The sequence below is a fragment of the Ranitomeya imitator genome, chromosome 5, assembly GCF_032444005.1.
Source record: "Ranitomeya imitator isolate aRanImi1 chromosome 5, aRanImi1.pri, whole genome shotgun sequence".
Lineage (NCBI taxonomy): Eukaryota > Metazoa > Chordata > Amphibia > Anura > Dendrobatidae > Ranitomeya > Ranitomeya imitator.
In genome coordinates, this window is record NC_091286.1 from 698487418 (window position 1) to 698631596 (window position 144179).

At 49.3% G+C, this 144179-nt stretch overlaps 2 protein-coding genes across 6 annotated transcripts; both read right to left on the minus strand.

The window, feature by feature from the left end:
- Positions 1 to 49912: 49912 nt before the first annotated feature.
- SLC5A6 (solute carrier family 5 member 6) lies at positions 49913 to 96415 on the minus strand. 5 transcript variants are annotated; one of them, XM_069728511.1, is made up of 17 exons: positions 96307 to 96415; positions 89481 to 89564; positions 77967 to 78405; positions 77633 to 77698; positions 71202 to 71253; positions 70931 to 70998; positions 70512 to 70666; positions 70007 to 70147; positions 66734 to 66863; positions 64416 to 64504; positions 63519 to 63631; positions 62599 to 62666; positions 61059 to 61145; positions 60426 to 60607; positions 58198 to 58301; positions 56198 to 56319; positions 49913 to 53878 (listed from the first exon to the last, which is right to left on the minus strand). In XM_069728511.1, the coding sequence occupies exons 3-17, from the start codon at positions 78294 to 78296 to the stop codon at positions 53723 to 53725; spliced, it is 1863 nt and encodes a 620-aa protein (XP_069584612.1). In that variant the 5' UTR covers positions 78297 to 78405; positions 89481 to 89564; positions 96307 to 96415; the 3' UTR covers positions 49913 to 53722. The 5 variants fall into 5 exon arrangements, with proteins under 5 accessions (XP_069584612.1, XP_069584608.1, XP_069584611.1 ...); XM_069728507.1 differs by having other exon boundaries at positions 56165 to 56319; positions 96303 to 96401; XM_069728510.1 differs by having other exon boundaries at positions 96303 to 96400.
- LOC138637960 (fibroin heavy chain-like) lies at positions 90359 to 111620 on the minus strand. The gene is made up of 4 exons (XM_069726881.1): positions 111503 to 111620; positions 108425 to 108744; positions 96303 to 96472; positions 90359 to 96065 (listed from the first exon to the last, which is right to left on the minus strand). Exons 1-4 carry the CDS (start codon positions 111618 to 111620, stop codon positions 90359 to 90361), a joined length of 6315 nt encoding a protein of 2104 aa, XP_069582982.1.
- Between the last annotated feature and the right edge of the window lie 32559 nt (positions 111621 to 144179).

Genomic DNA, 144179 nt, shown 5'->3' on the forward strand with positions numbered 1-144179 from the left:
CCTATGTACAAGAATATAACTATTATAATACTGCTCCTATGTACAGGAATATAACTACTATAATACTGCCCCCTATATACAAGAATATAACTACTATAATACTGCCCCTATGTACAAGAATATAACTACTATAATACTGCTCCTATGTACAAGAATATAACTACTATAATACTGCCGCTATGTACAAGAACATAACTACTATAATACTGCTCCTATATACAAGAATATAACTACTATAATACTGCTCCTATGTACAAGAATATAACTACTATAATACTGCACCTATGTACAAGAATATAACTACTATAATACTGCACCTATGTACAAGAATATAACTACTATAATACTGCCCCCTATATACAAGAATATAACTACTATAATACTGTCCCTATGTACAAGAATATAAATGCTATCATTCTGCCCCTATATACAAGAATATAACTACTATAATACTGCTCCTATGTACAAGAATATAACTACTATAATACTGCCCCCTATGTACAAGAATATAACTGCTTTAATACTGCCCCCTATGTACAAGAATATAACTACTATAATACTGCTCCTATGTACAAGAATATAACTACTATAATACTACCCCTATGTACAAGAATATAACTACTATAATACTGCCCCTATGTACAAGAATATAACTACTATAATACTGCTCCTATGTACAAGAATATAACTACTATAATACTGCTCCTATGTACAAGAATATAACTACTATAATACTGCTCCTATGTACAAGAATATAACTACTATAATACTGCTCCTATGTACAAGAATATAACTACTATAATACTACCCCTATGTACAAGAATATAACTACTATAATACTGCCCCTATGTACAAGAATATAACTACTATAATACTGCTCCTATGTACAAGAATATAACTACTATAATACTGCTCCTATGTACAAGAATATAACTACTATAATACTGCTCCTATGTACAAGAATATAACTACTATAATACTGCACCTATGTACAAGAATATAACTATTATAATACTGCTCCTATGTACAGGAATATAACTACTATAATACTGCCCCCTATATACAAGAATATAACTACTATAATACTGCCCCTATGTACAAGAATATAACTACTATAATACTGCTCCTATGTACAAGAATATAACTACTATAATACTGCCGCTATGTACAAGAACATAACTACTATAATACTGCTCCTATATACAAGAATATAACTACTATAATACTGCTCCTATGTACAAGAATATAACTACTATAATACTGCACCTATGTACAAGAATATAACTACTATAATACTGCACCTATGTACAAGAATATAACTACTATAATACTGCCCCCTATATACAAGAATATAACTACTATAATACTGTCCCTATGTACAAGAATATAAATGCTATCATTCTGCCCCTATATACAAGAATATAACTACTATAATACTGCTCCTATGTACAAGAATATAACTACTATAATACTGCCCCCTATGTACAAGAATATAACTGCTTTAATACTGCCCCCTATGTACAAGAATATAACTACTATAATACTGCTCCTATGTACAAGAATATAACTACTATAATACTGCCCCTATGTACAAGAATATAACTACTATAATACTGCCCCTATGTACAAGAATATAACTACTATAATACTGCTCCTATGTACAAGAATATAACTACTATAATACTGCCCCTATGTACAAGAATATAACTACTATAATACTGCCCCTATGTACAAGAATATAACTACTATAATACTGCTCCTATATACAAGAATATAACTACTATAATACTGCTCCTATGTACAAGAATATAACTACTATAATACTGCTCCTATGTACAAGAATATAACTACTATAATACTGCTCCTATGTACAAGAATATAACTACTATAATACTGCTCCTATGTACAAGAATATAACTACTATAATACTACCCCTATGTACAAGAATATAACTACTATAATACTGCCCCTATGTACAAGAATATAACTACTATAATACTGCTCCTATATACAAGAATATAACTACTATAATACTGTTCCTATGTACAAGAATATAACTACTATAATACTGCTCCTATGTACAAGAATATAACTACTATAATACTGCACCTATGTACAAGAATATAACTATTATAATACTGCTCCTATGTACAGGAATATAACTACTATAATACTGCCCCCTATATACAAGAATATAAATACTATAATACTGCCCCTATGTACAAGAATATAACTACTATAATACTGCTCCTATGTACAAGAATATAACTACTATAATACTGCCGCTATGTACAAGAACATAACTACTATAATACTGCTCCTATATACAAGAATATAACTACTATAATACTGCTCCTATGTACAAGAATATAACTACTATAATACTGCACCTATGTACAAGAATATAACTACTATAATACTGCTCCTATGCACAAGAATATAACTACTATAATACTGCCCCTATGTACAAAAATATAGCTACTATAATACTGCCCCCTATATACAAGAATATAACTACTATAATACTGTCCCTATGTACAAGAATATAAATGCTATCATTCTGCCCCTATATACAAGAATATAACTACTATAATACTGCCCCTATGTACAAGAATATAACTACTATAATACTGCCCCCTATATACAAGAATATAACTACTATAATACTGTCCCTATGTACAAGAATATAAATGCTATCATTCTGCCCCTATATACAAGAATATAACTACTATAATACTGCCCCTATGTACAAGAATATAACTACTATAATACTGCTCCTATATACAAGAATATAACTACTATAATACTGTTCCTATGTACAAGAATATAACTACTATAATACTGCTCCTATGTACAAGAATATAACTACTATAATACTGCACCTATGTACAAGAATATAACTATTATAATACTGCTCCTATGTACAGGAATATAACTACTATAATACTGCCCCCTATATACAAGAATATAAATACTATAATACTGCCCCTATGTACAAGAATATAACTACTATAATACTGCTCCTATGTACAAGAATATAACTACTATAATACTGCCGCTATGTACAAGAACATAACTACTATAATACTGCTCCTATATACAAGAATATAACTACTATAATACTGCTCCTATGTACAAGAATATAACTACTATAATACTGCACCTATGTACAAGAATATAACTACTATAATACTGCTCCTATGTACAAGAATATAACTACTATAATACTGCCCCCTATGTACAAGAATATAACTGCTTTAATACTGCCCCCTATGTACAAGAATATAACTACTATAATACTGCTCCTATGTACAAGAATATAACTACTATAATACTGCCCCTATGTACAAGAATATAACTACTATAATACTGCCCCTATGTACAAGAATATAACTACTATAATACTGCTCCTATATACAAGAATATAACTACTATAATACTGCTCCTATGTACAAGAATATAACTACTATAATACTGCTCCTATGTACAAGAATATAACTGCTTTAATACTGCCCCCTATGTACAAGAATATAACTACTATAATACTGCCCCTATGTACAAGAATATAACTACTATAATACTGCTCCCTATGTACAATAATATAACTACTATAATACTGCTCCTATATACAAGAATATAACTACTATAATACTGCTCCTATATACAAGAATATAACTACTATAATACTGCTGCTATGTACAAGAATATAACTACTATAATACTGCTCCCTATGTACAATAATATAACTACTATAATACTGCCCCCTATGTACAAGAATATAACTACTATAATACCGCCTCCATTATAGCCCTACATTACTTTGGAGTCGGTACTTTTGCAGTAGTCCTGTCCTCACCCTGGTCACTATTACATTGGAACGAGTTTTGTGATTATTCTTTCTGGAGTTTTAGATTCAGTGATGATGGAATCAGATTGTAGAACAGTCAAGGTCGCCCGTCTCCGTGTTTGGGATCCTCAGGAATTGGATGTTCTTATTCATCACATAAGTCATTGCGTTGTCAGATCTTCTTTTTATATAATGATCTGTCCGACCTTGAATCTTTTCGTATTTCCCTTCTGTAATTTACAGCTAATATCTGGTCCATTGTGAGGAACAGCCGGGAATAATTAATTAAAAAGAAAATAATCCAGTGTGTTGTTCGTACCACGTGATGATCTTCACAGTGTGTACGGTGTGCAGTGTATGTATGACATGAGTATGTATGAGGTGTACAGTATCAGGGGAACAATACAGTGGTGCTTGAACGTTTCTGAACCTTTCAGATTTTTCTACATTTCTTCACAGAATTTGATCTAAACCTCAATCAGATAAGTCCTAAAAAAGATAAATAGATCCAAATCAAACCACGGAGTCATACATTTTATAAACGAGCAATCTGATCCAATATTACACGTCTATAAGTGATGATAGAAGTCTCATAGCAGAAGTCCTATTTGGGCCTCTGCCCCAAAAATCTATAAATATAATATTCGGCGGGGTCATAGAAGAGCATCTCACAACTTGTCACCCCTTACAAAGTAATGTTCCCTTATTGAAGCCACTCTCTAATATGCGGTTCCCTTCTCATAACCCTCAATAAGTATGATGCCAACAAAAGTGCCCCTCATACACAGTATCATATCCCCACAGTGAATTCCTCCTCAGTACCCACTAGACACATTGTATGAAGACCCTACAGTACCCCCAGCAAAGTATCATGCTGCCACAGTGACCCCCATACAGTATAATACCCCCACAGTGAATTCCTCCTCTATACCCACCACACACATAGTATGAAGACCCTACAGTACCCCCTGAAAAGTATCATACGCCAACAGTGACCCTAATATAATATGATACCCCACTGTGAATTCCTCCTCAGTACCCACCACACACACAGCATGAAGACCCTACAGTACCCCCTGAAAAGTATCATGCTGCCACAGTGACCCCTATACAGTATAATACCCCCACAATGAATTCCTCCTCCGTACCCACCACACACATAGTATGAAGACCCTACAGTACCCCCAGCAAAGTATCATGCTGCCACAGTAAACCCTATGTAATACCACACAGTGAATTCCTCCTCAGTGCCCATCACACACACAGCATGTAAACCCTACAGTACCCCCAGCAAAGTATCATGCTGCCACGGTGACCCCCATACAGTATAATACCCCCACAGTGAATTCCTCCTCTGTACCCACCACACACATAGTATGAAGACCCTACAGTACCCCCTGAAAAGTATCATGCGCCAACAGTGACCCTAATATAATATGATACCCCACAGTGAATTCCTCCTCAGTACCCACCACACACACAGCATGAAGACTCTACAGTACCCCCTGAAAAGTATCATGCTGCCACAGTGACCCCTATACAGTATAATACCCCCACAGTGAATTCCTCCTCCGTACCCACCACACACATAGTATGAAGACCCTACAGTACCCCCAGCAAAGTATCATGCTGCCACAGTAAACCCTATATAATACCCCACAGTGAATTCCTCCTCAGTGCCCATCACACACACAGCATGTAAACCCTACAGTACCCCCAGCAAAGTATCATGCTGCCACGGTGACCCCTATACCGTATAATACCCCCACAGTGAATTCCTCCTCAGCTTATGGCTCCCTGTTCCATTATTTTTGTCAACTCTATCTGCTTCCAAGATTCAGATACAAATGAAAGTGTAACGCCGGATATGGGGGGATGAGGCATTGCCAGCGATGGTACCAGGCTTTCCTCGACTCAAGGGTCTCTTGGTCTACCGTTATTAGCGATAAGCCACTGTCCAAGAGCAAGGTGATTAATAATCTGAAAGGTCACAAAGGAACCCAAGGTCACTTCTAAGCATCTAAAGGTCTCTCTCACATTAGACAATGTTAGTCTACACTATCAGGAGGAGACTGAACAACAATAGTGTGCATGGCTGGATTGCAAGGAAAAAGGCATTGATCTCCATTAAAAAAACATTGCTGCCCATCTGTAGGTAATTACTGAAGACCATCTGGACAAGCCGGGAGGCTACTGGAACAATGTTTGATGGATGAGACCAAAATAGAGCTTGTTGGTATAAATGAGATTACGTTATATTTGGAAAATCTCACTAATCTGTGCTCACAGTGATGGTAGTGTCATGAATTTGGCTGTTTTGCTGAATCTGAGCCAGGACGGCTGCCATCAGCGATGGAACAATGTATTATGAATTATATCAGCAAATTGTAGAGGTCATGCAACCAGATAACGACCCAAAGAACATGTCATTCAATGTAACGATTACAGAAGAAAGATAAAATTACAGTCCTGCCCATACTCCTATGGAAGATTTGTGGAAGGACTTGGCGCAAGCTGTTCATGGAGAAAACCACCAACATCACAAAGAAGCTGTTTTGTAGGGAGGAATGGGCTAAAATTCCTTCAATGTGCAGGAATAATCAGCAACGGGAACATTTGAGGCAGCTATTGCTGCACAAGGGGTCATACCGGATACTGAGAGCAAAGGGTGACCGATGTGTGATATTGGATCATATGCCTCATTTAAAAAATGACAAACTAATATTTGGCCTCATTTGTTTCATTTGGTTTCTTCATCTGCTCTTAGGACTTGTGTGAAAATCTGAAGTTTTAGGTCAAATTTATGCAGAAATATGGAAAATTCTGAAGAGTTCACAAAGTTTTCATAACCACTGTATCCGTTAAACAGTACATGTGAGATATGAAAGTGTGTGCATCACAACCGACTGCCTCACAAAGTGTGCGCATCACAACCGACTGCCTCACAAAGTGTGAGCGTCACAACCGACTGCCTCACAAAGTGTGCGTGTCACAACCGACTGCCTCACAAAGTGTGAGCGTCACAACCGACTGCCTCACAAAGTGTGAGCATCACAACCGACTGCCTCACAAAGTGTGAGCATCACAACCGACTGCCTCACAAAGTGTGCGCATCACAAGCGACCGCCTCACAAAGTGTGCTCGTCACAACCGACTGCCTCACAAAGTGTGAGCGTCACAACCGACTGCCTCACAAAGTGTGAGCGTCACAACCGACTGCCTCACAAAGTGTGCACGTCACAACCGACTGCCTCACAAAGTGTGCACGTCACAACCGACTGCCTCACAAAGTGTGCACGTCACAACCGACTGCCTCACAAAGTGTGCGTGTCACAACCGACTGCCTCACAAAGTGTGAGCGTCACAACCGACTGCCTCACAAAGTGTGAGCGTCACAACCGACTGCCTCACAAAGTGTGAGCGTCACAACCGACTGCCTCACAAAGTGTGAGCGTCACAACCGACTGCCTCACAAAGTGTGAGCGTCACAACCGACTGCCTCACAAAGTGTGAGCGTCACAACCGACTGCCTAACAAAGTGTGTGTGTCACAACCGACTGCTTAACAAAGTGTAAGCGTCATAACCGACTGCCTCAAAGTGTGAGCATCACAACTGACTGCCTCACAAAGTGTGTGTGTCACAACCGACTGCCTCACAAGGTGTAAGCGTCACAACCGACTGCCTCACAAAGTGTAAGCGTCACAACCGACTGCCTCACAAAGTGTAAGCGTCACAACCGACTGCCTCACAAAGTGTAAGCGTCACAACCGACTGCCTCACAAAGTGTGAGCATCACAACCGACTGCCTCACAAAATGTGTGCGTCACAACCGACTGCCTCAAAGTGTGAGCATCACAACCGACTGCCTCACAAAGTGTGAGCGTCACAACCGACTGCCTCACAAAGTGTGCTCGTCACAACCGACTGCCTCACAAAGTGTGCTCGTCACAACCGACTGCCTCACAAAGTGTGCTCGTCACAACCGACTGCCTCACAAAGTGTGCGTGGCACAAACTATTGTTTTTTTTTAAACTCCTTTTATACTAGTTTAATTGGAGCCCAATACACAGCACACCATTACTGCAGCCTAACATAGTAACATAGTAACATAGTTAGTAAGGCCGAAAAAAGACATTTGTCCATCCAGTTCAGCCTATATTCCATCATAATAAATCCCCAGATCTACGTCCTTCTACAGAACCTAATAATTGTATGATACAATATTGTTCTGCTCCAGGAAGACATCCAGGCCTCTCTTGAACCCCTCGACTGAGTTCGCCATCACCACCTCCTCAGGCAAGCAATTCCAGATTCTCACTGCCCTAACAGTAAAGAATCCTCTTCTATGTTGGTGGAAAAACCTTCTCTCCTCCAGACGCAAAGAATGCCCCCTTGTGCCCGTCACCTTCCTTGGTATAAACAGATCCTCAGCGAGATATTTGTATTGTCCCCTTATATACTTATACATGGTTATTAGATCGCCCCTCAGTCGTCTTTTTTCTAGACTAAATAATCCTAATTTCGCTAATCTATCTGGGTATTGTAGTTCTCCCATCCCCTTTATTAATTTTGTTGCCCTCCTTTGTACTCTCTCTAGTTCCATTATATCCTTCCTGAGCACCGGTGCCCAAAACTGGACACAGTACTCCATGTGCGGTCTAACTAGGGATTTGTACAGAGGCAGTATAATGCTCTCATCATGTGTATCCAGACCTCTTTTAATGCACCCAATGATCCTGTTTGCCTTGGCAGCTGCTGCCTGGCACTGGCTGCTCCAGGTAAGTTTATCATTAACTAGGATCCCCAAGTCCTTCTCCCTGTCAGATTTACCCAGTGGTTTCCCGTTCAGTGTGTAATGGTGATATTGATTCCTTCTTCCCATGTGTATAACTTTACATTTATCATTGTTAAACCTCATCTGCCACCTTTCAGCCCAAGTTTCCAACTTATCCAGATCCATCTGTAGCAGAATACTATCTTCTCTTGTATTAACTGCTTTACATAGTTTTGTATCATCTGCAAATATCGATATTTTACTGTGTAAACCTTCTACCAGATCATTAATCAATATGTTGAAGAGAACAGGTCCCAATACTGACCCCTGCGGTACCCCACTGGTCACAGCGACCCAGTTAGAGACTATACCATTTATAACCACCCTCTGCTTTCTATCACTAAGCCAGTTACTAACCCATTTACACACAATTTCCCCCAGACCAAGCATTCTCATTTTGTGTACCAACCTCTTGTGCGGCACGGTATCAAACGCTTTGGAAAAATCGAGATATACCACGTCCAATGACTCACCGTGGTCCAGCCTATAGCTTACCTCTTCATAAAAACTGATTAGATTGGTTTGACAGGAGCGATTTCTCATAAACCCATGCTGATATGGATTTAAACAGTTATTCTCATTGAGATAATCCAGAATAACATCCCTCAGAAACCCTTCAAATATTTTACCAACAATAGAGGTTAGACTTACTGGCCTATAATTTCCAGGTTCACTTTTAGAGCCCTTTTTGAATATTGGCACCACATTTGCTATGCGCCAGTCCTGCGGAACAGACCCTGTCGCTATAGAGTCACTAAAAATAAGAAATAATGGTTTATCTATTACATTACTTAGTTCTCTTAGTACTCGTGGGTGTATGCCATCCGGACCCGGAGATTTATCTATTTTAATCTTATTTAGCCGGTTTCGCACCTCTTCTTGGGTTAGATTGGTGACCCTTAATATAGGGTTTTCATTGTTTCTTGGGATTTCACCTAGCATTTCATTTTCCACCGTGAATACCGTGGAGAAGAAGGTGTTTAATATGTTAGCTTTTTCCTCGTCATCTACAACCATTCTTTCCTCACTATTTTTTAAGGGGCCTACATTTTCAGTTTTTATTCTTTTACTATTGATATAGTTGAAGAACAGTTTGGGATTAGTTTTACTCTCCTTAGCAATGTGCTTCTCTGTTTCCTTTTTGGCAGCTTTAATTAGTTTTTTAGATAAAGTATTTTTCTCCCTATAGTTTTTTAGAGCTTCAATGGTGCCATCCTGCTTTAGTAGCGCAAATGCTTTCTTTTTACTGTTATTGCCTGTCTTACTTCTTTGTTTAGCCACATTGGGTTTTTCCTATTTCTAGTCCTTTTATTCCCACAAGGTATAAACTGCTTACACTGCCTATTTAGGATGTTCTTAAACATTTCCCATTTATTATCTGTATTATTAGTTCTGAGGATATTGTCCCAGTCTACCAGATTAAGGGCATCTCTAAGCTGGTCAAACTTTGCCTTCCTAAAGTTCAGTGTTTTTGTGACTCCCTGACAAGTCCCCCTAGTGAAAGACAGGTGAAACTGCACAATATTGTGGTCGCTATTTCCTAGATGCCCGACCACCTGCAGATTTGTTATTCTGTCAGGTCTATTAGATAGTATTAGGTCTAAAAGTGCTGCTCCTCTGGTTGGATTCTGCACCAATTGTGAAAGATAATTTTTCTTGGTTATTAGCAGAAACCTGTTGCCTTTATGGGTTTCACAGGTTTCTGTTTCCCAGTTAATATCCGGGTAGTTAAAGTCCCCCATAACCAGGACCTCATTATGGGTTGCAGCTTCATCTATCTGCTTTAGAAGTAGACTTTCCATGGTTTCTGTTATATTTGGGGGTTTGTAACAGACCCCAATGAGAATTTTGTTATCATTTTTCCCTCCATGAATTTCGACCCATATGGACTCGACATCCTCATTTCCTTCGCTAATATCCTCCCTTAAAGTGGACTTTAGACAAGACTTTACATAGAGACAAACCCCTCCTCCTCTCCGATTTTTACGATCCTTTCTAAACAGACTGTAACCCTGTAAGTTAACTGCCCAGTCATAGCTTTCATCTAACCATGTCTCGGTTATTCCCACTATGTCAAAGTTACCTGTAGATATTTCTGCTTCTAGTTCTTCCATCTTGTTTGTCAGGCTTCTGGCGTTTGCGAGCATGCAGTTTAGAGGATTTTGTTTTGTTCCAATCTCCTCGCTGTGGATTGTTTTAGAAATGTTCTTACCTCCCTTCTGAGTATGTTTTCCTGGGTCGTCTTTGTTCAAGTCTAATGTTTTTCTTCCCGTCCCCTCTTCTTCTAGTTTAACGCCCTCATGATGAGTGTAGCGAGTCTTCTGGCGAATGTGTGTTTCCCAGGTTTGTTGAGGTGTAGTCCGTCTCTGGCGAGGAGTCCATCGTACAAGTAATTCACACCGTGGTCCAGGAATCCGAATCCTTGTTGTCTGCACCACCGTCTTAGCCAGTTGTTTGCATCAAGGATCCTGTTCCATCTCCTGGTGCCATGCCTGTTGCTGCTGTTTGTTTTTATCTTGCACCTACCATTTTTTGTCACTCCTTTTTGGAAAAACATTAACAAGTTAATTTTAGCATATAAAAAAAAAATGTATAGTGAAGGAAAAAGTGGGAAAGGCGACAGATGGGAAAACATAAGGGGAAAAACACACCACTGCATCTGGCAGTAAAAAATGTGTGAGCTGCAGCAGCAGGACTGACAGTCGCCATCCAGGCAGTAGTACTACCAACTCACCAACATAAAAGTGCAGCTCCCCAGGGTCCTGGTCGTTGCAGTAATATCACTCTCCTATAGGGGGAGTGATGTTATGTTTGGAGACAAAGAAGGACAACTGAATCCAGGTATCACAAACATACAACACATTTCACACTCCAGGCCACCAGGGGGAGCTATGCTCCTATTTATTAGGGCACTCCTCACACTTAGGTAAAACTGGTTGCCTGGATAGGAAGTTAGTGAGTTGCTGGCTGAGCTTCGCTCAGGTAGTTGGTCAATGGCAAGGGTGGGATCCTGTCAGAGATCGAGACAGAAGGACACAGAGCTGTGCCTGCCCTAAGTGCGGCAACTTCTAGAAAGAGACGCCGAAGGAGAACTGTATTGTAGAGAGAGTGAAGAAGTCATAGCAAAGGAGTAGATGCCAGGAGGTGTTCTGCCCTACATAGGCTGCCTCCGTTTGAGGCACAAGATCCCGGTAGCTGGAACACCGAGGGAGCAACGATTCTTTATGCCTTGCTCCAGAGACCGGCAGGACAGCTAATTTCACGTTACCTGTTCGCCCCTACACCCAGGAGGCAAGGTGGCACCCCTTAGAGGCTGGGGCATGATAGAGTCCCTGTAAAACGCCTCAAACCACCGGTCATACGGGTTTGTCCTATCCATCTAGGGGACAGAGAGAGAGACATAACATCTGTGAGGACCTTATGAGAAGCTTAGCAGTAAGGGACTACAACACCCAGGCGCTAGAGGAAGGCTACTGATTTTGACCGTAACCTGGATAAGGGAACTCTGGATTTGCCTCCAAACTGGCCGGACTCTGCCTGCCCTGTGATCTGGTGCTCTGGGCTGTGGATGCTGAAGCCTTCAGTAAAGGTAAAGAGACTGCAACCTTGTGTCCTCGTTCTTCACTGCGCCATTCACCATCCACCATCTACACTCTGGAAGCCCTGGGGACAGACTTCACCTGTGGGAAGGTATACCATCTAGCTGCCATAACATCACCCCAGCGGACCCCTTAAAGCAGCATCGGTCACCCTGACCGAATACCACAGGTGGCCTCACGAACATTTCCCCTTTAAAGACCTTTCCCCTTTAACACACGGACGTCCCAAGGGCCACGGACTGGGTCAGCCACAGTGACATCCCCCTGAGAACCGAAGGACCCGATACCGAGTGCCCCACTGCCCTTGGGGGCGCTCCAAAAGCAATCCTGAACATTTTTGTTTTTCTTGCCCAGATGTAGAATCTTGCATTTCTCCCTGTTAAACACCATTCTATTAATCGCAGCGCATTGTTCAAGCTTATCTAGATCCTTCTGGATCATTTCTCGCTCTTCTCAAGTGTTGGCTGTCCCTCCGAGCTTTGCATCATCTGCAAGATTGATTAATTTACATTCAGTTCCCTTATCTAGATCATTTATAAAAATGTTGAACAACACTGGGGCCAGGACAGAGCCTTGTGGTACCCCAATTGTAACACTGGGGCCAGGACAGAGCCTTATGGTACCCCACTTGTAGCACTGGGGCCAGGACAGCGCCTTGTGGTACCCCACTTGTAACACTGGGGCCAGGACAGAGTCTTGTGGTACCCCACTTGTAACACTGGGGCCAGGACAGAGCCTTGTGGTACCCCACTTGTAACACTGGGGCCAGGACAGAGCCTTGTGGTACCCCGCTTGTAACACTGGGGCCAGGACAGAACCTTGTGGTACCCCGCTTGTAGCACTGGGGCCAGGACAGCGCCTTGTGGTACCCCACTTGTAACACTGGGGCCAGGACAGAGTCTTGTGGTACCCCACTTGTAACACTGGGGCCAGGACAGAGTCTTGTGGTACCCCACTTGTAGCACTGGGGCCAGGACAGCGCCTTGTGGTACCCCACTTGTAACACTGGGGCCAGGACAGAGTCTTGTGGTACCCCACTTGTAACACTGGGGCCAGGACAGAGCCTTGTGGTACCCCACTTGTAACACTGGGGCCAGGACAGAGCCTTATGGTACCCCACTTGTAACACTGGGGCCAGGACAGAGTCTTGTGGTACCCCACTTGTAACACTGGGGCCAGGACAGAGCCTTATGGTACCCCACTTGTAGCACTGGGGCCAGGACAGAGCCTTGTGGTACCTCACTTGTAACAGTGGGGCCAGGACAGAGCCTTGTGGTACCCCACTTGTAACACTGCCAGGCCAGAGCCTTCAGGTACTCTACTTGTAACACTGGGGCCAGGACAGAGCCTTGTGGTACCCCACTTGTAGCACTGGGGCCAGGACAGAGCCTTGTGGTACCTCACTTGTAACACTGGGGCCTGGACAGAGCCTTGTGGCACTCCACTTGTAACACTGGGGCCAGGACTGAGCCTTGTGGTACCCTACTTGTAACACTGGGGCCAGGACAGAGCCTTGTGGTACCCTACTTGTAACACTGGGGACAGGACAGAGCCTTGTAGTACCTCACTTGTAACACTGGGGCCAGGACAGAGACTTGTGGTACCCTACTTGTAACACTGGGGACAGGACAGAGCCTTGTAGTACCTCACTTGTAACACTGGGGCCAGGATAGAGCCTTGTGGTACCCTACTTGTAACACTGGGGCCAGGACAGAGCCTTGTGGTAGCCCACTTGTAACACTGGGGCCAGGACATAGCCTTGTGGTACCCCACTTGTAACACTGGGGCCAGTACAGAGCCTTGTGGTACCCCACTTGTAACACTGGGGCTAGGACAGAGCCTTGTGGTACCCCACTTGTAACACTGGGGCCTGGACAGAGCCTTGTGGTACCCCACTTGTAACACTGGGGCTAGGACAGAGCCTTCAGGTACTCCACTTGAAACACTTTTCCAATTGGATGTGCAAAGATTTATCACCACTCTTTGAGTACAATCAAAATGTTGTCAGAAGTATTGACTTCTTGTAGGATGAATATTTACCTCTAATATTACCTCCTACAGTTTATTTTCTGTTATCTTTGCAAAACAGTAATGCATGGCCACTGAACAATGATGTTTGCTGATATGTTGATTACATACATTGTCCATGCCAGACAGTTTGTTGTCATTCCCAAACAGAGGAGGAAAAACTATGCAAATAGATTACATAATCAAACAAAGCAGGTTGGCCTCATTCACATATCTCTCTGACCTCTGGATGCTTGTTGAAGGTATGGTATGAACTATATAAAGAGACATTTTCTTCTGGTCCATGTGACTCTTCAGGATCTCAGCTTAAGGTACTATGGACTCGGCTGGAAGAAGACAGGACTGCTTCATTGACCATCACTGAAATTCCAGAGACATCTTAAAGAATCCAGGTTGGGTCACCTGGCCACATACCTCACTGTTCTTGGATAGGTTCCTAAGCTTGACGCTACCTCCTCACTGTGAGGGCCTGCCAATAGCAGGGAGCCACTGGTGGGGGTATTTGGCACTGGAAGCAGATCTAATCCTATTGAGCCAGCGGAAGGGTGAGACTCTGTTATTTGCACCATCTTATGTATTTGCTTTGACTGTTCTTTATGTTTTTGTGTGTTGGTGGTTCAATAAATTATTACCATACGGTTTAAGGCCATATTCACACTATGCGTTTTTTACTGCGGAACCGCAGCGATTTTGCCGCTGCGGGTCCGCAGCTGTTTTCCATGCAGGGTACAGTACAATGTTACCCTATGGAAAACAGAAACCGCAGTGCACATGATGCGGAAAAACCGAAAAACCGCGCAGAATTGCTGCGGAAAAAAAGAAGGACCATGTCACTTCTTTGTGCAGAATCGCAGCGATTCTGCACACATAGAAATGCATTGATCCGCTTACTTCCCGCATGGGGCTGTGCACACCATGCGGGAAGTAAGCGGATAATGTGCGGGTTATACCCGGGGTGGAGGAGAGGAGACTCTCCTCCAGGCTCCGGGAACCATATTTGTATTAAAAAAAAATTATTAAAATAAAAAATCATGTTATACTCACCTCTGAAGTCTCAGCGCTGCACGCGGCCGTCCGGTCTCAGGCTTGCTATGCGACCAGGACCTTCGGTGACGTCGTGGTCGCACAGCATCTTTGGAACAACCGGACCGCCGCCTGCAGCGCCCAGGAGATCGGGATGTCAGAGGGTGAGTATAACATTATTTTATTATTTTTAACATTACTATTGATGCTGCATATTGCTGCATATGCAGCATGCATAGTAGGGGTAAAATCCCGCAGCGGAACCCGCAGGACAAACCGCGATAAATCTGCAGGGATAACCGCAGCGGGTTTGCCCTGCAGATTTATCAAATCCGCTGCGGGAGAACCAGCAGGATAAAAAGGAGTGTGAATGTGGCCTTACTCTCACCCTTTGTTTACCAATAACAGGCAAACAAAAACACAGGTAGTCACAAAATTAACCCCTGTATCCGTTAGGAGATATTACAACCATAACGGTCCCGTACACACAGTATATAAACCTATAAAAAAAATGCACAAGACAGACCTCAAAGTATAAACAAATACCAAAATTTTATTAGAAGTACAATTAAAAGAGAACACCATTAATGGTGATGTATACCAGTGATAACAGCACCATAGACCTGAGGTAATGCAGCTATAATTTTGGTTGTTATACATTTCGCCACTTTGGGGTTACATTGTCGCCGTTTACTGTCAGGATATGCCACTTGGCGCAATGACTATGGTATGATACATGTGAACTATATATGTGGCAGAAAGGATTATGTGTATAACACATGCCTCAGGTCTATGGTGCTGTTATCACTGGTATACATCACCATTAATGGTGTTCTCTTTTAATTGTACTTCTAATAAAATTTTGGTATTTGTTTATACTTTGAGGTCTGTCTTGTGCATTTTTTTATCGGTTTATATACTGTGTGTACGGGACCGTTATGGTTGTAATATCTGCTAACGGACACAGGGGTTAATTTTGTGACTACCTGTGTTTTTGTTTGCCTGTTATTGGTAAATTGTATTTTGCTGTGCATTTTCACAGAGTGTTGTAAGACAAACAATGGATTATAGAAATCGAGACACGACGTGGCAGGTACAAGCTGCTTCGGTCTTTGATGGTGCGGATACCAGTGCGGTAACCAATACGAATGAAGAGGTTAAAAATTTGCAAGCACAGTTGAAACGTCTGGTCCATAAACGGACGAAATTATGGTGGAATAGGGCATGAGAATTATTTGAAAAAGAAATTGATCCCAAGAGGTTTAAGGATCCAGGTGTTCCCCTCATTTCCAGTGCATGATGAAAATTTTATTGTCAAGTGGGAGGAGGTGTGTACCGCAGCATCCTTTCAATTCATGGAATTACTAATTGAACTTAACAAAAAATCTGTAACGGTTCTGGAGACAGAGATTGACGAGTCTTATGGAAATTTGAAAAAATTAATATCTACGGAGTCCCTATCTGTCTTCAATCAGAGCATGGATAAAAATTAAGATGAATGGGAAGCACAGATAAAAACAGTGCAGGCTAAGAAGGTGTCCCGGGATAATGGAGATTTTCAACAAGGCACAGTGTATAGATGGAGGAGGAAAAGGTCTGTGAGCCACATTAGGAGAACTTCCTCACTGTCATCCTTGGCATCATCTGGAGGGAGATCTGATGGAACCCAATATTCAATTGAGACAAGATTTGGGAATAGTAAAAGGAAAAAAGAACAAAAGGTGGATTCCAATAAACATCCGCAGACCTCTAGCTCCAGAAATGATGCCTTAAAGGTAATTAACTTATCAGATTATGAGCTCAGTAATGAGGAACTTTCTGTATTATCTAAGGGTCTAACTTTCTCGCCTAGCACGCGGCTTGACACCTTCACGGTGATTAAAGATCTACATGTGTTCGGGAGATCGCTATTGTTTAAAAAGTGGCACCATAGTGAAGAGATTCAGAAGTTATTCCCCTTACCTGAGGAACAAGCTGCATTGAGGGATTTGGAGGAGCTGGCAGAGGAACACATCAGACCATCTCTGGGTAAGGTACCTCCCTCACTCCGCCCAAAATCCAAAAAATTTCCCCCTTTGTCCCTATGTCCAAATGTGGATATCTTTATCCAATTAGTAACAAAGGAGCTTGAAGGGATTCCACCGATAGTCTGGCGGGATAATCTAACCAAAAAAGAACACCAAGCGGTAAAGGTCCTGAGTAAACATAAGGACATTTTAGTAAAACCTGCGGACAAGGGAGGGAATGTTGTAATCTGGCCCACTAATTTATACGAGACAGAGGCGTATCGGATGTTGAGAGATCCTATTTGTTATAAAAAACTAACGTTCAACCCTCTGGTCTCGTATAAAGAGGAACTTCGTAAAATCCTTTGGAGGGCGGAGGAGAGGGGAATTATAACTGAGGAGGTAAGAGATAGTTTATTAGTGAAAGACCCACGTATCCCGACTTTGTACTTACTGCCAAAGGTGCATAAAAATCAGAAAAAGCCTCCGGGAAGGCCCATCATCTCCGGGATAGGTAGCCTTACGGAGGGCATCGGGAGATATATAGACATGTTCCTCAAGCCATTGGTGGAAGCTATACCCTCATTCACTCGAGATACATCTGATTTTTTGAAAAAGATAGATTCAGTACATATTGAGGAGGATATGCTTCTAGTGACTTGCGACGTGGAGTCGCTGTATACAAACATTCGGCACCACGATGGCTTGAGGGCGGTCTCCAATTTTTTGACCATGACAAATTTTTCAAGGGAAGAGATTGATTTTTTGGTATGTCTTCTTCAATTTCTTCTGACTCATAACTTTTTTATTTTTAATGGATCCCTCTACCTGCAGCTCCAGGGCACTGCGATGGGGGCAGCTTGTGCGCCCTCGTATGCAAATGTGTTCCTGGGGCTGTGGGAGAGGGATCTATTCACGTCAGATCAGGGTACGTCGATGGAGCGGGTCATTCTTTGGACCCGCTACATCGATGACATTTTTTTGATCTGGCGTGGTACGTCATCTGAACTTGTGGTTGATAGCTGTAGTTTTAGCATCAAACAAAGCGATGACCAATGGATAACCACACATTTGGATCCTCACTATTAAAACAGAATGGGGGAATTTTGGGGGGGCTTGCAAAATTAATGATTTACTAAGATGAGCAGTGTTACCTGCTCTGCAAAGCTTCCACCGAGCAGACACCTGCATTCCGCATATCTAATGCATTGCATGAGTCGCATCATCTGAACAGCCAGATTCAGTGATACCTGGACTGTGCGCGCTCTCCGGCAGATACCCTGAGCTCTGATTTAATGGACCCTGGCAGGGTCAGCAGATTGGACCAGGCTATGGGCATGCTGTCTTGCCACTATCCAGTCTCGTTGGCCACAAGGTTGCAAAACCTTACATTTTGTCGAAATGAATCCGGCATAGATCAGGGAGGACTGTCATGCATCTGTGGCTAATGCCAATGATTAGATTGGTCCCAGCATCTGCTGTTCCATTATTTCTGTTACTTACCTGTCCCAGCTACAGCGTTGGGCTTTGCTTTGATCACCTAAGGCAAGCTCCCTCGGAGATAGTCCATGATCGGTTACTTTGGTAGCCAGGAAAGCACCACTGAAGGCATCATCCAAGGACTTTATAAGGCCGGCTCAGGCAACTGTGCACCATCTGAGTATTCAAGTACGAGGGGCGATCCAAAAGTAATGATAATCGGTTATTTCTATTGCACACAGAAATTAAAATAAAATGTTTTCTTCTCTCTTAGGTACCCACTAGTCCAGGAAAAAAAAAATCACTTAAATAGACCACGATTCCCGGGAGCTACATTCATTTGAATATGAACTGCCGAGGAGTGAACATCAAAATGGAAAAAAACGAGCTCAGAGCTGTCATCAAATACCTCAGCTTGAAAAAAATGATTACCAAAGACATACACAGCGACTTGGTGGAAACATTGGGGGACTCTTCTCCTCCATATTTCACAGTTGCATGCTGGGCCAAGGAATTTAAGCTGGGAAGAACATCGATGGAAGATGAACATCGTCAAGGATGCCCATCCACGTCCCTCAATGAAGAAAACGTGAAAAAAGTTGAAGAAGTTGTATTGGCAGATCGAAGAGTGACTATCAGGCATGTAGCTGAGGTCCCAGGGATCTCATATGGCAGTATTCAAAGAATCCTTGCAAAAGAATTGCATATGAGAAAGGTCTCCGCGCGTTGGGTGCCAAAAATGTTAACCGACGAGCAAAAGAAGAAACGAGTTGACATTTCAATAGCAAATCTCGAAAAGTTCCAAGCAGACAAGGAAAATTTTTTGTCACGTTTTTTGACCATGGACAAGACCTGGATCCACCACTTTGATCCCGAAACTAAACAACAATTGATGACGTGGAAACGAGCCGACGAACCAACGCCGAAGAAATTCAAAGTGTCAAGCCCAGCAGGGAAGGTTATGGCGTCCATTTTTTGGGACGATGAAGGAATTATTATGGTGGACTATTTGGAGAAGGGAGCAACTATTACGGGCTCCTACTACGCAGAACAAATAAGAAGATTGTGGGAGGCTATCAAAGAGAAAAAGCGCGGCAAACTGTGGGCTGGAGTGTTGTTTCACCAAGATAACGCGCCGGCTCACAAAGCTGCAGTTGCCATGGCTACCATTCAAGAAGCGGGCTTTGAACTGGTGGAACACCCCCCCTATTGGCCAGATCTAGCCCCCAGTGACTTCTTTCTCTTTCCTCGGCTCAAGGAACACTGTTATGAAGGCAATCCAGTAACACAGTGTGCAGTAATCAGAGCACATACAGTGATCTGACAATAACCCAAAAACAATAGAACGAGCTCTGAGACGTGGAATCTCTGTAGACCGCAATACCTGAACCTATCCTAAACACAACTAAAAGCAGCTGTGGATTGCGCCTGACACTACCTATGCAACTCGGCACAGCCTGAGGAACTGACTAGCCTGAAGATAGAAATACAAGCCTGACTTGCCTCAGAGAAATACCCCAAAGGAAAAGGCAGCCCCCCACATATAATGACTGTTAGCAAGATGAAAAGACAAAACGTAGGGATGAAATAGATTCAGCAAAGTGAGGCCCGATATTCTAGATAGAGCGAGGATAGCAAAGAGAACTTTGCAGTCTACAAAAAACCCTAAAGCAAAAAACCACGCAAAGGGGGCAAAAAGACCGACCGTGCCGAACTAACGGCACGGCGGTACACCCTTTGCGTCTCAGAGCTTCCAGCAAAAACGAATAGACAAGCTGGACAGAAAAAACAGCAACAAAAGCAAAGAAGCACTTATCTAAGCAGAGCAGCAGGCCACAGGAAAGATCCAGAAGCTCAGATCCAACACTGGAACATTGACAAGGAGCAAGGAAGACAGAATCAGGTGGAGTTAAATAACAAGGCAGCCAACGAGCTCACCAGAACACCTGAGGGAGGAAGCCCAGAAGCTGCAGTACCACTTGTGACCACAGGAGTGAATTCAGCCACAGAATTCACAACAGTACCCCCCCCTTGAGGAGGGGTCACCGAACCCTCACCAGAGCCCCCAGGCCGACCAGGATGAGCCACATGAAAGGCACGAACAAGATCTGGAGCATGGACATCAGAGGCAAAAACCCAGGAATTATCTTCCTGAGCATAACCCTTCCATTTAACCAGATACTGGAGTTTCCGTCTAGAGACACGAGAATCCAAAATTTTCTCCACAATATACTCCAATTCCCCCTCCACTAAAACAGGGGCAGGAGGCTCAACAGATGGAACCATAGGTGCCACGTATCTCCGCAACAACGACCTATGGAATACATTATGTATGGAAAAGGAGTCCGGGAGGGTCAGACGAAAGGACACAGGATTGAGAATCTCAGAAATCCTATACAGACCAATAAAACGAGGTTTAAATTTAGGAGAGGAAACCTTCATAGGAATATGACGAGAAGACAACCAAACCAGATCCCCAACACGAAGTCGGGGACCCACACGGCGTCTGCGATTAGCGAAAAGTTGAGCCTTCTCCTGGGACAAGGTCAAATTGTCCACTACCTGAGTCCAGATCTGCTGCAACCTGTCCACCACAGAATCCACACCAGGACAGTCCGAAGACTCAACCTGTCCTGAAGAGAAACGAGGATGGAACCCAGAATTGCAGAAAAATGGAGAGACCAAGGTAGCCGAGCTGGCCCGATTATTAAGGGCGAACTCAGCCAACGGCAAAAAGGACACCCAATCATCCTGGTCTGCAGAAACAAAACATCTCAGATATGTTTTCAAGGTCTGATTGGTTCGTTCGGTCTGGCCATTAGTCTGAGGATGGAAAGCCGAGGAAAAAGATAGGTCAATGCCCATCCTACCACAAAAGGCTCGCCAGAACCTTGAAACAAACTGGGAACCTCTGTCAGAAACAATATTCTCAGGAATGCCATGCAAACGAACCACATGCTGGAAGAACAAAGGCACCAAATCAGAGGAGGAAGGCAATTTAACCAAGGGCACCAGATGGACCATTTTAGAAAAGCGATCACAGACCACCCAAATGACTGACATCTTTTGAGAAACGGGAAGGTCAGAAATGAAATCCATCGAAATATGTGTCCAAGGCCTCTTCGGGACCGGCAAGGGCAAAAGCAACCCACTGGCACGTGAACAGCAGGGCTTAGCCCTAGCACAAATCCCACAGGACTGCACAAAAGTACGTACATCCCGTGACAGAGATGGCCACCAGAAGGATCTAGCCACTAACTCTCTGGTACCAAAGATTCCTGGATGACCAGCCAACACCGAACAATGAAGTTCAGAGATAACTTTACTAGTCCACCTATCAGGGACGAACAGTTTCTCGGCCGGACAACGATCAGGTTTATTAGCCTGAAATTTTTGCAACACTCGCCGCAAATCAGGGGAGATGGCAGACACAATGACTCCTTCCTTGAGGATACTCGCCGGCTCAGATAAACCCGGAGAGTCGGGCACAAAACTCCTAGACAGAGCATCCGCCTTCACATTTTTAGAGCCCAGAAGGTACGAAATCACAAAATCGAAGCGAGCAAAAAATAACGACCAACGGGCCTGTCTAGGATTCAAGCGCTTGGCAGACTCGAGATAAGTAAGGTTCTTATGATCAGTCAATACCACCACGCGATGCTTAGCTCCTTCAAGCCAATGACGCCACTCCTCGAATGCCCAGTTCATGGCCAGCAACTCTCGGTTGCCCACATCATAATTACGCTCAGCAGCAGAAAACTTCCTGGAAAAGAAAGCACATGGTATCAACACTGAGCAACCAGAACCTCTCTGTGACAAAACAGCCCCTGCTCCAATCTCAGAAGCATCAACCTCGATCTGGAACGGAAGAGAAACATCTGGTTGACACAACACAGGGGCAGAAGAAAAACGACGCTTCAACTCCTGAAAAGCTTCCACGGCAGCAGAAGACCAATTAACCAAATCAGCACCCTTCTTGGTCAAATCGGTCAATGGTTTGGCAATGCTAGAAAAATTACAGATGAAGCGACGATAAAAATTAGCAAAGCCCAGGAACTTTTGCAGACTTTTCAGAGATGTCGGCTGAGTCCAATCCTGGATGGCTTGGACCTTAACCGGATCCATCTCGATAGTAGAAGGGGAAAAGATGAACCCCAAAAATGAAACTTTCTGCACACCGAAGAGACACTTTGATCCCTTCACGAACAAAGAATTAGCACGCAGGACCTGGAAAACCATTCTGACTTGCTTCACATGAGACTCCCAATCATCCGAGAAGATCAAAATGTCATCCAAGTAAACAATCAGGAATTTATCCAGATACTCACGGAAGATGTCATGCATAAAAGACTGAAAAACAGATGGAGCATTGGCAAGTCCGAACGGCATCACTAGATACTCAAAATGACCCTCGGGCGTATTAAATGCCGTTTTCCATTCATCTCCTTGCCTGATTCTCACCAGATAATACGCACCACAAAGATCTATCTTAGTGAACCAACTAGCCCCCTTAATCCGAGCAAACAAGTCACATAACAATGGCAAGGGATACTGAAATTTAACAGTGATCTTATTAAGAAGGCGGTAATCAATACACGGTCTCAGCGAACCATCCTTCTTGGCTACAAAAAAGAACCCTGCTCCCAGTGGTGATGACGATGGGCGAATATGTCCCTTCTCCAGGGATTCCTTCACATAACTGCGCATAGCGGTGTGTTCAGGCACCGATAAATTAAATAATCGACCTTTAGGGAATTTACTACCAGGAATCAAATTGATAGCACAATCACAATCCCTATGCGGAGGTAGGGCATCGGACTTGGGCTCTTCAAATACATCCTGATAATCAGACAAGAACTCTGGGACCTCAGAAGGAGTGGATGACGAAATAGACAAAAATGGAACATCACCATGTATCCCCCCTGACAACCCCAGCTGGATACCGACATAGAGTTCCAATCCAATACTGGATTATGGGTTTGTAGCCATGGCAACCCCAACACGACCACATCATGCAGATTATGTAGCACCAGAAAACGAATAACTTCCTGATGTGCAGGAGCCATGCACATGGTCAGCTGGGCCCAGTACTGAGGTTTATTCTTGGCCAAAGGTGTAGCATCAATTCCTCTCAACGGAATAGGACACCGCAAAGGCTCCAAGAAAAACCCACAACGTTTAGCATAATCCAAATCCATCAGATTCAGGGCAGCGCCTGAATCCACAAATGCCATGACAGAAAACGACGACAAAGAGCATATCAAGGTAATGGACAGAAGGAATTTGGACTGTACAGTACCAATGACGGCAGACCTAGCGGACCGCTTAGTGCGCTTAGGACAATCAGAAATAGCATGAGTGGAATCACCACAGTAGAAACACAGCCCATTCAGACGTCTGTGTTCTTGCCGTTCAACTCTGGTCATAGTCCTATCGCACTGCATAGGCTCAGGTTTAATCTCAGACAATACCTCCAGATGGTGCACAGATTTACGCTCGCGCAAGCGACGACCGATCTGAATGGCCAAAGACATAGACTCATTCAAACCAGCAGTCATAGGAAAACCCACCATGACATCCTTAAGAGCCTCAGAGAGACCCTTTCTGAACAAAGCTGCCAGCGCAGATTCATTCCACAGAGTAAGTACTGACCATTTCCTAAATTTCTGACAATATACTTCTATATCATCCTGACCCTGGCACAAAGCCAGCAAATTTTTCTCAGCCTGATCCACTGAATTAGGCTCATCGTACAGCAATCCGAGCACCAGGAAAAACGCATCGACACCACTCAATGCAGGGTCTCCTGGCGCAAGAGAAAATGCCCAGTCCTGAGGGTCGCCGCGCAAAAAAGAAATAATAATCAAAACCTGTTGAACTGAATTACCAGAAGAATGAGGTTTCAAGGCCAGAAATAGCTTACAATTATTTTTGAAGCTCAGAAACTTAGTTCTATCACCAAAAAACAAATCAGGAATAGGAATTCTTGGTTCTAGCATAGATTTCTGATCAATTGTATCTTGAATCTTTTGTACATTTATAACGAGATTATCCATTGAAGAGCACAGAGCCTGAATATCCATGTCCACAGCTGTGTCCTGAAGCACCCTAATGTCTAGGGGAAAAAAAAGACTGAACACAGAGCTGAGAAAAAAAAATGATGTCAGAACTTCTTTTTTCCCTCTATTGAGAATCATTAGTTTGGCTCCTTGTACTGTTATGAAGGCAATCCAGTAACACAGTGTGCAGTAATTAGAGCACATACAGTGATCTGACAATAACCCAAAAACAATAGAACGAGCTCTGAGACGTGGAATCTCTGTAGACCGCAATACCTGAACCTATCCTAAACACAACTAAAGGCAGCTGTGGATTGCGCCTGACACTACCTATGCAACTCGGCACAGCCTGAGGAACTGACTAGCCTGAAGATAGAAATACAAGCCTGACTTGCCTCAGAGAAATACCCCAAAGGAAAAGGCAGCCCCCCACATATAATGACTGTTAGCAAGATGAAAAGACAAAACGTAGGGATGAAATAGATTCAGCAAAGTGAGGCCCGATATTCTAGATAGAGCGAGGATAGCAAAGAGAACTTTGCAGTCTACAAAAAACCCTAAAGCAAAAAACCACGCAAAGGGGGCAAAAAGACCCACCGTGCCGAACTAACGGCACGGCGGTACACCCTTTGCGTCTCAGAGCTTCCAGCAAAAACGAATAGACAAGCTGGACAGAAAAAACAGCAACAAAAGCAAAGAAGCACTTATCTAAGCAGAGCAGCAGGCCACAGGAAAGATCCAGAAGCTCAGATCCAACACTGGAACATTGACAAGGAGCAAGGAAGACAGAATCAGGTGGAGTTAAATAACAAGGCAGCCAACCAGCTCACCAGAACACCTGAGGGAGGAAGCCCAGAAGCTGCAGTACCACTTGTGACCACAGGAGTGAATTCAGCCACAGAATTCACAACAGAACACCTCCGGGGCAAGAAATTTGATGACAATAGCGACGTGATAACCGCTGCTGGGGATTTTTTTGAGGGTCAAGATCAAGAATTTTTTTCTAAGGGAATTCTAAGTTTAAAAAAGAGATGGACTAAATGTATAGACTTGATAGGAGACTATGTAAAAAAAAAAAAAAAAATTTGACTATATTCATTGTTAGTGTTGAGCGATACCGTCCGATACTTGAAAGTATCGGTATCGGATAGTATCGGCCGATACCCGAAAAATATCGGATATCGCCGATACCGATATCCGATACCAATACAAGTCAATGGGACATCAAGTATCGGAAGGTATTCTCATGGTTCCCAGGGTCTGAAGGAGAGGAAACTCTCCTTCAGGCCCTGGGATCCATAGGGATGTGTAAAATAAAGAATTAAAATAAAAAATATTGATATGCTCACCTCTCCGGCGGCCCCTGGACATCACGCTGCTAACCGGGAGGCTTCTTTGTTTAAAATGCGCGCCTTTAGGACCTGCGAATGACGTCCCGGCTTCTGATTGGTCGCGTGCCGCCCATGTGACCGGCACGCGACCAATCAGAAGCCGCAACGTCATTCGCAGGTCCTCAATTCCTAGAATTAGGAGTTTTTGTGAATGAGAATGACGTCGCGGCTTCTGATTGGTCGCGTGCCGGTCACATGGGCGGCACGCGACCAATCAGAAGCCGGGACGTCATTCGCAGGTCCTAAAGGCGCGCATTTTAAACAAAGAAGCCTCCCGGTTAGCAGCGTGATGTCCAGGGGCCGCCGGAGAGGTGAGCATATCAATATTTTTTATTTTAATTCTTTATTTTACACATTTCTATTGATCCGATACCGATACCCGATATCACAAAAATATCGGATCTCGGTATCGGAATTCCGATACCGCAAGTATCGGCCGATACCCGATACTTGCGATATCGGAATGCTCAACACTATTCATTGTGTTTAGTATTGATCATCATTACTTTTGGATCACCCCTCGTAGTAGTGCACACTGCAACCCTGAATCAAGCTACACTTTTCACTTGACTCTGCTTCAGTCAGGTCTCTGATTATCTGTTTGGTGGCTCCAGGATGCTATCGGTTACTATTACCAGCTCAGTACTGCAGCGTTTCAGCACCCTCAACTCTGCTGAACCAAGATACTTGATAACTATCTCATTTCTGCTATTCCTGTGTACTCCTGAAACAAGATGCCAGATTGCCAACTTTGATGTTTCATCCTGCTACCGCACCTCACCAAGTGAACCCGTAACACTATCTATACTGTGCTGCTGCCAGTACTGACCCTACACAGCCGGACATCTCCTGCCTGTCCATCATGTTCTATACTGACCTCTTTCTGCCACTACGACTGCCGATACTGATGGACAGCCACATGTCTCCTGCATGGCCATTATGTTTTATATCTATACTGTGCCGCTGCCAGTACTGGCCCTACACAGCCGGACATCTCCTGCCTGGCCATCATGTTCTATACGGAGCTTTCGATGCCACAGACGATAGAACAGTCATAGCTTCTGCCTGTCCAGCAGAACAGACAGGACGGTAACCACATTGGTGTCACACAACTCTTCTAGAGCTAGATAAAGTTACAAACGAGCATTTTCTAGATACTTAGCAGAACATGAGAACATCTCAGGGTTTTGTTATTGTTCCTGGATTTTTTTTGGCTCTTTTCACTCTTTGGCCACATGAAAGCGTCTTGTTTGAGATTCTTTGAATACCCATTCTGCGGCTGTACCTTGATCCTGATGTAATCCGGCTGGAGAATGCACGGTTTAGAGCAACAGATTCCGCACAGTCTGGACAGGAATCACAACATGAAAGCCATGTCCATGGCTCATCACTGTGTCATGTCAGAGGAGGACTGACACTATATAAAATGGGAAAAGCAATTCCTGAGGTATGTTCTTCCCATCTTAACTCATCACCAACATCATTGCCGACCTCAACCCCCTCCAACACCTAATTGCGTGCCCGGGCTCAGCACCAGCATCAGTGCCCGATCTCAACTCCATCCAACATCAGACCATAAGTCTGGGCTCATTACTAACATCAGTGTCCGCCTCAACTCCGGCCAACAACTGTGTGCCGAACTCAACCCCCTCCAACACCTAATTGTGTGCCCGGGCTCATCGCCAGCATCAGTGCCCAATCTCAACTCCATCCAACATCAGGCCATGAGCCCAGGCTTGGAACTAACACCAGTGTCAGCCTCAACTCCCTCTAACACCTAAATGTGTGCCCAGGTGCACCAATAAAATTGTTTCTTAAACTTAACCACCTCAGACACCTGTGTGCCCATGCTAATCATCACCAACATCCGTGCCTGACCTCAAATTATCCAACATCTAACTGTGCTGCCTTTATCACCAACATCAATAACCGACCTCCAACACCTGCACTACATCTGTGTTCCTGTGCTCATCACTAGTATCAATGCCAACCTCACCTCCCTCCAACACCTAACTGTGCCCATTCTCATCACCAGCATCAGTGACCGACCACCTTTTTCCAACACTAGACCGTGCGCTTGGGCTCATCACTAGCATTAGTGTCAGCCTCAACTCTTTCCAACACCTAAGTGTGTTCTCAGGCTCATCACCAACATCAGTGCCAACACCTGACTGTGTGCCCGGACTCATCAGCATCAGTGCTCAATCTCCTCACTCTCCAACACCTGTGTGCCTAAGCTCATCACCAGCATCAGTGTCTGATCTCAACTCCCTCCAACACCTGTGTGACAAGGCTCATCACTAGAATTAGTGCCAACCTCCACTCCCTCCAACACCTGACTGTGTGCCCGATCTCAATCCTCTCCAGCACCTGCGTGCCCAGGTTCATCATAAAACATCAGTGCAAACCTCAACTCCCTCCAACACCTGACTGTGTGCCCAGGCTCATCATCAGAATTAGTGCACAATCTCATCCCTCTCCAACCTCCATGTGCTCAGGCTCATCACTAGCATCAGTGCCAACCTCAACTTCCTCCAACACCTGTGTGCCCAATCTCATCCCTCTCCAACACCTGTTTGTCTAGGTTTGTCTCCAGCATCAATGCGTGGTCTTATCCCTCTCCAACACATGTGTGCCCAAGTTTATTTCCAGCATCAGTGCCCGATCTCATCCCTCTCCAACACCTATGTGCTGGGCTCATCTCCAGCATCAATGCCTGATCTCATCCCTCTCCAACACCTGTGTGCTGGGCTCATGTCCAGAATCAGTGCCCGATTTCATCCCTCTCAAACCCCCATTAAGCTGGGCTCATCTCCAGCATCAGTGCCCGATCTCACCCCTCTACAGACATGTGTGCTGGGCTTATCTCCAGCATCAGTGCCCGATCTCATCCCTCTCCAACACCTGTGTGCTGGGCTCATCTCCAGCATCAGTGCCCGATCTCATCCCTCTCCAACACCTGTGTGCTGGGCTCATCTCCAGCATCAGTGCCCGATCTCATCCCTCTCCAACACCTGTGTGCTGGGCTCATCTCCAGCATCTGTGCCCGATCTCATCCCTCTCCAGCACCTGTATGCTGGGCTCATCTCCAGCATCAGTGCCCAATCTCATCCCTCTCCAGCACCTGTGCTGTGGACAAGGGATCTGATTTCAGCTGCCCATTGAAGTCTATGGAGAGGGAAGGGGAAACTGGAGTGAGGGGCAGAGGGACAAACAAACCCACAGATCAGTCTGCTGCTTTCTAGTAATTGTTTTACTTTTCCCCAGTGCTCATTTCACAGCTTCACCGCTTAGTACTGAGGTATAATGTGTTCCCTGCTGCTTCATAGTAAGAGCTTTATAATTCCAGAATAAGATAAATACACTGTTCCATGATGCTGCAGAAAGTCCTCCATGCTGCGGCTTTCTTGTAAGTATTTTTGTTACTGCTATATAAAGTCCTCCATGCTGTGGCTTTCCAGAAAATGTTCATATCACCTGTGAGGCAGTGACCGGTGTAATATGCGAGGGTCACTACATGTCCCCCCCCAGGATGCACACAGTAGCGTATTGAGGCTGCTGGAGAGGATTGTAGTCACAGGCATAGATGTAATTGCAATGCATAAGAAAAGTAAGTGTTGTTCTTGGGCGAGCTATTTGTCCCAGGCAGATTTAAGAAAACCCGCCATGGGCTTTTATTTTTAAAACGGACTACCGAATGGTAGTGGGGCGGTCCGATTCCTACCCGGCCAGGTCTTCCAAGAGGCCTACGGCCACAGGTTCCTTGTAAAAACCCTGCAGCAGAGGAACAGAGGGATTGGGGCGTCAGTTTTGGTTTGCAAGTGTGCAGAGCAGAAGGCTTTGCAGAGCTCAGCTTGTGTGAGGTAACATGGAGCCAAGCGAAGCCAAAAGGCCTGGCCAACGGCAATCGGTCTCAGATACGGACTGTCTTGATTCCTGGTTGCAATCCGGAGGATACCATTTGTGCTCCAGTTGTAAGTTCCTTTGGACATTAAAAGACATTTGTTTTGAACTTTCCTGTGGTCACTGTCTGTCTTTCACAGTGCACCAACTCCGCTGCACTACACACCCCAGAGCTGGATTCATAACTACACTGCTCAATAATGTTATAGTCTCCGCCGTGCTGCTGCTGACACTGAACATGTACAGTTGTGCTCAAAACTTTACACACCCCAGCAGAATTTTTGCTTTCTTGGCCTTTTCTCAGATAATATGAATGATAACACCAAAACATGTTCTCCACTTATGGTTAGTGGTTGGGTGAAGCCATTTATTGTCAAACTATTGTGTTTTCTCTTTTTAAATCAGAACGACAACCCAAAACATCCAAATTATCAAACGTTCCCATACCCTGGTGATTTTGGCCTGACAACATGCACAGAAGTTAACACAAATGGGTGTGAATGGCTACTAAAGGTAACATCCTCACCTGTGACCTGTTTGCTTGCAATCAGTGTGTGTGCATAAAAGCTCAGCGAGATTCTGGGATCCAGACTGACTCTTGCATCGTTCATCCAGCCACTGACGTTTCTGGATTGTGAGTCATGGGGAAAGCAAAAGAATTGGCAGTGGATCTACGGGAAAAGGTAGTTGAACTGTATAAAACAGGAAAAGGATACAAACTGTGATTAACAAATGGAAAATCATGGGCACTGTAAAAACAAAACCATAGTCAGGTAGACCAACAAAAATGTCCACAACTGCCAGGAAAATTGTTCGGGATGCAGAGAAAAACCCACAAATAACATAAGCTGAAACACTGGACTCTCTGAAAACTAGCGGTGTGGCTGTTTCAAGATGCACAATAAGGAGGCACTTGAAGAAAAATTGGCTACATGGTCGAGTTGCCAGAAGAAAGCCATTACTGTGCAAATGCCACAAAGTATCATGCCCACAATACACAAAACAGCACAGAGACAAGCCTCCAAACTTCTAGAAGAAGGTAATTTGGAGTGATGAGACCAAAATTTAACTTTTTGGCCACAACCATAAACGCTACATTTGGAGAGATGTCAAGAAGGCCTATGATGAAAGGAACACCATTCCTACTGTAAAGCACCGAGGTGAATCGCTGATGCTTTGGGGATGAAGGAAAGATGAATGCAGCACATTATCAGCAAATACTGGAGGCAAATTTGCAATCATCAGCCCGGAAGCTGCGCATAGGACGTACTTGGACGTTCCAACATGACAAAGATCCAAAACACAAGGCCAAGTTGACCTGTCATTGGCTACAGGAGAACAAAGTGAAGGTTCTGGAGTGGCCATCTCAGTCTCCTGACCTCAATATTATTGAGCCGCTCTGGGGAGATCTCAAGCGCGCAGTTCATGCTAGACAGCCCAGGAATTTACAGGAACTGGAGGCTTTATGCCAAGAAAAGTGGGCAGCCTTACCATCCGAGAAAATAAAGAACCTCATCCACAACTACCACAAAAGACTACAAGCTGTCATTGATATTAAAGGGGGTAATACACGGTATTAAGAAATGGGGTATGTGAACTTTTGATCAGGGTCATTTGGATGTTTTGGGTTCTCATGATGATTTAAAAAGAGAAAACACAGTAGTCTGATAATAAATGGCTTCACCCAACCACTAACCATGAGTCGGGAAAAAAGTTTTGGTGTTATTCATATTCTCAGAAAAAAGGCCAAGAAAGCAAAAATCTTGAGTGGATATGTAAACTTTTGAGCACTACTGTACTACATCGAGTCAGGAGAGAAGGAATCCATCATTATGTATATGGGAGAGAGTTCATAGCAGCCACTCTCCACACTTTAGCTCAGAGACAACTGAAAATTGGAGATGGAGCTCGCGGAGGGAAAAACTGGTGAAAATACAGAATACAAGTCACATAATGGCCAGTAATAACATGGCAGCCTTTTCTGAAAAGTTTCCTGATGTAAGAGGAACAATTTAAGAGCAGTTGTGCCACTCTCCTAATATGGACCCCACATGTCATAGTGGACCCTGTTACTGGGAGTCCAGCTTTCCTGTGAGCGTTGGAGAACTTCGTGAGGTGGACACTTAGATAAGACCAAAATCCAAACAAATACTCACTCCCCTCATTACACGTCTGGTGCAGATAACGAGCCGAGTATTACACTGTGATCCCCTCATTATCTGCTCCTCTCGGGGGATTCAGAGCCTCATCCACATCAACCCCCCCAGATTCCTCTCATTTCATCAGAAGGAAACTCTTGGCAGAGGAGTGAATGGAGCACGATGAAACTTCAGTTCTTGCTAAGTGGGGACATGGAGCGGACGGAACCAGGAGACGTGGCCCCAACCGGGTGGCATGTCCGTATCCCAGGACCAGTCACTGCTCCAGAAGGTAGAGCAAAGGGAGAAGAGCAGCTGCCCACCATGTGGAAGAGCAGTAGACGGAGGGGCATCAAGGCTGTAAGTAGGTTCTCCATACCTGAGGAGCTTGTCTGTTCATACATTATATGTGCTCTCATCTTCACATACAGTGTGTATAACAGACCTCACAATAAGTGACATCCATAATGTCTTCTCCCCAGACCTTCTAAATACTCATCAGTTTGGGACCCTTCGTCCTTTCTCCTGCACATTTCAGATGTCTATGATCATTTCTGTCTTTTCCAGGTTCCAAATGTCGACAAAACCAACAAATTGATCCAAGGAAAACAGTCCCCAGAGAACAATGCTCGAGAGAGGAACCGTGTCCAGACCCTAAGACAAGCCTTCCTGTCCCTACAGGCAGCGCTGCCCTCCGTTCCCCCTGGCACCAAATTATCCAAGTTAGATGTCCTTGTCCTGGCCACCAGTTACATCGCCCACCTCACCCAAACCCTGCACCAAGAGAGACCCCCACCCGTGGGCCATCAGATTGGAAGAGGCCCGGGGTACCTGCACCCTATGAAGGTACTTGGTATCAGGGGGCTCAGCCTGGGGGCCTGTATGAAATGGAATATTTTATATGTTCTTCGACTTTTTATTATTATTATGATATTAGACTGGGAGATTAAAGAGAAGATGTCAGCTGATACATGGTTTATCACAGTCTATCTGCCGATAAGTGGTGTATCACAGTGTATCTGCCGACACGTGGTGTATCATGGTGTATCTGCTAACATGTAGTGTATCATGGTGTATCTGCTGATACATGGTGTATCACAGTGTAGCTGCCGATACTTGGTGTATTATGGTGTATCTGCCGATACGTGGTGTATCATGGTGTATCGGCTGACACGTGGTGTATCTGCTGACACGTGTTGTATTATGGTGTATTGGGTGATACGTGGTATATCGGCTGATAAGTGGCGTATCACGGTGCATCGCCTGACATGTTGTATCATGATGTATCGGCTGATACGTGGTGTCTCATGGTGTATCGGCTGGTATGTGGTGTATCATGGTGTATCGGCTCACACGTGGTGTCTCATGGTTTATCGGCTGACACATGTTGTATCATGGTGTATCTGCTGACACGTGGTGTCTCATGGTGTATCGGCTGGTATGTGGTGTATCACGGTGTATCGGCTGATATGTGATGTATCATGGTGTATCGGCTGATATGTGGTGCATCACGGTGTATCGGCTGACACGTGGTGTCTCATGGTTTATCGGCTGACACGTGGTGTAACACAGTGCATCGGATGACATGTTGTATCATGGTGTATCGGCTGATATGTGGTGCATCACGGTGTATCGGCTGATATGTGGTGCATCACGGTGTATCGGCTGATATGTGATGTATCATGGTGTATCGGCTGATATGTGGTGCATCACGGTGTATCGGCTGACACGTGGTGTCTCATGGTTTATCGGCTGACACGTGGTGTAACACAGTGCATCGGATGACATGTTGTATCATGGTGTATCGGCTGATATGTGGTGCATCACGGTGTATCGGCTGATATGTGGTGCATCACGGTGTATCGGCTGACACGTGGTGTCTCATGGTTTATCGGCTGACACGTGGCGTATCACGGTGTATCGGCTGATATGTGATGTATCATGGTTTATCGGCTGACACGTGGCGTATCACGGTGCATCGGCTGATATGTGATGTATCATGGTGTATCGGCTGACAAGTGGTGTATCGGCTGATATGTGATGTATCATGGTGTATCTGCTGACACGTGTTGTATCACGGTGTATCGGCTGACATGTTGTATCACGGTGTATCGGCTGACAAGTGGTGTATCGGCTGACACGTGGTGTCTCATGGTTTATCGGCTGACACGTGGTGTAACACAGTGCATCGGATGACATGTTGTATCATGGTGTATCGGCTGATACATGGTACCCAAACCGTGGCATCATCTGTTTGATCACACCCACTTGCCATGTTTCAAAAACAAACATCCTGTTAATAGCCGCCAGGGACCGAGGTGCACGGGTGACTAGTCGTGCAGGCGGGTGCCCGGGGGCTTCTCCCCTGCCGCTGATAGCGACTGATAAGTCTCTACCTGTACGCACACACAGGCAGGCACATGCCAGTCACTCAGCAGCCAGGGAGACGCCGGACCCGCCTGTACGACTAGTCACCCGCTCATCTCAGTCTCCGGCAGTCATTAAAAGCATTTTTTCTGTGAAACGCCAGTGTTTCAGAGACAAACATATATGGCTGTGTTAGTACAAGCAGTGGCTGGTACAACTCTGCTCACGGTGTGGGCAGCATGTCGTATCAGCTGACAGGTTCCCTTCAGCCGGGGAACCCATATTGACCCCAGAATAGAACACTGCACCCATGCCCATTCCCATACTGGGCTGAGGTCCAACACACCCAAAAATTAAAATGATGCATGTACTAGTCATCTGCATTGTGATGAGAATGATAAGTGCAAATCTCCCTAACCTGCCTGCAGTGACGAGCCCACACTCACATGAATAGTCAGCAGAATCAGCTCATTATCAGCAGAGGGCGGGGTCAGCAGAGTCATCTCAGAGGGCGGAGTCAGCAGAGTAACCTCACTATCAGTAGAGGGCCGAGTCTGCAGGGTCATCACAGTATCAGTAGAGGGCGGGATCAGTAGTCATCTCATTATTACAGGGCAGGGTCAACAATCATCTCATCTTAAGAGGGTGGAGTCAGCAGAGGAATTTAATTATCATTAGAGGAGGGGTCAGCAGAGTCATCTCATCAGAGGGCGGAGTCAGCAAATTTATCTCGTTAGAGGGCGGGGTCAGTAGTAATCTCAATATCAGTGGACTGCGGGTCAGCAGTCATCTCATTATCATTAGAGGGTGGAGTCATCAGTCATCTCATCATTAGAGGGCAGGGTCAGCAGAGTAATTTTATCCTCAGTGCTGTGTCAACATAGTCATCTGATCATTAGTTGGCGATGTCTGCAGTTATCTCATCATTAGAGGGCGGGGTCAGCAGAGTTATCTCCATTAGAGAGTGGAGTCAGCAATCATCTCATTACCATTAGAGAATGGGATCTGCAGAGTCATCTCATCAGAGGGTGTGGTCAGCAGAGTCATCTCATTATCAGAGGGTGGGGTCAGCAGAGTAATTTGATTATCCATAGAGGGCGAAATCATCAGAGTCATTTCATTATCATAAAGGTTGGGGTAAGCAGATTCACCTCATCATTAGAGGGCAGGGTCAGCAGTGTCATCTCATTATCAATATAGAGTGGGGTTAGCAGTCATCTCATTATTGTTAGAGGGTGGGGTCAGCAGAGCATCTCATCATCATCATTAGAGGGAGGGGTAAGCAGTCATTTGAATATCCTAGAGAGCGGGGGCAGCAGAGTCATCTCATCATTGGAGGGTGGGGTTAACAGAGTCATCTCATCCTTAGAGGATGGGGTCCGACGAGTCATCTCATTATTCTTAGAGGACAGGGTCAGATGAGTCATCTCATCCTTAGAGGGAGGGGTCAGCAGAGTCATATCATCATTAGAGGGCCTGGTCAGCTGAGTCATCTCATTATCCTTAGAGGGTGGGGTCAGATGAGTCATCTCATTATCCATAGAGGGAGGGGTCAGCAGAATCATCTCATTATCCTTAGAGGGCGAGGTCAGTCGAGTCATCATCATTAGAGAGTGGGGTAAGTAGAGTCATATCATCATCATTATCCATAGAGGGTGGGGTCTGCAAAGTCATCTAATTATCCTTAGGGGGCGGGGCTCAGTAGAGTCATCTAATTATCATTAGAGGGCATGGTCAGCAGAGTCACCTCATCCTTGGAGGGAGGGGTCAGATGAGTCATCTTATTATCCTTAGAGGGCAGGGTCAGCAGTCATATCATCATTAGAGTGGGGTAAGTAGAGTCATATCATCATCATTAGATGGTGGGGTCTGCAAAGTCATCTCGTTATCCTTAGAGGGCGGGGTCAGATGAGTCATCATTATCCATAGAGGGTGGGGTCAGCAGTCATCTCGTTATCCTTAGAGGGCGGGGTTCTGCAGAGTCATCTCATTATCATTAGAGGGCATGGTCAGCAGAGTCACCTCATCCTTGGAGGGAGGGGTCAGATGGGTCATCTTATTACCCTTAGAGGGCAGGGTCAGCAGTCATATCATCATCATTAGAGGGTGGGGTTCAGCAGAGTCATTACTTTATCCTTAGAGGGCAGGGATGACCGTCATATTATTATTATTTATTTATATAGCACCATTAATTCCATGGTGCTGTACATGAGAAGGGGTTACGTACAGGGTTATAGATATCGTTTACATTAAACAAATTTACAATGACAGACCGGTACAGAGGGGAGAGGACCCCGTCCTTGTGGACTTACATTCTACATCTGATTGTTGGACGACAGAGACATTTCATCATTAGAGGGCAGGGTCAGCAGTGTCATCTCACTATCATTAGATTCATCTCATTATTGCTGGAGAGGTCTAGAAGGCAGAGACATTATACACAGAGATAAGAGTCTGGATGCATCTCACATCTACACAATACAGCAGGTAAAGGTCTCTGTGCTTAAAGGGAACCTGTCACCTGAATTTGGCGGGACTGGTTTTGGGTCATATGGGCGGAGTTTTCGGGTGTTTGATTCACCCTTTCCTTACCCGTTGGCTGCATGCTGGCTGCAATATTGGATTGATGTTCATTCTCTGTCCTCCATAGTACACGCCTGCGCAAGGCAAGATTGCTTTGCGCAGGCGTGTACTATGGAGGACAGAGAATGAACTTCAATCCTATATTGCAGCCAGCATGCAGCCAGCGGGTAAGGAAAGGGTGAATCAAACACCCGAAAACTCCGCCCATATGACCCAAAACCAGTCCCGCCAAATTCAGGTGACAGAGTCCCTTTAATTCTTGTAATAGGCACTAGGCGGCTTATTATCCAAAGATCTTCATACTTGTCCCTCTCTGTCCCATAGAAGTGGCCGATGAGGTCTCGGCTGTACGCTGAAGCCCTGGAGTGTGAGGCATCGGGCAGATCTGCGGCAATTGAGGACTAAAGAGACAGCGGATCTCCCTCCAGACTGAACTCAATGAGAGCGACGTCAGACTGAGTGCCCTCCACCTACAAGTCATCCCTGTTACAGTGATCATGGTGCTAGGATCTAGATAACAGTAACTCCAGCTGTGGACATAAAGGGGATATTAAACATCTTGTTAAAGGGAATCGAAGGTGAGCTAAGCCCACCGGCATCAGGGGCTTATCTACAGCATTCTGGAATGCTGTAGATAAGCCCCCGATGTATCCTGAAAGATAAGAAAAAGAGGTTATATTATACTCACCCCTGCATACAGAGCTGTACAGCCCCCACTAGAGAGATCTCACTACATACAGATTTATACAGTCACCACTAGAGGGATCTCACTACATAGATTTATACAGACACCACTAGGAGGAGCTCACTACATACAGATTTATACAGCCACCACTAGAGGGAGCTCACTACATACAGATTTATACAGCCACCACTAGGAAGAGCTCACTACATAGATTTATACAGCCACCACTAGGGGGAACTCACTACACACAGATTTATACAGCCACCACTAGAGGGAGCTCACTACATACAGATTTATAGTCTCCACTAGGGGGAGCTCACTACATACAGATTATACATCCATCACTAGGTGGAGCTCACTACATAGATTTATACAGCCACCACTAGAGGGAGCTCACTACATAAAGATTTATACAGTCACCACTAGAGAGATCTCACTACATACAGATTTATACATCCATCACTAGGGGGAGCTCACTACATAGATTTATACAGCCACCACTAGGGGGAGCTCTCTACATACAGATTTATACATTCATCACTAGGGGGAGCTCACTACATAGATTTATACAGCCACCACTAGGGGGAGCTCACTACATACAGATTTATACAGCCGCCACTAGAGGGAGCTCACTACATACAGATTTATACAGCCGTCACTAGAGGGAGCTCACTACATAATTTATACATCCCCCACTAGGGGGAGCTCACTACATAGATTTATACAGACACCACTAGGGGGAGCTCACTACATACAGATTTATACAGCCACCACTAGGGGGAACTCACTACATACAGATTTATACAGCCACCACTAGAGGGAGCTCACTACATACAGATTTATACAGCCACCACTAGAGGGAGCTCACTACATACAGATTTATACAGCCACCACTAGAGGGAGCTCACTACATACAGATTTATAGTCTCCACTAGGGGGAGCTCACTACATACAGATTATACATCCATCACTAGGTGGAGCTCACTACATAGATTTATACAGACACCACTAGAGAGATCTCACTACATACAGATTTATACATCCATCACTAGGGGGAGCTCACTACATAGATTTATACAGCCACCACTAGGGGGAGCTCTCTACATACAGATTTATACATTCATCACTAGGAAGAGCTCACTACATAGATTTATACAGCCACCACTAGGGGGAGCTCACTACATACAGATTTATACAGCCGCCACTAGAGGGAGCTCACTACATACAGATTTATACAGCCGCCACTAGAGGGAGCTCACTACATAATTTATACATCCCCCACTAGGGGGAGCTCACTACATAGATTTATACAGACACCACTAGGGGGAGCTCACTATACACAGAGATAAAGAAAATGTCAGTCTATCAATAAATTTACTTTAAGAATAATTTCAACACATAAAAGTAGTTACACAAAAACAAACAAGGTCAAACTATCCAGCCCCAGTGTCCTGCTGTGGGATTGTTTGGTGCCCTCAACTCAATGGACACACCATCAGCAGGCATCACGCCACAATTTGATTCCTTCTGTGTGGACGGGACGTCTTCGACAACCCTAGAAATCCCTTTAAGGTTGAAAATCACATAGCAATAAATGTCCTAAGGAGCTGGATCACATCACATGGTTTGTCTTCAACTTTGAAGAATGAAATCAAAAGAAATGAAGAAATGAAACAACTCCCCTACCTGGATGGAGGAGGTCAGGACGAGCATCTGCTGTTCACCATGGCGGCTGCAGGATCACCCGAACACAAGACGCCTCCTGAGGAGGTGATAACCTCGGACTCCAGCGATGAAACCCCCGACCTGAGTTACATCATGGTCCGACCAGGGGTATTTTATTTTTTCCGCTTTCGTTTTTTGCTCCCCTTATTCCCAGAGCCATAACTTTTTTTTATTCTTCCATCAATATGGCCATGGGAGGGTTTGCTTTTTGCGTTGTACTTTTGTACCATTGGTTTTAACATATCATGTACCGGAAAACAGGGGGGAAAAAAAATGGTGAAATTGCAAAAAAAAAGTGCAATCCCAGTTTTTTTTTACCCTGTTCACTAAATGCTAAAACTGACCTACCATTATGATTCTCCAGGTCATTACGAGTTCATAGACACCAAACATGTCTAGGTTCTTTTTTTATCTAAAGTGGTGAAAAAAAAAAATCCAAATGTTAAAAATAAAAAATATTGCTCCATTTTCCGACACCCGTAGCGTCTCCATTTTTTGTGATCTCGGGTTGTGTGAGGGCTTATGTTTTGCGCGCAGAGCTGATGTTTTTAATGATGCCATTTTGGTGCAGATACGATCTTTTGTTTGCCCGTTAATTGCATTTTAATACAATGTTGCGGCGACCAAAAAAAAACATAATTCTGGCGTTTTTAACCTTTTTTTCTCGTTATGCCGTTTAGCGATCAGGTTAATTCTTTTTTTAATTGATAGATCGGCGATTCTGAACGCGGTGATACCAAATATGTGTCTGATTTTTTTTTATTGTTTTAATTTTGAATGGGGCAAAGGGGGGTGATATGAACTTTTATTTTTTTTTATATTTTTAAAAACTTTTTACTTTTTGCATGCTTCAATAGCAGTACTTTGATCGTCTCAGCTACACACCGGCGATGACCAGATCACCTCTGTGTAGCATAACTGATCGCTCACCATAAGCACCGACCACTGGGCAGCTCTCATAGCAATCCGGCTTTGACAGCCATAGAGGTCAGCCAGAGATCTTTGGTTGTCATGCCGACCTGCCATCGTGTGACGGGTTTAGGGGGACCGATGGACGGGATTTACAACGCACTTCCGGTAAGCGCAAGTTAAATGTCGCTGTCAGAAATGAACAGCTGCATTTAACTAGTTAACAGCCGCAGGTGGATCACGATTCCACCCGTGGCTGTTGCGGGCCCATCAGCTGTATAGATCAGCTGTCATATGCCCGGAAAGGTGCGTGCTCAGCGCCTCAGTCTGCACGAAACAGGGGGAGTCCGATGTGGCCGTATTATTACGCCCAACGTTGGAATAGGGTTGATGAAAATTACAAAAAAAAAAAAAAAAAATTTGCAATTTTCTAACTTTGAATTTTTGTGCCCTCAATATAAATAGTGAAATGGAAGAAAAGAATGAAAAATTAAGTTTTTGTCCCCCACAAAAATACTGTTTTAGCCTCACATTTTTCTTTTTCGCAATTCTAACAGGGGAAATTGGACCTCATAAGTAGTTGTATAACTTCTCCCGAGTACAGCGATACCACTTATGTGGTAGAAAACTATTTTTCCGGCTCACAGCCGGGCTCCAGCACAAAGGATGGAGTGCCGTTGTGGAAGGCGGACTGCTCATAGGGTTTGCCATGCTACATTTGTGGAGTCCGTGTAGCGCCGGAAAAGCAGTAACCCCACCGTAAGTGACCACATTGAGGAGCGGATCTAGGGGCACATTCAGACAGGGGTTTACTGGTATTTGTAATCTGGGGGCACATGGAGTTGTGAAGTACATCAGGGTGTAGTAAAGGGGTTAATTATGTAATATTCCCTTATGCACAGGGTGTCACACTGAATGGTATTGTGGCACGCTGGTGGAGAAGTTCTCCACAGAGATCGTAACCCTGGTCTTCCCACTCACTCTCAGGACAGGAGAGAGGGGGCACTCAAGTGAGTGACACCCGGATTATGTCAGTGTACCAAAGGTTTCTTTTGCACAGTTTACATATATTGTCTTCGTTCTGGGCAGATATTGCCAGAATTTAAGCCTCCTCCAGCAGTGGATTAGGGACTCCACTTTGGGGAACATACAACTCAGCAAATTTGTTGTTGAAGTGATCAATGACCGGCTGAAGTTTGTAAAGTCAAAGTTGGGCTCAAATCTTGGTGGACACTGCACATTACCGTTACAGCATACGGACTACACTCTGATGATATATTTCTAGTGCAGTAATGCAGTTCAATTTTCGTGTTTCAAGTTTGTATGTTTTAGCGCTGCAGTGTGCTGCCTTATTTACTTGACTATATACGAGTTGGCGACTCTAGGTTCAGCACCTGTTCACACTTAGTCTATGTTTGGATGTGACGGTCAGTCTTTTGAAATGTATTCTTTAGCCTTCTGACTGAGCACTCCGCCTCCTAGTCACAGGTGTTTTAATTACAGCAGGTCCATTACCCCTCCATAGAGAGAGAGAGAGAATTTTAGTCTAGGAAGAGGTTTGACATGTACCCATTCAGATGGAGACGTTTATTCTCAGCGAGGAAAGGCAAGTTTAGGACCTGGTATAAGAGAGATGCCGTAAAGTGGCTACCAGGTACACATAAAATTGGCCATTTTTATGCGCTAAACGCTCTCATTTTTCATATTTCTAGTGCAGTAATGCAGTTCAATTTTCGTGTTTCATGTTTGCATGTTTTAGCGCTGCAGTGTGCTGCCTTATTTACTTGACTATATATGAGTTCGCGACTAGGTTCAGCACCTGTTCACACTTAGTCTATGTTTGGATGTGACGGTCAGTCTTTTGAAATGTTTTAAAAAATACACTCTGATGACGTCCGATAAAACATCACATATAGTGCTCGGCGGGTGTCACAGCAGTGTGAACTAATGCAAACACAGCCTTAAAGCCTGGCATCACAAGTCAAAGCAGACCACTTGCCTAAACCGGAATACACCGGATTACGTACCGGTAATGCTCTTTTATAGAGCCACGACAGCACCCACTTGAGAGAGGGGATCCGCCCCTAGGAACAGGAAACCCTATGGAGAGAATAAAAGGGGCGGTCCCCCTCGCTCCCACAGTTGGGTTTACAGAGATTGCGAGGAACCGCCCACCAGATTTTAGTAGGCCATTCAATATTATCGTTTATACTAGTTAACTTAAGTATGGCTAACTACAAGAACCAAACACCCTTAACCGTGCTTCTAAATAAAAAACCTATTAGGGTGGGAAGTGAAGGGGTGCTGTCGTGGCTCTATAAAAGAGCATTACCGGTACGTAATCCGGTGTTTTCTCCTCGCCACGACAGCACCCACTTGAGAGACTTTCAGAGATAGTCATTTGGGAGGGATCACCGTGTTAAGGACTGATCTACCGAAGGACAAGTCAGATGAGGAAGACAAGTCTAATCTATAGTGATTATAGAAGGTAGTAGGTGAAGACCAGGTTGCGGCCTTACATATCTGTTCTAACGGAACCTCCGCTCGTTCAGCCCAGGATGATGCAATCGCCCGGGTGGAATGTGCTCTTACGGTCTCAGGCGGATTCTCCCCTTTGGATGAATAGGCCAGACATATTGCATCTCGAATCCACCGAGATAAAGTACCCTTCGTGATTCCAGCTCCTTTTCTATGACCCTGGAAAGAAACAAAGAGAGCCCTGCTCTTCCTCCAGGCGCTAGTCCTATCTAAATAGGCTAATATGGCTCTCCTCACATCTAATGTGTGGTATCTTTGTTCTTCCTGACTTGTAGGGTTATCATAGAAGGAGGGAAGGAAAATTTCTTGTGATCTGTGAAATTTAGTGCATACTTTGGGTAAGTATGAAGGGTCTGTCTTTAGGACAACTCTATCTGGGAATACTGACATAAAGGGAGGATCTATCGATAGTGCCTGTATGTCACTTACTCTTCTTGCTGATACTAAGGCTACGAGAAGAGCTGTCTTGAGGGAGACATGTTTTATGTGAGCTGAATGTAGTGGCTCAAAAGGGTGGTCTGTAAGAGCTTCAAGAACTAAATTAACATCCCAAGGTGGTACATGGGGAATTCTAACTATCTCTGACCTCTGGCATGCTGCAACAAACCTGGCTACCCACTTATTACCTGCGATATCGTGACCATATAAAGCCCCCAGCGCAGAAATGTGTACTTTTAAAGTACTGACTGCCAGGCCTAAATCGCGCCCTTTTTGAAGAAATTCTAGAATCATGGGAATATGAATTTCGTTTGACAGGGCCGTTGGGTAGAGGTTTAGAAATTTTCTCCACACTCTTGCGTAGATGGAGGTAGTGGATTTTTTCCTACTTAATAGCAGAGTGTCAATCACCTTGTTTGAGAACCCTCTCATCTTTAGCAGCTGCCTCTCAAATTCCAGGCTGTTAACCGAAGACCCTTCACCTGAGGGTGGTTGAAGGGGCCCTGGAAAAGAAGATCCCGATCCTCCGGGAGGATCCATGGGTCTGAGATTGACATGGCTCTCAGCCAGGAAAACCATGGCCTCTTGGGCCAGAACGGAGCTATTAAGATCACGTTTGCTCTGTCCTCGGTTATCTTCCCGATTACCGTCGGAAGTAGTATCAGCGGGGGAAAGGCATATGCCTTCTTGAATACCCATGGCACTTGAAGGGCGTCGAAGATATCTGGATTGTCGGATTGGAACAATGATGCGAACTTTTTGACTTGCCTGTTTTGTCTTGTCGCAAAGAGATCTATCTCGGGAGTGCCCCATTTTTTTATTATCATGCAAAAGATACGATGACTTAGAACCCATTCTCCTTGGTGGAGAGTGTGACGACTGAGGAAATCTGCTCTCGATTTGTCGATTCCCCTCACATGTAGCGCTGATAGGGACAGAAGGTGCTCCTCTGCAATGGCTAGAATGTCGTTGGCTATAGACATGAGTGCTTCTGATCTTGTTCCTCCGTGGTGGTTTATATATGCTACCGCTGTCATGATGTCTGAAAAGACTCTTGCATGCGTTCCATGTAGCTGCGGAAGAAATTCAGATACGGAATGATAGCCTTCAGTTCTTTCTTATTAGAAGAATCATCCGATTCTCTAGGAGACCACAGACCTTGCACTATTTGATCTTCTAAGTGTGCTCCCCAACCACTAGGACTGGCATCAGTGAAGATAGTTTTTGATGGTTTAACCACCCAGGGAACCCCACTGAAAAAATGATCCGGATTTAACCACCAAGTGAGAGATTGTATTACATCTGTTGGTAAGGGAATACGACTATCTAATCGGCCATGTAATCTTTCTTCCTCACGAAGAATTGTATACTGTAATTTCCTGCTATGGAATTGGGCCCAAGGAACAGCTGGAATACAGGAAGTGAAGGAACCAATAAGGGACATACCTTCTCTTAGGGAAATTAGAGGGTGGTTAATCACTGATTGTACTTTGTTTATGATTGTTATTTGGTTTGACTCGGGAAGAAAGCACATTTGATTTGTAGAATCTAGAATAATTCCTAAAAATTTTTGCTTAGTTGTGGGGAACAATCTAGATTTTTCCCAATTTACTAACCACCCTAACCCCTGTAGGGACGAAATTGAATCAGCTAAACGTTGATGACATTGAAAAAGAGTTCCCGACTATCAATAGGTCATCTAAATATGGTATTATGAGGGTGTCTTTTAACCTCAAATATGACATTACCTCCGACATTAGTTTTGTGAAAACTCTAGGGGCTATTGATAGACCAAAGGGCATTGCTGTGTATTGATAATGCCGAATCTGACCTTTGACCATAACTGCCGCCCGTAGATATTTTTGATGCTCACTGAAGATTGGAAGATGATAATATGCATCTTTAAGGTCAAGAACTGCCATGAAGCAATGGGGAAACAGAAGCTTAATAGTTGACCGAATAGATTCCATCTTAAAAGTTTGGTTCTCTAAGAAGACGTTTAGTCTCTTAAGGTTAATTATTGTTCTATATGACCCGTCTGGTTTCGAAATCAAAAATAAAGGGGAATAAAATCCCCTTCCTTTTTGATGACAAGGGACTTCCACTAATACTCCTTTGGACAGGAGAGTTATTATTTCCTGTTCCAAGGCCTCTTGTTGTGATGGTGACTTTAAGGAAGTCAGACAAAATGAGTCCGGGGGGACTTGGGAAAAACTTAATTTTAGGCCCGTAGTTATGAGGCTAGTTGCCCATGGATTAGAGGTTATTGCCAGCCACTGTGTAGAGAAGAAGGACAACCTACCACCAACGGGTAGATCTGTCCTAACAGGGTTTATCCTCAGGTTTGAAAGGGCGTTTTCCGAAGAAGGCTCCTTATTGTTTAAAGTCTTTATTAGCCCAACGGTCCTGGTTTTTGTAGTCCCGTCTTCTGTTGAACATGGGCTTTCGGAACGCTCTCCTATAGGATGGAAGGTAAGTGTCATTGGGGAACCCTTTCTTCCTCTCACCCGCTTTGGTAATGATTTCATCTAACTGAGTACCAAATAGGTACTCACCTTGGCATGGTAGACCACATAACTTAGATTTCGTTTGTGGATCTCCTTTCCACCCCTTTAACCACAAGGCGCGGCGAGCCGCGTTGGTCAGACCTGCCGATTTGGCTGCTAATCGGATGGAATCAGCTGAAGCATCAGCTAGAAAGGCAGTAGCTCCTCTAATTAACGGAATAGATTATATGACTTTATTGCGGGAAAGGCCATCTTTCAAGCCTTCTTCAATGTCATTCAACCAGACCAACATGGACCTAGCAGTGCATGTAGCCGAAATAGCCGGTTTTAAAGCTCCTGTACAGGATTCCCAAGCTCTTTTTAGAAGGGAATCCGCTTTCCGATCAAGCGGGTCTTGCAAAGATCCAGAATCTTCTACAGGTAGTAGAGATTTCCTAGAAGTGGATGCCACTGCCGCATCTACTTTTGGGGCTTTTGACCATTTGGAGAAATCCTCGTCATCAAAGGGATCGCGACGTTTTGAGGAAGACGGCAACCCTTTTTGCCCCTGGCTTTCCCACTCCTTTCTGACTAAGTCCTTTATCGCTGGAATAACAGGAAAAGAAGGTCTCTTTTTCTCAGACAGGCCGGCAAACATCACGTCCTGTGGTGTCTTAAGGGTTTTAGTATCTTCCATACCCATGGTATTACGTATTGATTTGACTAGATTGTTAATACTGTCTGTAGGGAAACATGTATCCTGCTCACCCTCCGAGGATATAACCTCTTGGGAATCATCCGAATCCTTATCCTCCACCTCAGATGACTGTTCAGCTCTAGGAGAACTATATTTTTTCCTACTCTCAGGAACTTTATCCGAGCTTCGAAAGGCTCGTAATTCCTCTCTAATCATGCTACGTATATCTTCCGACCTTACTGAAGACTCCTCACGTAAGGTGGATTCGATGCATGAATGGCACAACTTTTTTAAATAGGTGTCCGGGAGCGGCTGAGAGCATAAGGCACATTGCTTATGTTTGGATTTCCCTGTTCTTTTAACCTAGGGAATTAGATAAAAGAGGGGAGTGTAATCAGCTTAAATAGGGTAGACAAACACTCTCCCCTGAAGCTGTAGTCATAATACCGGCTGGAGAGGAGGAGACGGAGGCACAGATGGAGGAGCGGACCGGTCCGATCTCTTTTCTCTGGCGCTCTTGGAGGATGATCTGCAGCTGCTGCTAGTCCGGCTTCCAGGTGTAACAGCAGTGACTTCGGATGAAGGTAACGCTGTGTCCTTAGGAGATGCCATGATGGACGCCGGGTATCAGCGCCGGCGTCCTTTTGCAAATGGGGGCCGCCATCTTCTTCCTGCCGCACCCGGAAGTAACTACTACATCCGGGTTGCGGCTGTTGTGCGCGCCTGCGCCTCCACCCAGCAATCGCGCAGGCACCGTCCTCCTCCTACGTCACCCCAGAAGTTGTGGCAATACTTCCGGGGGAGAAAACACTGGGCCACACGCTGCCTGTGCGCCTCCCGAAGATGGCAACACAGGTTCTTACCCCAGCGGTCCGGTCCCTGCAGGTGCGCTGGATGATTCTCCATGAGCCAGGCGACTCCCCGATCCTGGCCTCACGGTACCTGCCAGCAGAGGGGGGAAGCTGCCATAGGACCCCCGACGCTGCTTCCTGCTCTGGAGCCCTTGCCGTCCCTATACAGGTAAACTGCGCAAGCGGCATCCAGGCTGGGAATCCTCTGCTCTCCAGGTCTCCCGTAGGAACAGGAAACCAACTGTGGGAGCGAGGGGGACCGCCCCTTTTATTCTCTCCATAGGGTTTCCTGTTCCTAGGGGCGGATCCCCTCTCTCAAGTGGGTGCTGTCGTGGCGAAGAGAAAAAAGTGGTGCAGAGCAGTCATCAAGAGGCTAAGTTGATCTCTTGGACAGTGATTGGTTGGGAGGCAGTCACAGTTTTGTGAAATTGTATTTGCAAATGTATTGAAATTGCTTTGACTGGCGGATAGCGACGGGGTCCCATAAAGCCCTCTGCTCATCTCTACTTCACTGGGGTCCCATAAAGCCCTCTACTCATTTCTACTGGACCGGTGACCTATAAAAGCTGTTGTGAATTCTGTGGTCAAGCTCCCTCCTGTGGTCATGAGTGGTACTTCGGCTGGTTCTGTCTATGAGCTTCCTCTGGTGGATGTGAGTAGGGCTGCGACTTCTGAGTTTCCTTCCTCAGGTGACTAGGTTAAGTCGTTAGGTGCTGCTCTATTTAACTCCACGTAGTTCTTTGTTCCTGGCCTCCAGTCAATGTTCCAGTATTGGTCTAGATCTCTCCTGGATCGTTCTTGTGGCCTGTCTGCCCTGCATAAGCCAAGTTCTGCTTGTGTTACTTTTGCTTGCTATTTTTTCTGTCCAGCTTGCTATATTGGTTTTTCTTGCTTGCTGGAAGCTCTGAGACACAGAGGGAGCACCTCCGTACCGTTAGTCGGTGCGGAGGGTCTTTTTGCCCCCTCTGCGTGGTTGTTTGTAGGTTTTTGTGCTGACCGCAAAGCTATCTTTCCTATCCTCGGTCTATTCAGTAAGTCGGGCCTCACTTTGCTAAAATCTATTTCATCTCTGTGTTTGTATTTTCATCTTTACTCACAGTCATTATATGTGGGGGCTGCCTTTTCCTTTGGGGAATTTCTCTGAGGCAAGGTAGGCTTATTTTTCTATCTTCAGGGCTAGCTAGTTTCTCAGGCTGTGCCCGAGGCGCCTAGGTTTGGTCAGGAGCGCTCCACGGCTACCTCTAGTGTGGTATGATAGGATTGGGGATTGCGGTCAGCAGAGTTCCCACGTCTCAGAGCTCGTCCTATGTGATTAACAACTATCAGGTCATTTTCTGTGCTCGTAACCACCAGGTCCATTGTGGTTCTGAATCACCTGTTCATAACAAAAAGCCTTCTATTCATTTCTACTGCATCGGGGTCCCAAAAAGCCCTCTGCTCATCTTTACTGGACAGGTGCACCATAAAGCCCTGTGCTTACCTCTACTGGACCAGTGTCCCGTAAAGCCCTCTGCTCATCTCTACTGGACCAGGGTCCCGTAAAGCCCTCTGCTCATCTCTACTACACCAGGGTCCTGTAAAGCCCTCAGCTCATCTCTACTACACCAGGGTCCCGTAAAGCCCTTAGCTCATCTCTACTACACCAGGGTCCCGTAAAGCCCTCTACTCATCTCTACTGGACCAGGGTCCCGAAAAGCCCTCTGCTCATCTCTACTACACCAGGGTCCCGTAAAGCCCTCAGTTCATCTCTACTGGACCAGGGTCCCGTAAAGCCCTCTGCTCATCTCTACTACACCAGGGTCCCGTAAAGCCCTCAGTTCATCTCTACTGGACCAGGGTCCCGTAAAGCCCTCAGCTCATCTCTACTACACCAGGGTCCCGTAAAGCCCTCAGCTCATCTCTACTACACCAGGGTCCCGTAAAGCCCTCAGCTCATCTCTACTACACCAGGGTCCCGTAAAGCCCTCTACTCATCTCTACTGGACCAGGGTCCCGTAAAGCCCTCTGCTCATCTCTACTACACCAGGGTCCCGTAAAGCCCTCTACTCATCTCTACTACACCAGGGTCCCGTAAAGCCCTCTACTCATCTCTACTGGACCAGGGTCCCGAAAAGCCCTCTGCTCATCTCTACTACACCAGGGTCCCGTAAAGCCCTCTACTCATATCTACTGGACCAGGGTCCCGTAAAGCCCTCTGCTCATCTCTACTACACCAGGGTCCCGTAAAGCCCTCAGTTTATCTCTACTGGACCAGGGTCCCGTAAAGCCTTCTGCTCTGCTGGACCGGTACAGATTCTCCGTACACATAAGGCGCTACACAGCACGGACTGTAAATACTTTATTACATCATCAGATCCTGGAATGACATCACAGACTGAGAATTTACATAATTTACAAAAAAATAATCAAAGTTACAAAAATACGATGACGGCATCTGTAGAATTCAGTGCAACGATCGCCCCGAAGACCCAGCAGGCGTCACTTTGGCACAGTCGGGGGGTCGAGGTGGAGACGCCAGGGTGGACAGGGGGGTTCCAGTCAGAACAATCAGCCTATAGCACACAGTAATTATAGAAACAAACTGAAACGCACTGGTGTACGGGAATATACTGTATTCACGGGATCGATGGGGTCTGCACGCAGACGTTGGTCTTCCGTGGCTCAGGGGTCATGAGGTCTCTGGACTTTGGCCTTCCAATCCATCGGGAAGAGCTGCGGCTGTGACACGACGAGCCGCCCGTTACTGATCATATATTTATCATTTACCGTAATATAATTTATAGGAGAGGATACATTGGTATTAGAAGACAGAATCCCGAGACGTCCTTCACTACCACCAGCTCCAAGCTAGAAGCATTAATGTCCCATTACATGATCTCCTACTTACTGTGGGTGGAACCTGAAACAAGTCTGTGCTAGATAGACAGGCAGTCCCATATAAAACTTCCCGTCCAATGCGCCAATGACCGCTGAGCGGAGGAAAGCATTGGTGTAGGTGGACGCCGGACACCAAGGTTGCCTCCCAAATTTCAATTGACATTCAAGTTTTCCCCCCCCCCCCCTGACTTTACGGAAACGAGTTTTGCAAATTTAAGTAATTTCACTTTAAATATAGAACAATTCCACATAATTTACAGACAGGAAAGTGATCCGTCGGCGTATTCTCCAGTCACATCCAAAGCTGCATATAAAAAACAAAAGCCATGTAGAAGCTCTACATAGACAGTCATCTTAGCTGTGATCCCAACACCTCGACGCGCGCCATTGTGGTAGATGCACACGACGAGCCGGCATCGTACCAGTCATGGAGTCAGCACGGGCAAGCCAGAGCAAATGGGTAAGCTCTCCTGCGTCCAAACAGGAAGCCAGAATTTTCAATGCAGCTTTGAGTGTGACTGGAGCAGAAAATAAAAAGCAACAAAAAAAATACCGTTAATTGATTTACTATGAATTTTTCACTCTTCCTGGACCATAATTTCAATATCCCTCCCTGAGACGACATCTGTTATATAGGACGAGCACACGATTGTTCCTCAAACTTCCACTGGAAGAGAAAAACTTTCCAAATATACACTAGAAAAAAAAAAAAAAAATCCAAATTCTGACATTAAACCTCAAATAAATTACATTTTCATTGGTCGAGGTTTGACAGAAATAACACACGATGCGGAACAAAACCTCCAGACGACTTTGCGTCACTTTAGGTCTTCTCCAGTCACAGCCAGAGCTGCATTCATAGCTATGCAGGAACCTGCTGAAGAGGGTCAGCTCTTGGGTCACGGCTGTCCGGGTAGTGGATACACTATGGTCAGCAGACACGTCGCTCTCAGTTTGGACGTGACAGGAGAAGACTTGATTAGAAGTCGAGGAAAGATCACCAACCGAGATCTTCGCTATTATCAGGAGGGAAACTTTTGGGCTGATACTTTATTTTGGATAAACTTAATGGATTTTTCAGCTCTCGGCCAAGTTCTTTTGGTTAGAAGATTCAGACCAAGGAGTCTTCAGAGATTTGTGCTGGATGTCTACTGACTTGTATTCAGCTGGAAAGGAGTTCTCGTAGCCAAGCATCCGACTGAAACGGACTCGTCAGCCCTTTACCGAAAGTCAAGACCAAGAGCTACTCTCTTGAAATCTTGCAGCTGGTACAAAGACGGCGATTCCTCGGGGGAACCATTGCCATTTTCAGAACTTGACCAAAGTCCTTGGATGGAGAAAAATTTGGCCACAACTCGACCTTGTAGACCACACGAGGTGGAGAATCTTAAAGGGGCACCTGTAAGGGAGCTGAGAAGCGGCAGAAGTTTTGCCCTCTCCCCCCCCACTGAAGCTTATTGCATAAGGCAAAAGGGCAGATCTGGAAATCCTCACAGGTTCGGGTTCTGATCCGCTCATATTTGGCACCGAAGATCTGACCCATAAAAATAAGACAAATCGGGAGATCCTGCCACGAGGAGACAAGCGATTACAGGGATCTCACATGCTGCTCCAGGCACTTCCAGAGCTGAACTCCTAGTTCTGATCATCTCTGGGGTCCAGAACGTTCACCCTCTGCTGCCTGCATTTAGAGGTAGTGACGGCGACAATAGGGAAGACGCTCTAGTCACATCCAAAGCTGCAAGACGTGGTCAGATACAAACCTGAAATACTTCCCCACAAGAAAGTGAGGAGACTGGGAAATCATTTTGGAACGTTGACGAGAGAGTCCCGAGATACGGGGAAGATGGGGGAGGATCATGGGTCACGAGTCGCTCCTCGGCTTCCCCCTTACAAGGAGGTTTTTCAAGTCTTCATTCTATAAAGAGGTTTTTTGCGGCTCCATTCCTCAGCACTGCCGAGAGCTCTGCTTGCAGTCAGTGAATGGAAACGTATCAGTCCTACGTCGCGGAGGAGTCCCCCCCCCCCCCCCCCCCATTTTGATCCATTGCAACAAACCCTCAGCTGAGAACAGATTTTGCCCAGCACTACAACGTCGAACAATGAGTGTCCATCCACTGACGGCAAGCAGAGATCTTGGGAATGGGGAGAAGCCTGAACACAAAGATTAGAAAGTTCATCAACTCATCACTACACAAAACTTGAGCCGAACAGTCCAACTTCTTAAGAGGACTGTCTCCGAATCTTAAGATCTCTGCTTGCTGTCAGTCTATGGGAACGTGTTTTTACACAGGATCTGGATCCTGTGCCGACTTCTCGCAGCTGAGGGCTTGGTTCCATGGAGTGGCAACGAAGCCATCAGCCTGAATTTGGGACAAACGGGTGGAGTTAAGGGCGGGCCTTAAAAAGCAGTTATGTAACCATTGCTTTGTATTTCGCCCAATCAGTGACGACTTCCCCCAGATCACAGGCTGGACCACATGCAACTGTGCAGGAAAGATCTGATCCAGGCAGAGGGTGACAGATCGAGAAACCAGATCTTCCATGCCTTCCGCTCCTCATGGGAGGGTCTTATAAAACGAGTCACTAGGTGGGCGGGACCAAAACTAATCAACATAGAAGTGGGAGTGGCCTGGACAGTCAGAGCAAGGCATGAGTGTCCCACAAAGGCAAATGTGAGGACATATGGGGAAAAAACAGCAGGTACGTGAGCCAGTAACGCCAACCCATCGCAGACTGGAGAGCCCCTTTAAGGAGGAATCATGAACCAAGAACCTACGGACTACGATTATGGCACCGTCCACAAAAACAGTAGAAAGTCAGAAGACAAAATCCCGAGTCCAGCCCGAGACCACGATCACAGCATGATCGATCGAGGGGATCAGACATTATCCCTTTAAAAGGGAACATGACACCAGGATGACCCATTAACCTCAGAACATGGGAGTGGAGAACAACTATCCAAAGCGGAGAAGCCCTTTAATAGGTCAGATCTGGTGACATGTCCCCTTGAAGGCGATGCCGCGATCTGTACAACCATCTCTAAAACACCTGATCACTAGCAGCAAGGCCAAGGTCGGACCGACTCAAGAAGTCTCTCCATCACGGCCCAAAGCCTTAAAGATTCAGGATGAGGACCACAAGAAGGACACGGGTCAATATAACACCCAACATTGTCCACAGCGAGGTCCTGGAAGGCCGCACATCAGGGAGCTCTTCGGGGGACGGGCCGGCCGCTCCCAGACGTCTCATGCTCTGTCACAGGGAGGTCTCCTGGACCACATATGAATGTCCGCCGTCCAGACGGGAGAAGCCGGACAAGCTCTCTGCCGTGTCCTCTTTATCCACACCATTGGACTTTCCGTTCAGGAAACCGTTGCAGGGTTTTTCCTCTGCGATGGGGTTCAGCGAATCCTGGTGAGGAAAGACACAGTGTGAGGAGCAGAGGAACATCAGGCGGAGACCTCACAGGTATGAAGGGTGTGCAGCTCTGAGTGTGACTAGAGGACAGGACAGAATACAGGCTCCAGCAGACTTCTGGACATTGATGCGATACTAGAGAAATTACCTCCCCGTGAGACATCGCCAGTCCTACAGCCGGCCCCGCCTCCTCCTCCTCACCGTGAGGCATCGCCAGTCCTACAGCCGGCCCCGTCTCCTCCTCCTCCCTGTGAGGCATCGCCAGTCCTACAGCCGGCCCCGCCTCCTCCTCACCGTGAGGCATCGCCAGTCCTACAGCCGGCCCCGCCTCCTCCTCACCGTGAGGCATCGCCAGTCCTACAGCCGGCCCCACCTCCTCCTCACCGTGAGGCATAGTCCTTCCTACAGCCGGCCCCGCCTCCCAACTGTGTGACATCACCAGTGCTATACAGCATCCCATCCCCTACTGGGGGAGGACTGATGATGTCACACAGTGAGGAGGAAAAGACTCTTCGGGAAGAATGGTTATGACACAAAGTGAGTTGGTGTGACTAACTGTATGACTGGTGAGATCACAGTAAGGCAGCGGAACTCTGTTACACCACCAGTCGTCCCCCATATTCCCATCCCCTCATTGTGACATCACCAGTCCTTTCTCATAGCCCCACCCCTGCACTGTGACATCACCAGTCCTCCATATAGCCCCACCCCTGCACTGTGACATCACCAGTCCTCCATATAGCCCCGCCCCTGCACTATGACACCACCAGTCCTCCATATAGCCCCACCCCTGCACTATGTGACATCACCAGTCCTCCATGTAGCCCCACCCCTGCACTATGTGACACCACCAGTCCTCCATGTAGCCCCACCCCTGCACTGTGTGACACCACCAGTCCTCCATATAGCCCCACCCCTGCACTGTGTGACACCACCAGTCCTCCATATAGCCCCACCCCTGCACTGTGTGACACCACCAGTCCTCCATATAGCCCCGCCCCTGCACTATGACACCACCAGTCCTCCATATAGCCCCACCCCTGCACTATGTGATATCACCAGTCCTCCATGTAGCCCCACCCCTGCACTATTAGACACCACCAGTCCTCCATATAGCCCCACCACTGAACTGTGACACCACCAGTCCTCATATAGCCCCACTTCTGCACTGTGACATCACCAGTCCTCCATATAGCCCCACCCCTGCACTATGACACCACCAGTCCTCCATATAGCCCCACCCCTGCACTATGACACCACCAGTCCTCCATATAGCCCCACCCCTACACTGACACCACCAGTCCTCCATATAGCCCCACCCCTGCACTATGTGACATCACCAGTCCTCCATATAGCCCCACCCCTGCACTGTGTGACACCACCAGTCCTCCATATAGCCCCACCCCTGCACTATGACACCACCAGTCCTCCATATAGCCCCACCCCTACACTGTGACATCACCAGTCCTCCATATAGCCACACCTCTGCACTGTGTGACACCACCAGTCCTCCATATAGCCCCACCCCTGCACTGTGTGACACCACCAGTCCTCCATATAGCCCCACCCCTGCACTGTGTGACACCACCAGTCCTCCATATAGCCCCACCCCTGCACTGTGTGACATCACCAGTCCTCCATATAGCCCCACCCCTGCACTGTGTGACACCACCAGTCCTCCATATAGCCCCACCCCTGCACTGTGTGACATCACCAGTCCTCCATATAGCCCCACCCCTGCACTGTGTGACACCACCAGTCCTCCATATAGCCCCACCCCTGCACTGTGTGACACCACCAGTCCTCCATATAGCCCCACCCCTGCACTGTGTGACACCACCAGTCCTCCATATAGCCCCACCCCTGCACTGTGTGACACCACCAGTCCTCCATATAGCCCCACCCCTGCACTGTGTGACACCACCAGTCCTCCATATAGCCCCACCCCTGCACTGTGTGACATCACCAGTCCTCCATATAGCCCCACCCCTGCACTGTGTGACACCACCAGTCCTCCATATAGCCCCACCCCTGCACTGTGTGACACCACCAGTCCTCCATATAGCCACACCCTATTTGGAGGTCAGGCCTCAAACAGGGCGGCCTGTATGACTCTAGATGGCAGCACAATTCTTACAATTAAGCTTGTTTTACAGAAATATTTTTTTAGTAAATAAGAGACATGGCGGTATACAGAGGGCATGGGGCAGGAGTAGACGACCCCTCCGCTCCCCAGGACTGGAAAAAGGGAAAAAGAAGAAACCAAAGAACGCCGTGTACCTTTAGGAGCTTGGTGGAGTGACGCTCCCCTACCTCAGCAATGTGCGGCACCCCGAACCTCAGCCGCTCCTTGTATCTGTCTGGCAGGAAGAACAGCAGCCGGGGCAGGACGAGGTACACGGTGCGGGGGTCCACGTCACTCCCCTTCATCGGGCCTGAAACATGGATATGTGGGGGTCAGCGCGGCAGATGGTCTACAGATACGGACCGAGAACGGGGCTGAGGGAGGGATCCATTGCGTGATACGTAGATGGATCGTCAGAATTTTATTGTCAGACTACTGTGTTTTCTCTTTTTAAATCATAATGACAGCCCAAAACATCCAAATGACCCTGATCAAAAGTTCACACACCCCATTTCTTAATACCGTCTATTGCCCCCTCTAACATCAATGACAGCTTGAAGTATTTTGTGGTCGTTGTGGATGAGGTTCTTTATGTTCTCAGATGGTAAAGCTGCCCACTCTTCTTGGCAAAAAAAAGCCTCCAGTTCCTGTAAATTCCTGGGCTGTCTAGCATGAACTGCGCGCTGAGATCTCCCCAGAGTGGCTCAATGATACTGAGGTCAGGAGACTGAGATGGCCACTCCGGAACCTTCACTTTGTTCTGCTGTAGCCAATGACAGGTCGACTTGGCCTTGTGTTTTGTATCGTTGTCATGTTGGAACGTCCAAGTACGTCCCATGTGCAGCTTCTGGGCTGACTATTGTAATTTTGCCTCCAGTATTTGCCGATAACGTGCTGCATTCATCTTTCTTTTAACTCTGACCAAGTTTCCTGTGCCTTTGTAGCTCACACATACCCAAAACATCAGGGATCCACCTCCATGCTTTACAGTAGGAATGGTGTTCCTTTCATCATAGGCCTTGTTGACTTGTTTCCAAATGTAACATTTATAGTTGTGGCCAAAAAATTCAATTTTGGTCTCATCACTCCAAATTACCTTGTTCCAGAAGTTTTGAAGCTTGTCTCTGTGCTGTTTTGTGTATTGTAAGTGAGATACTTTGTGGCATTTGCGCAGTAATGGCTTTCTTCTGGCGACTCGACCATGCAGCCCATTTTTCTTCAAGTGCCTCCTTATTCTGCATCTTGAAACAGCCACACCGCTAGTTTTCAGAGAGTCCAGTATTTCAGCTGATGTTATTTGTGGGTTTTTCTTTGCATCCTGAACAATTTTTCTGGCAGTTGTGGACGACAATTTTGTTGGTCTACCTGACCGTGTTTTTTTTTTTTTTTTTATTACAGAGCCCCTGATTTTCCATTTGTTAATCACAGTGTGAATGCTGCTGATTGGCATTATCAATTCCTTGGATAGCTTTTTGTATCCCTTTCCTGTTTTACACAGTTCAACTACCTTTTCCCGTAGATCCGTTGACAATTCTTTTGCTTTCCCCATGACTCACAATCCAGAAACGTCAGTGGCTGGATGAAAGATGCAAGAGTCTGTCTGGATCCCAGAAACTCACTCAGCTTTTATGCACACACACTGATTACAAGCAAACAGGTCACAGGTGAGGATGTTACCTTTAGTAGCCATTCACACCCATTTGTGTCAACTTCTGTGCATGTTATCAGGCCAAAATCACCAGGGTATGGGAACTTCTGATCAGGGTCATTTGGATGTTTTGTGTTGTCATTATGATTTAAAAAGAGAAAACACAGTAGTCTGACAATAAATGGCTTCACCCAACCACTAACCATGAGTGGAGAAAAAGTTTTGGTGTTATCATTCATATTCTCTGAAAAAAAGGCCAAGAAAGCAAAAATTCTGCTGGGGTATGTAAATTTTAGAGCACAACTGTAGATTTATTCACTGACAGCAAGCGGTCGAATTAGTCTGCTCGGTCCAATGGCAACACATACGCAGCATAAAGCGCCATCTCCTGCCCCATTTGTTACACTATCAGATGGTTGTGTGGACTGGATACATTGTGACAAACCCCCAGCTGTGGTGACACCTATCCGGTTACAACAGTGTTTGCTGTCAGGGAATTGACTGGCGTATTCTAGCACAGGACTGGAGCGTGAGACTGACCAGTGAGCAGGCTGACGATGATGCCCACGATGACCACGGTGGTGGAGTTGTGGGCACTGTACCACATGTAGGACAGGGCGTGGAACTTCTTCAGACCGGTCAGGCTGGAGGGACAGAGAAGCAGAGTTACATCACCAGGCTCTGCTGCCCCACGTCTGCCTGCTGTAGAACTACAACTCCCAGCAGGCCACGGCTGACAAAAGCTGTCATTCTGCCACAGCAGAGCCTCATACTCTAGAGACCACCTATAAAGAATGGAGGTTCTCCTCCATCAATGTCTACAGGTACAAATATAAATACACGTTGACATCTACAGTAATATATAGTGGTTTGCGAAAGTATTCATCCCCATAGCTTTTACCTAGTTTGTTACATTACAACCTGTGTAAATTTTTCTGTAATCCTATGTGTGTGTGGTGAAGTAAAGATATAGGCAGAAATTACATTTATGGGACCAAATAACTAAAGTTGACATGTGCATATGTATTCACCCCCTTAAAAATTTCTGACCCAAGCTATTCCCTTCATGAGTCCCATGCTTAGTGACAGGACATCCCCGTGTTTTATCTCAGTGTCACACGTCTGTCACAACCTTTTCTAATAGGCCACCGAGGCTGCAACACCATTAACAAGAGGCTCCACTAACCAAACAACAACTCCATGAAGACCAAGGAGATCTCCAAACACCACCATGAAGAGCAAGGAGACCTCCAAACACCACCACGAAGAGCAAGGAGACCTCCAAACACCACCATGAAGAGCAAGGAGACCTCCAAATGACCCCACGAAGAGCAAGGAGACCTCCAAACGACACCACAAAGCGCAAGATCTATAAACACTACCACGAAGAGCAAGGAGATCTATAAACACTACCACGAAGAGCAAGGAGACCCCCAAACACCACCACGAAGAGCAAGGAGACCCCCAAACACCACCACGAAGAGCAAGGAGACCTCCAAACGAGACCACAAAGCGCTAGGAGATCTCCAAATACCACCACGAAGAGCAAGGAGATCTCCAAACATGACCATGAAGAGCAAGGAGATCTCCAAACGAGTCAGGGACAAAGTTGTTGAGAAATACAAGTCAGGGTTGAGTTATAAATTAAAAAAAAAAAAAAATCTCCCCATCTCTGATCCCCGCAGCACCATAAAATCCATCATCATCAAATGGAAGGAACATGGAACCACAACAAACCTGCCAAGAGACGGCGCCCACCAAAACTCTGCCCGGGCAAGGAGGGCATTAATCAGAGAGGCAGCACAGAGACCAAAGGTAACCCTGAAGGAGCTGCCGAGTAGAGACTGGAGTATCTGTCCACACAACCACAATAAGTCATACACTCCACAGAGGTGGCCTTTATGGAAGAGTGGGCAGAAAAAAAGCCTTTACTTATACACAAAAATTGTAAGGCTCATTTTGAGTTTGCCAGAAGTCACCAGGGAGACTTCCCAAATGTATGGACGAAGGTGCCGTCATCAGAGGAGACCAAAATGTAACGTTTTGGCCACCAAACCTACAAAGCTCATCACCCTAAGAACAACATATCCACAGTGAAGCATGGTGGTGGCAGGATCATGCTGTGGAGATGATGTAGACAGGGAAAATGGTCTGAGTCGAGGAGAAGATGGATGGTGCAAAATACAAATTCTTGAGCAAAACCTGTTTCAGTCCGTCAGTGACCCCAAAGAATACTGCTAAAGCAACACTCGAGTGGTGTAAGGGGAAACGTGTGACTGTCCCGAAGCAGCCGAGTCACAGCCCAGACCTTAATCTAATGGAGAATCTGTGGTCAGACGTGAAGATCGCTGTTCACCAAAGGAAACATCTCACATGAAGGAGAGGGAGAAGTTTTGCCTTGAGTAATGGGCAAAAATCCCAGTGACCAGATGTGGAAATCTCAGAGACTTATCTAAAGCGACTGCAGCGGAATGGTCACAAAAGGAGGCTCCACAAAGTACTGACTTTAGGACAAAATAACTGAAAAATTCATTGTGCATATTTGTTGCTTGCTAAAAGAAAACCAAGTGTTCACAGTGGTCACCATGTTCTTAACTTGAACTGATGGAAATCCAAAAATAAAAACAGTGAAATTCCAGGTTGTGAGGTGGGAAAACAGAAAATGCCAAGGGGGTGAATACTTTCACAAGCCACTGTAGTCACATGGTATATAAAGAAATATAGCCGGTCACGGGCAGGATGGTCACGTTTACTCCCGCTTCTCTCACCTCTTAGCGGCAGTAGCTGACGTCAGCAGTGTGGTCACGACGGTCGTGGTGACGTTCCCCACATCCGGGGCACTGGTGATGTTCAATACTGGGGAGGAGGTGACCGCCATTCTGTCCACAAAGCTGCCGATGCCGATCCAGAAAGCCATGACCAGCCCGGCCAGCAGCCCAGTGACGGCGCCCTGCGGAGGCAGGAATGTGGTGAGACGATGAGAAGTGGCGCACAGGCAGCAGACAGTGTGTGCTCACATGTGTGTGCCGCGCCACTGTGCCTCCTGCCCCCCAACGTGCGCCTGCCGGGCCCCCTTACGTGTGCCTGCCTGCCGGACCCCCACGTGTGCCTGCCTGCCATGCCCCACCCACGTGTGCCTGCCTGCCATGCCCCACCCACGTGTGCCTGCCTGCCATGCCCCACCCACGTGTGCCTGCCTGCCATGCCCCACCCACGTGTGCCTGCCATGCCCCACCCACGTGTGCCTGCCATGCCCCACCCACGTGTGCCTGCCATGCCCCACCCACGTGTGCCTGCCGCTGCCCCCCCCCCTCATGTCTGCCTGCCAGGCCCCACCCACATGTGCCGCCCCTCCGTGTCTGCCTGCCGGGCGCCCCCATGTGTCTGCCTGCACAACTCACAATGGAATTGGTGAAGGGAAAGAAGAATCCCAGACTGAAGATACCGAGCAGTGGTCCTCCGACAATGCCGAAAATACTCAGGGCAGCCTGCGGGGGAGAAAGGAGTGAAAAGGGAGAAGTCCCATCATCTGCGCCTCCGTCACCACACTGTACCATCAAGGAGGGAGGATACAACTGTATCGCCTCAGATGCGAGAAGTCAGTTTAACAAGGGTCTTCAGCACTATAACCCTCCCTCACTTACTGAAATACTGACTCAAAATAATCTATGAAATCACGAAAAATAGCCCCAAAAATAACAAAGTCCATCAATATATGGACCAAGTATCTGCAAATATATAATACACGACATGAGATACTCTTAAAAACAAAGAGGAGTCTCAAACCTAGATACTTGATAAAATCATAAAGCTTTATTAATAAAATTTAAAAACACAATACAAAAAAGGTGCTGGAATATACCAAGAAAAAGGGACACAAAGTCATGGGAATCCACACACCAAACCCAATATGTACCATAGCCCTGTACCAGAGCAATAATGAGGGTAAACAATGTCCCAATAAACTCTACTGCTGGGTCCAGTAAACCAGTGTGCTGTCCCTTTTTCTTGGTATATTCCAGCACCTTTTTTGTATTGTGTTTTTAAATTTTATTAATAAAGCTTTATGATTTTATCAAGTATCTAGGTTTGAGACTCCTCTTTGTTTTTGAGAGTATCTCATGTCGTGTATTATTCAAAATAATCTATGTAACCCACACAAGACTACACTAATGTCACACCCTACAAGGTCCCCCTGCTCTCCTGAAGTACTCTGTGCTGCTGGCCCTGCTCCTTACTAATGTCACACCCTACAAGATCCACCTGCTCTCCAGAAGTACTCTGTGCTGCTGGCCCTGCTCCTTACTAATGTCACACCCCTACAAGGTCCTCCTGCTCTCCTGAAGTACTCTGTGCTGCTGGCCCTGCTCCTTACTAATGTCACACCCCTACAAGGTCCTCCTGCTCTCCTGAAGTACTCTGTGCTGCTGGCCCTGCTCCTTACTAATGTCACACCCCTACAAGGTCCTCCTGCTCTCCTGAAGTACTCTGTGCTGCTGGCCCTGCTCCTTACTAATGTCACACCCCTACAAGATCCTCCTGCTCTCCTGAAGTACTCTGTGCTGCTGGCCCTGCTCCTTACTAATGTCACACCCCTACAAGGTCCTCCTGCTCTCCTGAAGTACTCTGTGCTGCTGGCCCTGCTCCTTACTAATGTCACACCCCTACAAGATCCTCCTGCTCTCTTGAAGTACTCTGTGCTGCTGGCCCTGCTCCTTACTAATGTCACACCTCTACAAGCTCCTCCTGCTCTCCAGAAGTACTCTGTGCTGCTGGCCCTGCTCCTTACTAATGTCACACCCTACAAGGTCCTCCTGCTCTCCTGAAGTACTCTGTGCTGCTGGCCCTGCTCCTTACTAATGTCACACCCCTACAAGGTCCTCCTGCTCTCTTGAAGTAATGTGTGCTGCTGCCATCACCGGGGGAGGAGTGGGCACTCACCTGCAGGACGGAGCCCATCAGGGAGGAGAGGTATGCCATGCCCAGGCAGACGAGGCCGTACAGGAGGGCTGTAATGAGAGAGGCTGTCAGTCCCGGCAGAGGGGGCGCCGTCAGCAGAACACAGGGGGGATGGATAACAGGATGGACGTGGCTGAGGATGGAGAGGCCAGGGATGGACAGGAGCACTACAACACCCATCATGCCACCAGCAGGACGGCCCGATGACATATGTAAGGGAGACACTGGTCTGAGGGTGCAGTGATGGAGACTATGAAGAGTGGAAACGTAACAGTGACATCAGGCCCCACGTGGAGCTCTCATACCCAGAATCCAGTGGGGCGTCAGTCAGGATACCTCAAACTGTGCGTGGAGGCCATGTTCCCGGTAGGCGGGCACCTGCGCAGGACATGAGCGTTTACCGCACAGTTGTAAAGTATGCGCTGTACGTTACATCACGCGGGATGGGCAGAGCGACACACAGGGGATGATCACATGACGCACGGGGGCCTCAGCAACTATTCCTGGCCAAAATACGGAGAGTGCCACCGAGTGGTGAGATAACACCCCCTACTACAGGCCCCTAAGTGACGGACCACCTCACACTGCTATGTGGGGACCGTCGTCTTCTCTCCCTAGTTTCCCTTTTCAGTGAAAATAATATTTTACAACCTGGAAACCACCAACAAGCAAGAGAGACGCCGGTCACAGATCTGGATAACTCACAGACGTATGAAGCCGTAATGCAGGAGCCAGTGATGAGCACTGACAACGTACAGCTGACACACAGACCGCACGCCGCCTGCTTGCTGATGGTTTCCAGGAATCTGTATTTGTTTTTAGCTCTTCACAGTAAGTAACCAATAGCTAAGGTTTGCTATCTCTGACACGATGGTCCGGCCGCCGTCACACGCCGTACTCACCCAGGCCCTTGGAGAGCAGGGTTGCCCGTGACTCAGTGATGTTGGGCATGTGCGGCTTTATCAGGTCTTCCATCGTCACCGTCGCCAGAGAGTTAAAGGCGGAGGAGATGGTGCTGAGGAGGATAGCAGAGCGGGCCACAAGTCACAGGGAGGGTGGGAGCACGGAAAACACACAGCACGAAAATATAATAAATAAATATACAGCCACATCCAGCACCCGCAATATACCGCCACACCCAGCGCAAAAATATACTGCCACATCCAGCACCCGCAATATACCGCCACACCCAGCACAAAAATATACCGCCACATCCAGCACCCGCAATATACCGCCACACCCAGTGCAAAAATATACCGCCACACTGAGCGCCAGCAATATACCGCCACACCCAGAGCAACAATATACCGCCGCACCCAGCGCCCGCAATATACCGCCACACCCAGCACGGCAATATACCGCCACACCCAGCGCCAAACTATACCGCCACACCCAGCACCCACAATATACCGCCACACCCAGCGGAGCAATAAATCGCCATACCCAGCAAGGCAATATACCACCACAATGAGCGCCCGCAATATACCGCCACACCCAGCGCAAAAATACAGCCACATCCGGCACCCGCAATATACCGCCACACCCAGCGGAGCAATACATCACCATACCCAACAAGGCAATATACCACCACACCCAGCACCAGCAACATACCGCCACACCCAGCGCCAGCAACATACCGCCACACCCAGCGCCAGCAACATACCGCCACACCCACCGCCAACAACATACCGCCACACCCACCGCCAGCAATATACCGCCACACCCAGCCACACCCAGCGCCAGCAATATACCGCCACACCCAGCGCCAGCAATATACCGCCACACCCAGCCGTACTCACCTGAGGGCTCCGCTGAACAGACAGGCCACAAACAGTCCTGGAAGACCGGGGAAGTCGTGCAGGACGTCCATGACGAAGTACAACACCATCTACATCGGGGGAGCACAGGACCAGTCACCACCGACAATAACTCTGCCCCTCCCTCACAATAGGGATCACTACTCCCAACATTCACTGCACAGATTCCGTTTATATTTTACATCTTCCTCCCCACGCAGAGAACTAGGGATTAGAGATGGGTGAACTCGAACAGTAAAGTTCGGCGTCTGTACTGAACACCTACTGTTTGGGCACGGACACAGAACATGGACTTCACCAGGATGTCCGTGTTACTGCTCGGGTTTGGCTGCCTCAAAACTGGGCGTCATGTGCATGGCAGCGCGGCAAACACCGCTTCTGAACAGCGGTGAAATCATCCCCGCCGGTCACAGAGCCGCAGTTCCCACACTGTCAAAGGACAGCATGAGCCAGCAGCTGTGATCAGAGGTATAAAGTTCATCTACTGTCACTGGTGTCAGCTGATGGGACTACTGCTCCCATCAGCCTACACCTGCTAATAACAGTGAGAGCAGGAGCGGAGGATGGGAGCATTCATCAAACAGGCGCCTGCGCTGTAAATAATAATAAAAAAAAAGGAGTGGGTTCCCCTCATTTTTGATAACCAGCCAGGCAAAACTCACAGTTGGGGGTTGCAACCCTCAGCTGTAAGCAAGGCTAGTTATCAAGAATAGAGGGGTCCCCACGCCGAATTTTTTAAAAATATTTCAATAAATAATTTAAATAAAAAAATGGCGTGGGGTCCCAATCCCTCCCCATTTTTGATAACCAGCCTTGCAAAAGCAGACAGGGGGCTGGTATTCTCAGGCTGGTAAAGGCCATAGATATTGCCCCCCCCCCTAAAAATAGCAACCCGCAGCTGCCCAGAAAAAGTACATCAACTAGCTGCACCATTTATGTCGCTTTGCCGGGCTCTTCGCACTTGCCCTGTAGCGTTGGCAAGTGGGGTTCATATTTGTGGGGTTGATGTCACCTTTGTATTCTCCGGTGACATCAAGCCCCGAGGTTAGTAATGGAGAGGCATCTATAAGACGCCCCCATTGTTAACCCTATAGTCACATTTTATGAAAACGGACACCAAGACTAAAGTCCTTTAATTGAAAAAAATGACAGACTCCTTTATTAATCTCAATTAAACCATACTTACGACCTCGCCTAATTCCACCGAAGCCCTCGATCTCCTGTAATAAACCAAAAACAATAAAACAACAATATCCCACACTTGTCCATCATTCTGCCCCATGCAGTAATCCGGGATGGTGCCAAGATGCGACCGTCCAGGCTGAGAACCACTGGTGAATGAACTGCTACGAGCGCAGCCTCAGTGACGTCATCGAGGGTACCTACAGTCACTGAGGCTCCGTCCAGCCGTGACCTCGATGAGATTCCCACTAGCACAGTGACCAGACGGAACCTCAATGGCATCACCGCCAGTCACTGGGGTGCGGAGCATGGACGGTCGCATCTTGGCACCGTCCAGGTAGAAAACTGTTTTTCCCTCCAGACATGGATTACGTCGTGGGACAGAACGACGGACAGGTGAGGAATATTTTTTTTTTTTTTATTACTGGAGATCGAGGGTTTCGGTGGAATTAGGTGAGGTTGTAAGTATGGTTTAATTTAGAAGATTAACGGTGTCTGTCATTTTTTTCAATTAAAGCACTTTATTCTTGGCGTCTGTGTTTACTTACAATGTGACTGTGGGGTTAGTAATGGATAGGTGTCTTATAGAAGATTCTCCATTACTAACCTCGGGGGCTTGATGTCACCAGACAATAAAAAGGTGACATCAACCCCACAAATATTAACTCCACTTGCCACCGTTACAGGGCAAGTGGGAAGAGCGAGGCTAAGTGCCAGAATTGGTGCATCTAATAGATGCGCCTTTGCTGGGCAGCTGCGAGCTGCTGTTTTTTTAGGCTGGGGGGAGGGGGTCAATATTCATGGCCACTTACCAGCCAGGGAATAGCAGCCCCCAGCTGTCTGCTTTAGCAAGGCTGGTTGTCAAAAATGGGGGGACTCTACATAATTTTAAAAAAAATATGGCATGGGGACCCCTCTATTCTTGATAGCTGTCTGATTCAGCAAGGTTGGTTGAGGGTTTTGTCTGGATGGTTGTAGAAAATAAAAGGGAACCCACGCCGGTTTTTTAAAAAATTTATTTATTTACAGCGCAGCAGCGGCTGATGAATGCTCCCATCCGCCGCAGGATACATGCAGCATGCAGAGACCACCATAGTGGGGCGGCAGGGCGGGCTCACCTGGTCAGAGACGGCGATCATCTCTGGGTTCTGGATCTCGTGCTTCTGGTAATAGGCGAACATCACCAGTCCGGTGAGGCACCCCAGAGCCAGGACCACCTGCTGGCAGGGGAACACCACGTAACAGGACCTGCAGGGAGGAGGCCAGAGATCAGGGGGCCGGGACCCTACATGACCAGCAGAATAGTGAGTGCAGCTCTGGGGTATAATACAGGATGTAACTCAGGATCAGTAATGTAATGTATGTACACAGTGACTGCACCAGCAGAATAGTGAGTGCAGCTCTGGGGTATAATACAGGATGTAACTCAGGATCAGTAATGTAATGTATGTACACAGTGACTGCACTAGCAGAATAGTGAGCGCAGCTCTGGAGTATAATACAGGATGTAACTCAGGATCAGTAATGTAATGTATGTACACAGTGACTGCACTAGCAGAATAGTGAGTGCAGCTCTGGAGTATAATACAGGATGTAACTCAGGATCAGTAATGTAATGTATGTACACAGTGACTGCACTAGCAGAATAGTGAGCGCAGCTCTGGAGTATAATACAGGATGTAACTCAGGATCAGTAATGTAATGTATGTACACAGTGACTGCACTAGCAGAATAGTGAGTGCAGCTCTGGAGTATAATACAGGATGTAACTCAGGATCATAGTACATATAGTAACATAGTTAGTAAGGCCGAAAAAAGACATTTGTCCATCCAGTTCAGCCTATATTCCATCATAATAAGTACCCAGATCTACGTCCTTCTACAGAACCTAATAATTGTATGATACAATATTGTTCTGCTCCAGGAAGACATCCAGGCCTCTCTTGAACCCCTCGACTGAGTTCGCCATCACCACCTCCTCAGGCAAGCAATTCCAGATTCTCACTGCCCTAACAGTAAAGAATCCTCTTCTATGTTGGTGGAAAAACCTTCTCTCCTCCAGACGCAAAGAATGCCCCCTTGTGCCCGTCACCTTCCTTGGTATAAACAGATCCTCAGCGAGATATTTGTATTGTCCCCTTATATACTTATACATGGTTATTAGATCGCCCCTCAGTCGTCTTTTTTCTAGACTAAATAATCCTAATTTCGCTAATCTATCTGGGTATTGTAGTTCTCCCATCCCCTTTATTAATTTTGTTGCCCTCCTTTGTACTCTCTCTAGTTCCATTATATCCTTCCTGAGCACCGGTGCCCAAAACTGGACACAGTACTCCATGTGCGGTCTAACTAGGGATTTGTACAGAGGCAGTATAATGCTCTCATCATGTGTATCCAGACCTCTTTTAATGCACCCCATGATCCTGTTTGCCTTGGCAGCTGCTGCCTGGCACTGGCTGCTCCAGGTAAGTTTATCATTAACTAGGATCCCCAAGTCCTTCTCCCTGTCAGATTTACCCAGTGGTTTCCCGTTCAGTGTGTAATGGTGACATTGATTCCTTCTTCCCATGTGTATAACCTTACATTTATCATTGTTAAACCTCATCTGCCACCTTTCAGCCCAAGTTTCCAACTTATCCAGATCCATCTGTAGCAGAATACTATCTTCTCTTGTATTAACTGCTTTACATAGTTTTGTATCATCTGCAAATATCGATATTTTACTGTGTAAACCTTCTACCAGATCATTAATGAATATGTTGAAGAGAACAGGTCCCAATACTGACCCCTGCGGTACCCCACTGGTCACAGCGACCCAGTTAGAGACTATACCATTTATAACCACCCTCTGCTTTCTATCACTAAGCCAGTTACTAACCCATTTACACACATTTTCCCCCAGACCAAGCATTCTCATTTTGTGTACCAACCTCTTGTGCGGCACGGTATCAAACGCTTTGGAAAAATCGAGATATACCACGTCCAATGACTCACCGTGGTCCAGCCTATAGCTTACCTCTTCATAAAAACTGATTAGATTGGTTTGACAGGAGCGATTTCTCATAAACCCATGCTGATATGGAGTTAAACAGTTATTCTCATTGAGATAATCCAGAATAACATCCCTCAGAAACCCTTCAAATATTTTACCAACAATAGAGGTTAGACTTACTGGCCTATAATTTCCAGGTTCACTTTTAGAGCCCTTTTTGAATATTGGCACCACATTTGCTATGCGCCAGTCCTGCGGAACAGACCCTGTCGCTATAGAGTCCCTAAAAATAAGAAATAATGGTTTATCTATTACATTACTTAGTTCTCTTAGTACTCGTGGGTGTATGCCATCCGGACCCGGAGATTTATCTATTTTAATCTTATTTAGCCGGTTTCGCACCTCTTCTTGGGTTAGATTGGTGACCCTTAATATAGGGTTTTCATTGTTTCTTGGGATTTCACCTAGCATTTCATTTTCCACCGTGAATACCGTGGAGAAGAAGGTGTTTAATATGTTAGCTTTTTCCTCGTCATCTACAACCATTCTTTCCTCACTATTTTTTAAGGGGCCTACATTTTCAGTTTTTATTCTTTTACTATTGATATAGTTGAAGAACAGTTTGGGATTAGTTTTACTCTCCTTAGCAATGTGCTTCTCTGTTTCCTTTTTGGCAGCTTTAATTAGTTTTTTAGATAAAGTATTTTTCTCCCTATAGTTTTTTAGAGCTTCAATGGTGCCATCCTGCTTTAGTAGTGCAAATGCTTTCTTTTTACTGTTAATTGCCTGTCTTACTTCAGTAATGTAATGTATGTACACAGTGACTGCACTAGCAGAATAGTGAGTGCAGCTCTGGAGTATAATACAGGATGTAACTCAGGATCAGTAATGTAATGTATGTACACAGTGACTGCACTAGCAGAATAGTGAGTGCAGCTCTGGGGTATAATACAGGATGTAACTCAGGATCAGTAATGTAATGTATGTACACAGTGACTGCACTAGCAGAATAGTGAGCGCAGCTCTGGAGTATAATACAGGATGTAACTCAGGATCAGTAATGTAATGTATGTACACAGTGACTGCACCAGCAGAATAGTGAGTGCAGCTCTGGAGTATAATACAGGATGTAACTCAGGATCAGTAATGTAATGTATGTACACAGTGACTGCACTAGCAGAATAGTGAGCGCAGCTCTGGAGTATAATACAGGATGTAACTCAGGATCAGTAATGTAATGTATGTACACAGTGACTGCACCAGCAGAATAGTGAGTGCAGCTCTGGGGTATAATACAGGATGTAACTCAGGATCAGTAATGTAATGTATGTACACAGTGACTGCACCAGCAGAATAGTGAGCGCAGCTCTGGAGTTTGCTCAGAGCCATTTCTACTTACAGTATGGCCTCCTTCTCTGTTTTGGAGCTGAGGTATCGTTGCACTTGCGCCTGGTTCACCCCGTACAAGGACAACATTAGGAAAATGCCTCCGATGCCCAGAGACCATATAGAATGGCGCTCAAACGGGTCCGGGTTAAAGCTACAATAAGAACGGTACAAATCAGTGAGCGTCGGCTCGGATGAACGTCTCCATTCTGCTGACCACTCGTGTCCATGTGGGTTGTCAGAGCCTCTGATGGATGGACCTTCTTCTCCAGACCGGGGTGTTGGCTATTGATTTCTCCTAGCTCCGGTGTGACCTCACACAGCGCCCCCAATAGTCAGCACTCCGCAGTTCTGACCGCAGCCTGTAGGGGGCGCTCTGCCACCATACACACCTCTATGTGACGGCCGGGAGTCTCGTCCATCTACCCCGTCCCTCCTGACAGCAGCACGCACGCCGTCCCATCAGTGACCGGTCGTGCGTGTCGTTACAGTGTGTCAGTGCGGAGGACAGAACTCACTTGATGCCGGAGATCTTGTTATTCTGCAGGGCGATGTCCCACACCTCCTGGATGCTGCCCACCTTGACCGTGCCGATGATGATGACCGCCAGCTGCCCCGCGAACATCACCAGGGTCTGGATGACGTCTGTCCATATGACCGCCTTCAGCCCACCCTGTATGGAGAGGAGGTGATGGTCACTGACTGACGGGGGCAGGGACAGAGCGGGGTCTTCTAGGACCCTGTCGTTGTTACGCCGTGCAGACACCAGGCAGTCCGGAGATCGGCGGCCCCAGTAGATGCAGCGTCTCATCTGACAGCCGAGGACCCCACCAGCTCAGCAGGACTAACACCAAACTATCCCGGCACAGGCGCGAGGCGAGCAGTGACAGCGCACCGGTGCATGCCAGAAACCGCAGCGGAGGCGCAGGGAGCTTACCAGGGTGGTGTACAGGGTGCAGACCAGGCCCATGGTCAATACCACCCCCCAGAGGCTGAAGCCGGTCACTGCAACCACAAGAAGAGAACACATAAGAAAGGGGACGTGTGGAATAACCAAGGACGCACGGGGCAGGGAACAAAGTCATAGCCAAACTGCAATGGGTACCCCAGGCTGACCATGAGGGGCCGCGCCCCATCACCCAACGCACCCTGTCCCACCCCCCGGTGCCTGGGCCTCACATGGTGGAAAGGAGATGGAGAACGGTTACCTGCACTGAAGGCCAGAGCCGGCGCGTACAGGGCCACCCCCATGTAGATCACCTGCGGAGAGCGGAGGAGCACAGGTCAGTCACGGTAACGCAGAGCTCAGCGTGCATCATCAGCACAAAATCTGCAGCATGTCACAGGTTAATGTTTTCTAGGAGACAGCAATGACTCCTCCGTTTAGTGTACTGAAGGTCATGTGCAACGGCGCATTAAGGAGACTACAATGCAACATCTGAAGCAGAAACCATGTGACCCACCAAGACCCCCACAGCCGTCCCTGGCTATAAACTGAATACATCACTGGACCATCCCTGGCTCAGGAGCAGTCAGTGTTGTCATAGGGACATGTGCCCCCACGTCTCAGAGTAGCCCAAATTGTGAGTCAAGAGGGCGTGGCCATGGGCAGAGTCACCGTGGCCATGGGCGGAGCCACCGTGGCCATGGGCGGAGTCACCGTGGCCATGGGCGGAGTCACCGCGGCGGACAGCTTCTTTCTTGTACCTCTTACTACACATTAGACAATCGCTGACCTCGGCATAAAAACTGGAGAAAATCTGCTCCGTAATTCCTCCCCATAGTCTCAATGAAAACTGAGCAGGAAGTGTTGTCATGATGTCACCACAGCCTGGACCTTACACAATAGCCCGCAGTGAGGAGATTACGGGGTGGTCCCGGATGTTTGATTATTTGTCATACGGGCTTATAATAGACGTTAAAAATTCTGCCACCATCTAAAATCCCGTGAGCTTCTCCTGGGGCCGTGACGTTACTCTGGATATACAGCTCATGTGGTGTCCAGACCCGAGCGCGCGGCCCAAAATATGCAACGACATAAGTGGTGGTGTACTGCAGGATGGGGCTGTGTATATAGAGGGGCTGAGAGGAGCAGTGCACTGCAGGATGGGGCTGTGTATATAGAGGGGCTGAGAGGAGCAGTGTACTGCAGGATGGGGCTGTGTATATAGAGGGGCTGAGAGGAGCAGTGTACTGCAGGATGGGGCTGTGTATATAGAGGGGCTGAGAGGAGCAGTGTATATAGAGCAGAGTGGAGCAGTGTATATAGAGCAGAGTGGAGCAGTGTACTGCAGGATGGGGCTGTGTATATAGAGGGGCTGAGAGGAGCAGTGTACTGCAGGATGGGGCTGTGTATATAGAGGGGCTGAGGGGAGCAGTGTACTGCAGGATGGGGCTGTGTATATAGAGGGGCTGAGAGGAGCAGTGTACTGCAGGTTGGGGCTGTGTATATAGAGGGGCTGAGAGGAGCAGTGTACTGCAGGATGGGGCTGTGTATATAGAGGGGCTGAGAGGAGCAGTGTACTGCAGGATGGGGCTGTGTATATAGAGGGGCTGAGAGGAGCAGTGTACTGCAGGATGGGGCTGTGTATATAGAGGGGCTGAGAGGAGCAGTGTACTGCAGGATGGGGCTGTGTATATAGAGGGGCTGAGAGGAGCAGTGTACTGCAGGATGGGGCTGTGTATATAGAGGGGCTGAGGGGAGCAGTGTACTGCAGGATGGGGCTGTGTATATAGAGGGGCTGAGAGGAGCAGTGTACTGCAGGTTGGGGCTGTGTATATACAGGGGCTGAGAGGAGCAGTGTACTGCAGGATGGGGCTGTGTATATAGAGGGGCTGAGAGGAGCAGTGTACTGCAGGATGGGGCTGTGTATATAGAGGGGCTGAGAGGAGCAGTGTACTGCAGGATGGGGCTGTGTATATAGAGGGGCTGAGAGGAGCAGTGTATATAGAGCAGAGTGGAGCAGTGTATATAGAGCAGAGTGGAGCAGTGTACTGCAGGATGGGGCTGTGTATATAGAGGGGCTGAGAGGAGCAGTGTACTGCAGGATGGGGCTGTGTATATAGAGGGGCTGAGGGGAGCAGTGTACTGCAGGATGGGGCTGTGTATATAGAGGGGCTGAGAGGAGCAGTGTACTGCAGGTTGGGGCTGTGTATATAGAGGGGCTGAGAGGAGCAGTGTACTGCAGGATGGGGCTGTGTATATAGAGGGGCTGAGAGGAGCAGTGTACTGCAGGATGGGGCTGTGTATATAGAGGGGCTGAGAGGAGCAGTGTACTGCAGGATGGGGCTGTGTATATAGAGGGGCTGAGAGGAGCAGTGTACTGCAGGATGGGGCTGTGTATATAGAGGGGCTGAGGGGAGCAGTGTACTGCAGGATGGGGCTGTGTATATAGAGGGGCTGAGAGGAGCAGTGTACTGCAGGTTGGGGCTGTGTATATACAGGGGCTGAGAGGAGCAGTGTACTGCAGGATGGGGCTGTGTATATAGAGGGGCTGAGAGGAGCAGTGTACTGCAGGATGGGGCTGTGTATATAGAGGGGCTGAGAGGAGCAGTGTACTGCAGGATGGGGCTGTGTATATAGAGGGGCTGAGAGGAGCAGTGTACTGCAGGATGGGGCTGTGTATATAGAGGGGCTGAGGGGAGCAGTGTACTGCAGGATGGGGCTGTGTATATAGAGGGGCTGAGAGGAGCAGTGTACTGCAGGATGGGGCTGTGTATATAGAGGGGCTGAGAGGAGCAGTGTACTGCAGGATGGGGCTGTGTATATAGAGGGGCTGAGAGGAGCAGTGTACTGCAGGATGGGGCTGTGTATATAGAGGGGCTGAGGGGAGCAGTGTACTGCAGGATGGGGCTGTGTATATAGAGGGGCTGAGAGGAGCAGTGTACTGCAGGATGGGGCTGTGTATATAGAGGGGCTGAGAGGAGCAGTGTACTGCAGGATGGGGCTGTGTATATAGAGGGGCACTGTACTGAAAGATCACATATTTGAACCAAACCCTGGATGAAATCCAAAGTCAAGAAGTGTGTATGAAAATGGGTAATAATTAATTACTAATCACAGAAAACCAATTAAAACAAGAGGCCTCGTGTCACAAAAAGGGGACGCACCAAAATACATAATGAAATATGAAAAAACAAATAAATGATATCACTGTCATTGAAACCAACTGTATAATGATCCGGTGTCAGATGTTAAACCACAGAGGGAAATGTGAGCTAGATTGGTGGAATGTGATCCAGCAATAATAATATACGAGATCCGTCTCCGCAGGTCACAGTCGGTGCCAGAAAGTGCCGCAGTCTCCAGGAATCCGGCGGATCTGTGTCCAGACCCGTGGAGGCGGAATACATTATATACAGATGTTAGCGAACCATCGCCAGGAAACAAGTGTCCTGAATAAACGGCACATCTACTATATAATCGTCTAAGGGGCACTTCCATCTTTCCGTCGGTCTGTCACGGAAATCCCAAGTCGCTGACTGGTCGTGGCCAATCAGCGACAGGCGCAGTCCGGCCGCGAATTGGCGCCAGATTTGAACGACGCTTCACTGATCGGCCAGCCGGGCGCGACCAATCAGCGATATTGGCGCGGAATTCACAGCATGACGTACATACATATTCTAGAATACCCGATGCGTTAGAATCGGGCCGCCATCTAGTTCTAGCAATAAGCTGCAGCACATAGGGTTAATTCCATATTACGATTTATGCCGCGGCATATATTCACGTAGATAGAAAGGAAAAGGGCTAAATGCTTAACATCATATACATAATGTATGGAGGAGATCCACCCATAGAATCCAGCGTATGTGAGTGTAGTAAACCACCGGGCACATGGTCAGAATTTACCTAGTAAGAACCAGGAGCCGGAATATCCGCTGCATCTCTTCCCCGACGCGCGTTTCTCCTATGTTCTTCCGGGGACGTCAATATATGAAGTGGCAATAAGACGTAGTTACTTACCGGTAACGGGATTTCTCGGAGCCCATGACGGCACCACGGAGAGAGGGGATCAGCCCTTCAAGGACAGGAAACCTACAGATAAAAAGGGCGGTACCTCTCCCTTGCATTAGTTGGTTTACAGAGCATCGGAGGGCTTCTAGGTTAACGACAAAAAAAAAAAAATAAATAAAAATCTACTATCGTACAGCTTATCAGAAAAAACACCGTGACTATACGTGAACGCACTACTAACTGAAGAACCAAGGCCTTTTTGGCCAGAAGGGAGCCATTAGTCTCGACTTGGTCTCCTTGACCTTTCGTAGAACCACTGGAATAAGGACAATGGAATGGAATGAGGACAATGGAATGGAATGAGGACAATGGAATGGAATGAGGAAGGCATATGCTAGGTTCCGATTCCATGAATTCATGAAGGCATCTAGGGCCTGGGGATTCCCACTGGGATCTAGAGAACGAAGTTTCCACTTTCCTGCTGTTGACATTGGCAAACAGATCTATGACTGGGGCCCCCCACATGTCCACAATCTGCTCGAAAATGGGCTGCTTCAGAACCCATTTGCCCTGTCTCAGCTGAGTGCGACTCCAAAAAAAAAACTGCCTTCTGGATCTCTACGCCCCGAATGTGCACTGCGGAAAGGGACAGAAGATTGGTGTCTGAAATCTGGGAGGCCGTGTCCATTAGGGTCTGGGACCTGGTTCTCCCTGATGGTTCAGATAGGCGACCACCACCTGGTTGTCTGAAAACACCCGAACGTGACGTCCCCGTAAAACATCCTGGAGATGTGTCAGTGAGGGACCTACTGCCAATAGCTCTTGGCTTCTCCACACTCCTTAGTAATCATGTCATCCAGGTGAGCCCCCCACGGTGGGTCAGCCAAAGGCGGCCGCACCCCGAATTTAAGGAAAGGATTCCAGAACCTTGCTTCTGGGTACCCCATCTCGCAGTTAATTCTCTTAACTGATCCACCCAGATCATAAGGGATCTTGAGGTACAGGTGGCTGCTATGGCGGGCCCAAGATTACCCCCTGCCGATTCCCTTGCCCCTTTAAGGAAGGTGTTGGCCATTTTATCTAAGGGATCTGTCAATGTACCATGTTCCTAGAAGCTTTGGCCACTGCAACATCTAATTTCGGGGCCTCATCCTCAAAGAAGCATTTTCTCCTAAAGGAAGGCATCGACGAGTATTTCTCCCATTCCTTTTTCATTAGGGCCCGGATGTTTTCGTTCAGGGGGAAAACGTTACGTCTCTTCTTCCTAACCCCCCCAAACATTATGCCCTGCACTGTTTTGTCAGGGTGAGGGTCAATCACCCCCGCGGTCCTCCATTATCCACAGGGACTGCATACAGCAGGGAGCGTCTGCACACTTGCTCTTGAGTTTACCGCCCAGCGTTCACTTCCGGTCCATCCCCCTCTCCTGCGGTCACGTCACTGGGGAGTGCCTCGGCTGCGCATGCGCCGGCCAGGAACCCGGAAACCTCGCGGTATTGCCGGAGTGGCAGCCATCTTTCTTCACCTTCAGGGAGCACACTGCCCACACGTGCGCCCCCCGGAAGCCCCTGCCTCCTCTCCGGAGTCGTGGGCAACAACCCACCTGCAAGACCCTCGGTCTCAGTGGCTTCAAACACCGCACCAGCCGTGGCAGGGGCCTCCCTGCTGCCAGAACCTGGAATCTCTTCATCCCGACGTCCTTATTCAGGTACCGCAAAACTGCAGGTTCCCGGTCAGGGACAGGAAACCAACTGATGCGAGGGAGAGCTACCAACCTTTTATCTGTAGGTTTCCTGTTCCTCTAGGGCAGATCCCTTCTCCTCAGTGATGCAGTCATGGGCTCGGAGAAACCCCGTTACCGGTAAGCAACTACTTCTTTATGCCGCTGCATATATTCACGTCCCCGGAAGAACATAGAAGAAACGCGCGTCGGGGGAGAGACACGCAGCGGATATTCCGGATTCTATGGTTCTTACTAGTTTGCTCGGTGGTTTATTACACTTGCATACGCTGGCACGCTGGATTCTATGGGTGGATCTCCTCTGTATATTATGTACATGATGTTAAGCATTTAGCCCTTTTCCTTTCTATCTGCGTGACTATAGGCAGCGGCATAAATTGTAATATGGTATTAACCCTACGTGCTGCAGCTTATCGCTAGAATGTGGTGTTTATTCATGCCAATGTATTGTTTCCTGGCGATGGTTCGCTAACATCTGTATATAATGTATTTCGCCTCCACGGGGCTGGACACAGATCCGCCGGATTCCTGGAGACTGCGGCACTTTCTGCGGAGACGGATCTCGTATATTAGTACTTGCTGGATAGCACTCGGCCAATCTATCTCACATTTTTCTTTGAGGTTTAACATCTGTTACCGCGGGATCATTATACCGTCGGTTTCAGGACATATTGATATCATTTATTTGTTTTTCCCATATTACATTATGTATTTTGCTGCCTCCCCTTTTTTGACCCGAGGCCTCTTATTTTAATTAATTAATACAGAATTTCCACCTGTTTTGATTTACACTTCTTCACTTTGGTTCTATGAAGTGTGATTTTCTGTTAAAAGTTTTTTGGACCAGAATGTTTGGACCGGAATCGTGAAGGATGACATCGTTCCAGCGTATCTGGAGACAGGTGATGATGGCGCCTCCTGTGGCCGAGGTCTGCACTCACCATCTGGAATATGAAGGTGACGGTGCCGCAGATCCGCACGGTTTTACTAAACCGCAACTCCAGGTACTGCGAAAGAGAAAACACTGTTAGGAGGGTAAAACGGATGCCGGAGTGCAGTTACCCCAGAGTCCACGTGGGGCAGTAGAGAGCAGTACTCCGCGATCACAGCCGATCAGGTGATCACCGCGGACTCTGTAGACTTCGGCCTGTCCGACGCCACGTGGGGCCGAAAACTGCGGAAACCGCGCAGCTCCCCGACACCGAGAAAGCTGGGTGACAGCCCATGCAGGAGCTTTCCCGGTAACCCCAGGACAGGCGCCGGTTAGTAACTGACCTCGTAGGTGCTGGTGAGCCGCAGGCGGTAGAAGACGGGTATGAAGATGTACGCCGGGATCAGCAGCCCGATGATGTAGGAGCAGCCGAGGAACCAGTACTCTGTGCCAAAGCGGTAGATCTCCGAAGGGACCCCCAGAATGGCCACCGCCGACTGGAAGGTGGCCAGGAGGGACAGCGCCACCGGGAAGAAGCCCATGCTGCGGTTGGCCAGCAGGAACTCCTGCGTGGTGCGCTGCCGCCCCCCGCTCAGGGCATAGTACAGTCCGATGGCCGAGGACAGGACCAGCAGCAGCGCGAAGATGACGTAATCCACCGTAGAGAAGAGCATGGCGGCCGGACGGCGGGGTCCACACCTACAGATCAGTCCCTGGCATGGTGGGGTCCGCACCGCTCTCCATGAACGAGGGAGGTCCGAGCACTCGCCGCATGACGGGAACCTGTGAAGACAAGGCAGGACGTGACAGCGGGCCGGCCATAAAGAGGTTAATGCTTCACCCGGAGGAGAGGAGCCGAGGCTGAAGTCCAAGACGTCAGAAGGAAGAAGTTACAGACTGTCTCCCATCTCCCCCCCCCCCCCGATCACAGCCTCCGATCTCCCCCCGATCACAGCCGCCAATATCCCCCCGATCACAGCCTCCCATCTCCCCCCGATCACAGCCGCCGATATCCCCCCCGATCACAGCCTCCCGTCTCCCCCCGATCACAGCCTCCCATCTCCCCCGATCACAGCCTCCCGATCACAGCCTCCCATCTCCCCCGATCACAGCCTCCCATCTCCCCCGATCACAGCCTCCCATCTCCCCCGATCACAGCCTCCCGATCACAGCCTCCCATCTCCCCCGATCACAGCCTCCCATCTCCCCCGATCACAGCCTCCCATCTCCCCCGATCACAGCCTCCCGATCACAGCCTCCCATCTCCCCCCCCCGATCACAGCCTCCCATCTCCCCCCCCCCGATCACAGCCTCCCATCTCCCCCCCCCCGATCACAGCCTCCCATCTCCCCCGATCACAGCCTCCCGATCACAGCCTCCCATCTCCCCCCCCCGATCACAGCCTCCCATCTCCCCCGATCACAGCCTCCCGATCACAGCCTCCCATCTCCCCCCCCCCGATCACAGCCTCCCATCTCCCCCGATCACAGCCTCCCGATCACAGCCTCCCATCTCCCCCCCCCGATCACAGCCTCCCATCTCCCCCCCCGATCACAGCCTCCCATCTCCCCCCCCCGATCACAGCCTCCCATCTCCCCCCCCCGATCACAGCCTCCCATCTCCCCCCCCCGATCACAGCCTCCCATCTCCCCCCCCCGATCACAGCCTCCCATCTCCCCCCCCGATCACAGCCTCCCATCTCCCCCCCCCGATCACAGCCTCCCATCTCCCCCCCCCCGATCACAGCCTCCCATCTCCCCCCCCCCGATCACAGCCTCCCATCTCCCCCCCCCCGATCACAGCCTCCCATCTCCCCCACCCCGATCACAGCCTCCCATCTCCCCCACCCCGATCACAGCCTCCCATCTCCCCCACCCCGATCACAGCCTCCCATCTCCCCCACCCCGATCACAGCCTCCCATCTCCCCCCCCCGATCACAGCCTCCCATCTCCCCCACCCCGATCACAGCCTCCCATCTCCCCCACCCCGATCACAGCCTCCCATCTCCCCCACCCCGATCACAGCCTCCCATCTCCCCCCCCCGATCACAGCCTCCCATCTCCCCCCCCCGATCACAGCCTCCCATCTCCCCCCCCCGATCACAGCCTCCCATCTCCCCCCCCCGATCACAGCCTCCCATCTCACCCGATCACAGCCTCCCGTGTCCCCCCACATCGCAGCCTCCCGTGTCTCCCCACATCGCAGCCTCCCGTGTCTCCCCACATCGCAGCCTCCCGTGTCCCCCCCCATATCGCAGCCTCCCATCTCCCCCCATATCGCAGCCTCCACCCATCACTACAACCCCTTCATCCCAGGTGGGAAACCTCCATGTGCCGCCCCTGGTGCCGCTTATCAGCAGATATCCCTGAGCAGCCGTCACTCTGCAGCCTCTTAGCTGTTGCTCCCTGTTATCAGCCACGTCAGCACTTCCCCTGTGTGATAAGGAATATGGCGCCCAATAAAGACCAGGAACATAGGGGGGACGGACGGCAGACGGAGGGGTCCAAGCACTGAGCCCCTGAACGGGCAGATGGTGAGGACACGTGGGTGACACCGGCACAGTAATGGCCACGCTGCCGGCCGTCAGGGGTCCGATGAACCCTCCACGACCAGACGGCAGCAGTACGATGGGACCGCAATGGACGGCGGTGTCCACCTCCTAGGATAGAACGTCACCGTCCTCGCAGTTACCCGTTTAGCGATTTCCTACAGGAATGCAGAGCCGATCTCTAACACGCCCACACACGGCCTGAGGGGGGCGCCACCTCCTGAAAAAAAACTATAAAAACCGGGGGCCATAATCCCCTTATATCAGATAATCCAGGATTAGCGCTGAAATCCAATACTCTGCAAGGCAAGCGGAAACCTGGAGAGTGCGATAGTCTGCAGAGCCCAGGCATCCACAACAGGGGCCCCGACCGAGCAGTGATGTATAGGGGCCACAGGGTGCAATAGTCTGCAGAGCCCAGGCATCCACAACAGGGGCCCCGACCGAGCAGTGATGTATAGGGGCCACAGGGTGCAATAGTCTGCAGAGCCCAGGCATCCACAACAGGGGCCCCGACCGAGCAGTGATGTATAGGGGCCACAGGGTGCAATAGTCTGCAGAGCCCAGGCATCCACAACAGGGGCCCCGACCGAGCAGTGATGTATAGGGGCCACAGGGTGCAATAGTCTGCAGAGCCCAGGCAGCCACAACAGGGGCCCCGACCGAGCAGTGATGTATAGGGGCCACAGGGTGCAATAGTCTGCAGAGCCCAGGCATCCACAACAGGGGCCCCGACCGAGCAGTGATGTATAGGGGCCACAGGGTGCAATAGTCTGCAGAGCCCAGGCATCCACAACAGGGGCCCCGACCGAGCAGTGATGTATAGGGTCCACAGGGTGCAATAGTCTGCAGAGCCCAGGCAGCCACAACAGCGGCCCCGAGCGAGCAGCGATGTATAGGGTCCACAGGGTGCGATAGTCTGCAGAGCCCTATATCACAGTTTCTCAAAAGATGAACTATTAGGAGTTGGGGTTTTTTTTTTTTTTTTTTTTAAAGTCGCCGTATAACTCTTATACTTAAATATAAAAACAAATTTTAATTCAATACATTTAAAATGTCCAAAGTGATTATTACACCAAACCGAAAAACACAGAAAGAGAGAGAGAGCCGGGGAGGTGCCTGACCCTGGACTCAGCCTGTGTCACCCCCACACTCCTCGGCCGCTCACCCTACACCCTGCGCACTGGCCCCCACACTCCTCGGCCGCTCACCCTACGCACTGGCCCCCACACTCCTCGGCCGCTCACCCTACACCCTGCGCACTGGCCCCCACACTCCTCGGCCGCTCACCCTACACCCTGCGCACTGGCCCCCACACTCCTCGGCCGCTCACCCTACACCCTGCGCACTGGCCCCCACACTCCTCGGCCGCTCACCCTACGCACTGGCCCCCACACTCCTCGGCCGCTCACCCTACACCCTGCGCACTGGCCCCCACACTCCTCGGCCGCTCACCCTACACCCTGCGCACTGGCCCCCACACTCCTCGGCTGCTCACCCTGCGCACTGGCCCCCACACTTCTCGGCCGCTCACCCTGCGCACTGGCCCCCACACTCCTCGGCCGCTCACCCTACACCCTGCGCACTGGCCCCCACACTCCTCGGCTGCTCACCCTGCGCACTGGCCCCCACACTTCTCGGCCGCTCACCCTGCGCACTGGCCCCCACACTCCTCGGCCGCTCACCCTACACCCTGCGCACTGGCCCCCACACTCCTCGGCTGCTCACCCTGCGCACTGGCCCCCACACTCCTCGGCCGCTCACCCTGCGCACTGGTCCCCACACTCCTCGGCCGCTCACCCTACACCCTGCGCACTGGCCCCCACACTCCTCGGCCGCTCACCCTACACCCTGCGCACTGGCCCCCACACTCCTCGGCCGCTCACCCTACACCCTGCGCACTGGCCCCCACACTCCTCGGCCGCTCACCCTACACCCTGCGCACTGGCCCCCACACTTCTCGGCCGCTCACCCTGCGCACTGGCCCCCACACTCCTCGGCCGCTCACCCTACACCCTGCGCACTGGCCCCCACACTCCTCGGCCGCTCACCCTACACCCTGCGCACTGGCCCCCACACTCCTCGGCCGCTCACCCTACACCCTGCGCACTGGCCCCCACACTCCTCGGCCGCTCACCCTACACCCTGCGCACTGGCCCCCACACTCCTCGGCCGCTCACCCTACACCCTGCGCACTGGCCCCCACACTCCTCGGCCGCTCACCCTACACCCTGCGCACTGGCGCACACACTCCTCGGCCGCTCACCCTACACCCTACACCCTGGCCCCCACACTCCTCGGCCGCTCACCCTACACCCTGCGCACTGGCCCCCACACTCCTCGGCCGCTCACCCTACACCCTGCGCACTGGCGCACACACTCCTCGGCCGCTCACCCTACACCCTGCGCACACACTCCTCGGCCGCTCACCCCGTCTGCCCTGTATGTCTCTGTCAGTGACAGAGGAGTGAAAACAGATAAACAAACGGTGAGAAGATGGAACCTGGAGGATTTCGGGTGTGATGAACGCTGTCTGTCATTTACCAGATAGAATCTATGGATAAACTCTTCTCTGCTGACGCCCAGGAGACATTGCGGGGTCACCACCTCCGGCTGATCAGCCTGCGGGGGGACGCACCCTGGGAACAAGATTCAGGTCTCTATAATTATTCAACTTATCTGCTCCTCTGTGTAAAAGATGCATATCGGAGAGGAGGGGGCTGCTCATATAACAGGGTCAGAAGGACACAGGCAAGGGGGGGTCATGAAAGGAGCAAAGTGATAGAAAAAGACACTACAGTCTATACGGAGCCAAACAAGACACTACAGTCTATACGGGAGCAAAACAAGTCACTACAGTCTATACGGAGCCAAACAAGACACTACAGTCTATACTGAGCCAAACAAGACACTACAGTCTATACTGGGCAAAACAAGACACTACAGTCTATACTGAGCCAAACAAGACACTACAGTCTATACTGGAGCAAAACAAGACACTACAGTCTATACGGAGCCAAACAAGACACTACAGTCTATACGGAGCCAAACAAGACACTACAGTCTATACTGGAGCAAAACAAGTCACTACAGTCTATACGGAGCCAAACAAGACACTACAGTCTATACTGAGCCAAACAAGTCACTACAGTCTATACGGAGCCAAACAAGACACTACAGTCTATACTGAGCCAAACAAGACACTACAGTCTATACTGGGCAAAACAAGACACTACAGTCTATACGGAGCCAAACAAGACACTACAGTCTATACGGAGCCAAACAAGACACTACAGTCTATACTGGGCAAAACAAGACACTACAGTCTATACGGAGCCAAACAAGACATTACAGTCTATACGGAGCCAAACAAGACACTACAGTCTATACGGAGCCAAACAAGACACTACAGTCTATACTGAGCCAAACAAGACACTACAGTCTATACTGAGCAAAACAAGACACTACAGTCTATACGGAGCCAAACAAGACACTACAGTCTATACGGAGCCAAACAAGACACTACAGTCTATACGGAGCCAAACAAGACACTACAGTCTATACGGAGCCAAACAAGACACTACAGTCTATAGCTTTTTGATGCTCTGCCAGGACTTCACTGCGGTGGTTTTCAGTTGCTGGTTGTTTGTGGCCTTTCTGTCTGAAGTTTAGTCTTTAACAAGTGAAATGCTGCTCAATTGGATTGAGATCAGGTGACTGACTTGGCCATTCCAGAATATTCCACGTCTTTGCTTTAATAAACTCCTGGGTTACTTTGGCTTTATGTTTTGGGTCATTGTCCATCTGTAGTATGAAACGACGACCAATCAGTTTGGCTGCATTTGGCTGGATCTGAGCACACAGTATGGCGGCTCTGAAGACCTCAGAATTCATTTGGCTGCTTCTGTCCTGTGTCACATCATCAATAAACACTAGTGACCCAGTGCCACTGGCAGCCATGCATGCCCGCGCCATCACACTGCCTCCGCTGGGTTTATGCATGCCCGCGCCATCACACTGCCTTCGCCGGGTTTATGCATGCCCGCGCCATCACACTGCCTCCGCCGGGTTTATGCATGCCCGCGCCATCACACTGCCTCCGCTGGGTTTATGCATGCCCGCGCCATCACTCTGCCTCCGCCGGGTTTATGCATGCCCGCGCCATCACACTGCCTCCGCCGGGTTTATGCATGCCCGCGCCATCACACTGCCTCCGCCGGGTTTATGCATGCCCAAGCCATCACACTGCCTCCGCTGGGTTTATGCATGCCCGCGCCACACTGCCTTCGCCGGGTTTATGCATGCCCGCGCCATCACACTGCCTCCGCCGGGTTTATGCATGCCCGCGCCATCACACTGCCTCCGCCGTGTGTTACAGATGATGTGGTGCTTTGGATCATGAGCTGTACCGCGCCTTCGCTATACTTTTCTCTTTCCATCATTCTGGTAGAGGTTGATCTTGGTTCCATCTCTCCATACAATGTTCTTCCAGAACTGTGCGGCTTCTTTAGATGTTTTTTAGCCTTTTTCTTCTTGATGCTTATGAGTGGCTGCACCGTGCAGTGAACCCTCTGTAGTTACTTTCATGCAGTCTTCTCTTTATGGTAGATTTGGATATTGATACGCCGACCTCCTGGAGAGTGTTGGTCACTTGGTTGGCTGTTGTGAAGGGGTTTCTCTTCACCATGGAGATTATTCTGCGATCATCCACCACTGTTGTCTTCCGTGGGCGCCCAGGTCTTTTTGCATTGATGAGTTCACCAGTGCTTTCTTTCTTTCTCAGGATGGACCAAACTGTAGATTTTGCCACTCCTAATATTGTAGCAATTTCTCGGATGGATTTTTTCTGTTTTCGCAGTTTAAGGATGGCTTGTTTCACCTATACGGAGAGCTCCTTTACCGCATGTTTACTTCACAGCAAAACCTTCCAAATGCAGCACCGCACCTCAAATCAACTCCAGACCTTTTATCTGCTTAATTGAGAATGACATTACTTTTGGTCACAGGGTGGCACATGTCAAGGAGCTGAAACTCCTAAACCCTTCATCCAATTTTAATGTGGATACCCTCAAATGAAAGCTGAAAGTCTGAACTTCAACTGCATCTGAATGGTTTGCTTAAAATTCACTGTGGTAAAGTCAATAACCAAAAGTAGAAAAATGTTGTCTGTCCAAATATATATGGACCTAACTCTAGTTGCTGTGGACCAATTGGTCACTGATGGATCTGCCCCTTCTAGATGTGATAGCCGGGGTCTCGGGCAGGAAATCACAGATTTCATTGTCAGTTTTTAAGATACCCCAGGATTTACAAAGAAAGTGTCTCATGTCTGTGGAACATTCGTCACCATGTCCTATGATCCGTAGAGTATGGTCTTCAGTCCTATCTTCAGGATGGAAGAGGCTGGATCTGGGACGTATCTCGGCCTCCTGAGGTCTATAGTTACGGAACAATATGTAGAATTGAGAGTCCTCAGTGGTTGATGCCTCTTAATGGCCAACAGAAAAGATGGTAACAAATTGCAGCTTTCGAGACTACACAGGTCTCTTCATTAATCTGTGCCTGATGAACGGACCTGTGTAGTCTGGAAAGCTGCAATTTGTCACCATTTTTTCTGTTGGCCATTAAGAGGCATCAACCACTGAGGACTCTCAATTCTACATATTGTTCTATCCACTGGCGAACACGGTACCAAGAAATTATCTTTCATGTTTCAACTTACGGAGACCTGAATCTTGTTCCCAGGGTGCGTCCCCCGCAGGCTGATCAGCCGGAGGTGGTGACCCCGCAGAGAAGAGTTTACCCCAATTGAGCAGCATTTCAGTTGTTAAAGACTAAACTTCAGACAGAAAAGCCACAAACAAACAGCAACTGAAAACCACCGCAGTGAAGGCCTGGCAGAGCATCAGAAAGCTATAGACTGTATTGTCTTGTTTGGCTCCGTATAGACTGTAGTGTCTTGTTTGGCTCAGTATAGACTGTAGTGTCTTGTTTGGCTCCGTATAGACTGTAGTGTCTTGTTTGGCTCCGTATAGACTGTAGTGTCTTGTTTGGCTCCGTATAGACTGTAGTGTCTTGTTTGGCTCCGTATAGACTGTAGTGTCTTGTTTGGCTCCGTATAGACTGTAGTGTCTTGTTTGGCTCCGTATAGACTGTAGTGTCTTGTTTGGCTCCGTATAGACTGTAGTGTCTTGTTTGGCTCCGTATAGACTGTAGTGTCTTGTTTGGCTCCGTATAGACTGTAGTGTCTTGTTTGGCTCCGTATAGACTGTAGTGTCTTGTTTGGCTCCGTATAGACTGTAGTGTCTTGTTTGGCTCAGTATAGACTGTAGTGTCTTGTTTGGCTCCGTATAGACTGTAGTGTCTTGTTTGGCTCAGTATAGACTGTAGTGTCTTGTTTGGCTCAGTATAGACTGTAGTGTCTTGTTTTGCCCAGTATAGACTGTAGTGTCTTGTTTTGCCCAGTATAGACTGTAGTGTCTTGTTTGGCTCAGTATAGACTGTAGTGTCTTGTTTGGCTCAGTATAGACTGTAGTGTCTTGTTTTGCCCAGTATAGACTGTAGTGTCTTGTTTGGCTCCGTATAGACTGTAGTGTCTTGTTTGGCTCCGTATAGACTGTAGTGTCTTGTTTGGCTCCAGTATAGACTGTAGTGTCTTGTTTTGCCCAGTATAGACTGTAGTGTCTTGTTTGGCTCTGTATAGACTGTAGTGTCTTTTTCTATCACTTTGCTCCTTTCATGACCCCCCCTTGCCTGTGTCCTTCTGACCCTGTTATATGAGCAGCCCCCTCCTCTCCGATATGCATCTTTTACACAGAGGAGCAGATAAGTTGAATAATTATAGAGACCTGAATCTTGTTCCCAGGGTGCGCCCCCCGCAGGCTGATCAGCCGGAGGTGGTGACCCCGCAATGTCTCCTGGGCGTCAGCAGAGAAGAGTTTATCCATAGATTCTATCTGGTGGGGACCAGTGCGCAGGGTGTAGGGTGACACCCTGCGATGACAGACAGCGTTCATCACACCCGAAATCCTCCAGGTTCCATCTTCTCACCCTTTGCTTATCTGTTTTCACTCCTCTGTCACTGACAGAGACATACAGGGCAGACGGGGTGAGCAGCCGAGGAGTGTGGGGGCCGGTGCGCAGGGTGTAGGGTGAGCGGCCGAGGAGTGTGGGTGCCAGTGCGCAGGGTGTAGGGTGAGCGGCCGAGGAGTGTGGGGGCCAGTGCGTAGGGTGTAGGGTGAGCGGCCGAGGAGTGTGGCTGCCAGTGCGCAGGGTGAGCGGCCGAGAAGTGTGGGTGCCAGTGCGCAGGGTGTAGGGTGAGCGGCCGAGGAGTGTGGGGGCCAGTGCGCAGGGTGTAGGGTGAGCGGCCGAGGAGTGTGGGGGCCAGTGCGCAGGGTGTAGGGTGAGCGGCCGAGGAGTGTGGGGGCCAGTGCGCAGGGTGTAGGGTGAGCGGCCGAGAAGTGTGGGTGCCAGTGCGCAGGGTGTAGGGTGAGCGGCCGAGAAGTGTGGGTGCCAGTGCGCAGGGTGTAGGGTGAGCGGCCGAGGAGTGTGGGGGCCAGTGCGCAGGGTGTAGGGTGAGCGGCCGAGGAGTGTGGGGGCCAGTGCGCAGGGTGTAGGGTGAGCTGCCGAGGAGTGTGGGGGCCAGTGCGCAGGGTGTAGGGTGAGCGGCCGAGGAGTGTGGGGGCCAGTGCGCAGGGTGTAGGGTGAGCGGCCGAGGAGTGTGTGCCCCAGTGCGCAGGGTGAGCGGCCGAGGAGTGTGGGGACCAGTGCGCAGGGTGTAGGGTGAGCGGCCGAGGAGTGTGGGGGCCAGTGCGCAGGGTGTAGGGTGAGCGGCCGAGGAGTGTGGCTGCCAGTGCGCAGGGTGAGCGGCCGAGAAGTGTGGGTGCCAGTGCGCAGGGTGTAGGGTGAGCGGCCGAGGAGTGTGGGGGCCAGTGCGCAGGGTGTAGGGTGAGCGGCCGAGGAGTGTGGGGGCCAGTGCGCAGGGTGTAGGGTGAGCGGCCGAGGAGTGTGGGGGCCAGTGCGCAGGGTGTAGGGTGAGCGGCCGAGGAGTGTGTGCCCCAGTGCGCAGGGTGAGCGGCCGAGGAGTGTGGGGACCAGTGCGCAGGGTGTAGGGTGAGCGGCCGAGGAGTGTGGGGACCAGTGCGCAGGGTGTAGGGTGAGCGGGCGAGGAGTGTGTGCGCCAGTGCGCAGGGTGTAGGGTGAGCGGCCGAAGAGTGTGGGGGCCAGTGCGCAGGATGTAGGGTGAGCGGCCGAGGAGTGTGGGGGCCAGTGCGCAGGGTGTAGGGTGAGCGGCCGAGGAGTGTGGGGGCCAGTGCGCAGGATGTAGGGTGAGCGGCCGAGGAGTGTGGGGGCCAGTGCGCAGGATGTAGGGTGAGCGGCCGAGGAGTGTGGGGGCCAGTGCGTAGGGTGTAGGGTGAGCGGCCGAGGAGTGTGGGCGCCAGTGCGTAGGGTCCAGGGTCAGGCACCTCCCTGGCGCTCGCTCTGTGTTTTTCTGTTTGGTGTAATAATCACTTTGGACATTTTAAATGTATTGGAATAAAATGTGATGTTTTATATGTAAGTGTAAGAGTTATACGGGGACTTCCATCTGCAGAGGAGCCCGGGCAGCCATAACGGGCCCCGAGCGAGCAGCGATGTATAGGGGGCACAGAGCATGTGCCAGGATAACACCAGGACCCCGTATCATCCCCTCGGCAGTGCCGCCCGCGGTCACTCATTAATGGAGGGGGGTATACGGCAGTCAATGTACAGCCAGGACCCCGCACTCATTAACGTGCCGGAGGATGGGGCATTAAAGGGACGGGACGCAGGGTAATGGACACGGCCACTCTCTCCCAGACAATACCAGTCGTGTGCCCCGATACAGGGGGACGTCATACAGTAGAGCAGAGCGCGTGCCCCCCGCTGCGTCACAGGCCGTAATTACCGCTCCGGCTGCTATTAAAGTGACGGCGCGCTGCAGTCATGTGTGGCAGAGGAAGCACAGCACCTCCAGATTGCCGAGACCCCCTCCAGACTGCCGAGACCCCCTCCAGCCTGCCGAGACCCCCTCCAGCCTGCTCCATAACCAGGGAAACCCACAAGGGGTACTCAGTGTCGTGCAGCTGTGGAGACGGCCGGCAGCCACACTGAGAATGTCTCCGATAGCCGTCACCGCTGAGGGTTTGTTACACTGTGTCAGGCTGCAGCTCACAGACTGGACACAATTGTTTCTTAGGACTGGACAGTGCAGGATCCCGGACACCAGAGGCCTCATTCACTGACAGCAAGCGGAGGCCGAGAGACAGCGACACGTGCGCCAGATCCTACCTGTCACCATCCTGTCATCCCCGCAGAGACCCCCGACCACAGCAGGATGACAACGGACCCCCGGAGAAGAGGGGCACACAGGTCCTGGAGGAGAGAGAAACAACAATAGTACCTGGCACCGGCAGTCCTATGTAACACCACAGGTCATATATATGGCACATGCAGTCCTATGTAACACCACAGGTCATATAGATGGCACCTGCAGTCCTATGTAACACCACGGGTCATGTAGATGGCACCTGCAGTCCTATGTAACATCACACATTATATAGATGGCACCGGCAGTCCTATGTAACACCACAGGTCATATAGATGGCACGGCAGTCCTATGTAACACCACAGGTCATATAGATGGCACCTGCAGTCCTATGTACACCACACATTATATAGATGGCACCGGCAGTCCTATTAAACCACACATTATATAGATGGCACCTGCAGTCCTATGTAACACCACAGGTCATGTAGATGGCACCTGCAGTCGTACACAACGCCAGAGATAGCTATTGAGGTGTTATCGGTGGCGTTACATAGGACTGCAGGACTTGGCGCTGCGGCAGGATTACAGATTGTCGCAGCTGATGATTGGAGGGGGGTAAAGTTCAGGTCGGGGTGAAGTCCGGGGGGTGTGGACTTCTGCACTCTGCCCCACATTGGATCACACCTTACATGACTTCACAAGCAGCGCAGCCGCCAGCGAGAACCTGCAGCCGGTGCTTTCCTGAATTATGGCCCAACAAGAACAGAACAGAAAGGGTTAACCCCGCAAGATATTTCGGCGCGGCCACATGATGCCGTAAGCTGCTCCTCGAGGATTAATCACGAGTTCATTAGATTTTATAAAAAAGGAAAAACAGGAATTATGGAAATGAGAAGATCTAGGAACTAAAGAAAGAGGCGCCGAGGGCAGAGCGGAGCCCCGGGCACAGAGCACACAGGGCGCGACCTGCAGCACCGCAAGAGGTGGCAAATGCCCACCAGTCCCCCCCGGATCTGCCCGGTCTCCGCTTTCTGACCCCCGGATCTGCCCGGTCTTCGCCCCCCGGATCTGCCCGGTCTCCGCTCTCTGCCCCCCGGATCTGCCCGGTCCCCGCTCCTCTGCCCCCCCTCCGCTCTCTGACCCCCGGATCTGCCCGGTCTCCGCTCTCTGCCCCCCGGATCTGCCCGGTCTCCGCCCCCTGGATCTGCCCGGTCTCCGCTCTCTGCCCCCCGGATCTGCCCGGTCTCCGCCCCCTGGATCTGCCCGGTCTCCGCTCTCTGCCCCCCGGATCTGCCCGGTCCCCGCTCCTCTGCCCCCCCTCCGCTCTCTGCCCCCCGGATCTGCCCGGTCTCCGCTCTCTGCCCCCCGGATCTGCCCGGTCTCTGCCCCCCGGATCTGCCCGGTCTCCGCTCCCTGACCCCCGGATCTGCCCGGTCTCCGCTCCCTGACCCCCGGACCTGCCCGGTCTCCGCTCCCTGACCCCCGGATCTGCCCGGTCTCCGCTCTCTGACCCCCGGATCTGCCCGGTCTCTGCCCCCCGGATCTGCCCGGACTCTGCCCCCCGGATCTGCCCGGACTCTGCCCCCCGGATCTGCCCGGACTCTGCCCCCCGGATCTGCCCGGACTCTGCCCCCCGGATCTTCCCGCTCTCTGACCCCCGGATCTGCCCGGTCTCCGCTCTCTGACCCCCGGATCTGCCCGGTCTCCGCTCTCTGACCCCCGGATCTGCCCGGTCTCCGCTCTCTGACCCCCGGATCTGCCCGGTCTCCGCTCTCTGACCCCCGGATCTGCCCGGTCCCCGCTCTCTGCCCCCTGGATCTGCCCGGTCCCCGCTCCTCTGCCCGGTCTCCGCTCTCTGCCCCCTGGATCTGCCCGGTCTCCGCTCTCTGCCCCCCGGAACTGCCCGGTCTCCGCTCCTCTGCCCCCCGGAACTGCCCGGTCTCCGCTCCTCTGCCCCCCGGAACTGCCCGGTCTCCGCTCCTCTGCCCCCGGATCTGCCCGGTCCCCGCTCCTCTGCCCGGTCTCCGCTCTCTGCCCCCTGGATCTGCCCGGTCTCCGCTCCTCTGCCCGGTCTCCGCTCTCTGCCCCCTGGATCTGCCCGGTCTCCGCTCTCTGCCCCCTGGATCTGCCCGGTCTCCGCTCTCTGCCCCCTGGATCTGCCCGGTCTCCGCTCTCTGCCCCCTGGATCTGCCCGGTCTCCGCTCTCTGCCCCCTGGATCTGCCCGGTCTCCGCTCCTCTGCCCGGTCTCCGTTCTCTGCCCCCTGGATCTGCCTGGTCCCCGCTCTCTGCCCCCTGGATCTGCCCGGTCTCCGCTCTCTGACCTCCCGGATCTGCCCGGTCTCTGCCCCCTGGATCTGCCCGGTCTCCGCTCTCTGACCCCCGGATCTGCCCGGTCTCCGCTCTCTGACCCCCGGATCTGCCCGGTCTCCGCTCTCTGACCCCCGGATCTGCCCGGTCTCTGCCCCCTGGATCTGCACGGTCTCCGCTCTCTGACCCCCGGATCTGCCCGGTCTCCGCCCCCTGGATCTGCCCGGTCTCTGCTCTCTGACCCCCGGATCTGCCTGGTCTCCGCTCTCTGCCCCCTGGATCTGCCCGGTCCCCGCTCTCTGTCCCCGGATCTGCCCGGTCTCTGCCCCCTGGATCTGCCCGGTCTCCGCTCTCTGCCCCCTGGATCTGCCCGGTCCCCGCTCTCTGCCCCCTGGATCTGCCCGGTCCCCGCTCTCTGTCCCTGGATCTGCCCGGTCTCCGCTCTCTGCCCCCTGGATCTGCCCGGTCTCCGCTCTCTGCCCCCTGGATCTGCCCGGTCCCCGCTCTCTGTCCCCGGATCTGCCCGGTCTCCGCTCTCTGCCCCCTGGATCTGCCCGGTCCCCGCTCTCTGCCCCCTGGATCTGCCCGGTCCCCGCTCTCTGCCCCCTGGATCTGCCCGGTCCCCGCTCTCTGTCCCCGGATCTGTCCGGTCTCCGCTCTCTGCCCCCTGGATCTGCCCGGTCCCCGCTCTCTGCCCCCTGGATCTGCCCGGTCCCCGCTCTCTGCCCCCTGGATCTGCCCGGTCCCCGCTCTCTGAACCCCGAATCTGCCCGGTCCCCGCTCTCTGAACCCCGAATCTGCCCGGTCCCCGCTCTCTGCCCCCCGGTCTCTGCTCTCTGCCCCCTGGATCTGCCCGGTCTCTGCCCCCCGGATCTGCCCGGTCTCTGCCCCCCGGATCTGCCCGGTCTCCGCTCTCTGCCCCCCGGATCTGCCCGGTCTCCACTCTCTGCACCCTGGATCTGCCCGGTCTCTGAACCCCCCGGATCTGCCCGGTCTCCGCTCTCTGCCCCCCGGATCTGCCCGGTCTCCGCTCTCTGCCCCCTGGATCTGCCCGGTCCCCGCTCTCTGCCCCCTGGATCTGCCCGGTCCCCGCTCTCTGCCCCCTGGTTCTGCCCGGTCTCCGCTCTCTGCCCCCTGGATCTGCCCGGTCCCCGCTCTCTGCCCCCTGGATCTGCCTGGTCCCCGCTCTCTGCCCCCTGGATCTGCCCGGTCCCCGCTCTCTGCCCCCTGGTTCTGCCCGGTCTCCGCTCTCTGCCCCCCCGGATCTGCCCGGTCTCTGCTCTCTGCCCCCCGGATCTGCCCGGACTCTGCCCCCCGGATCTGCCCGGACTCTGCCCCCCGGATCTGCCCGGACTCTGCCCCCCGGATCTGCCCCCCCGATCTTCCCGCTCTCTGACCCCCGGATCTGCCCGGTCTCCGCTCTCTGACCCCCGGATCTGCCCGGTCTCCGCTCTCTGACCCCCGGATCTGCCCGGTCCCCGCTCTCTGCCCCCTGGATCTGCCCGGTCCCCGCTCCTCTGCCCGGTCTCCGCTCTCTGCCCCCTGGATCTGCCCGGTCTCCGCTCTCTGCCCCCCGGAACTGCCCGGTCTCCGCTCCTCTGCCCCCCGGAACTGCCCGGTCTCCTCTCCTCTGCCCCCCGGAACTGCCCGGTCTCCGCTCCTCTGCCCCCGGATCTGCCCGGTCCCCGCTCCTCTGCCCGGTCTCCGCTCTCTGCCCCCTGGATCTGCCCGGTCTCCGCTCCTCTGCCCGGTCTCCGCTCTCTGCCCCCTGGATCTGCCCGGTCTCCGCTCTCTGCCCCCTGGATCTGCCCGGTCTCCGCTCTCTGCCCCCTGGATCTGCCCGGTCTCCGCTCTCTGCCCCCTGGATCTGCCCGGTCTCCGCTCTCTGCCCCCTGGATCTGCCCGGTCTCCGCTCCTCTGCCCGGTCTCCGTTCTCTGCCCCCTGGATCTGCCTGGTCCCCGCTCTCTGCCCCCTGGATCTGCCCGGTCTCCGCTCCTCTGCCCGGTCTCCGCTCTCTGCCCCCTGGATCTGCCCGGTCCCCGCTCTCTGCCCCCTGGATCTGCCCGGTCTCCGCTCCTCTGCCCGGTCTCCGCCCCCCGGAACTGCCCAGTCTCTGCCCCCTGGATCTGCCCGATCTCCGCCCCCCAGAACTGCCCGGTCTCTGCCCCCTGGATCTGCCCGGTCTCCGCTCCTCTGCCCGGTCTCCGCTCTCTGACCTCCCGGATCTGCCCGGTCTCTGCCCCCTGGATCTGCCCGGTCTCCGCTCTCTGACCCCCGGATCTGCCCGGTCTCCGCTCTCTGACCTCCCGGATCTGCCCGGTCTCTGCCCCCTGGATCTGCCCGGTCTCCGCTCTCTGACCTCCCGGATCTGCCCGGTCTCTGCCCCCTGGATCTGCCCGGTCTCCGCTCTCTGACCCCCGGATCTGCCCGGTCTCCGCTCTCTGACCCCCGGATCTGCCCGGTCTCCGCTCTCTGACCCCCGGATCTGCCCGGTCTCTGCCCCCTGGATCTGCACGGTCTCCGCTCTCTGACCCCCGGATCTGCCCGGTCTCCGCTCTCTGCCCCCTGGATCTGCCCGGTCTCTGCTCTCTGACCCCCGGATCTGCCCGGTCTCCGCTCTCTGACCCCCGGATCTGCCCGGTCTCTGCCCCCTGGATCTGCACGGTCTCCGCTCTCTGACCCCCGGATCTGCCCGGTCTCCGCTCTCTGCCCCCTGGATCTGCCCGGTCTCTGCTCTCTGCCCCCTGGATCTGCCCGGTCTCTGCTCTCTGCCCCCTGGATCTGCCCGGTCCCCGCTCTCTGTCCCCGGATCTGCCCGGTCTCTGCCCCCTGGATCTGCCCGGTCCCCGCTCTCTGCCCCCTGGATCTGCCCGGTCCCCGCTCTCTGTCCCTGGATCTGCCCGGTCTCCGCTCTCTGCCCCCTGGATCTGCCCGGTCTCTGCTCTCTGCCCCCTGGATCTGCCCGGTCTCCGCTCTCTGCCCCCTGGATCTGCCCGGTCCCCGCTCTCTGTCCCCGGATCTGCCCGGTCTCCGCTCTCTGCCCCCTGGATCTGCCCGGTCCCCGCTCTCTGCCCCCTGGATCTGCCCGGTCCCCGCTCTCTGTCCCTGGATCTGCCCGGTCTCCGCTCTCTGCCCCCTGGATCTGCCCGGTCTCCGCTCTCTGCCCCCTGGATCTGCCCGGTCCCCGCTCTCTGTCCCCGGATCTGCCCGGTCTCCGCTCTCTGCCCCCTGGATCTGCCCGGTCCCCGCTCTCTGCCCCCTGGATCTGCCCGGTCCCCGCTCTCTGCCCCCTGGATCTGCCCGGTCCCCGCTCTCTGCCCCCTGGATCTGCCCGGTCCCCGCTCTCTGCCCCCTGGATCTGCCCGGTCCCCGCTCTCTGCCCCCTGGATCTGCCCGGTCCCCGCTCTCTGCCCCCTGGATCTGCCCGGTCCCCGCTCTCTGCCCCCTGGTTCTGCCCGGTCTCCGCTCTCTGCCCCCTGGATCTGCCCGGTCCCCGCTCTCTGCCCCCTGGATCTGCCCGGTCCCCGCTCTCTGTCCCTGGATCTGCCCGGTCTCCGCTCTCTGCCCCCTGGATCTGCCCGGTCTCCGCTCTCTGCCCCCTGGATCTGCCCGGTCCCCGCTCTCTGTCCCCGGATCTGCCCGGTCTCCGCTCTCTGCCCCCTGGATCTGCCCGGTCCCCGCTCTCTGCCCCCTGGATCTGCCCGGTCCCCGCTCTCTGCCCCCTGGATCTGCCCGGTCCCCGCTCTCTGCCCCCTGGATCTGCCCGGTCCCCGCTCTCTGCCCCCTGGATCTGCCCGGTCCCCGCTCTCTGCCCCCTGGATCTGCCCGGTCCCCGCTCTCTGCCCCCTGGTTCTGCCCGGTCTCCGCTCTCTGCCCCCCCGGATCTGCCCGGTCTCTGCTCTCTGCCCCCTGGATCTGCCCGGTCTCCGCTCTCTGCCCCCCCGGATCTGCCCGGTCTCTGCTCTCTGCCCCCTGGATCTGCCCGGTCTCCGCTCTCTGCCCCCCCGGATCTGCCCGGTCTCCGCTCTCTGCCCCTGGATCTGCCCGGTCCCCGCTCTCTGTCCCCGGATCTGCCCGGTCTCCGCTCTCTGCCCCCGGATCTGCCCGGTCTCCGCTCTCTGCCCCCAGATCTGCCCGGTCCCCGCTCTCTGCCCCCAGATCTGCCCGGTCCCCGCTCTCTGACCCTGGATCTGCCCGGTCTCCGCTCTCTGCCCCCGGATCTGCCCGGTCTCTGCCCCCGGATCTGCCCGGTCTCTGCCCCCGGATCTGCCCGGTCCCCGCTCCTCTGCCCGGTCTCTGCCCCCGGATCTGCCCGGTCCTGCCCCTTTCCCTCACCCCGGGGTCTGACAGCTGAATCCACTGCATCACTGACACATTATTACACACAAATGACCTCTACAGAGCCGGGAACTACAAGTCCCAGCATGCCCAGAGCTCTGAGCCGCTAGTCCCCTGAATATCCACAACTACAGCACAGGTATAGCCGCGCAGAGCATGCTGGGACATGTAGTCGCGGAGGCACGCACCCGTTACCTGCCTCGGTCCCCGCACGTGTGCCCTCCTGACCGCCGCTGACGATCCTCCTCACACAAGGACGAGCGGCTTCTCTCTTGCGTCAACGTCCATGAGTCTGAAGCCGAGAAAAGGGGCGGAAACATGTCACCCAGCCAGCCAATCACCGACCTCCGGCTGCTACACGCGCCCTGCGAGGACAATATAGCGTAGAGGATCAATGCGCATGTGCAAGTCCATTCATGGTGCCAGGTACGACAGCCAATCAGCGAACTTAGGTTTAAACAGCCTATGTAACGAGGGAGAATAGTGTAGCGCAGGCGCAGTGAGCATCTGACGCCGCAGGGCGCCATCTTTATTATGGGATTACAGCTTTATAACCCTTTCCCCTCCGGGCCTGTTTTCACCTTCCTGATCAGGCCAAATTGTACAATTCTGACCACTGTCCCTTTATGAGGTAATAACTCTGGCGCTTACGTGGAGCCCGATGATTCTGACATATTGTCCTTCGTGATGGTGGTAACATTTCTTCTATATAATTTGCGTTTATTTGTGGGAAAAAAAGGAAATTTGGCGAAAATGTTTAAAATGTTCTCAATGTCACCTGAATTACGTTAGGCCGGGGGATTATTATTATTATTATTATTTATTGTTATAGCGCCATTTATTCCATGGCGCTTTACATGTGAGGAGGGGTATACATAATATAAACAAGTACAATAATCTTGAACAATACAAGTCATAACTGGTACAGGAGGAGAGAGGACCCTGCCCGCGAGGGCTCACAATCTACAAGGGATGGGTGAGGATACAGTAGTTGAGGATAGAGATGGTCATGCAGCGGTTTGGTCGATCGGTGGTTACTGCAGGTTGTAGGCTTGTCGGAAGAGGTTGGTCTTCAGGTTCTATTTGAAGGTTTCGATGGTAGGCGAGAGTCTGATATGTTGTGGTAGAGGGTTCCAGAGTAGGGGTGATACGCGAGAGAAATCTTGTATACGATTGTGGGCAGAGGAGATAAGAGGGGAGTAGAGTAGGAGATCTTGTGAGGATCGGAGGTTGCGTGTAGGTAAGTACCGGGAGACGAGGTCACAGATGTATGGAGGAGACAGGTTGTGGATGGCTTTGTATGTCACGGTTAGGGTTTTTTTGTACTGGAGTCTCTGGGTAATGGGGAGCCAGTGAAGGGATTGACAGAGGGGAGAGGCAGGGAATAGCGGGGGGACAGGTGGATTAGTCGGGCAGCAGAGTTTAGAATAGATTGGAGGGGTGCGAGAGGGTTAGAGGGGAGGCCACAGAGCAGGAGGTTGCAGTAGTCAAGGCGAGAGATGATGAGGGCATGGACTAGGGTTTGCAGATTCTTGGTTGAGGAATGAACGGATTCGTGAAATATTTTTGAGTTGAAGTCGGCAGGAAGTGGAAAGGGCTTGGATATGTGGTTTCAAGGAGAGATCAGTGTCAAGGATTACCCCGAGGCAGCGAGCTTGTGGGACTGGGGAGAGTGGGCAGCCGTTTACTGTAATGGATAGGTTTGTTGGGGGGGGGTCACGTGAGACGGGGGAAAGATGATGACTTCTGTTTTGTCCATGTTAAGTTTTAGAAATCTAGCGGAGAAGAAGGATGAAATAGCGGACAGACATTGAGGGATTCTGGTTAGAAGGGAGGTGATATCTGGTCCAGTGATGTAGATCTGTGTGTCATCAGCATAGAGATGATACTGAAAGCCATGAGATTCTATGAGCTGTCCCAGGCCAAAGTTGTAAATGGAGAAGAGCAAGGGCCCAAGGACTGAACCTTGTGGGACTCTGACAGATAGGGACGAGGTGAGGAGGTGGTGTGTGAGTGGGAGACGCTGAATGTATGGTCAGTTAGCTATGATGAGATCCAGGATAGGGCCAAGTCTGTGATGCCAAGGGATGAGAGGGTCTGTAGTAATAGGGAATGGTCCACTGTGTCAAAGGCAGCCGACAGGTCGAGGAGGAGGAGGACAGAGTAGTGTCGCTTGCTCTTGGCGGTTAAGAGGTCATTGGTGACTTTAGTTAGGGCAGTTTCAGTGGAGTGGTGTGACCGGAAGCCAGATTGTAAGCGGTCAAAGAGGGAGCAGGAAGAGAGATGGGAGGACAGTTCAAGGTAGACGTGTTGTTCCAGTAGTTTTGAGGCAAAGGGGAGAAGTGATATATGGCGATAGCTAGATACAGAGGATGGGTCGAGAGAGGGCTTTTTGAGGATAGGTGTGATGGAGGCATGTTTAAAGCTTGAGGGGAAAACACCAGTTGTTAGTGATAGGTTGAAGAGATGGGTTAGGGTTGGGATGAAGATTGTGGTGAGGTTTGGGATGAGGTGGGATGGGAGTGGGTCTAGTGCACAGGTGGTGAGATGTGATCTTGAGAGTAGAGTGGAGAGTTGATCTTCTGTAATGGTGGAGAAGTTGGTTTTGGAGGTGGAGGGCTGGGAAATCGGGAGGAAGAGCTCTGGGGGTTGTTCACCAAAACTGTCTCTAATGCTATCAATCTTCTGCTTGAAAAATGAGGCAAAGTCTTCAGCAGAGATTCAGAGAATGAATGTAGGTCGATGTTTAATATTTCTGCGAGGGTGTGAAAGTTTGTGGGGTGGGGATTGTAGACATGGAGTGGAGAGAGATGAGAATGTGAGAAAGTTGTGGTCAGAGAGTGGAAGAGGTGAGTTAGAGAGGTTAGATAGAGAGCAGAGGCGGGTGAAGATGAGGTCCAGTGTGTGACCGTCTTTGTGAGTGGCTGCAGAAGACCATTGAGTGAGGCCGAAGGAGGAAGTGAGAGATAGAAGTTTAGTGGCAGCTGAGAGGGAAGTGTCAGTGGGGATGTTGAAGTCGCCCATGATGATAGTGGGGATGTCTGCAGAAAGGAAATGAAGTAGCCAGGTGGTGAAGTGGTCAAAGAAGATGGTGGCTGGCCCTGGGGGGTGGTAAATGACAGCCAGTTGGAGGTTGGTGGGGGAATAGATGCGCACAGAGTGCACCTCAAAGGAAAGGAGGGTAACAGAGGGTGGCAGTGGGATTGGGGTGAAGGAGCAGTTATCTGACAGAAGAAAACCAACTCCTCCGCCATGTTTGCTGCTGGGGCGGGGTGTGTGGGAAAGGTGGAAGCCACCGTAAGAGAGTGCAGCAGGGGAGACTGTGTCAGAAGGGGAGAGCCAGGTTTCGGTGATGGCGAGGAAGGAAAGTTTGGTAGTAACAAAGAGATCATGGATGTAGGAGAGCTTGTTGCAGACAGAGCGGGCATTCCACAGAGCTCCTGTAAGTGGGACTGGGGAAGCGGGGACTGGGCGAATGGGTATAAGGTTAGAGAGGTTACGGAAGTTTGTGCTAGAGCGTGGATGGGAGGTAGAAATGATTGTGGGAATATGGCGAGGGGGACCAGGATTTGGAGAGATATCACCAGCAGTGAGAAGGAGCAGAGAAAGTGTTAGCAGGTGGGAGCAGGAGAGAACATGAGGTGGCTGTCTGTGCTTGGAGACCAAAGATTGTATGTTAAGGAACAGTTCTGAGGAGGAGGTGAGGTGGATGGGGAGGATTGAAGAGGAGATGAACAGTTCCTTACTTGGTGTAGGGATCAGGGGAGTTAGCAGAAAGTGAAGGATTATAGGGGTGAAAGTGAAAACAAACAGAAACATTGTTTACAGTGACTGTGGCCAGTTACCTTCAGTTCCCTTCAGGTGCAATTCAGGTTTTAATTCTACTGTAATCCACACTTTTAAGGACACACTTCTAAGGGATCACACTGCAGACCCAATGCCCCTCCCAGGCTATGAATATCAGCCCGCAGCTGTCTGCGCAGCCTTTACTGGCTATTAAAATAGGGGGACCCCCCAAAAAATGACGTGGGGTCCCCCCATATTTTATAGCCAGAAAGTCTACGCAGACAGCTGCGGGCTGATATTCATAGCCTACAGAGGGGCCATGGATATTGGCCCCCCGGCTACAAATACCAGTCCGCAGCCGCCCCAGAAATGGAGCCAATTCCGGCACTCTCTCTTCCCATTCCCGTGTAGCGGTGGGACATGGGGTAATGAAGGGTTAATGTCACCTTTGTATTGTAAGGCGACATTAAGCCCGGTTAATAATGGAGAGGCGTCAATGAGACACCTATCCATTACTAATCCTATAGTAGTGAAAGAGTTAAAAAAAAAGACAGCCAGAAAAAAAGTATTTTAATATTCTTGATTTCACCATACTAGTAGTCCCATCAGACGATGCCTGCCTACATACAGACCGGCACACACAGCCCCACGACCCCTCACAGCCCACGATCCCCGTATAGCCCCGCGATCCCCGCACAGCCCCGCTATCCCTACTCATCCTCGCTATCCCCGCACAGCCCCGGGATCCCCGCACAGCCCCACAGACCCCCGCACAGCCCTGCAATCCCCGCACAGCCCCACAGACCCTCGCACAGCCCTGCAATCCCCGCACAGCCCCACAGACCCCCGCACAGCCCCGCAATCCCCGCACACAGACACACACACACACAGCCCCGCAGACCACTGTAGACACACACAAACACCCGCACACAGACTCACACAGTCTCCGCACACACACGGTTTCCGCCCACATACTCTTCCCCTCCCGATCTGCAGCGTTTCTCGCACCCACTACTCCGCAGCTAAACCGCAGATCCTGCAGTTTTGCTGCAATTTTGACTGAATCAATGGAAGTCAATGGGCACAGAAACGCTGCAGATTCGCAAAAAGAATTGACATGGACATGCTGCGTTTTTAGTGTGGAATTTTCCACACCATCAGCACAGCATTCTTTTTCCCCCATTGATTTACATTGTACTGTAAATCACTTGCGGCTCTGCAGCATTTCAGCGTGGAAAAAAACGCTGCGGGTGCGCAGGAAATCCGCAACGTGTGCACATAGCCTTATAGTACAATTTGTCGTGAGTACGCTGATACCCACTGTTTGGGCGCATGGCAGGGCTCAAAAGGAAAGGAGCGCCGTTTTACATTTTGTAACTGAAAATTGGCTGGAATTGAGATTGGACATCATGTCCCATTTGGAGAGCCCCTGATGTGCCTAAACAGTGGAAACCCCCCACAAAGACCCCCATTTTGGAAACTAGACCTCTCATGGAATGTATTTAGATGTGTATTGAGCACCTTGAACCCCCGGTGATTAACAGAAGTTTATAACATAGAGCTGTAAAAATAAAAAAATCATATAATCCCCACTAAAATATTCTTCTAGCCCCAAATGTTGCATTTTCACAAGGGTAATAGGACAAAATGGATCCTAAATATTGTTGTGCAATTTCTCCTGAGTACACTGATACCCCATATGTGGGGGAAAACTACTTTTGAGGCACAGTGCAAAGCTCAGAAGGGAAGGAGCGCCATATTGGAGTTCAGATATTACTGTTATGGTTTGCAAGTGCCATGTCACAGTGGTAGAGCCCCTGAGGAGCCAGAACAGCAGAACCCCCCATAAGTGACCCCATTTTACAAACTACACATCTCAATGAATGAATCTAAGGGTGCAGTGATCATATTGACACCACATGGGCCTCACAGACTGTTATATCACTGGGCAGTGAAGAAAAAATAAATTACATATTTACCACCGAAATGTTGTTTTAGCTCCAGATTTTACATTTTCATACTGAGAAATGGGTAAAATGGCACCAAAATGTGTCCCCCAACTTCTGCTGAACGTGGCAATGCCCCATATGTGTACAGAACAGTTTGCAGACACCATAATACAGGGCCCCGAAGTGCTAGAAGAGCAGAATCCCCCCTCAAACGACCCTAGTTTGGAAATTATACCCCTTGGGGAATTTATCTACAGGTGTACTCAGTAGCGTAGCTACCAGGGGGGCAGGGGGTGCGGCCGCCCCGTGCCCACAGCTCACAGGGGCCCACCTGGAGCTACACTTAATTAGCTTGGTGATAGGCAGGGAGATACGATCTCCTTGCTCTACCTGGGCAGGGGCTGGAGAGAGAAGTGAAGCTCCGCCCCCTCCCCCCAGTGCTGACCCTGTACCTGTGTCCAGCAGCCACGCCCACATTGCACGCTCAGTGAACGTGTCTGCGGCAGAGCAGTCAGGACCATGGTGCTGGGGCTTCCCTCCAGAGAGGAGCAGGACAGGGGACACAGTGCTGGAAGTAACAGCTCACACTTCTGTCTGCACTGTGCAGGGAGGAGGTGACAGGACGCTGCTTCTCTCCAGAAGACCCAACCACATACTGTATCTGCACTCTCTGAGACACTGGAGAGCAGCTGAATCTAATGACTGGTCAGTGATGTGCACTGATAGATGTGACCCCGGCTGCAGGACCCCACAGATGAGGAGACACGTCTCCTTTTTATATATAGGAAAGAAACATATCCTCATCTGTGGGGTCCTGCAGCCGGGGTCACGTCTATCAGTGCACATCACTGACCAGTCCTGTCAGTATATATACCTTGGATTTACTGATATGAGATCATACAGACACTGGACTGATAGATCCTGACCCCGGCTATAGGAGATAGATATATATGTGTGTATATATGATCTCATATAAGTAAATCCAAGGTTGTAAACACAAAACCCCCATTATAAAACCTTTTATTAAAATAAAAGTTTCAGTGAGTTTATACAATGTGATAAATAGCCAGACAGGAGAAAAAAGCATCATAAGTAAGTGTGTATAGAAAATCACATATGGGTGCGGACCCCTGAACATATACTCAGTCTAGACAACAAGACCCCAAAGGGGGAGAAGGGAAAAAGAGGAGAGTAGACGAGCCGGGGGGTGGACTTTCTCCTTTAGAAGTAATATTCTACCTCCCCCTCTTTCTTCTGGTTGGCTCCTTTCCTTTTCCCTCTTTGGGATCTTGTCTAGACAACAGTATTTTTTTAGGGTTAGGCTACTTTCACACTTGCGTTATTAGGCGTACATCGCAATGCGTCGTTTTGGAGGAAAAACACAACCTGCAAAGTTGCCCGCAGGATGCTTTTTTTCTCTATTGACTTGCATTAGCAACGCATTGCGACGTATGGCCACACATCGCATCCGTCGTGCAACGGATGCGTAGTGTTTTTGGCGGACGCGACGCACAAAAAAAGTTCAATGTAACTTTTTTGTGCGTCGTGACCGCCATTTTCGACCGCGCATGCATGGCCGAAACTCTGCCCCCTCCTTCCCGCTAATCGCAATGGGCAGCGGATGCGTTGTAAAACTGCATGCGCTGCCCACGTTGTGCTACATTTAACACACTGTCCAGCGGTACATCGGGCTGACGCATGGCGATGGCCCCGTACCGATGCAAGTGTGAAAGTAGCCTTACCTGGATAAATTCTGGAAGCTATACCCATACACTGGCCTCTATACGCACCCACTGGCTGTTTCTATTTTCTTTGTTAAGTATATCAGGCCTGTAAAAGTAGCAGCCCACAGACAGGGACAGACAGTGACCAGATTCTAAGGAGTGGGAGCTATTGCAAGTTCCATTATACAGCATGGGAGCTACTGCGGGGGTCATTATACAGTGTGAGAGATAATGCAAGGGCCGTTATACAGTTTGGAAGCTGCTGTCGGGCCATCATACAGTGTAGGGGCGTATATACAGTGTTGGGACCACTGTGGGGGCTGTAAAGGGTTTGGGGCTACTGTGAAGGCACATAGACATTTTAGTATGTAAGAGCACAATGGTGGCATTACTATGTGAAGCAGTATGAGGAACAATGCTTTTGTACCACACAGCAGGTGCAGTAATAGGGACCTATATGGAGCAGCCGCTCAGTATTGGGGTATCAGGTGCAGTAATAGGGACACATACGGCAGCAGCGGCTCAGTATTGGGGCATCAGGTGCAGTAATAGGGACACATACGGCAGCAGCGGCTCACTATTGTGGTATCAGGGGCAGTAATAGGGACACATACGGCAGCAGCTGCTCAGTATTGGGGCATCAGGTGCAGTAATAGGGACACATACGGCAGCAGAGGCTCAGTATTGAGGTATCAGGTGCAGTAATAGGGACACATACGGCAGTAGCCGCTCAGTATTGGGGTATCAGGTGCAGTAATAGGGACACATACGGCAGAGGCTCAGTATTGGGGTATCAGGTGTAGTAATAGGGACACATACGGCAGCAGAGGCTCAGTATTGGGGTATCAGGTGCAGTAATAGGGACACATACGGCAGTAGCCGCTCAGTATTGGGGTATCAGGTGCAGTAATAGGAACACATACGGCAGAGGCTCAGTATTGGGGTATCAGGTGTAGTAATAGGGACACATACGGCAGCAGAGGCTCAGTATTGGGGTATCAGGTGTAGTAATAGGGACACATACGGCAGCAGCGGCTCAGTATTGGGGTATCAGGTGCAGTAATAGGGACACATACGGCAGCGGCTCAGTATTGGGGTATCAGGTGCAGTAATAGGGACACATACGGCAGCAGAGGCTCAGTATTGGGGTATCAGGTGCAGTAATAGGGACACATACGGCAGCAGAGGCTCAGTATTGGGGTATCAGGGGCAGTAATAGGGACACATACGGCAGCAGCGGCTCAGTATTGGGGTATCAGGTGCAGTAATAGGGACACATACGGCAGCAGAGGCTCAGTATTGGGGTATCAGGTGCAGTAATAGGGACACATACAGCAGCAGAGGCTCAGTATTGGGGTATCAGGTGCAGTAATAGGGACACATACGACAGCAGAGGCTCAGTATTGGGGTATCAGGTGCAGTAATAGGGACACATACGGCAGCAGCGGCTCAGTATTGGGGTATCAGGGGCAGTAATAGGGACACATACGACAGCAGAGGCTCAGTATTGGGGTATCAGGTGCAGTAATAGGGACACATATGGCAGCAGCGGCTCAGTATTGGGGTATCAGGGGCAGTAATAGGGACACATACGACAGCAGAGGCTCAGTATTGGGGTATCAGGGGCAGTAATATGGACACATACGGCAGCAGCGGCTCAGTATTGGGGTATCAGGTGCAGTAATAGGGACACATACGGCAGCAGCGGCTCAGTATTGGGGTATCAGGGGCAGTAATAGGGACACATACGACAGCAGAGGCTCAGTATTGGGGTATCAGGGGCAGTAATATGGACACATACGGCAGCAGCGGCTCAGTATTGGGGTATCAGGTGCAGTAATAGGGACACATACGACAGCAGAGGCTCAGTATTGGGGTATCAGGTGCAGTAATAGGGACACATATGGCAGCAGCGGCTCAGTATTGGGGTATCAGGTGCAGTAATAGGGACACATACGGCAGCAGCGGCTTAGTATTGGGGTATCAGGTGCAGTAATAGGGACACATACGGCAGCAGCGGCTCAGTAGTGGGGTATCAGATGCAGTAATAGGCACACATACGGCAGCAGCGGCTCAGTATTGGGGTATCAGGTGCAGTAATAGGGACACATACGACAGCAGAGGCTCAGTATTGGGGTATCAGGTGCAGTAATAGGGACACATATGGCAGCAGCGGCTCAGTATTGGGGTATCAGGGGCAGTAATAGGGACACATACGACAGCAGAGGCTCAGTATTGGGGTATCAGGTGCAGTAATAGGGACACATACGGCAGCAGCGGCTCAGTATTGGGGTATCAGGTGCAGTAATAGGGACACATACGACAGCAGAGGCTCAGTATTGGGGTATCAGGTGCAGTAATAGGGACACATACGGCAGCAGCGGCTCAGTATTGGGGTATCAGGGGCAGTAATAGGGACACATACGACAGCAGAGGCTCAGTATTGGGGTATCAGGTGCAGTAATAGGGACACATATGGCAGCAGCGGCTCAGTATTGGGGTATCAGGTGCAGTAATAGGGACACATACGACAGCAGAGGCTCAGTATTGGGGTATCAGGTGCAGTAATAGGGACACATATGGCAGCAGCGGCTCAGTATTGGGGTATCAGGTGCAGTAATAGGGACACATACGGCAGCAGCGGCTTAGTATTGGGGTATCAGGTGCAGTAATAGGGACACATACGGCAGCAGCGGCTCAGTAGTGGGGTATCAGATGCAGTAATAGGGACACATACGGCAGCAGCGGCTCAGTATTGGGGTATCAGGGGCAGTAATAGGGACACATATGGCAGAGGCTCAGCATTGCGGTATCAGGTGCAGTATTGGTAGGCACGGTACTGTATAAGGAACGTGCCTCTGACTGCAGAGCCCCTAAGGGATAGCTAGAGGGGAAATCTGTGCAGTGCCCAATTCCCCCCTCCCACTACCTCCCCAGGTGAGGTCATGATTGGGACGACCAGCGGACCAACCGGGGAGAAGAGGGGAGTTAGGCCACACCCTCAGGGGTTAAATGCTAGCGACGGGACCAGGTTCTCCCTCTTTCTCCCCAGCTGACCCTTGGAAGCTGTTGTCGTCCCGGATCTGCTGATCACCATGGCCCCTGCAGCAGGGAGCTGCACAGGAAGGTGAGCAATGGCTGCGATCCCCTAATCCTGGTCTGGGTGCTCACCTTCCTGTGCCCTCTCCTCACCCCCTAGCATCCCCTCAGGCCTCTCCGTCTTCCCCCATGGCTCCGTCCCTGCACACCCCCCCTCCTGGGGCCTCGTCGTCCCCTGTCTCCCCAGCGCTACTGACCCCCCCTCACCGGCTCATTGTGTCGGCCCCGGCCTCTGCAGACCCCGTACCTCCGCTTCGAGCCCCCGGCGCTCCAGCTGACCAGGCCGCAGCGGCGCCCCAGGGCAGACGCTTGGGGCGGTCTTCCCATCCTCCCGCGCGCCTACATGTTGGGGGGGAGCCGGCGCTGCCAAGTCGCCGTGCTGCTGCCCCACGTGTGGCACCGGGATGCACGGCGGACGGCTCAGCGCTTGCTTCAGGCGCCGGTGCCAGGCGCCAGCTCCATACGCCGATCGCGTCCGGGCCCCGGGCACTTCTTGTCCCCGCTCTGAAAACCGGGGCCCGGCGCGCTTATTAGAACCCCCGCCCTGTTGTCCTGTTCAGGCCCGCCCTGCCTCCCAGAGTGCAGTGCGGGCCGGGCGGGACACGCCCACTTCCGGCCCCACTTCCTCCTGCAGGTGGGGGGCCGCCCGCTGCCTCGGTCCCCTCGGCGACGCGCCAGATGCTCGGGGGGACCGGGGGCCAGCGTGGGCAGCCGGCCCAGGCACACTGCTGGTCCCCTGCAGCGTCAGGGAGACCCCTCTCCCTGATGCTGGCTTGGGACCGCCAAGCCCGGCCAAATAACAGCGGCGGGGCCTCAACCCGCCAAATCGGTCGGGGGGGGGGCCCTCAAAAGCGCTCACAAGCCCCCGAGCCAGGCCCCTCTACGGGGTGCTGCCAGGACTGCAGCACCGTGGACCTCTGACCAGCCCACCCCTGGCCCGCCGCGTCACCCAAGCAGGCACATTAACGTTGCCTGTGCGGGGGGGCGGGCGGTCGGGGGCCAGAGCCACAAGCACGGCCGCGGAGCGTAATGACTGGTCTATCCAGACCAGCCAGCACGCCCCGCAGCCAGGAATGTACGCACCAAACACGCACACAGTCGCACCAAAAACTCACACAGCCGCATTAAATTATGCGCCGCCAACATCCCCATGCTCCCAAATGCAAATCGCAGACATTTCCCTATCAGTCCCTGCCCCTTTTGCGCTCACCCTGCAGTGACAGCCTAATAGTCTCCGCACCTTCCCCGGCTCTACCCCCTGCACTACCACTCACGCCCCATGGCCAAGGTAACGTCCCCCCTACTCCCGAGGTAAACGCACCTAACGCAACCCCTAGACAGGGCTATCACAGGCATAGATGCCACAGATTGTCCTCACCCTCATCAGTAGATTCCCGCCACCGTTCCCGCTGTCCCTCTAGCTGTCGGCATTCCCACTCAAGAAGCTGACACCACTCACACAGGAGCCGCAGGAGCCACCATAGATCCCGCTCCTCCAGATGGCGCAATCGCTCGCCATCCACAACCGGCTCAGATAGATCGGGGAGTTACAACGAGGGGTACCGGTCGCATGCCGAAAGACGGCGGTCTCACCGGACACCCAGAGCGGGTACTCGGTGGTAACAGACACTGACACCCCCCGTTACCGATCAGGCAGAGATCGGAGCCCCAATAGCCTCTCATCCTCGAGCACACGACAGATGTCATCCGTCACGTGCTCCGTCCTGGGCTGACGCACAGGGAGACACGACATACGTACCTCCCCGGTCCACCAGCCAGCACCGAGCTCCGTCCTGGGCTGACGCACAGGGAGACACGCCATACGTACCTCCCCGGTCCACCAGCCAGCACCGAACCAGGGGACAATTGACGCCGGAGCACCTCCCTCTCCAGGGGACGCTCGGCACCAGACTAGAATACATCCCCGTGCCACGGCACTGGCCGCTGGCCAGCCATCTTCATCCTCCTGGGCGGGCGGCCAGCACCAGGACAGCGCCACGGCAGGAGCCAGAGTACCTCCGTCCGGAGACACTCGGCCGGCATCTGACAGCGGTGAGTTCTTTGATGTTGGTGAGCACTCTACAATACAAAATGTGGGAGAAAGCGAGCTGGCAGCCGCTATTAACACCCTAGTTCAGCAGTTGACACGCCCAGGCGTACCGACTGACACTAGCACCACCCAAGCAGCTAGTCTGCACAAGGATGCATTTTTCTGTGGAGTAAGCCCGCTAGGAGCGCACGTTGAGTTGGAGACAAGGCAAAAAATTTGGGATAATGCTTACGTTGATATATGGTCACTGTTACTGGCCGACCAACAGTCCGTGGACAAGGAAAGGAGAATTGGTGAGTGGTTACAAGATAGGAGCAAACCAAAAATAGCTCAAACGATGAATAACTGGCTCCAGGCCTTCGCGGTTCTCGGCTGCATCATGGGCCAAAAGCACCCAGAACGTTGTTCCGAATTATTTATTTACCAAGATCTAATATATAATTCATATAAGTGTCACAGCGGGTCTGCATGGAAACGGTACGACGAGAAGTTCCTCAGGCGGTTGGCCATGCAACCGGATTTGGATTTGGGCTGGGGGGGTTAAAGCGACGGACGTTTGGTTACGACTGATGCTGTCCCAAAAACACCCTCCCCAGCAGCAGCAGGCCAGAACACAGTGGTCGTACGCGGACCTGGGGCCTGCTTACTGTTTAACGATGGATACTGCCGTTTCCAAGGGCGCAATGGGCCCTTGGCTAAGCCTTTATCCCAATAAAGAAGCGGCGGAACAACTATAGTTCGGTTTTAAACACGGTTTTTATATCCCTTTCAAACCCAGCCCCTCGCCAACTACTGCAAATAATTTAAAATCGGCACGCGAATTCCCTGCTATTCTACAGCAAAAAATCAAAAAAAAAAAAAAAAAAGGAAGTTGAACTGGGCAGGATGGCGGGACCTTTTAGATCCTTGCCATTTAAGAATCTCAGAATCTCGCCTTTAAGTATCGTTCCCAAAAAAGAGGCAGGAAAATATCGGCTAATACATCACCATTCCTACCCAAAAGGCGCATCGGTTAACGACGCGATACCCGCGGAAGAGTCGTCCATAACCTACTCTTCTTTTTCATTACTTCGAGCTTTTCAGCACCATCCTAGACCGGGTATTACGATACGAAACCGCTAGCAACTCAACGATTCACTACCTCGACGATTTTTGTTCGTCGGTCCCGGGAACTCCAGACTCTGCTCCTTTCTTCTCCAAAAGTTTAAGTTTTTAGCCGGAAAATTTGGAGTACCACTCTCACCGGATAAAACAGTCGCCTTGTAACATTTTGCCCTTTCTCGGTATTGAAATAGACACCAATGCAATGGTGCTTCGATTACCAGATGATAAACTGCAAAAAAAAAAAAACTCTGCAAATGTTTAAAAATTGCTATGAAGCAAAAAAAAAAAAAGTCACCCCGCAACAGATGCAGTCCCTACTAGGATTGCTCAACTTTGCCTGTCGTGTAATGCCAGCGGGCAGAGTTTTTTCACGCCAACTATCACTAGCAACCAAGGGCATAGCCCAGCCGAGCCACAGAATTAGGCTAAACCGCTCCCTGAAGGCAGACTTGCTGATCTGGAGGACACTCCTGGAGTCCTACAATGGGCATACATGCGTTATGGCGCAGGAGACGCCAAGCAAAGATTTAGGCCTAGCGGTTGGTGGAAATATTACAGATGGTTTTGCGGCAATCTACAAAGACCAGTGGTGAAAAGGCCAATGGCCTAAACTATGGACCACGGCCGCATAGGGCCGTGACCCATCACTGGTGGAAATTCTGGCAATCTGTGTGCGCGGTATAAATCAATAATGAATTAATGCCGAACGAGGCAGTTACTTGAATTGATGCCAAAAAAGGCGGTTACTACAACTATGACAAATCACTAATAAATCAATGCCAAACGAGGCTTTTACGGCAAATGCGAATAAACTTCACTGAAGCAGGAGTTCCTCCATCAATGGGAGTCACTCTGCCAGAATCAGACAGCGATGAGTGTTTTCATTTTGACAAACTCAAGGGTCCTGGGCTCATTGGATGGTGGAACGAGGGTCCCTGAGGTGGACTTTGAGAATGGTGGAATATGGTTTCATAATGCGGACAAGGACCAGTGGTGCAAAGGCCAATGGCCTGAACTATGGACCACGGCCGCATGGGGCCGTGACCCATCACTGGTAGAAATTTGGGCAATAGTAACATCAGGCGAGCTATGGGGTGCCCAATTGGAAAATATGAGCATCAGATTTACAACCCAACAGCTGAGAACAGCAAAAGCCCTAAACAGCATGTCCTCTTCTTCTCAGCCAGCACTCGCGCTGTTGCGCCGCCTAGCACTATGGTGCCTCAAACACAACATCTGTTGCCGTGCCAGATTTACAGCGAATATAGATGATAAAATCGTTAACTTTGTTATCTTCCGATTAGCAGGCCTTCAAAGTTTTCCTTCCTTCCCAATGCCCAGCCATCGGTCCTACAGTGTCCTGCTTCCCCCTAGGCCACGGTGACCAAGCACTGATCGTGCTTCAGTGACATCGGCTACTTGGCAGGTCTACGGTAAGGCGTGGGAGGAGTGGTGCTCGCTAACTTAACGAAGACCAGTCAATAGGTGTGACCGGGTGTTAGTAGTACTCTTAGAACGGTTCAGGCATAGAGGTGAGTCAGGGAAATTAGCGCAGCGTCATTTATCGGGAATAGCTTTCTTCTTTCTGCTGCTGGGGTGGTTGCACGTAAACAAATATTTTTCATCAAGCAAGCCGTAAAGGCTGTGAAAAGCGTCAACCTAGCCAGGAAGGCCGTCGCCCACTTTCTTTGAGGCCACTGGACGGCATAATTGCAATATCTTCATCAGCGTGCAAGTCGCAATACGAGGCCATGCTGATATCTGCAGCGTTCGCAATCGCCTTCTTCGGGGCAATTCGCATCAGGGAATTAGTGCCGCAGTCAAAAAACAGCATCAGTAGGCGGCTTAATCAACGAATACCTCGTCATATGCAGCGAAGCTCTGCGCATTAGAGTACGGAGATCCAAATGCGACCCCACCGGGAGGGGGACATTGGTATTGGTCAAGGCGTCAGGCGGCCCTATATGCTCTCTAGAAATAGTCAAACACTATACGGCAGTAAGACGTACGGGTAGCTAGAGCGGGGGTATCGGAAGTCGAGGCGCAGAGAATGGGCTGCTGGGAATCCGCATGCTTTGTCAGATACATAACACCAGACCTGCTTTAACAACTATTTGTCTCTTACAGGTAGCTTTAAGCCCACAGTTTGGGTAGTGGGGCATTCCTTTTGTCTACTGGGCGTACGAAAGAGCCAAACTACGGCCGGGCGGAACAACATTTGGCTTCCCGAAGCTGGACGTCAACTGTAGAGGCATAAGAGGGCTCCGGTAGCGTCAGATCTTCCCGGAGAGGGTTGACATAGACATCGAGCGGTTTGTTTAGTACCGGATATGGTGGTGGTGTGGTCCGAGATAATTCCTCGAGCGGTTTCGCACGGAGCCGAGGATGTGAAAGCCATCGAAAAATCAAGAAAAAGGATTAACACAAAGATGTTGAAGATTGTGAGAGAAAATTACAGCATTGTGGTTCTCCACCAGGAGCTAGAAGGGAACAATTTAGCTTTACTAAGACCGGACGGCATCCACTTCACGGACGTCGGGCTCGACATATTCTTGACGGGTTTGAAGGATGGGGTTGAACAGGCTCTAATGCTGCTGTGTGGGGGTCGGAGTCCTGTGTAGGTCATACACATGATCCTCCGTGACGGTAGGTAGAGGGGGGCAAAGGTTCGTAACCTCTCATTGGCTTGCTGGCCCAGCGGTCGTCGGCTGGGGCCTTCAGCAATGAGTGCGTCGCGATGTGTAATTGCCCTTCTCTACTTTGCAAATAATAAAACTGTGACCGACCTGTTCAACCCATCCAGGATTGTTGGTGTCTTTTATTACGGAGTGGTGGGACGGGGGAAGGCACTGGTTACGACACACGGGTCTCCGCAGTCTGTGTGATACTGACTGCTGAGCCGTGTATCTAATCCTATCCTGTGTGATACTGTCTGCTGAGCCATGTATCTAATCCTCTCCTGTGTGATACTGACTGCTGAGCCGTGTATCTAATCCTATCCTGTGTGATACTGCCTGCTGAGCCGTGTATCTAATCCTCTCCTGTGTGATACTGACTGCTGAGCCATGTATCTAATCCTATCCTGTGTGATACTGACTGCTGAGCCGTGTATCTAATCCTCTCCTGTGTGATACTGTCTGCTGAGCCATGTATCTAATCCTCTCCTGTGTGATACTGACTGCTGAGCCGTGTATCTAACCCTCTCCTGTGTGATACTGACTGCTGAGCCGTGTATCTAACCCTCTCCTGTGTGATACTGACTGCTGAGCCGTGTATCTAATCCTATCCTGTGTGATACTCTCTGCTGAGCCGTGTATCTAATCCTCTCCTGTGTGATACTGTCTGCTGAGCCGTGTATCTAATCCTCTCCTGTGTGATACTGACTGCTGAGCTGTGTATCTAATCCTCTCCTGTGTGATACTCTCTGCTGAGCCATGTATCTAATCCTATCCTGTGTGATACTGTCTGCTGAGCCGTGTATCTAATCCTCTCCTGTGTGATACTGACTTCTGAGCCATGTATCTAATCCTATCCTGTGTGATACTGTCTGCTGAGCTGTGTATCTAATCCTCTCCTGTGTGATACTGAATGCTGAGCTGTGTATCTAATCCTCTCCTGTGTGATACTGACTGCTGAGCTGTGTATCTAATCCTATCCTGTGTGATACTGACTGCTGAGCTGTGTATCTAATCCTATCCTGTGTGATACTGACTGCTGAGCCGTGTATCTAATCCTATCCTGTGTGATACTGACTGCTGAGCCGTGTGTATAATCCTCTCCTGTGTGATACTGACTGCTGAGCTGTGTATCTAATCCTCTCCTGTGTGATACTGACTGCTGAGCCGTGTATCTAATCCTATCCTGTGTGATACTGACTGCTGAGCCGTGTATCTAATCCTATCCTGTGTGATTCTGACTGCTGAGCCGTGTATCTAATCTCCTGTGTGATCCTGACTGCTGAGCCATGTATCTAATCCTATCCTGTTTGATTCTGACTGCTGAGCCGTGTATCTAATCCTCTCCTGTGTGATACTGTCTGCTGAGTCGTGTATCTAATCCTCTCCTGTGTGATACTGACTGCTGAGCCGTGTATCTAATCCTATCCTGTGTGATTCTGACTGCTGAGCCGTGTATCTAATCGTCTCCTGTGTGATACTGTCTGCTGAGCCGTGTATCTAATCCTATCCTGTGTGATTCTGACTGCTGAGCCGTGTATCTAATCTCCTGTGTGATCCTGACTGCTGAGCCGTGTATCTAATCTCCTGTGTGATACTGTCTGCTGAGCCGTGTATCTAATCCTCTCCTGTGTGATTCTGACTGCTGAGCCGTGTATCTAATCCTATCCTGTGTGATACTGACTGCTGAGCCGTGTATCTAATCCTCTCCTGTGTGATACCATCTGCTGAGCCGTGTATCTAATCCTCTCCTGTGTGATACTGCTGAGCCGTGTATCTAATTCTATCCTGTGTGATACTGTCTGCTGAGCCGTGTATCTAATCCTATCCTGTGTGATACTCTCTGCTGAGCCGTGTATCTAATCCTATCCTGTGTGATACTGACTGCTGAGCCGTGTGTCTAATCCTCTCCTGTGTGATACTGTCTGCTGAGCCGTGTATCTAATCCCATCCTGTGTGATACTGACTGCTGAGTGGTGTATCTAATCCTATCCTGTGTGATACTGACTGCTGAGCCGTGTATCTAATCCTCTCCTGTGTGATACTGACTGCTGAGCCATGTATCTAATCCTATCCTGTGTGATACTGACTGCTGAGCCGTATATCTAATCCTATCCTGTGTGATACTGTCTGCTGAGCGGTGTATCTAATCCTCTCCTGTGTGATACTGACTGCTGAGCCGTGTATCTAATCCTCTGCTCTGTGATACTGTCTGCTGAGCCGTGTATCTAATCCTATCCTGTGTGATACTGACTGCTGAGCCGTGTATCTAATCCTCTCCTGTGTGATACTGACTGCTGAGCCGTGTGTCTAATCCTATCCTGTGTGATACTGTCTGCTGAGCCGTGTATCTAATCCCATCCTGTGTGATACTGACTGCTGAGCCGTGTGTCTAATCCTATCCTGTGTGATACTGTCTGCTGAGCCGTGTATCTAATCCTCTCCTGTGTGATACTGACTGCTGAGCCATGTATCTAATCCTATCCTGTGTGATACTGACTGCTGAGCCGTATATCTAATCCTATCCTGTGTGATACTGTCTGCTGAGCGGTGTATCTAATCCTCTCCTGTGTGATACTGACTGCTGAGCCGTATATCTAATCCTATCCTGTGTGATACTGACTGCTGAGCCGTGTATCTAATCCTATCCTGTGTGATACTGACTGCTGAGCCGTGTATCTAATCCTCTCCTGTGTGATACTGTCTACTGAGCCGTGTATCTAATCCTCTCCTGTGTGATACTGTCTGCTGAGCCGTGTATCTAATCCTCTCCTGTGTGATACTGTCTGCTGAGCCGTGTATCTAATCCTCTCCTGTGTGATACTGACTGCTGAGCCGTGTATCTAATCCTCTCCTGTGTGATACTGTCTGCTGAGCGGTGTATCTAATCCTCTCCTGTGTGATACTGACTGCTGAGCCGTATATCTAATCCTATCCTGTGTGATACTGACTGCTGAGCCGTGTATCTAATCCTATCCTGTGTGATACTGTCTGCTGAGCGGTGTATCTAATCCTCTCCTGTGTGATACTGACTGCTGAGCCGTGTATCTAATCCTCTGCTCTGTGATACTGTCTGCTGAGCCGTGTATCTAATCCTATCCTGTGTGATACTGACTGCTGAGCCGTGTATCTAATCCTCTCCTGTGTGATACTGACTGCTGAGCCGTGTGTCTAATCCTATCCTGTGTGATACTGTCTGCTGAGCCGTGTATCTAATCCCATCCTGTGTGATACTGACTGCTGAGTGGTGTATCTAATCCTATCCTGTGTGATACTGACTGCTGAGCCGTGTATCTAATCCTCTCCTGTGTGATACTGACTGCTGAGCCATGTATCTAATCCTATCCTGTGTGATACTGACTGCTGAGCCGTGTATCTAATCCTCTCCTGTGTGATACTGACTGCTGAGCCGTGTATCTAATCCTATCCTGTGTGATACTGTCTGCTGAGCTGTGTATCTAATCCTATCCTGTGTGATACTGACTGCTGAGCCGTATATCTAATCCTATCCTGTGTGATACTGTCTGCTGAGCGGTGTATCTAATCCTCTCCTGTGTGATACTGACTGCTGAGCCGTGTATCTAATCCTCTCCTGTGTGATACTGACTGCTGAGCCGTATATCTAATCCTATCCTGTGTGATACTGACTGCTGAGCCGTGTATCTAATCCTATCCTGTGTGATACTGACTGCTGAGCCGTGTATCTAATCCTCTCCTGTGTGATACTGACTGCTGAGCCGTGTGTCTAATCCTATCCTGTGTGATACTGTCTGCTGAGCCGTGTATCTAATCCTCTCCTGTGTGATACTGTCTACTGAGCCGTGTATCTAATCCTATCCTGTGTGATACTGACTGCTGAGCCGTGTATCTAATCCTCTCCTGTGTGATACTGACTGCTGAGCCATGTATCTAATCCTATCCTGTGTGATACTGACTGCTGAGCCGTATATCTAATCCTATCCTGTGTGATACTGTCTGCTGAGCGGTGTATCTAATCCTCTCCTGTGTGATACTGACTGCTGAGCCGTATATCTAATCCTATCCTGTGTGATACTGACTGCTGAGCTGTGTATCTAATCCTATCCTGTGTGATACTGACTGCTGAGCCGTGTATCTAATCCTCTCCTGTGTGATACTGACTGCTGAGTGGTGTATCTAATCCTATCCTGTGTGATACTGACTGCTGAGCCGTGTATCTAATCCTCTCCTGTGTGATACTGTCTACTGAGCCGTGTATCTAATCCTCTCCTGTGTGATACTGTCTGCTGAGCCGTGTATCTAATCCTCTCCTGTGTGATACTGTCTGCTGAGCCGTGTATCTAATCCTCTCCTGTGTGATACTGTCTGCTGAGCCGTGTATCTAATCCTCTCCTGTGTGATACTGACTGCTGAGCCGTGTATCTAATCCTCTCCTGTGTGATACTGTCTGCTGAGCCGTGTATCTAATCCTCTCCTGTGTGATACTGTCTGCTGAGCCGTGTATCTAATCCTCTCCTGTGTGATACTGACTGCTGAGCTGTGTATCTAATCCTCTCCTGTGTGATACTGACTGCTGAGCTGTATCTGATCTTTGTACTCTGCAGGTTGTGGAGCAGTTTTCCTCGGTGACTGGTGCTCTGCTGCCCTCCTGTGGTGATGTGACATAACTGCAGTGTGATTTATGTGGAGAGTTTCTTACCTTCCCGCCCGGTTTCTCGGCGTCTCCATCTGCAGCTCCACACAGGTAACGCTGTGCACACGGCCCGTCCTCACGTAGCCTGAGCCGCTGTCCTGCCTGTGGGGGTCGGGACAATGTGTGGAGGATGTGGGGGTCTCGCAGTGCGGACACGGGGCGGCCTCAGGTGAGCTCCCTGCACGTCGCCATGCTGTCCTGCGGCAGCCGGGGGGCATCTTCCTGCTTTTCTTGGGGCTTCGATGTTTGCACCGTGAGGGCGCTCCGTACACGGGGGCAGACATTGTGTTCGCGCTCCTTTATTATCAACGTTTTGGTGATTTGCGCCGTTTTGTGACGTTTATTTTATGTCTTCACTTTTTTTTTTGGTTTCCAGATGTTTGCAGCAGATTCTTCATTTGTGACTTTTCTAAATATCTAAAACATGTGTCTGATTTGTCCCCTGTCCCCTCAAGACAACGAGTGTGTGCGCGAAGAAACCGCCGAGGAGGAATCACGGCCGAGCGCCATGTTGTGCTCAGACAGGAAGGAGGCCACAGCCGCAGTCTGAGGTAAAGCGAGAGCTCCACTCTGATTGGTTACTGTGGGCAGTACTGACCGTGTCTGACTGTTGTGATCGCTGAGGTCCAATCACTGAGCTCGGCAGTACATCAGCTCAGACACGGAGCTCAGTGATTGGCTGCAGAGCTGCTACGCACTGCAGGTAATGATGTCACCCCTGCAGCCAATCGATGACCTCTACACCTCATACTGTCTAGTTCAGCTAAGCTCAGTGATGGACTGCAGAGGAGAGTAGTTATAATGTCACCCCTGCAGCCAATCACTGAGCTTGCCAGCTCGTAACATCTATGTCAGCTGAGCTTATTAATTGGCTGCAGTGGTGATGGGTTCCGTAGCTAATGATATCACCACTGCAGCCAATCACTAACCTCTGTGGCTCATGCAGTCTAGGGCAGATGCGCTCAGTGATTGGCTGCAGTGGTAACGTGCTCGGTAGTTATGGAGTCATCACTGCAGGCAGTCACTGAGCTTGGCGGCTACATCGGTTGGGCTCAGTGACGTGTGCTGTAGTCCTGCGTGGAGCGGCGGTGGAGAGTCGGCACCGGAGCCGTGGAGGCGGACGTGCCCCTGACAGACTCTGGACTCCTCACTGAATGGCGGCCACTATCGCTGGCGGTGCAGCATTGTAGGGCTGCCCCGTATACCAGCACAGCACTATAGAGCCGCTCATGTCGCCACCGCAGGCTCCACTATACGCTGGCCGGCCTCCACACTGTGTGCACAGGTCCCCACCAGACATCAGGGACCCGTCCTTCCTGCCGACCATCATCCTACGTGGAGACAAGTGAGAAGACGAGATCAGGGGAGGTTTATTAACTGAGACCCCCATGTATCCCTATAATAAAGGGGCCACTCGGGTGCGGAGTGTGCGGCTGCATGTATTTCTATGTAGCTGAATGCTCCGGTCCCAGTGCCCGGTATTGAGGTGCGAGACTCGGGCGAGTTTCTCACAAGTGTGACCCCGGCGTAACGCAGATTTTGTGTGTGCCTTTATTTAATTCTTTATGTACCATTGTATTATGTTTATTACTAAACATCGGGCTTGGTATTGTCTACCTATCTACAGATCTATCTATCTTTCTGTGTGTAAGCATTATTCTTCAGTGGAGTATGTAAATTAAGTGATTGGACAAGAAATTACATCACGATTCTTTTTTTTGGTTAAATAATAGATCTTTATTTCACTTTACAAAAACGCATCAAAAATGCAAAAAAAAAAAAAAAAAACGCAGCAGAAAACTTCACAGGCAAATCCGCAATGTCTGCACGTACCCTTATAGAGACGGGCTGCACACTCCTAATTTATCCCCAGCCTATTTCCAAGAGGTATTGGGTACTTAGGCATCTCCCCCCATAGGGAGATGCCTGAGCAACAAACTCCCTGTCTGCTTTCTGCTACTGATCTGCCAGGTCCTGTCCTGTGTGTGTCACCCTGGGGGCCGTATCCCCAGGCCCGTATCTGTATTCTTTGTGTCTCGTTTCCACCTTCCTGGGGGCCTGAATCCTTTGTCCTGAACTTGTTCCCGTGTCTGTCCTAGTCTGAACTTCACCCTATACCTGTTTGTATCCTTGCTTGTTGCCTTCCCTGCTCAGCTGTGTGTATCTTTGTGTCCACTCCTTCTCCTCTGCTTCCGCTCCGCATCCTGCGACTCTGCTCTGCTCCTTGCGGTTCTGCTCAGCTCCCGTTTCGCATACTGCGGTTCTGCTCTGCTCCTGTCCCGCATCTTGTGGCTCTGCTCTGCACCTTGCAGTTCTGCTCAGTTCCTGTTCGGCATCCTGTGGTCTTCTCTGCTTCCGCTCCGCATCCTGCGGCTCTGCTCTTCTCTTGCTCCTTGCGGTTCTGCTCAGCTCCCGTCTCGCATACTGCGTTTCTGCTCTGCTCCCGTCCTGCATCCTGCGGCTCTGCTCTTGCTCCGCACCTTGCAGCTCTGCTCCTTGCGGTTCTGCTCAGCTCCCGTTTTGCATACTGCGGTTCTGCTCTGCTCCTGTCCCGCATCCTGCGGCTCTGCTCTTACTCCGCACCTTGCGGTTCTGCTCAGTTCCTGTTCCGCATCCTGTGGTCTTCTCTGCTTCCGCTGTTATGATACGGTGGTCTAGGAGCAACATGGAACGAGCTCTGAAGGAAGTGGTAATTGTACTGACCGCAGTCCCTAAGCTCAACACAACACTAGAAGTAGCCGTGGAATGCTCCTAACTCTCCCTATGCACCTCGTCACAGCCTAAGAGCTAACTACCCCTAAAGAAAGAAGCAGGAAAGCTATCTTGCCTCAGAGAAAATCCCCAAAGGATAGATTAGCCCCCCACAAATAATGACTGTGAGTGGAGAGGGAAAAGACATACACAGAATGAAACTAGGATGAGCACAGGAGGCCAGTCTAGCTAGATAGATAGGACAGGATGGAATACTGTGCGGTCAGTATAAAACACTAGAAAAAGTCCACGCAGAGTTTACAAAAAATCTCCACACCTGACTAAAGGTGTGGAGGGTAAATCTGCTTCCCAGAGCTTCCAGCAAGACAGAATTAATTCATACTGATAAGCTGGATAAACATAGAAAGCACAGAACGGATAAGTCCACAATCTATGGACAGAAAAGAGCAAGCATAGTAACATAGTAACATAGTAACATAGTTAGTAAGGCCGAAAAAAGACATTTGTCCATCCAGTTCAGCCTATATTCCATCATAATAAATACCCAGATCTACGTCCTTCTACAGAACCTAATAATTGTATGATACAATATTGTTCTGCTCCAGGAAGATATCCAGGCCTCTCTTGAACCCCTCGACTGAGTTCGCCATCACCACCTCCTCAGGCAAGCAATTCCAGATTCTCACTGCCCTAACAGTAAAGAATCCTCTTCTATGTTGGTGGAAAAACCTTTTCTCCTCCAGACGCAAAGAATGCCCCCTTGTGCCCGTCACCTTCCTTGGTATAAACAGATCCTCAGCGAGATATTTGTATTGTCCCCTTATATACTTATACATGGTTATTAGATCGCCCCTCAGTCGTCTTTTTTCTAGACTAAATAATCCTAATTTCGCTAATCTATCTGGGTATTGTAGTTCTCCCATCCCCTTTATTAATTTTGTTGCCCTCCTTTGTACTCTCTCTAGTTCCATTATATCCTTCCTGAGCACCGGTGCCCAAAACTGGACACAGTACTCCATGTGCGGTCTAACTAGGGATTTGTACAGAGGCAGTATAATGCTCTCATCATGTGTATCCAGACCTCTTTTAATGCACCCCATGATCCTGTTTGCCTTGGCAGCTGCTGCCTGGCACTGGCTGCTCCAGGTAAGTTTATCATTAACTAGGATCCCCAAGTCCTTCTCCCTGTCAGATTTACCCAGTGGTTTCCCATTCAGTGTGTAATGGTGATATTGATTCCTTCTTCCCATGTGTATAACCTTTCATTTATCATTGTTAAACCTCATCTGCCACCTTTCAGCCCAAGTTTCCAACTTATCCAGATCCATCTGTAGCAGAATACTATCTTCTCTTGTATTAACTGCTTTACATAGTTTTGTATCATCTGCAAATATCGATATTTTACTGTGTAAACCTTTTACCAGATCATTAATGAATATGTTGAAGAGAACAGGTCCCAATACTGACCCCTGCGGTACCCCACTGGTCACAGCGACCCAGTTAGAGACTATACCATTTATAACCACCCTCTGCTTTCTATCACTAAGCCAGTTACTAACCCATTTACACACATTTTCCCCCAGACCAAGCATTCTCATTTTGTGTACCAACCTCTTGTGCGGCACGGTATCAAACGCTTTGGAAAAATCGAGATATACCACGTCCAATGACTCACCGTGGTCCAGCCTATAGCTTACCTCTTCATAAAAACTGATTAGATTGGTTTGACAGGAGCGATTTCTCATAAACCCATGCTGATATGGAGTTAAACAGTTATTCTCATTGAGATAATCCAGAATAACATCCTTCAGAAACCCTTCAAATATTTTACCAACAATAGAGGTTAGACTTACTGGCCTATAATTTCCAGGTTCACTTTTAGAGCCCTTTTTGAATATTGGCACCACATTTGCTATGCGCCAGTCCTGCGGAACAGACCCTGTCGCTATAGAGTCCCTAAAAATAAGAAATAATGGTTTATCTATTACATTACTTAGTTCTCTTAGTACTCGTGGGTGTATGCCATCCGGACCCGGAGATTTATCTATTTTAATCTTATTTAGCCGGTTTCGCACCTCTTCTTGGGTTAGATTGGTGACCCTTAATATAGGGTTTTCATTGTTTCTTGGGATTTCACCTAGCATTTCATTTTCCACCGTGAATACCGTGGAGAAGAAGGTGTTTAATATGTTAGCTTTTTCCTCGTCATCTACAACCATTCTTTCCTCACTATTTTTTAAGGGGCCTACATTTTCAGTTTTTATTCTTTTACTATTGATATAGTTGAAGAACAGTTTGGGATTAGTTTTACTCTCCTTAGCAATGTGCTTCTCTGTTTCCTTTTTGGCAGCTTTAATTAGTTTTTTAGATAAAGTATTTTTCTCCCTATAGTTTTTTAGAGCTTCAATGGTGCCATCCTGCTTTAGTAGTGCAAATGCTTTCTTTTCACTGTTAATTGCCTGTCTTACTTCTTTGTTTAGCCACATTGGGTTTTTCCTATTTCTAGTCCTTTTATTCCCACAAGGAATAAACCGCTTACAGTGCCTATTTAGGATGTTCTTAAACATTTCCCATTTATTATCTGTATTCTCATTTCTGAGGATATTGTCCCAGTCTACCAGATTAAGGGCATCTCTAAGCTGTTCAAACTTTGCCTTCCTAAAGTTCAATGTTTTTGTGACTCCCTGACAAGTCCCCCTAGTGAAAGACAGGTGAAACTGTACAATATTGTGGTCGCTATTTCCTAAATGCCCAACCACCTGCAGATTTGTTATTCTGTCAGGTCTATTAGATAGTATTAGGTCTAAAAGTGCTGCTCCTCTGGTTGGATTCTGCACCAATTGTGAAAGATAATTGTTCTTGGTTATTAGCAGAAACCTGTTGCCTTTATGGGTTTCACAGGTTTCTGTTTCCCAGTTAATATCCGGGTAGTTAAAGTCCCCCATAACCAGGACCTCATTATGGGTTGCAGCTTCATCTATCTGCTTTAGAAGTAGACTTTCCATGGTTTCTGTTATATTTGGGGGTTTGTAACAGACCCCAATGAGAATTTTGTTACCATTTTTCCCTCCATGAATTTCAACCCATATGGACTCGACATCCTCATTCCCTTCGCTAATATCCTCCCTTAAAGTGGACTTTAGACAAGACTTTACATAGAGACAAACCCCTCCTCCTCTCCGATTTTTACGATCCTTTCTAAACAGACTGTAACCCTGTAAGTTAACTGCCCAGTCATACCTTTGCTAAACTGGTCAGGATAACAGGGAAATCCAAAGAGATGTGAATCCAACCAGGAACCATTTACAAGTGGCACTGGCTGAAGAAAGAGCCAGGCCTAAATAGCCGAGCAGAAGAGACGATAAGTGGAGGCAGCTGAAGACAGCTAACTCCAAGGAGCAGCCATACCACTTGAAACCACAAGAGGGAGCCCAAGAGCAGAACTCACAAAAGTGCCACTTACAACCACCGGAGGGAGCCCAAGAGCGGAATTCACAACATTCCGCTCTGTATCCTGCGGCTCTGCTCTTCTCCTGCTCCATGCGGTTCTGCTCAGCTCCCGTCTCGCATACTGCGTTTCTGCTCTGATCCCGTCCCGCATCCTGCGGCTCTGCTCTTGCTCCGCACCTTGCGGCTCTGCTCAGCTCCCGTTTTGCATACTGCGGTTCTGCTCTGCTCCTGTCCCGCATCCTGTGGCTCTGCTCTTACTCCGCACCTTGCGGTTCTGCTCAGTTCCTGTTCCACATCCTGTGGTCTTCTCTGCTTCCGCTCTGCATCCTGCGGCTCTGCTCTTCTCCTGCTCCTTGCGGTTCTGCTCAGCTCCCGTCTCGCATACTGCGTTTCTGCTCTGATCCCGTCCCGCATCCTGCGGCTCTGCTCTTGCTCCGCACCTTGCGGCTCTGCTCAGCTCCCGTTTTGCATACTGCGGCTCTGCTCTGCTCCTGTCCCGCATCCTGCGGCTCTGCTCTTACTCCGCACCTTGCGGTTCTGCTCAGTTCCTGTTCCACATCCTGTGGTCTTCTCTGCTTCCGCTCTGCATCCTGCGGCTCTGCTCTTCTCCTGCTCCTTGCGGTTCTGCTCAGCTCCCGTCTCGCATACTGCGTTTCTGCTCTGATCCCGTCCCGCATCCTGCGGCTCTGCTCTTGCTCCGCACCTTGCGGCTCTGCTCCCGCTCCGCACCCTGCAGCTCTGCTCTGCTCCTGCTCCGCATCCTGCTGTTCTTTGTCCCTCTAGTCTGAACTGGTTCCTACCTGTTCCCATATCCTATTCGTACCTGCCTTTGTTCCTGTCCAAACTGAAACGGTTCCGATTCCTCCAGCCTGAGCCATGCCTGACAGCCGTGCCTGTCGGTATTTGCCCGCACCTGTCATTAGTGTCCTGTCCCCCTGTAGGATCAGCAGCCACAGCCAGACACCGCCCTGGAGTGGTACATGGCAGCTGACGGCCGCACAAGCCTGACCTCACCATCAGAGGCTCCAGTGAACACCAAGGCAGCTGCTTAGTTGCGCCCCTTCCAGGATAGTCTGGTCCGTGGCACAGTGGGGCGCCCAGACTGGTAGGCGCGAGCGTTACACAGACCTGCAATACCACACACAACCTGTGGAGAGGGGTGGCACTAGTTTTAAAGGAAGGAGCTGTTTTTCTAATCAAGGACTCTCACGGATACACAGCCGAGGAGGTTCACTCAGAATCCACCACTTTGTCAAAGATGACACCGGAGAGATCACCCAGATCTCACCGCTGCCACCAGTTTGTCATGGGAACACAACTCTGCTGCCTCCAATTGTCAGGGCAATTACACAATTGTCTGACGAGTGACGGGCTACGTCGCGGCTGCTTATACTACTAGTATGGTTATTGGGGCAGTCACAGTGAGTGTATACACCTCAGATACCAACACACAGAATACATGCATATACCCTGGGTACGGTCACTACCAGCTCCACAATAACAGAAGGAAGTGCTGGCTGCCACAGCCAATCGTTTATACAGGCTGATTGGACACCCGTTACAGGTAGCGTATGGCTTCAGAGGTGCGGTTCACAGAGCAAGAAGAACAGAGCTATTCAATTTTATATATTTAATTTGGAAAGGTAGGCAGTGTTTATAAAAATATACCAGTTGGTATAAAATGGGAACAAACAATACGGTATATGTGGGAGCTGGTTGTGGGATGTGCTTGGTCCTTCAGAATTTTATGAGATTCCCAACTTACAAAATATCTTCACCCCTGGAGGTCCCAGGCAGTAGATATTGTTATCATGTTTCTTATCGCGATTTTACCTTTACATACAGATGAAACATGGCATGTATAACATCATCCTGTCACAACTCTGTTGTCAAGTATGCAGGGGCTCTTTCCCTGTCCCTAATGCTAGGGGCGTCCTAACTCGCTCTGTTTCCCGGATTACTTCTGATGGTGAAGATGCCAGGGCCACGTACCTTACCTTAGCTCTTGAATCCACCCTCAGTCTGTACCCTTTCCATATCCAGGGAAGAGGGGAGTAATAGAGTCCCTTAATACACCAGCCAGACTAAAAAGGTAATACGAACAGGAATAAAGGAAAGTACCAAACATACAAATATGGAATGCACCAGGGAGTGGAGTATGGGATAAAACCAAAGTAGGAGAAGGGGAATTAGCACAAACCCAAAACCTAGCAACAGTCAGATAAATCCACCAAATACATTCTCAAATAACAACCACCACCAACCTCCCGCCATGCAGCAAAATCTAGCTCTGACAATGAGAGCTAGCCAGGATCCAGATTATATAGGAGATGGGGGTTGCTATCAGTGCACAGCTGAGAGTCTTAGTGCAGGAAAGCTTCCAAGAGCTCTCAACTGAACAGATTTACCCCTACACTGCTAAAAGAAACCAGCACCATGAAGTTGAAATGCTTTTAATCAATGCAGGAGTAGGAGAAACCAGATGCTGCGTTCTTCTGGCTCCTCTTGGTCGCGGTAAACCCATGACACCACATCCATTGTTAGGGGTTAGAATGGCCTTACAGTGATTTGAGTGAATTTCTTCTGTTTGTCTCTTCACTACAACTCAAAAAATCTATCTTCCATGAATATCACATGCAAACACCAATATTCATATCTGTTCACCAGAGACAGTGTATGACTCTCAGAAAAATCTTTTGAACCAAGGATGCTCCTTCCTTGGAACAAAGGCAGTTCCTGCACTTCTACCCTGCGTTAACAGATCTCAAGCTTACTGTCTTTTTCCTCAGCAGATATCCTGTTTTAATCACCTGTTCATGGCATGAGGTCTCTGCTTCAAAGGAGGCTGAATTGTTAACTCCTTTTCTCATTTTTAATTAGTCCCCCTGTTCCTAGGTCTAATTGTGTTATGGACCTGGTGGTTAGGAGCACCCGAAACGACCTGATGGTTAAACTCACACAGGACAAGCTCTGGGAAGTGGGAGCTCTGCTTACCGCAACCCCTAATCCTATCACACAACTAGAAATAGCCGTGGAGCGTACCTATCATGACCTAGACACCTCTTCACAGCCTAAGAGCTAACTAGCCCTAAAGATAGAAAATAAAGCCTACCTTGCCTCAGAGAAATTCTGCCCCCCACATATATTGACTGTGAGTTAAGATGAAAGTCACAAACACAGAAATGAAACAGGTTTCAGCAAAGGGAGGCCAGACTTACTAAACAGACTGAGGATAGGAAAGGTATCTTTGCGGTCAGCACAAAAACTACAAAAGACCACGCAGAGTGTGCAAAAAGACCTCCGCACCGACTCACGGTGCGGAGGTGCCACTCTGCATCCCAGAGCTTCCAGCTAGCAAGACAAAATCATGATAGCCACTGGACAAGGAAACAATGAACAAATAATTAACTAGCAGGGACTTAGCTTCTGCTGGAGTAGACAGGTCACCAGAAAGATCCAAGAGCGAACTGAACCAGTACAAGAACATTGACAGCTGGCATGGAGTAACGATCTGAGTGGAGTTAAATAGAACAGCCAGCCAAAGAATAAACTACGTCACCTGTGGAAGAAACCTCAGAAGCAGCAGCTCCACTCACAGCCACCAGAGGGAGTCCATGGACAGAACTCGCCAAAGTACCATTCATGACCACAGGAGGGAGTTCGAAAACAGAATTCACAACAGTACCCCCCCCCTTGAGGAGGGGTCACCGAACCCTCACCAGAGCCCCAGGCCGATCAGGACGAGCCAAATGAAAGGCACAAACTAGATCGGCAGCATGAACATCAGAGGCAAAAACCCAGGAATTATCTTCCTGACCATAACCCTTCCACTTGACCAGGTACTGGAGTTTCCGTCTCGAAACACGAGAATCCAAAATCTTCTCCACCACATACTCCAACTCCCCCTCGACCAACACCGGGGCAGGAGGATCAACGGAGGGAACCATAAGCGCCACGTATCTCCGCAATAACGACCTATGGAATACATTATAGATGGCAAAAGAAGCTGGAAGGTCCAAACGAAATGACACAGGATTAAGAACTTCAGAAATCTTATACGGACCAATGAAACGAGGCTTAAACTTAGGAGAGGAAACCTTCATAGGAACATGACGAGATGACAACCAAACCAAATCCCCAACACGAAGTCGGGGACCAACACAGCGCTGACGGTTAGCGAAACGTTGAGCCTTCTCCTGGGACAATGTCAAATTATCCACCACATGAGTCCAAATCTGCTGCAACCTGTCCACCACCGTATCCACACCAGGACAGTCCGAAGGCTCAACCTGCCCTGAAGAGAAACGAGGATGGAAACCAGAATTACAGTAAAAAGGCGAAACCAAAGTAGCCGAGCTGGCCCGATTATTAAGGGCGAACTCAGCCAAAGGCAAGAAGGACACCCAATCATCCTGATCAGCAGAAACAAAGCATCTCAGATATGTCTCCAAAGTCTGATTAGTTCGTTCGGTTTGGCCATTTGTCTGAGGATGGAAAGCCGAAGAAAAAGACAAATCAATGCCCATCTTAGCACAAAAGGACGGCCAAAACCTCGAAACAAACTGAGAACCTCTGTCCGAGATTATGTTCTCTGGAATGCCATGCAAACGAACCATATGCTGGAAAAACAATGGCACCAAATCAGAGGAGGAAGGCAATTTAGACAAGGTTACCAAATGGACCTGTCACGATTCCCCCCGACCGCTGTCACCAACGGGTCAGGAGTCACACCGTGACCGTCACCCCTACGTCACGGATTGAGGTGACTTTAGGCCAACAGACGGCTATCACATGTGCAGGGGGGCCTATCTTAGTTATCCCTCCAGTCCACGATGTGATGAAAAACCACACACCAGGCTATTGACCTCTTAGTTTACAGCAGGGGCTTATTCTAGGTATCCCACTGCTTTTCTATATACCACGAACTGCAGGGATTTATGTATATCCCGCTTACAGTTCCACTTAACACTTGCAGCTCTCTGGCGCCCCCTTAGTCTCAGGTCAGATTAGGTACTGCACCCTGGGTAATTAGTCGCCAGAAAGGCTGCCTGCTATGTACTGGCTATTGGGCACGCTGCAGCGACGCGATAACTACTCCCACTCAGGCAGGAACAATAATTATTAAAGCCGCAGCCGCTACCACATAACCCAAAAGTCTGCACACTTCTCGCTGCCACCAGCTTCGATTAAACGGGTCCGAAGCTAACCCAACACAACAGTAACAGTAGCGTATTTCCCTTCAGAGACTTAGGGTACGGTTTAGAACAGGAGAACGAACTAATATATAATAGTATATCCCATTAAAAATAATTAGGCAATGCTTTATCAAAAATAGTTTATAAAGAGGTTATAAATGAGACAATTGCAAATATGTACATGGGTAATTATAACATAAAGGGAATAAATGAGAAAAGCAACACTTACATGTTTAAAGCATGACAAGCAACCAGGCTAGTGGAGTTTTTCCATACGTCCCAGCTCATTGGGACGTGAGCAGGGCTCTTCCAGGACAGGACAAGAAATCCAGCAGCAAGCGACTCCTCAGAGCCTGCCAGACACTTAAAACATTAAGGCTGTGACATCACAGAAAGGCTGGCTTATCCAGACCCTCCTCTCTCTACATTCTGCCTAAACTTTAAACTATTCTCTCTGATTTCTATAACTTCACTACAAAACATGTCAGCGTCCTAAAAAGCTCATCATTCATCTCAGATTAATGTGAGCATTCTAATGAGATCAAATATGTCCTATCTGGGATACATATTTACAGAGAAAACCCTACTTCTTTACCAGATGGAGTTAGAAACCCGAGTGTCATGAGATGTGTAGCTACACCGAGTGGGACTACGAATATATATTTTCGTATTTCTAGCTTAAATCGTTTGCCTAATATCTAACAAAAACTAAACAAAGAATCTTTCATGGATTTTTGGAGCCATTTTTCCTGTTCTAGCTGGACAAGAGCTTACACAGGAAATGCCAGTCGTAAATTCCGTTCGGCCATAAAACTTCTAACCCCCACACTCTCTGAGAAGAAAAGCCAGGAATTTGCAGCTACAACTGTTACTCCAAGAAGGGGGGGGGCTTAGCCCACTCAGGCTAGCAAGAGAACTACTTATGATATTTCATATCATATCGTGACACCTCCCCCTTTTGGTGTGCGCTAGGGAGGCAGTACCCCACGGTATGCCTCCATGGGCACCTCAGTAGGTTCACCCTGGCGGGAGAGTCCATCTGCATTCCCATGCTCTTTGCCCGTTTTATGTTCAATGGTGAAGTCAAACTGCTGAAGGGCAAGGCTCCAGCGTAGCAACCTGCCGTTGGTTCCACACATGGCGTTTAGCCAGCGCAGAGGGTTGTGGTCGGTCACCACAGTGAAGGTGTGACCGTACAAGTAGGGCTGCAAGCGCTGCAGGGCCCAGACTATGGCCAGGCACTCCTTCTCGATGGTGGAGTAGGCCACTTTCCTCGGCAAAAGTTTCCGACTCAGGTATAACACGGGGTGCTCTTGGTCCTCCGAGTCAACCTGGCTGAGTACAGCACCAAGGCCAAACTCGCTGGCGTCGGTCTGCACCAAGAACGGTCGACTGCTGTCGACTGCTTTCAACACAGGGGCGTTGCACAGTGCGGTTTTCAACGCCTTGAAAGCCCCCTCACAGCCATCTGTCCAGTTGACGATGTGGGGTAGCTTCTTCCTGGTGAGGTCCGTCAAAGGTTTTGCCAGGCTACTATAGTGCTGTACGAAGCGCCTATAGTACCCTGCAGTGCCCAAGAAGGACATCACCTGTTTCTTGGTCACGGGAGTGGGCCAGTTCACGATCGCGCCCACTTTCTCCGGCTCTGGCTTCAGGGTGCCTCCGCCTACCCGGTGTCCTAGGTAGTGAACCTCCCTCATGCCCATCTGACACTTCCCCGGCTTGATAGTCAGTCCTGCTTCGTGAATCCGCCTGAGCACCTCCTCGAGATGCTGCAGGTGTTCCTTCCAGGAGGCCAATATAGAAAAATCAGCCGCACTCTTATGGTATATCTTTGCAAAAATGTGATGTATTTATTCACATGTGTTGAGACAAAATTTTCATATATATACACACACAGCAGGGAGTATAAACGAAGTAGTAACGTTTCAACCATGCCTCGGGTCTTTCTCAAACTGCGTTTTCTAGATAGTGTGAAAAATAAGAAGTGTGGTCCCTTTAAGGGCCATGGCAGGTGTAAGAAATAGATAGTCGGCTCAGTGCATCTATAAGAATTAATACAAGGTTAGATCTGAAGAAACAAATAATAATCACATCCACCACTAAGTTATAACACATGTACAATTATACATATAGACAACATGTTAAACGGAAATAATATTCTAGCAAAATATGACTGACTCAGCAGTTCAACCAGGGGTCCTAAGTCACGAGATCCAATTCCCTGTTGAGGCCCTTTGGTGTGAGGGTTTGTAGTGTGTGTATCCAGTAGGCCTCCCTCTCTCTAAGTAGCTTGACGTGATTGCCGCCCCTCCTGGGTCTTGCTACCTGTTCCACAACTTGGAATCTTAGTTGTGAAATGGAGTGTTTGGCTGTTATGAAGTGATCCGGTATGGGTAACCATGTCTTTTTGCACCTAATTGTGGATTTATGGTTCGATATGCGGTCACGGATGTGTTGTGTCGTTTCACCTACGTAAACTAAACCGCAGGGACATTTAACCACATATACCACAAAATTCGATTCGCATGTGAAAAAATCCTTCACCTTGTATCGCTTACCGGAATGGGGGTGGACAATATCCTCGCCTTTAATGACATTAGAGCAACATGCACAACTTAGACATGGGTATGTCCCTACCCGTTTAGAGCCAATGAATCTCTGTTTGGGCTGTTTCGTCAAGCTACCAATGTCGGCCCTTACCCACTGATTCCTAAGATTGGGTGGTTTTCTTTTGCACATCAGTGCTGGGTTTTTGAAAGCTTCAATGCCAGGGTATGACCTGTGGAGAAGTGGCCAGTGTCTGTTAATGATATTATATAGTTTAGGCATTATCGGGTGATGGGTATGAACAAACGGAATACGTTCAGGTTTGATGGATGGATTACGGGTGGATACTGAACCTAGGACTCTCTGTTTTTCGGTATTAAGGAGTTGTTTTGGATAATTCCTATCCAGGAATTTCTCTGACATTTCTTTAAGACGAATTTCAAGTAAATTCTCATCAGACACGATCCTCTTAACCCTTTGAAACTGGGAGCGTGGTAGACTGTTTTTAGTGGATCTTGGGTGACAACTAGTGTACAACAGAAGGTTATTTGAATCCGTGGGTTTGGTAAAGATATCAGTCTCCAGTGTACCCCTATTGTTTTTAGTAACCATCGTGTCCAGAAATGAGATTTTTGTCAAATCCCAGGTAAGGGTGAACTGGAGTTCAGGTCTTACTGAGTTGAGGAAATTATGAAACGAAAGTAGGCTCTCAGGGGTGCCTTCCCATAAACAAAAAATGTCATCAATAAACCTAATCCAACTTTTAGCGTGAGTTCTGAAGAGCTCATTTGTATAGATGAAAGTGCATTCAAATGCATCCATGTATGTATTTGCATATGCCGGCGCCACGTTCGAGCCTATGGCGGTCCCGCAGATCTGTAAAAAATATTGGTCGCCGAAAAGAAAAAAGTTGTTGTACAGGACAATTGTTAATAAATCAAGGCAAAATTGTTGGGAGTTTTGGGATAAATCTGACGTTTTGAGGAGATCTTGTACTGCTTGGAGACCCAAGGGATGTTGGATAGATGTATATAAGCTTTTAACATCAAAGGTAGCTAGGATACAGTCTGACGGAAGGTTAGAAAATCCTCTGATGATTTCCAGAAAGTGACTAGTGTCTAAAATGAAGGATCTGGTTTGTTTCGTGAGAGGAGTGAGGATTTTTTCTAATAGGATGGATAGTGGGGATAAAATGGAATCTGTAGATGCAACTATAGGCCTGCCAGGGGGGTTATTGAGAGATTTGTGTATTTTTGGTAATACATAAAAAACTGGGGTTATGGGGTGTTGATTTATTAGAAAAGTGGATGTCTTGTGGTCTATAGTATTGGAAGTCAAATATTTGTCTAATGTTAATTCTATTTTCCTTTTGATGTCACTAGTGGGGTCTCGAGTGATCTGTTTATACGTCTGTGTGTCAGATAATTGGTTCCTTATTTCCCTGATGTAGTCCACTTGATTCATAATCACTATGGCCCCTCCCTTGTCTGCCGGTTTAATGGTTATGTGTTTATTGTTTTTAAGTGACCTCACTGCTTGTTTCTCTATGACAGACATGTTGTTATGGGTTGGGAAGGCCCCTTTGCTATGTTGTTCCATTACCAGATTAATGTCCTTCTGTATAAGATCGATGTATGCCTCTGTGGCGTGATAGCTCCTTGGTGGATTGAAGTTACTCACGTTGCGTAGACCCCACATGGAAATGGAAAGTTCCGGGGTCTGAGGTACAGTGCTTGTTATAGACAAATCTTGTTGAAGTCCAAAGTGTGTTTTCAAACGCAAGCTACGGTAAAACCGTTGTAAGTCTTGCTCAAGTCTAAATTTATCCCAGGGTGGAGTGGGACAAAAAGAGAGACCTCGCTGGAGGACCGTCAGTTCAGAAGGGGTTAATGTGTAATCGGAAATGTTTACCACCGAGTTGAGTGTCCTACCTGTGATCGTGTTGTCATCCGTTCTGGAGCGGTAGCGATGGCCCCTCCTGGTCGGTCTCCTCCTGTATTCCGTGGATTGTATCTCCTGGGCTGGCGTCCTGATAAAAAACGGTTCTGTGGGAGGCTGTGGGTTGATCCTTCGCTGTCTGAACTGAAAGAGTCTGGTCTTCTGTTGCCATAGTTTCCACGTCTGTAGCCCCCACTCGGTAAATCGTTCCATCTGTAAACGCGGTCCTGTTGATAATCGTCCAAGTCTCTCTGGAACTTTGTCCTTTTCCTTTCCTGTAGACTTTTACGGTTCTCCTCGATGATTTTATCGGTTTTGGTTTTCAATGTTTGCCAATCTGCCGTGGATAAAGTAGAGGTTAGCTGTTCTTCAATAGCAGATACCTTTTTTTCCGCTTCACCAATCGCTGTATGGAGAGAGTCAATGGTTAATAGGATAATATCTAATGAGCATTTGTTCAGAATCTGTTTAAACTTTTCACAAAATTCTGGATTTTCTGAAAAAAGAGTAGGACGCAGATGGCATCGGATGACCTTCACTCTATCACTCTAGCGGAATATTACCGGCAAAGCAGGATACCACGTGGCCTCCGATGCCATCTGCGTCCTACTCTTTTTTCAGAAAATCCAGAATTTTGTGAAAAGTTTAAACAGATTCTGAACAAATGCTCATTAGATATTATCCTATTAACCATTGACTCTCTCCATACAGCGATTGGTGAAGCGGAAAAAAAGGTATCTGCTATTGAAGAACAGCTAACCTCTACTTTATCCACGGCAGATTGGCAAACATTGAAAACCAAAACCGATAAAATCATCGAGGAGAACCGTAAAAGTCTACAGGAAAGGAAAAGGACAAAGTTCCAGAGAGACTTGGACGATTATCAACAGGACCGCGTTTACAGATGGAACGATTTACCGAGTGGGGGCTACAGACGTGGAAACTATGGCAACAGAAGACCAGACTCTTTCAGTTCAGACAGCGAAGGATCAATCCACAGCCTCCCACAGAACCGTTTTTTATCAGGACGCCAGCCCAGGAGATACAATCCACGGAATACAGGAGGAGACCGACCAGGAGGGGCCATCGCTACCGCTCCAGAACGGATGACAACACGATCACAGGTAGGACACTCAACTCGGTGGTAAACATTTCCGATTACACATTAACCCATTCTGAACTGACGGTCCTCCAGCGAGGTCTCTCTTTTTGTCCCACTCCACCCTGGGATAAATTTAGACTTGAGCAAGACTTACAACGGTTTTACCGTAGCTTGCGTTTGAAAACACACTTTGGACTTCAACAAGATTTGTCTATAACAAGCACTGTACCTCAGACCCCGGAACTTTCCATTTCCATGTGGGGTCTACGCAACGTGAGTAACTTCAATCCACCAAGGAGCTATCACGCCACAGAGGCATACATCGATCTTATACAGAAGGACATTAATCTGGTAATGGAACAACATAGCAAAGGGGCCTTCCCAACCCATAACAACATGTCTGTCATAGAGAAACAAGCAGTGAGGTCACTTAAAAACAATAAACACATAACCATTAAACCGGCAGACAAGGGAGGGGCCATAGTGATTATGAATCAAGTGGACTACATCAGGGAAATAAGGAACCAATTATCTGACACACAGACGTATAAACAGATCACTCGAGACCCCACTAGTGACATCAAAAGGAAAATAGAATTAACATTAGACAAATATTTGACTTCCAATACTATAGACCACAAGACATCCACTTTTCTAATAAATCAACACCCCATAACCCCAGTTTTTTATGTATTACCAAAAATACACAAATCTCTCAATAACCCCCCTGGCAGGCCTATAGTTGCATCTACAGATTCCATTTTATCCCCACTATCCATCCTATTAGAAAAAATCCTCACTCCTCTCACGAAACAAACCAGATCCTTCATTTTAGACACTAGTCACTTTCTGGAAATCATCAGAGGATTTTCTAACCTTCCGTCAGACTGTATCCTAGCTACCTTTGATGTTAAAAGCTTATATACATCTATCCAACATCCCTTGGGTCTCCAAGCAGTACAAGATCTCCTCAAAACGTCAGATTTATCCCAAAACTCCCAACAATTTTGCCTTGATTTATTAACAATTGTCCTGTACAACAACTTTTTTCTTTTCGGCGACCAATATTTTTTACAGATCTGCGGGACCGCCATGGGCTCGAACGTGGCGCCGGCATATGCAAATACATACATGGATGCATTTGAATGCACTTTCATCTATACAAATGAGCTCTTCAGAACTCACGCTAAAAGTTGGATTAGGTTTATTGATGACATTTTTTGTTTATGGGAAGGCACCCCTGAGAGCCTACTTTCGTTTCATAATTTCCTCAACTCAGTAAGACCTGAACTCCAGTTCACCCTTACCTGGGATTTGACAAAAATCTCATTTCTGGACACGATGGTTACTAAAAACAATAGGGGTACACTGGAGACTGATATCTTTACCAAACCCACGGATTCAAATAACCTTCTGTTGTACACTAGTTGTCACCCAAGATCCACTAAAAACAGTCTACCACACTCCCAGTTTCAAAGGGTTAAGAGGATCGTGTCTGATGAGAATTTACTTGAAATTCGTCTTAAAGAAATGTCAGAGAAATTCCTGGATAGGAATTATCCAAAACAACTCCTTAATACCGAAAAACAGAGAGTCCTAGGTTCAGTATCCACCCGTAATCCATCCATCAAACCTGAACGTATTCCGTTTGTTCATACCCATCACCCGATAATGCCTAAACTATATAATATCATTAACAGACACTGGCCACTTCTCCACAGGTCATACCCTGGCATTGAAGCTTTCAAAAACCCAGCACTGATGTGCAAAAGAAAACCACCCAATCTTAGGAATCAGTGGGTAAGGGCCGACATTGGTAGCTTGACGAAACAGCCCAAACAGAGATTCATTGGCTCTAAACGGGTAGGGACATACCCATGTCTAAGTTGTGCATGTTGCTCTAATGTCATTAAAGGCGAGGATATTGTCCACCCCCATTCCGGTAAGCGATACAAGGTGAAGGATTTTTTCACATGCGAATCGAATTTTGTGGTATATGTGGTTAAATGTCCCTGCGGTTTAGTTTACGTAGGTGAAACGACACAACACATCCGTGACCGCATATCGAACCATAAATCCACAATTAGGTGCAAAAAGACATGGTTACCCATACCGGATCACTTCATAACAGCCAAACACTCCATTTCACAACTAAGATTCCAAGTTGTGGAGCAGGTAGCAAGACCCAGGAGGGGCGGCAATCACGTCAAGCTACTTAGAGAGAGGGAGGCCTACTGGATACACACACTACAAACCCTCACACCAAAGGGCCTCAACAGGGAATTGGATCTCGTGACTTAGGACCCCTGGTTGAACTGCTGAGTCAGTCATATTTTGCTAGAATATTATTTCCGTTTAACATGTTGTCTATATGTATAATTGTACATGTGTTATAACTTAGTGGTGGATGTGATTATTATTTGTTTCTTCAGATCTAACCTTGTATTAATTCTTATAGATGCACTGAGCCGACTATCTATTTCTTACACCTGCCATGGCCCTTAAAGGGACCACACTTCTTATTTTTCACACTATCTAGAAAACGCAGTTTGAGAAAGACCCGAGGCAGGGTCGAAACGTTACTACTTCGTTTATACTCCCTGCTGTGTGTGTATATATATGAAAATTTTGTCTCAACACATGTGAATAAATACATCACATTTTTGCAAAGATATACCATAAGAGTGCGGCTGATTTTTCTATATTGGACTTGTTGTTGGGTTTTTCCCAAGTACAGCCAGCACCAACCTAAGGTAGCTGAGTGCGCTCCTTTTTTCTTAATATATTCCTTCCAGGAGGGACTGAAGATGGCAATGTCATCCAAGTACGCCACGGCGTACGTCTCCAGTCCCTGAAGCAGGCGGTTGACCATCCGCTGGAAAGTGGCAGGGGCATTCTTCATGCCGAAGGGCATGACCGTGGACTCGTACAGTCCAAAGGGTGTGATAAAGGCGGACTTCTCCTGCGCCTCGGGGCTCAGGGGAATCTGCCAGTATCCTCTACTCAAATCCATTATTGTCAGGTATTTTGCGCCAGCTAACTTCTCAAGCAGCTCCTCGATGCGCGGCATTGGGTGCGCATCCGAGGCTGTGATGGCGTTGAGCCCCCTGTAGTCCACGCAGAACCGTGTGGTCCGGTCCTTCTTTGGCACGAGAACTACAGGCGATGCCCACGCGCTCTTTGACCGTCGAATCACCCCCAGCTGTAACATCTCATCGATCTCTTGGCGCATGGTCTGCTGCACCTGGTCAGAGATTCGATAGGGTGTTCGCCGTAGTGGGGCGTGATTCCCGGTGCCCACCTCGTGGACGGCTAACTCAGTCCTCCCAGGTCGGTTGGAGAATACGACCCGGAAGGGTTCCAGTGTGGTTTGCAACTGCACCCGCTGGGGTTCAGTTAACGAGGCGCTTACCTCCACATCCTCGATGGACCCATTGGCCTTGGCTTGGGCCAGCAAGTCCAGGAGGGTGTCTTCCTCACCGTCTTCGGGCAAGCTGCAGACCGGTAGGACGAAAGGTTCACGTTCGTGATGAGCCTTCATCATGTTGACGTGAAAGGCCTTTCGCCTACCCCGAGCGTGGTCAAGCGTGACCACGTAAGTGACCGGGTTGAGCTGTTGGTGGACGACGTACGGGCCCTCCCAGGCTGCCTGAAGCTTATCCGTTGGTACGGGGACCAGCACCCACACCTTTTGACCCACGTGGTAGGTCCGCTCCCGGGCGTTCTGGTCGTACCAGTGCTTCTGATCAGCCTGAGCCTGCGTCATGTTGTCATGCACCAACTGCGTCAAGGTCTGCATCTTGTCACGGAAGCGCATGACATACTCCACTATGGACACTTCAGAAGGGTTCGGCTCCTCTTCCCAGGATTCTCTTACCAACCCAAGGGGTCCCCGAACTCGCCTGCCGTACAGGAGCTCGAAGGGGGAGAACCCCGTCGAGGCCTGCGGAACCTCTCGGTAAGCGAACAGCAGGTGTGGGAGGTACCGCTCCCAGTCGTGCCCTTGAGTCTCAACCAGCATGCGTAGCATCTGTTTGAGGGTACCATTGAAGCGTTCACACAAGCCATTGGTCTGTGGGTGGTACGCACTCGATACCAGGTGCTTCACCTGCATTTTCTTACAGAGAGCCTCCATTAGGCGAGACATAAATTGGGTCCCTTGATCAGTAAGCATTTCCCTGGGAAATCCTACACGTGAAAAGATGGCCAACAGGGCATCCGCCACCTTATCTGCCCTAGTTGACGACAGAGCTACTGCCTCTGGGTACCGGGTAGCATAGTCTACCACAGTAAGGATGTATTGCTTTCCAGAGCTGCTGGGGACGGCCAGCGGGCCCACAATGTCCACCGCGATCCTCTGGAAAGGCTCTTCTATCACTGGCAAAGGGATCAGGGGAGCCTTAAGAGCAGGCCCTGCCTTCCCCACTCTTTGACAGGTGACACAGGAGCGGCAGTAGTTTGACACATCTGTCCCCATCTTAGGCCAATAGAAGTGTTGAGACAGCCGGGCCTTAGTTTTGCTGATCCCCAAGTGTCCAGCTAGCGGGATCTCATGGGCAATCCGCAACAACTCACCCCGGAATTGCTGCGGGACGACCAGCTGTCTTTCCCTCAACCACTCCTTTTGTGATTCTCCGGGTACTGTCTCCCGGTATAACCTTCCTTGTTCCCAGAACACCCTCTCCTTATCAGTCACGAAGGTGGGCGTCTCGGCGAGTTGTCTCAAACTCTCTAGGCTCGCATCTGTGTGCAGAGCGGCCTGAAACTCCTGGCTAGGGGAAGCCAAAAGCGACGTCAGGGTCCCTTCCCCACGGGAACCCTCTTGGACCTGCTCTGGGTCCACCTCTGGTTCAGTCACAGTGGGGACTGAGGAGGGTCCGGAAGGCAGACAGTTATCTGCGTTCCGGGCACTCTGACTGTGGGTGACAGCAGCTACGTAGGCTGTCTCCCCGGGGATTTCTACAGGCCCATCAGCCGGCGCTGCTATGGGCTCTACCTCCCCATCCACCCCCAACACTCCAGGGGCTGTGCTACTTATGGGCCAGTTACCTTCCTCGGTGGCACTGGTCACTTTCATGGCGTCACCTTCCTCACGGTTCCCATGCATCTCCCCATTTCCTGTAGCACCGACACTTGCCCCTGTTAGGGGTTCCTCAGCCGTCTCACTCCGCAGAGCGACGTGGCTGGGCACACCTGTACCTATGGACACATTAACCTTCACAGAAAAATCATTATCAGGTTCAGCTGGCACAGGTACAACATTTTCACCATCAATCCTAGGGAAAAAATCATTAGTAGATGCATCAACACAAGATAAAGCATGGTCAGGTAACACATGCGATTTCCCATCATCATCATCATCAGGGTTAACTTTACCCTTATTAGTAGATTGGGGAGGGGTGTCAGGGACGTAGTATGCATACATCCTCCCCAAATCAGTCCCCAACAAAACATCAGTGGGCAAATTATCAGACAGCCCCACTTCCTTCACCCCGCTCCCAGCACCCCAATCAATAAAAACCCGGGCCATTGGTAAGGGACAGCTGATGCCCCCAATCCCAGTGACAGTTAGGGTTTTCCCCGGAATGATTTCTTCAGGGGCCGCCAGTTCGGGTCGGATGAGGGTTCGTTCAGCCCCGGTGTCCTTGAGGCCTGTAGCAACATGGCCTCCCACAGTGACGGGCTGTACGTTGTCACACACCCTCCCAACCACACCACCCACAAAAAGAACTGCTGCATTAGGCCCTGGGGCCTTGGCTGGGGGGTTCTTCGGCCTGTCTGGACAGAAGGTACTGATATGCCCAGGCCGCTTGCAGTAGTAACACTGGCGAGGTTCGGTGGTAGGTCTGGTGTTGTTGGCCACAGGGACAGGACCTCTGGTGTGTTGGCTGGCAGGGGTACTGGCGTTGGTTGCAGGCTTACCCCCTCTCCAGCTGGTGGTGACTGGCTTCCGCGCTTCCGATCTACGGTTGGCCTCATAGGCATCGGCAATCTGCGCTGCTTTCGTCACGTCTTTGGGTTCTCTGTCCATCACGAACTGTCGCACCTCAGCTGGGCAAAGATGAAAAAACTGGTCTTTGATCATCAGGTCTCGCAGCTGTGCAAAGGTGGTCACTGACAGTCCTTGGGTCCACTGGTCAAAGTGGGTCCCCAGTCCATGCACCACATCACTGTAACTGTCGTGTGGGCCACGTTGGAGGGTCCGGAACTTTCTACGGTACACCTCGGGTGTAAGCTGGTACTTGGCTATCAGAGCCTGCTTGATGGCCTCATAGTCTCCATCTTGTTCTTGAGGGAGGGCAGCAAACGCCTCCAGAGCTTTACCTTTCAGCCCTGGTGTCAGGTATCGGGCCCATTCATCTGTAGGCAGCCGGTACTGTCTGCAGGCTTTCTCAAAGGCCCGCAGAAAAGTGTCCAAGTCTCCGTCCTTCTCCATAACAGGGAAGTGATCGGGCCGGGGCTTAGGTATCTGAGCGCTGCTGGGCTCACGGCTGGGCTGGGACGACCCCTGCATTTGCAGTTGGGCTAACTGCAGCTGGTACTCCCGCTCCGCTTGCCGCTCGGCTCGCTGGGCCTCTCTCTCAGCTCGGGCCTCTCTCTCAGCTCGGGCCTCTTGCCGGTATTGCTGAATCAGCTGCCGACGTCCCTCATGGTCGTCAGTGGGGAATTCTTTCAAGGCCGCCTGCAGGTGGGGGTCCAATTCGCCCGGATCGCTAACAGGGCCAGCATTCAGTGGTTGGACCTCTGCTGCAGCACCATGTTCGCTGGTGCTGGCTTCTGCGGCCTCTGAGCTCTGAGATTGGTCTCGAGCGGCTTCCCATTGCACCAGATCTGCGACCAGTTGGGCTTTGTTTTTGCTTGCAAAGTCAATGTGCTGTGTCTTGCATAAGGCAACAAGGGTGTCTCTGGTCTGCTGCTCATAAAAGGTTTCTCCCAGCACAACCATGGTTGCCAAATAATAGATAGGATAGAAAAACGAAGAGAAAGGGAAGGGATAATTACCAGTACGCAATTGTCTCACAACTAAAAAGCACTGAGTTCGTTCTCCAAACTTATTTGCGCAGAGTCCTCGCAAGAACTTTCTGCAAGTTTTTAGTGAGAGGAATGATTACTCAAACCAAATCACTAATGCTCTAAGATATCCCACCGCCTTGCCACCAATTGTCACGATTCCCCCCGACCGCTGTCACCAACGGGTCAGGAGTCACACCGTGACCGTCACCCCTACGTCACGGATTGAGGTGACTTTAGGCCAACAGACGGCTATCACATGTGCAGGGGGGCCTATCTTAGTTATCCCTCCAGTCCACGATGTGATGAAAAACCACACACCAGGCTATTGACCTCTTAGTTTACAGCAGGGGCTTATTCTAGGTATCCCACTGCTTTTCTATATACCACGAACTGCAGGGATTTATGTATATCCCGCTTACAGTTCCACTTAACACTTGCAGCTCTCTGGCGCCCCCTTAGTCTCAGGTCAGATTAGGTACTGCACCCTGGGTATTAGTCGCCAGAAAGGCTGCCTGCTATGTACTGGCTATTGGGCACGCTGCAGCGACGCGATAACTACTCCCACTCAGGCAGGAACAATAATTATTAAAGCCGCAGCCGCTACCACATAACCCAAAAGTCTGCACACTTCTCGCTGCCACCAGCTTCGATTAAACGGGTCCGAAGCTAACCCAACACAACAGTAACAGTAGCGTATTTCCCTTCAGAGACTTAGGGTACGGTTTAGAACAGGAGAACGAACTAATATATAATAGTATATCCCATTAAAAATAATTAGGCAATGCTTTATCAAAAATAGTTTATAAAGAGGTTATAAATGAGACAATTGCAAATATGTACATGGGTAATTATAACATAAAGGGAATAAATGAGAAAAGCAACACTTACATGTTTAAAGCATGACAAGCAACCAGGCTAGTGGAGTTTTTCCATACGTCCCAGCTCATTGGGACGTGAGCAGGGCTCTTCCAGGACAGGACAAGAAATCCAGCAGCAAGTGACTCCTCAGAGCCTGCCAGACACTTAAAACATTAAGGCTGTGACATCACAGAAAGGCTGGCTTATCCAGACCCTCCTCTCTCTACATTCTGCCTAAACTTTAAACTATTCTCTCTGATTTCTATAACTTCACTACAAAACATGTCAGCGTCCTAAAAAGCTCATCATTCATCTCAGATTAACGTGAGCATTCTAATGAGATCAAATATGTCCTATCTGGGATACATATTTACAGAGAAAACCCTACTTCTTTACCAGATGGAGTTAGAAACCCGAGTGTCATGAGATGTGTAGCTACACCGAGTGGGACTACGAATATATATTTTCGTATTTCTAGCTTAAATCGTTTGCCTAATATCTAACAAAAACTAAACAAAGAATCTTTCATGGATTTTTGGAGCCATTTTTCCTGTTCTAGCTGGACAAGAGCTTACACAGGAAATGCCAGTCGTAAATTCCGTTCGGCCATAAAACTTCTAACCCCCACACTCTCTGAGAAGGAAAGCCAGGAATTTGCAGCTACAACTGTTACTCCAAGAAGGGGGGGGCTTAGCCCACTCAGGCTAGCAAGAGAACTACTTATGATATTTCATACCATATCGTGACAGGACCATCTTAGAGAAGCGATCACAAACCACCCAAATGACCGACATCCTTTGAGAGACAGAGAGATCTGAAATAAAATCCATGGAAATTTGCGTCCAGGGCCTCTTCGGGACCGGCAAGGGCAAAAGCAACCCACTGGCACGAGAACAACAGGGCTTAGCCCGAGCACAAGTCCCACAGGACTGCAGAAAAGAACGCACATCCCGTGACAAAGAAGGCCACCAAAAGGATCTAGCCACCAAGTCTCTGGTACCAAAGATTCCAGGATGACCCGCCAACACCGAACAATGAACCTCAGAGATAACTCTACTAGTCCATCTATCAGGGACAAACAGTTTCTCCGCTGGACAACGGTCAGGTCTATCAGCCTGAAACTTCTGCAGCACGCGCCGCAAATCAGGGGAGATGGCAGACAAAATAACCCCCTCTTTGAGAATACCCGCCGGCTCAGGAACACCCGGAGAGTCAGGCACAAAACTCCTTGACAGGGCATCAGCCTTCACATTCTTAGAGCCCGGAAGGTACGAAACCACAAAATCAAAACGGGAGAAAAAGAGCGACCATCGAGCCTGTCTAGGATTCAACCGTTTGGCAGACTCGAGATAAAGTCAAATTCTTGTGATCCGTCAAGACCACCACGCGATGCTTGGCTCCTTCAAGCCAATGTCGCCACTCCTTGAATGCCCATTTCACGGCCAACAACTCTCGATTGCCAACATCATAATTGCGCTCAGCAGGCGAGAATTTTCTAGAAAAGAAGGCACATGGTTTCATCACCGAGCCATCTGAACTTCTTTGCGACAAAACAGCCCCTGCTCCAATCTCAAGCATCAACCTCAATCTGAAACGGGAGCGAAACATCTGGCTGACACAACACAGGGACAGAAGAAAAACGACGCTTCAACTACTGAAAAGCCTCTACAGCCGCCGAGGACCAATTGACCACATCAGCACCTTTCTTGGTCAAATCAGTCAACGGTTTAGCAACACTAGAAAAATTAGCGATGAAGCGACGGTAAAAATTAGCAAAGCCCAGGAACTTCTGCAGGCTCTTCACAGATGTCGGCTGAGTCCAATCATAAATGGCCTGAACTTTAACAGGGTCCATCTCGATTGTGGAAGGGGAAAAAATGAAACCCAAAAATGAAACCTTCTGAACCCCAAAGAGACATTTCGACCCCTTCACAAACAACGAATTCGCACGAAGGACCTGGAACACCATTCTGACCTGCTTCACATGAGACTCCCAATCATCCGTAAAGACCAAAATATCATCCAAATATACAATCATGAATCTATCCAGGTACTCTCGGAAGATGTCATGCATAAAGGACTGAAACACAGATGGAGCATTAGAAAGCCCGAATGGCATAACCAGGTACTCAAAATGGCCCTCGGGCGTATTAAATGCTGTTTTCCATTCATCGCCCTGTTTAATTCGCACAAG

Excerpts from the sequence above, each read along its gene's own strand:
- SLC5A6 (XM_069728507.1), bottom strand. The coding sequence starts at position 78,296 with ATGCTCTTCTCTACGGTGGATTACGTCATCTTCGCGCTGCTGCTGGTC. Across the intron at positions 62,667-63,518 it reads CCTGCTCTCCAAGGGCCTGG|CCCTCCTGTACGGCCTCGTC; the intron begins GTGAGTACGGCG and ends CTCTCATTACAG. Across the intron at positions 53,879-56,164 it reads ACTCCACCAAGCTCCTAAAG|GATTCGCTGAACCCCATCGC; the intron begins GTACACGGCGTT and ends TTTCCTCACCAG.
- LOC138637960 (XM_069726881.1), bottom strand. The coding sequence starts at position 111,620 with ATGCGAATTGCCCCGAAGAAGGCGATTGCGAACGCTGCAGATATCAGC. Across the intron at positions 108,745-111,502 it reads GTCCAGTGGCCTCAAAGAAA|AGTGCTCACCAACATCAAAG; the intron begins GTGGGCGACGGC and ends TTTGTATTGTAG. Across the intron at positions 96,066-96,302 it reads ACGTGCGGGGACCGAGGCAG|AGACCGGGCAGAGGAGCGGG; the intron begins GTAACGGGTGCG and ends ATCCGGGGGCAG.